At 39.9% G+C, this 144,179-nt stretch overlaps 1 protein-coding gene across 4 annotated transcripts; it reads left to right on the top strand.

Annotated features, from left to right (window-relative positions):
- The first annotated feature begins 28,637 nt into the window (after positions 1 to 28,637).
- Positions 28,638 to 128,746, top strand: LOC124595241 (cryptochrome-1). 4 transcript variants are annotated; one of them, XM_047133903.1, is made up of 11 exons: positions 28,638 to 28,796; positions 29,435 to 29,651; positions 29,770 to 29,913; positions 46,763 to 46,935; positions 77,760 to 77,921; positions 83,286 to 83,390; positions 92,503 to 92,747; positions 108,593 to 108,857; positions 109,647 to 109,894; positions 113,654 to 113,810; positions 124,659 to 128,746. In XM_047133903.1, exons 3-11 carry the CDS (start codon positions 29,772 to 29,774, stop codon positions 124,782 to 124,784), a joined length of 1,623 nt encoding a protein of 540 aa, XP_046989859.1. In that variant the 5' UTR covers positions 28,638 to 28,796; positions 29,435 to 29,651; positions 29,770 to 29,771; the 3' UTR covers positions 124,785 to 128,746. The 4 variants fall into 4 exon arrangements, with proteins under 4 accessions (XP_046989859.1, XP_046989857.1, XP_046989856.1 ...); XM_047133901.1 differs by lacking the exon at positions 28,638 to 28,796 and adding an exon at positions 29,018 to 29,357 and having other exon boundaries at positions 29,508 to 29,651; XM_047133900.1 differs by lacking the exon at positions 28,638 to 28,796 and adding an exon at positions 29,018 to 29,357.
- Positions 128,747 to 144,179: the final 15,433 nt, after the last annotated feature.

The following is a 144,179-nucleotide window of genomic DNA, read 5'->3' as shown; positions in this document are numbered from 1 at the left end:
GGTAGATTAAGTAGTGTGTAAGCTTAGAGACCCATGACCTCTGCTTACCACAAATTTACAATTTTTCCATACGAGCCACAAGGTTGGCAAGAATGTGGTAGGGTGTTCCATTCCTGCACCAGTGCAGTTAACAACTGCTGGTTGGTGCATTTTTTTAGTGATCAGTGTTCTGACTGATTGGATATGGCCTGTCTCGGATTCCTGTCCTGTGCCAGCCTCTTCATCCCAGAGCAGCACTTGCAACTTACATCCTTTATCATTTGCGGAATGTGTTCCAATCCCTGTTTTCCTCTACACTTATCACCATCTACAGCTCCCTCTAGTACCATGGAAGTTATTCTGTGATGTCTTAACAGGTACCCTACCGTCCTCTCCCTTCTGCTTGTCAGTGTTTTCCATATATTCCGTTCCTTGCCGATTCTCCAGAAAATCTCATTCCTTACCCTATAAGTCCTCCGGATTTTCAACGTTCTTCTGTAGCATCACATCGCAAATGCTGCTACTCTCTTTTCTTCCGGTTTTCCCACTGTCCATTTTTCGCTACCATACGATAATGTGCTCCATAATTTTTCAGAAATATCTTCCTCTAATTAAGATCTATGTTTGATACTAGTAGACTTCTCTTGGCCAGGAGTACCCTTTTTGCCAGTGCTAGTCATGCAGTAGTATCCGACCGCGACAGTTGCAGCAACAGGTAATTAAACCGATTTTGTGACATTTGCGAGTTCCTAACCAGGAGCGAATTTTATTATGTTATCTGTGTGCCTTAATAGTTTATTTTCTTGAGTTTCTGCGTGTAAATTTAAAATCTAATAGCCACAGCTCTCGCGTTTTCATTTGCATTAGAAAGTAAACCGATTTTGTGATATATTACAAGTTCCTTATCAGGGGCAAATTATTTAGTTTCACCTGAGTGCTTCGGTAGTTAGGTTCTTGAATATCTGCGTATTACTAGACACAGTTCGTGCGTTTCCGTCAGGGTCTGCTGTAGATTTCCGTAGTGCGATGTAGTAAATTTGGTTTTTTGGTAGGTAGTTTATTTTTTAAAGTTTAGGAGGATAGGAACTCGTGAATGAGACTACTCCTCATTTTCGATTCGAAGTAAAATTGCCAAAAGAAAATTTATTTCTATGTGAACAAATTTCTATTAAAGTTTTCTAAGTCGCCAAAAGAAAGTGTTTTTAATGCAGTATTGAGAATGTAACTTTTCACGACCGTATAGGACAATATGGGTCAATTTACTACAGAAATAACAACCTTGGATAATTTTTGAGATTTAACAGAGTGAATTTGCTTTTAGAATCCCTTTTCACCTAATTTTACAGTAGGCTGTGTAAATCTTCGTTTTCTCTTGATAGCTGCTGGTCAGGCTATTGTCTCCATTGATTTTCTCCCTCCGATTCTTGAAGTAGGTAGGTACGGAAATTATTTTTTTCTAACTATTGTTCTTGCTGTTTTTCATATTAATTTATTGCTTGTACTTATTTACGACCATACGAAATTGAGTTGCAATGAAATCTGACATTATCGAATCTTCAAACTGGTCAATATCATTTACAAGAATACATCAGTCACTTGCACTGTTCCTATAAACTGCTCTACGTGTTATCACAGTAAGAGATCTTAATTGCAACAGCTGCCGCTCTCGACTGGCATATGTCTATCAACGCTACCGCACCTCTTTGGTCAGAGATAGCAATGCCTTGTCTTCGCTGCTTCTGACCAAAGAGCACGTTTAGAAGAAATTTTATTTATTTATTTTAATATTAATTTACAAAAATGATAATTTAAATAGTTAATTGCGTAATTACATTTGAATAAAAAAATAAACATTTTCCTTTTTCGTCATTTGCGTCAGTGGGGAGGGGTCTGTTCCACTACACCGCCCCCTACTGTTCACTGACGCATGAGGTCACTTTCCTTGGTTCATGTGGATAGTGAACAGTACCTTTTACACTGTTACATATATCTATATAGATCTCTAAGAAAAAATTCAGCTCTGCTCTAAATCTAATTGAAGAAGTGCTATACTAGGTGATATTCTTAACTACTACAAAAAAATTTTGTTACATAAATTCATACATATATACACATATATATATTACATAAAAAAAGATTTTTTGGTTTTATAATTGCGTTTTTTCCTCATTTCCTCTCGTTGGCGAATCCTCAGATTCGTCCTGTTGGGATTGGATACCCATTGTTTCCCTTACGGTTGGCGGTCGGCAGACTTTTGTTCCGTGGGACCATTGTTTGGCTCATGTGTCTAAGGTACGCATTGTCTTATCCCACACTGTCGTTCCTGTCCTCGCACATGACCGCGTTGTCCCTTCACATGGAGGCTGCGAAAAAATGCTGGATTCCTGAAGGTAAATGCTACTAGAAGTCACGTTGGTTGAGCCAGTACCCAAATTACCCGCTACGACGGCCCTTGGTGTGCTCCAGGGTCGAAGCGCGAACGTCCAGCCCGCAGTATCACCTCACAGGTACGTAACACAAGCACTAACACTCACACGCCTTTTTCTTCACTTTCCTCCCTTGAGAGGTATGATTTTTCACAATCACTTAAAGACTTTTTCCTTTCACACACGTTTCTTCCATTACTCTTGTCACAAGGCTCACTTTGTCTTCTTCCACGCCAACATTTTTTTAATGACATACATCGTCATGAAAATATGCAAAACAAGAGGACAAATAATTATACTTCTGAAATTCCAGTTCATATATACTTTTGTTTTACATGAAAAATCCTTCATTCTTTTGTCATTATTCTTTTGTGGCATCAGTTATCCTTAATACTAAATACATATATGTTACATAGCTTTGTTTACACATACATTTTTAAACATGAAATTTAAATATCTTATCCTAAAGAGCTGAACTTTTTCAACCTTTGATTTTTCTTTCTTATTTTCTCTCTTTTAGGGTGAACTCCTGTTGTACATAAGTTCCATTCTCAAGGTTCAATTGCTACATAGCTATTCACAAGGATCTTCACCACTTCTTACTGCAAGTCGCGTTATTTTTACACTACAACTAGAAGGTGAAGAAATATGATAAAAACTACCAATCTACAATACCTACATAGAAGAACTTTTAACCATAAATATTTACATTCACTCCACATTTACTCTTTGTTTCTCACTTGTACACCAGTGATTTCTACAAGTTTTGTCAACTTAGTGCAAAATTCGTCTCTCAGCATATCTGAGGTCTGTGTTTTACTTTAAGCATCGTTTGTGTATCAGCATTTTTTCGTGTTACAAGCTTGAAACTTACCTCAATTTTACTCTCCATGCTTCTTCTATTAATGTATTATGTACACTCTTAACAAACAATATTTAAGTAGGTATATTTTCAGAGCTTCATGCTGTGCATGGCTATCCATTGCATGTTTCAAAAATCATGTCATATTCTCTGCTATGGCTATGTACAAGTCCTTCATCTGTGCTTCCCACTATAAAGTGTGTGTGTACATGTATATAGTTTTGGGTGTAAAAGGATTTGTAGCTTAATATTGCTTAAATATTGCTTTCACATATTCTTCCTGTTAAATGCAAATATGTCATACATTCTCTTAGCATTCCTGAGGTATTGTTTGCTTATTAACTTCATAGGTTAGTTACTAGTTTACAGTAAGAGCAATAATCTTATTCAGATATTAGTGGTTCTTTAGGTTTCATGTAGCTTATCTTATGATGTTAGCTAGGCTACAGAATGTTAATTTGTTGTTTTCTCAATTACAGATAACTGTGTGTATACATTTAAGAAATGTTGCAAAAATGCATATTGCTTCTTGTGTTATTTTGTGCCTTGAGGTGGTCCCTACTGAGTTGGCTTCAAATTTGAGCTATTCTCAACATAAGTGTGGTTATTTGCGGTGTATTCTGTGCTTTTCTAATGGAACATTCTTTACACTTGCCATTGCTTATTATCATACCATACATGGTTTCTAGATCATGTCAGAGGTTCACTGTGGCTTCATACTCTCACACATATTCTATTCTCATTACACACTCATTCACCTTAAATCTACAATATTTGTGTGGCCCTCTCATTAGGTACCAACACCTCCATTTCCTCAATACTACCATCATCAATGTGGGCCGGGCTTTATCCCTGGTCCCACTGTAAATTCATCCTTCATCTAATACTTAAAACTAAGTTAAGGCTCCCTGTAGGATTACCTCAGTGTTCACTCACATACAAAATTCTCACAAAAATCCAAGTTATATCCCTCCCTGACAGTTACCATGCGTATGACATAAGTGTTGTCTATAATAGTTCAACAGTTTGCCTTTTCCTTACGACAAAATATTCCTCCTTGTTATTCAGCTTTCAGAATACTACCTTTTGCTCACACTTCCTTATGTTACCTTTTGTGCTTGTCATATGCATTTATCGTGTCTTTATATTGTTCCTTACTTGCTTGGCACTTCCATCTGAAAGAAAAGTAGTGTATAGTATATAGTTTCTGCTTTTTCCTCTCATTTACTGTAATCTGTGCTTAATATTGCTTCAGTTTGCCTAGGCTTTACCTTGCAAGTGTTTGTGTACAATGTTAGCTTGAGATGACATTTGTTTTCAGAGTTAAGTGTTTTCCCTTTTCTTACTGTCTGCCTTTTACACAGAATTAAGGTGGGTTTTGTAAATATTGTACATCATGTTCATAGCTATAGCTTTAGTGTTATGGTGGTGGGTTTTCCTTTCTCTTGTAATTTGTCATCCATCTTTTGTACATAGCTTTCCTTATTCCTATTTTTGGCTGTACATAGTGTGAACTTACTGTCTAACCTTGACTTGTTATGTACATGAAGTGTTTAGAACATGTAGTGTGTGTTTCTAGCACTCCACTATTCCTCGTGTTCTCTACAATACCTTACTTAGTCTACTTTCTAACTTAAATGTAACTTATTGCCTAAAGTAAAGTTTACTATTTACACATGTGTCTTTTCCCTGATATTGTCATAGATTCCAAATCAGATTATTCTTTCTCTCTCATACTAGTTTCTGTATGTCTTAAATACTTCCTTAAATCTTTATGTCGATATAATCCCTCTATTTTCCCAGTTTTTGGGTAGTTTAGCAAGTATGCTCCAGGGTGTGGAATTTTACCAATTTTAAATGGACCAGCATAAAGCATCTGCCAATTTTTGTTCAGTTTCTTAACCTTGGTAGACTTAGGGCGTGTCCTAAGTAGTACCTCCTCTCCTACCTTGTATTCTGTTCTGTTTCTATGTCTTTTGTCAAATGCTCTCTTTCTATTTTGACCCTGTTCTTTTATGTGTACCAGTGCTTCTCTGATCTTTTTCTCCGAAGTGACTTCATGATTGGTTAACTTAGGTAAAGGGTTTATCCATTCATTTCTTTCCTGTTGAGAGGACATTAGTTCAGCTGGTGTATAGCCTGTAGATGTGTGTGGTAGATTGTTAAAAATTTCTTCAAATGGTGTAAGGTATTCTAACCATTTAGTCTGTTTATGTGGGATGTATGTTCTGATGAACCTGTTCCATTCTTTGAATACCCGTCCCACCAGATTTGCTTCTGGGTGAAATCGTGAAATGAGTATGTGTCTTATGTCTTGTTCTGTCATAAAACTCTTCCATTTGTGGCTCGTGAAAGTTGTTGCGTTATCAGTAAGAATTGCCTGTGGTTTGCCCACTCGTGTAATGTAATCTTCTTTGATTCTCTTAATGATGGGTTGTGAGGTAACAGTTTTTGTGGCAAACAATTTCAAATATTTTGTGTATACATCATATAATGCAATCACATATTTAGTTCCTCTTTTTGATGTGGGTAAGGGTGCTGCAGCATCTGAAGCTACTATTGATAAAGGCCTCTCTGGTATTATAGCATGTAAATCTGTTCTTGTGTCCTTGTTGTCGTGTTTTTACCTTTTGACAAATGGTGCAATATCTAAGTACTTGTTGAATGCACCTACGCATGTTTGGAAAGTAGCAATAAGTTGATATCTTACTCATGCATTTGGAAACACCATAGTGCTAGCAAATCCAATGAGTGTATTGTATAAAGCTCTCCACAGAGTCTTCAGGTATGCATACACACCAATGCCTTGAAGTGTATGTACGCCTATAAAACAAAACTCCTTCAGATAAACAGTAGTGTGTAGAGATCTTGTTGTTCTCTCCCTTAATTAGTTGTTCTTTTACTGACTTCCATCGTAGGTCTTTCTCTTGCAGGAATTTCATATTTTTGCGAAGTTTTAGATAATATGGTCAGTAAGTTCCAACATACATTAATAGGATTCTAAAGTCTGTTGTCTGTTCTGTAAGTTCTGTAAATTCTGTTAAATTTTGAGGTAACCTCCACAAAGCATCAGCTATAACGTTTTGCTTTCCATCCATATGGACTTTTTCGAATTAAAATTCTTGCAAGTAAAGACACCAACGAGCTAACCTGGCATGTAATAGTCTGCATGTCAGTAAAAATGATAAAGCTTGGTGGTCACAAAAGACTTAAGTGCGATTACCCCACAGATAGTATCTAAATTTCCTGAATGCCCATACAACAGCTAGTGCTTCTAATTCAGTGACTGAGTATGACCTTTCACATTCAGTTAATATCCTGCTAGCAAAGCTTATAATACATACAGTTGATGTGTTGTCCATTAAACGTATCTGAAACAAGGTAGCACCAAGGCCTTGAAAACTTGCATCAGTGGCTAAACAGAAATCCTGTGTCATATCTGGGTGATGTAATAAGTCTGCATTTACTAAAGCTTGTTTGATAGCATCAAAATCTTTCTGACATTCCTGTGTCCAAATCCATGTGTTGTTTTTTCTCAATAGGTTTAACAGAGCTTCACTATTTAAAATTTGGTGTGGCATAAACTCCCTAAAGAATGATGCCAATCCTAGATATGCCTTAAGCTGTTTCTTTGTTTGAGGAGTAGGACAATTCCTGATTGCATCTATTTTACTTGTGTCTGGTCTTATTCCTTCCTCAGAAATGATGTGGCCCAAAAATTTCACTTCTTGCCTGGAATATTTTGACTTTTTAAGATTTACAGTAACTCCATAGTCTGAAAATTTTGTTAACACTTTGTTTAGTAAATCTAAATGATCTCTCCAAGTGGCTGTAGCAATGAGTAAATCATCTACATATTCTGTTCCACGACTACGTAACTGAGGCCCAAGTACTTGATCCAAGGCTGCTATAAATACTCCTGCACTGACATTCAGGCCAAAAGGTACCACACAAAATTGATAGCTTCTCCCACCATATACAAATGCTGTGTATTTACGGCTATCTACATGCATTACTATTTGCCAGTATGATGCTTTCAGATCGACAGTTGATAGAAATTCTACACCATAAAGCATTAGTAGTTGCTCGTCCAACTTACCTGGTTTTGTTCTTACCGGGATAATAATTTTATTGATGGCTCTAGCATCCAAAACAAGTCTTACTGTATCGTCAGATTTGGTAACTGGCAAGAGGGGACTGCAGTAAGGTGACTGAGATGGCTCTATAATTTTCCATTTCAGCATTCGTTCTATCTCTTTGTTTACTGCCTCCCTCTTGGCCCATGGTATAGCGTAAGAAGAATGGCAAAAGGTTTCATGCGGTTTAACGTCAATTCTGTACACGTAATCCTTCACTACTCCTGGTCTTTTACTAAACACTTGTTTATGTGTACACAGTACATCACAAAGTTCACGTTGTTGCTCAGGTGTTAAGCTGTTGCACTCATGTACCTTCTCTATAATTTCATGTGTGCTCACATGTTCTGTGTCACCTCCAGGATAGTGTTGCTGTTGATTTGTAAATAGAATTTTGGGTAGTGTTAGCTCGAGATTAACCAAATGACAATATCTACTATGCATTGCAGGTGTTCTTATCATGTCCACAGAAAATACTTTTCCCTCAAACTGAAATGTGCATTTACCTATGGCTATGTCCAGTGTAACTTGGTGTTGTCTGAAAAATTCCATTCCTAGGATACAGTTTACTATGAGCTTGTCAACTACTAAAAATGAGCATTTTATTTCTATGTTCGCCAGTATAACAGGTGCTAGTGTCTGTATTTTAACTCCCTTTGACTTATTCCCCATAGCACTTAATATTTTGCAATTCTGCACTGGAAAGGTAGGCAATACTGTTGTCTTGTTAATCTGTTCGAACAAGCTGGTTGACATTACATTCACGGATGCGCCTTTGTCCATAACAATTTTCACAGGTACGCCTTCTAGTGCCCCTTCAACCAACGCTTGTACCTCATATTCTTGTCGATGTGTACAAATTGTTCCGTCAAAACACAAATCTTCCTCCATCTCCGTGTCCATGTCATATCTGATAAGGATTACTGTTTTCGTGTTATTGCCCCCTACTCCACTGTCGACTACTGCTGCGGGGGTGAGCAGTGTCGTGTGCTGTTTTCCGCGGTGTTGGCAACGCTGCCGTTAGCTAGTATGGGTGTACTGGCTGTGTTGTTGTCATTCAATTCAATAATATTTACACTTGGCATTTGCACTTGCCACGCATTGCCAGTTGCTGGATATGTGGCTCGCCTGTTTCTTCCGAAAGTGTTGTTGTTTCTGTTATTGTTCTGTGTGTTATTATTTTGCCAATGTGGATTTGGCTGACATCTGCCCCCGTACCTATTTCTGCCGTTTTGATACCCAGCACTGTATCTGTTTTCCCTGCGGTTCCACGGTTCGTTTCCATATGTTTGACCATTCTGCCCCCGCGGGTAGTTAAGTTGTTGTGTTTGCCCGCCGGGTGTATTATTATTATTGTGATTGTAATTACCGTTTCGGTTATTGCTGTTGCGGTTACTGTTATTGCTGTTGTTGCTGTTCTGCCTTTGACCGTCTTCGTGAATCAGGTACAAGGTGTCCAGTACTGATAGAAAATAGTCAGCATTATCTGCCGGTTCTGTCGCGAGTCTTTCTCTGATCGGAATTGGTAACTTCTCTTTAAGAATTTCCAAAACATCAACATAAGATATGGCTTTATCCCAATATCGAGTTTTATTTAGGTATTTTTCGAAATATTTACGTAATCCTCCACTTTTTGGATTGAATGGTTCAGGGTGGAATACCTCTTTCTGCAATCGTTCTTGAATTCCCTGGGACCAAAATTTGCCTAGGAATGCATTTTCGAAATCTGAATAGGTGTGGCAGTATTCTGCAATTTCATTCGCCCATAGGGCAGCTTCTCCTTGTATGTACCCAATGACATATTGTATTTTCTGCTCCTCACTCCAATATTGTGGCAAAATGTTTTTGAATGATTTGAGGAAGACAACAGGGTGAACTTTTTTATTTTCCGCAGAAAATACGTGGAACTGCCTGTACTTCAGTAAGCATTTGTTTATGAAAGTTGCATGTGGTGTTGATGAATGACTACACGAGCAATGCGGTGTACAATTGCTACTTGACGCCATGTTGTGTAAACAGCTAACAGCTGGTGAAGTTCTATCTTTCGCTTGTGGTGTGTACCGTTGCTGTACCTGATCTTGTACTCGTACAATACTCTTTTCATTACCAAATTCAATTCTTGGTGGTTTGCTTATAGCAGTGTCAGTAGTGACGGTTCTAGGTGTTTCTGTTTGTGTGTTTGTCTCTACAGATGTTTGTTTGGTTTGCTCTAGGGCAGTCTTAACCTGTTTCGTTACTCTGTCAACTATTTCTGTCTCCTTTTCAGCTAGATGTCTTTCGAAACCTGTAAGCCATGTGCCGTATTCATGCACCACCTTTTGTGCCATTGTAGTGTGTTCTAGACTTTTCTTTACTAAGCTTAGATCTTCCTTGATCTGTTTTTGCTCTAATTCTAGTGATGCTATTCGATCTGACAGTTTTGTAACCTCTGTTGGAATGTTTCCGTAATTCTCCTGTATACTGTTTACTTCGGTTTTCATGTTTCCTACGTCAGTAATCAGTTTGTTCTGTGATGAGAGTAATTGTTCTTGTTGTTGATGTAGTGTACCTAATTGGTTCTTAAATTCATTATGCTCCACAGTGAGGTGTTTTAACTGCACTGTGAGGCTCTGTACTTCGCCCTTTACCCCTCTTATCTGCTGCATTATATCCCTCTTTGATTCTTCTCCCTTCTGATTTCACCGTGTTAAGTCCCTATTCGTTTCATCCATTTCCTGTGTTAAGTCATACCTAGTTTTCTCGCTCGATTCGTCTATCTTTTGTGTGATCTGTGCGAGTCTGTCTCCTAGGAAAGTGAGCAAGGCCGCAAACGCTCCATTTCCTGCTACATCGCCTAATTGCTGTGCAGAATGTGTTGTGTCGGGTTGTGAAGTTACAGGTTGTGTGTTCTGCAATTCACATGCACTCGAAATTTGTGTTTGTGTTTGATCTCTGTTCGGTACGTAAGTTATTTTCCTTATTGTGTTGGGACTATCGTAAATTTCTGGACCAAGCTCGTTACGGCTACTACCAGAACTTAACGTGTCCGAAGCTGTGTTAATCGGTTGCGTATCTTTGTCAACACTACACACTTGCATACTTTGTATGTACAAATCAGTAATATTGACTGTCGCGTCTGTCATGTTGTTTACATGAAGATCAGCTGTGTCCATAGCAACACGTTCGTTGACATGGCCTGTGACGTCACCTGTAGTGCGCAACATGGCTTCCGAATCGTCACTCGACAATTGCGACATTATTGATGTTAAGATTTTTTACGAATACACAAATTTTGCACTACAAATGATGTTTTTCTCTTTCAAATTTGTCAAAAATGTGAATGTAGGTGTTACAAAACTTCACTGCACTCGCATATTCCTCCAAGCGTGTTCGAACACTGGGTACGTAAGGTACTTCTTTCACCGTTTTTTCCGTCTCTTTTTTTAAAATATTACCAATTTTCCTTTTATATTATGTGCATTGCTCATCCAGAAATGTTGCACTCAATTTTGAAGTTGTTACATGTAACAGAAATTGACATTATGTTAACAATGACAAAGACAGAATCAATAAATACTTTCTTTAAGTCTAAAATTTTTATAAAATTTTACACATTCTCATATTCGTGTCCTGTCAAAAGGTAGCCAATTCTGTAGTAAATTTGGTTTTTTGGTGGGTAGTTTATTTTTTAAAGTTTAGGGGGATAGGAACTCGTGAATGAGACTACCCCTCATTTTCGATTCGAAGTAAAATTGCCAAAAGAAAATTTATTTCTATGTGAACAAATTTCTATTAAAGTTTTCTAAGTCGCCAAAAGAAAGTGTTTTTAATGCAGTATTGAGAATGTAACTTTTCACGACCGTATAGGACAATATGGGTCAATTTACTACAGAAATAACAACCTTGGATAATTTTTGAGATTTAACAGAGTGAATTTGCTTTTAGAATCCATTTTTACCTAATTTTACAGTAGGCTGTGTAGATCTTCGTTTTCTCTTGATAGCTGCTGGTCAGGCTATTGTCTCCGTTGATTTTCTCCCTCCAATTCTTGAAGTAGGTAGGTACGGAAATTATTTTTTTCTAACTATTGTTCTTGCTGTTTTTCATATTAATTTATTGCTTGTACTTATTTACGACCATACGAAATTGAGTTGCAATGAAATCTGACATTATCGAATCTTCAAACTGGTCAATATCATTTACAAGAATACATCAGTCACTTGCACTGTTCCTATAAACTGCTCTACGTGTTATCACAGTAAGAGATCTTAATTGCAACAGCTGCCGCTCTCGACTGGCATATGTCTATCAACGCTACCGCACCTCTTTGGTCAGAGATAGCAATGCCTTGTCTTCGCTGCTTCCGACCAAAGAGCACGTTTAGAAGAAATTTTATTTATTTATTTTAATATTAATTTACAAAAATGATAATTTAAATAATTAATTGCGTAATTTCATTTGAATAAAAAAAATTAACATTTTCCTTTTTCGTCATTTGCGTCAGTGTGGAGGGGTCTGTTCCACTACAGCGGGTCGACAGTCGTTTGTTCGCTTGTTTTGAAAACTAGTGACCACTTGTTGGCGTTAGTCAGTCAGGCAGTAGTAGCCGACCGCGACAGACACAGCAACAGATAAGTAAACCGCTTTGATGACATTTACGAGTTCCTAACCAGGAGCGAATTTTATTATATCATCCGTGTGCTTTAATATTTTAGTTTCTTGAGTTTCTGCGTGTAAATTTAAAATCTAATAGCCACAGTTCTCGTGTTTTTGTTTGCGTCAGAAAGTAAACCGATTTTGTGATATATTACAAGTTCCTTATCAGGGACAAATTATTTAGTTTCACATGAGTGCTTCGGTAGTTAGGTTCTTAAAAATCTGTGTATTACTAGACACAGTTCGTGCGTTTTATCAGGGTCTACAGTAGAGTTGCGCACCACGTGCCGATAGTCCGTTTATCTGCATAGTTTAGTTTTCCACGGTCTTTGGTATGGACAGGGACTGTGATTGTTTTGTGCAGATGCGAGCCGAGTTGGTGATACGTCGCTCTCAGCTTCAGGTTGTGATGGCTTTGGTTACACAGCTTGAGGCTGCAGTGGATGGGCACTGCTATTGTGGGCCAGCCGTGGCGATCCAACGGACGTCCAGCGCGTCAGAGTCCTCCGATCGGTCCTCACCGATGGCCAACCCAATTACTGTTCGCACTGAGGCTGATTCCTCACCTGTGATCGAGTGGGAGGTCGCACCGGGGCGAAGCAGGCGGCGAAAGACTTCCCAGGCGGCGGCACGTAAGGCCTCCCTCGTTTGTCTGACAAACAGGTTCCAGGTGCTGTCTGTGGCTGACACTGTCGCTGAGCCAGATGCTGTCGCCTGTACTGTTTCAGAGGAAACCACTCAGCCTGTAAGATCCGGGCAATCGCAGAGGGTGGGACTATTCGTAGTTGGGAGCTCCAAAAGGCACATTGTGGGGCCTCTTAGGGACTTGGCTGACAAGGAGGGTAAGAAAACCAATGTGCACTCTGTGTGCATACTGGGTGGAGTCATTCCAGATGTGGAAAGGGTCCTCCCGCATGCCATGAAGAGCACAGGGTGGAACCAACTGCACATGGTTGCTCACGTCGGTAAAAATGATGTGTGTCGCTTTGGATCAGAAGAGATCCTCTCTGGTTTCGAGCAACTAACAGAAGTGGTAAAGGCTGCCAGTCTTGCTTGCAAGATGACAGCAGAGCTGACCATTTGCAGCATAGTCGACAGGACCGATTGCTGACCTCTGGTACAGAGCCGAGTGGAGGGTCAGACGGTTCTGCGACCGTGTAGGCTGCAGATTCCTCGACTTGCGCCAAAGGGTGGTTGGGTTTCGGGTTCTGCTGAATAGGTCAGGTGTCCACTATACGCAAGATGCGGCTACATGGGTAGCAGGGGCTGTTTGGAGTGGACTGGGCGGTTTTTTAGTAGGTTAGAGGGTCTCGGGAAAACACAAGATGGGCTTCAGTCACAAAGGGTACAGGCTGAACACAGGAAGAACATAGATACAGGAACCTTTGGTATAACGGTTGTAAATTGTCGTAGCTGTGTTGGGAAAGTACCAGAGCTCCAAGCACTAACAGAAAGCACTGATGCTCAAATCTTTATAGGCACTGAAAGCTGACTAAACCCGGATTTAGGCTCAGCCGAAATTTTTGCGAAAAACCTAACGGTGTTCCAAAAAGATAGGCTAAACACGGTTGGCGGTGGCGTGTTTGTTGCTGTTAGAAGTAGTTTAACTTGTCGCGAAATTGAAGTAGATACTTCCTGTGAGTTAGTATGGGCAGAGGTCAATATTGGCAACTGGATTAAAATAATAATTGGATCCTTTTACCAACCTCCAAGTTCAGATGATACAGTTGCTGAAAGGTTCAAAGAAAACTTGAGTTTGATTTCAAACACATCCCCAACTCATACGATAACAGTTGGTGGTGACTTTAATTTGCTCTCGATATGTTGGCGAAAATTCATGTTTAATTCCGGAGATACGCATAAAATATCATCCGAAATTGTGCTAAACTCATTCCCTGAAAATTATTTCGAGCAGTTAGTTCATGAGCTCACGCGAACAGTAAACGGTTGTGAAAACACACTTGACCTCTTAGCAACAAAGAATCCTGAGATAATAACCAGCATCAAAACCAATATAGGGATTAGTGAACACAGGGTGGTCATAGCGAGATTGAATATTGTACTCCCCAAATCCTCGAAAAATAAGCGAAAAATATACCTATTCAAAAAAGCAGATAAAAATTCACTTGACGCCTTCCTGAGAGACAATCTCCACTCATTCCAAATTAATAATGTAAGTGTAGACCAGATGTGGCTTAAATTCAAAGAAATAGTATTGGCAGTGTTGTGACTTGGCAAGACAGCCAAGTCACTATGCGAGGATGCCGAAATGCACACGTTTAAGCTCACGCAAACTGGCGTGAGGTCTGGAACAGGACAATGTAATTAATATAGCCAATAGGTACGTTGTTGCTGGAATACTTAACTTTAATCCATAATTGGTGTACATCGCTCTTGATGGTACATTAATAACAATCTCAATATAAACTGGTAATGGCACCTTGCTAGGTCGTAGCAAATGACGTAGCTGAAGGCTATGCTAACTATCGTCTCGGCAAATGAGAGCGTAATTGTCAGTGTAGCATCGCTAGCAAAGTCGGCTGTACAACTGGGGCGAGTGCTAGGACGTCTCTTTAGACCTGCCGTGTGGTGGCGCTTGGTCTGCAATCACTGACAGTGGCGACACGCGGGTCCGACGTATACTAATGGACCGCGGCCGATTTAAAGGCTACCACCTAGCAAGTGTGGTGTCTGGCGGTGACACCACATTCCTCCCCCGCAAATCGGCGTATGGTTGTGTTATAAGGCTTCCGCCCGCCGTGGGGAGGACCCCATGTTGACGTATGCGACGAGGTGGGGAGCCTAACAACAGGCGAGGCTGTGTCACCCGCACCCTGCCATTCGGTCCGAGGGGATCTAGGAAACGCCTGAAAACCTAGTCCAGGGTGCACGCCAACATGTGGTGTATGCGCCCGTAGAGAGACAGGAGGGGCCGAAGGGTCGACCTCCATCGCATCGGTGTACCCGACAGGCGAAGACGCCATCTGGTCCAGAGCGGGCAAGAGTTCCATGGCGGAGGACAGCTGGTCACGGGAAGCGATCGGCGGCGCGTGACCCAGGGAGGCGCCCGGCGGCTGCACCGACGCGTCCACTGCGGGCGGCGTCGGCGGGAGAACAGGCGGCGGCGGCGGAGGCACGTCGCCATGGGGCAAAATGGAAGGCAGCGTCGGTAACACCTGGGGATGAGGCGAGCCAGTAGATGGGTCCCCAGGGCGCTGACCGGACAGCACCGTCGCTGAAAGCAGACGGGGAGCGGCAGAACCCAGGCGACAACAGAGGCGCAGCTGATTCAGATGCCGAAGCACCTCACCAGAGGGCCCCCAAAACCAGATACATAGCGCGGCCGAGGCAGCGAAGAATGCGCCCTGCGAGCCAACGCCGTGAACCTCGATAGTTGCGATAGTATACAACGTCGCCTGGAGCAAAAGCAGGTGGCTGCCGCTGCACAGGAACCTGATGCGGCGGATGCAGCAAAGACATCAAGGTTCGATGAGGACGACCGTGGAGCAACTCAGCCGGCGAGCGACCATCTCGGGGCTGAGAGAGATACGAGGACAAAAAGAGCAATAACGCATCCTCCTGAGAATGCGACTCTTTCAGCTTCAACATCTGTGACTTGAAAGTCCGGACCAATCGTTCAGTGGCACCGTTTGACTGAGGCGAAAACGGCGCGGACGTCAGATGTTGAATACCATTGGCCTTGCAGAATGACTGAAGTTCTGCGGACATGAATTGTGGGCCATTGTCGGAAACAATAGTCTGTGGCAGACCTTCAATACAAAAGATAGCAGATAACACTTGGATGGTGGCAGATGACGTCGTGGAAGGCATCTTGACAACAAAAGGAAAATTACTGAATGAATCGACCAGAACCAACCATCGAGCATTCCAGAATGGACCAGCAAAATCGATGTGTAAGCGTTGCCAAGGGGAAGTGGCTTTTGGCCATGCAAAGAATTTCCGTGGTGGTGCGGATTGTTGTTCGGCACACGCCATGCAAGAAGAGCACATATTCGTAATCGCTGCATCGATTCCGAACCAAGTAAAGTGCTGACAAGCAAGTTGTTTCGTTCTCACTATACCCCAATGTCCTTGGTGGAGAAGCCGTAAGACAGAGGACTGTAATGAACGTGGGACCACGACCCTGGACTGATCATTATCAGAACGCAACAGCAAAACACCACGTCGAACAAAAAGTCTCTCCTTGTGAGCAAAAAATCGGCGAACCAACGGATCCTCGACCCGTGACTTTGACAAGGGCGATTGCGTAGCAACAAAACGGAAAACGGTAGCAAGGCCAGGGTCAGCTGCTGTGGCTGTAGCTACACGACGAAAATCAATCGGAAACGATTCGACCACGTCATCGGTTTCCGAATCAATGAACATGCAAGCAAGTTCGGAAGAATCGAATGCTCTATCCTCAGCAACAGGCAAACGGGACAACGCATCGGCGTTTCCGTGCTTAGCAGTAGACTGATACAAGATATTGTAGCGGTACTGCGAGAGGAAAATTGACCAGCGAATAAATTTCTGCGCTGTACGTAGAGGTACAGGCTTGTTCGGATGAAAAAGCGACGTCATAGGTTTGTGGTCTGCGATGATGGTAAAGTGACGACCATACAAGAAATCATGAAACTGTGTAACACCAAATATGAGAGCCAAAGCTTCTTTCTCGATCTGTAAATAATTTCTTTGCGCAGACGAAAGCAATTTGGACGCAAAGGCAATAGGGCGATCATGCGATCCATCTTTGTGCACAAGCACAGCACCAATCCCGAAATGCGATGCATCTACCATCAACAAAAGGGGTTTCTGGGGATCGAATGGCGTAAGGCAAAATTTTGAAAGCAACGCCGATTCCAACTGGCGAAAGGCGCGTTCGCATTCCGTCGTCCAGACGAACGGAACACCTTTACGGCGTAAGCGATGAAGCGGAGCTGAAATGGAAGAGGCGTGGCGCACATATTTATGGTAGTAATTAATTTTTCCCAGCACACTCTGTAGCTGCTTCAAATTCTGCGGCAAAGGCAAGTCTTGTATGGCACGGAGGTGCTCGGGACTGGGATGTATGCCTTGGGCATTGATTACATGTCCCAGATAGGCTAAGTCACGAGCAAAAAACACATATTTGTCCTTTCGAAAGCGAACCCATTTTGTCGCAAGACCTGAAATAATGTTCTGAGATTGCCTAAATGTTCTTCTTCTGTCTTTCCGGAGACCACAATATCGTCCAGATAGTTTGCTGCAGTAGGGACCGACGCACAAACAGTTTGCAGATATTGCTGAAACAATGCAGGGGCGGATGCACACCCGAATGGCAGTCGTTTGAAGCGATACAAACCAAGATGCGTGTTAACCACCAAGACGCGCTGGGATTCGTCGTTCACTGGTATTTGCAAGGACGCATCTGCTAGGTCCAACTTCGAAAAATATTTACCCGGGCACAGTTTGTCAAAAAGATCTTCTGGGCGGGGTAAAGGAAAAGTTGCAGTCACTAGTTGTGGATTCACTGTAGCCTTGAAGTCCACACAAAGTCTCAATTTTCAGGATGGTTTTGGCAATATTACTAAGGGTGATGCCCAGAGAGAAGCCTGCACACGTTCAATTACACCTTGTGACTCCAAATCGTTTAATGTTCTTGCGACCTCATCACGCAATGCGCGGGGAACATTGCGCGCTCTGAAAAATTTCGGTTGCGCGTTTACTTTCAGTTCCAAATGTGCTTCATAGTTCTTAGCGGAACCAAGGCCCGGTGCAAAAATGTCTGCAAATTCTTCACATAGACGAGAAACACTGGCTGAAGGCACAGTCTGGTTCACTGATAGGACCTGATTGACTATAGACAAGTTAAACAACTGAAATAAATCTAAACCAAACAAGTTCACTGCAGAAGAAGAACGAAGTACGTAAAATGACACAAGTTTTGTTTGTCCCTTGTATGTTGCAAGAAGGCTGCACTGTCCTAACACAGGGATAGCTTGTCCGGAATAACTATTTAACTTGGCATTTGCGGCACGCAACGGAGGTGTGCCCAGTTGTTTGTACGTGTCTTTATTGATCAATGAAACTGCAGCTCCGGTATAGAGCTGGAATGGTATCACGGTGCCATGAATGTCCAAATCTACAAAACGTTTACTGTCCTGCTGACGACAAGAGCGACTGTCTCGTGCAATGTGAACAGACACTGGTACAGAAGCACTTGCGACTTGACGCGATTTCCGGCGATGTCGACGCACACTATTTGTGGGACGAACACAGTCACTGTTAGAAAGAGCGGCACTGGGCGGAGTGGAATGAACTACATGAATGTCCATGGGCGAAGGTTCACGAGCCTGAGTAATCTTGGTTCGATTCTGGCGCGAAGCAAAGGGCCTGGAATGGTTGTGAGTGTCCGTTCTGAGCTTTTTCTGGCAAACACTCTGAACATGTCCTTTTTTATTACAGAAAAAGCAAATAGCTTGGCGTGACGGGCAATTCTCACGCGAATGTCTAGTTGCACACCGTGGACATGATTTTAGCATTGCATTTGCTTGCTTGGGCGGCACACGTAGCGGAGAGCTTGGCGGCAGCTGTGCGGACAGGCGCGAGGGCTGTTTACTGTTCCATGCAGCTCGCCCGGCGGGCCGGTTAACATGACACACGGCTAGCGAAGTTTCAAATGATTCCTGAGCAAAGTCAAGTGTGTCTTGCCGATCCAATATGTCTATCACTTGTTGAAGGGAGGGATTGACTAGTTTCAAAATCTGTTCCCTTATATGAACATCAGAAACGTTCTGTGCAATAGCATCACGTACCATAGTATCTGAATAAGGGACTCCACATTCACACTCAAAAGCACAATCCCTAGTAAGGCCTTGCAAGGTTGCAACCCACTCCCAATTAGTTTGACCGGCCTTACGTTTTGTACGAAAGAAGGTATACCTTTTTGCAACTACATTGACTAATTCTTTGAAATATGCATCTAATGCAGACAAAATTTCGTCGTAGGACAGAGTTGCTACGTCGCGTCGGGGAAACAATTTGACTATCACACGGTAGGTGGACACTCCTACACAAGAAAGCAAAAAAGGCTGCCGCTCAATACCGTGAATTCTGTAGGCGGCGAGATGGAATCCAAATTGGCGTGACCACTCCGTCCAGCTTTCCAGTGCCGCATCAAAAGGACGAAAAGGTGGTGCAACAGCATGTTGTGGCTGCGGTAGCGGTGGAGCGGCGGCGGCTGCATCGTTTTGCATTGCACGTTGACCCTGGACGAGCTGTCCAAGGGCGTCCAATAAGGCCTGCGTCTGCTAATTCTGCAAGCGATAAAATTCGGACAGTACATCTGGAGATTGTGGCGAAGCCATGACACAAGTAATTTAAGCAAGTATAAAGAAGAAGACCGTTTTTACACACGTCGCCAAACTTGTTGTGACTTGGCAAGACAGCCAAGTCACTATGCGAGGATGCCGAAATGCACGCGTTTAAGCTCACGCAAACTGGCGTGAGGTCTGGAACAGGACACTGTAATTAATATAGCCAATAAGGTACGTTGTTGCTGGAATACTTAACTTTAATCCATAATTGGTGTACATCGCTCTTGACGGTATATTAATAACAATCTCAATATAAACTGGTAATGGCACCTTGCTAGGTCGTAGCAAATGAAGTAGCTGAAGGCTATGCTAACTATCGTCTCGGCAAATGAGAGCGTAATTGTCAGTGTAGCATCGCTAGCAAAGTCGGCTGTACAACTGGGGCGAGTGCTAGGACGTCTCTTTAGACCTGCCGTGTGATGGTGCTCGGTCTGCAATCACTGACAGTGGCGACACGCGGGTCCGACGTATACTAATGGACCGCGGCCGATTTAAAGGCTACCACCTAGCAAGTGTGGTGTCTGGCGGTGACACCACAGGCAGCAATTGAGAGGTTTATACCAAATAAACTAACAAACGACAGAGCTGATCCTCCTTGGTACACAAAACGGATTAGAAAACTGTTGCAGAAACAACGAAACAAAAATGGCAAATTTAAACAGACGCAAAATCCCCAAGCTTGGTGATCCTTTACAGAAGCTCGAAACTTCACACGGAGTTCAATGCGAGATGCCTATAACAATTTCCACAACGATACTTTGTCTCGAAACCTGGCAGAAATTCCAAAGAGATTCTGGTCGTATGTGAAGTATGTTAGCGGCAAGAAACAATCAATGCCTTCTCTGCGCGATAACAATGGAGATACTATCGCAGACAGTGGTGCCAAAGCAGATTTACTAAACACAGCCTTCCGAAATGCCTTCACAAAAGAAGACGAAGTAAATATTCCAGAATTTGAATCGAGAACAGTTTCCAACATGAGTAACGTAGAAGTAAATGTCCTCGAAGTAGTGAAGCAACTCAAATCACTTAATAAATGCAAGTCTTCTGGTCCAGACTGTATACCAATTAGGTTCCTTTCGGAGTATGCTGATGCATTAGCTCCATACTTTACAATCATATACAACCGTTCGCTCGACGAAAGATCAGTACCCAAAGACCGAAAGTTGCACAGTTCACATCAATATTAAAGAAAGGTAGTAGGAGTAATCCACTAAATTGCAGGCCCATTTCGATAACGTCGATATACAGCAGGATTTTAGAACATATATTGTGTTTGAACATTATGGATTACCTCGAAGGAAACGGTCTATTGACACACAGTCAACATGGGTTTAGAAAACATCGTTCCTGTGAAACCCAACTAGCTCTTTATTCACATGAAGTGCTGAGTGCTGTTGACAAGGGATTTCAGATCGGTTCCGTATTCCTGGATTTCTGGAAGGCTTTTGAAACTGTACCACACAAGCGGCTCATTGTAAAATTGCGTGGTTATGGAATATCGTCTCAGTTATGTGACTGGATTTGAGATTTCCTGTCAGAGAGGTCACAGTTCGTAGCAATTGACAGAAGTGATTTCTGGCGTTCCCCAAGGTAGTGTTATAGGCCCTTTGCTGTTCTTTATCAATATAAACGATTTGGGAGACAATCTGAGCAGCTGTCTTCGATTGTCTGCAGATGATGCTGTCGTTTATCGACTAATAAAGTCATCAGAAGGTCAAAACAAACTAAAAAACGATTTAGAAAAAATATCTGAATGGTGCGAAAAGTGGCAGGTGACACTAAATAACGAAAAGTGCGAGGTTATCCACATGAGTGCAAAAAGGAACTCGTTAACTTCGGTTACACGATAAATCAGTCTAATCTAAAAGCCGTAAATTCAACTAAATACCTAGGTATTACAATTACGAACAACTTAAATTGGAAAGAACACATAGAAAATGTTGTGGGGAAGGCTTACCAAAGGCTGGCAGGTCACTTAGAAAATGGATCAGACCTACTAAGGAGACTGTGTACACTATGCTTGTCCATTCTCTTTAAGAATACTGCTGTGCGGTGTGGGATCCTTACCAAATAGGACTGCCGGAGTACATCGAAAAAGTTCAAATAAGGGCAGCACGTTTTGTATTATCACGAAATATGGCAGAGGGAGTCACAGAAATGATACAGGATTTGGGCTGGAAATCATTAAAAGAAAGGCGTTTTTCGTTGCGACGGAATCTTCTCACGAAATTCCAATCACCAACTTTCTCCTCCAAATGCGAAAATATTTTGTTGACACCGACCTATCTTGTACGGAAAGATATAGGTGTTCATTCTTTCCATGCACTATAGGAGATTGGAATAATAGAGAATTGTGGAGGTGATTCGATGAACCCTCTGCCAGGCACTTAAATGTGATTTGCAGAGTATCCATGTAGATATAGATGTAGATGTAGTCTGCTTTTTATGTCAACCTTGCTTCATCTGTCATGGATTATTTTACTGCCTAGGTAGCAGTTTACCTTAACTTCATCTACTTTGTGATCACCAGTCCTGATGTTCAGTTTCTCACTGTTCTCATTTCTGCTGATTCTCGTTTCTTTTGTCTTTCTTCAATTTACTTTCAATCTGTAGTCTGTACTCATTAGACTGTTCATTCCATTCAGCAGATTCTGTAAGTCTGGTTTACTTTCACTGAGAATAGCAATTCATCATCGAATCTTATCATTGACACCCCTTAAACTTGGTAAATGTGGATGTGCTGTAATATGTCTCCCCAAAGCATCACATATATGCTCAATTGAATTCAAGTCAGGGTAAAAAGTAGATCACTTCAGTCGCTGAACATCCTCTTGTTCCAAGTGCTTCTCCACATATGCTATTTGATGTAGTTGTGTGTCATCCATTAAAGTGAAGTCAGGGCCGAATGCTACTCTGTGAAGGCACATATGGGGAATTAGTAAATTTTCACAATTACGTTGACCAGTGAGTGTATTGTGTTCAAAGACTTTAAGGTCAGTATTCCCCTTGCAGTATTTGTCTCTCCACACTGTAACACCTGGACCATCAAAACTGTTATGTTCTGCAGTGTTAGACTTGCTCTCATATGATAAGAGACGGGAAAGCCTAATGCACCCAGAAACAGTGTCGAACATGATAGTTTTATTTGAAGAATTAACGTCCTTTGACTGTATATTAATGTACTTTTCTTCTGTACTATGTAGATTTCGGGTTTTACACCATTATTGGCTACAATTCAGAATGTTCTTGGACGATTAACACATCATATCTGGTATAGTCAGCACAAAGGAGCTCTCGTTTATCTACGATGGGCTGACTTTACATGATACAATGATTTAATGGCCTAAGAAATTTTATAATTGTACTCGACAATGCGTAGCAGCTGAAATATAGATACTACACAAGATAAACAGAATAATACAGAATCAAATGCCGGTTTATTCTAAAAAAAAAAAAAAAAAAACTACATGACTTGCTCAGCACCAACAAAAATTTTTAATTATTGTTCTGGTTGGCCAAGTCAAGTGTTATGGTGTGAGGAGTCAATGTTATATGGGCATACTGACCATCATGTGCGTCTTTTCAGGAGTGCATTCAGCACTGATTTTATTTTTATAGATGACAATGGGCGACCACGTCCAACTACACAGGCGGAGGAGCTCTTGGAACGATAGGATATTTGGCAAAAGAACTGCACTGCCCATTCCCTGACTTAAAACCCCTCGAAAATGCATTAGGAAGAGCTATTGCAGCATATCCACATGCACCAAAGACCTTCCAGCAGTCGTCAACCATGCTGGTGCCGGTATGTTCTGTAGTTCATACATTCCTCGATCCTACTGTAATCATCAGTGGAGACTTTAATCAATTAACAATTAATTGAGAAAATTACAGTTTCGTTATTAGTGGGTGCGAAAAGAGATCCTCCGAAACTTTACTGAATGCTATCTCTGAAAACCACCTGGATCAGATATGTAACCAGTAGAACAGTTCATAATGGGAGGGAACGTCCATGGTACACAGTCAGTGTAAAGAAACTTCTAAAGAAATAGAAATTATTGCATAATAAGTGTAGAACAAAGCGCAGGGCTATAGATAGAGAGATGCTGAATGAAACGCAATTGGCAATCAAGGGGACAATGCATGGTGCCTTCAATGACTACGTTAGCAGAATACTCTCAAATGACATTTCACAAAATCCAAAGAAATTCTGGTTGTATTTAAAGGCTGTTAGTGGCATCAAAGTTCGTGTCCAGTCCATAGCTAATGACACAGGAAAATTGAGGGCAGCAAAGCAAAAGCTGAAAGCTTAACTCCATTTTAAAATGTTCCTTTACAAAGGAAAACGCACGAGAATCGCCCCAATTTAATCCTCATACCACTGAAAAGATGAATGAAATAAGTATTTGTGTGAGTGGTGTTGACTAACAGCTGAAATCGTTAAAATTGAACAAACCTCCGGGGCCCGATGAAATCCCTGTCAGACTCTATGCTGAATTTTACAGCTGAGTTAGCCCCTCTTCGAACTATAATCTGTCGCTGATCTCTCGAACAAGAAACTGTGGACAGTTCTTTGAAAAAGGCGCAGGCCACATCCATCTACAGGAAGGGTAATGGAAGTGACCCACAAAATTACTGTCCAGTATCCTCGACATCAAATTTTTGTAGAATCTTAGAACACATTCTGAGCTCAAATGTAATGAGGTATCTTGAACAGAGTGACACATGCCAACCATCATGGTTTTCAAAACCATCGACCATGTGAAACCCAAGTCACACTCTTCTTACATTACATACTGAAAGCTTTTGATCAAGACAACCAGGTAGATGCAGTGTTTCTTGATTTCCAAAAAGCATTTACCTCAGTACCACATCTTCGCTTATTATCAAAAGTAGAATCATATGGGGTATCAAGTGAAATTTGTGACTGGATTGAGGACTTTTTGTCAGGGAGGACACAGTATGTTATCTTGGATGGAGGGTCATCGTCAGATGTAGAAGTATCTGTGTGCCACAGGGAATTGTGTTTGGACCCTTGCTGTTCATGTTGTAGATTAATGAAATTGCAGACAACATTAATGGTGAAATCAGACGTTTTGCAGGTAATGTGTTTATCAACAATGAAGTACTATTTGAAAGAAACTGCATAAACATTCAGTCTGATCTTGATAAGAATTCGAAGTGATACAGAGTTGACAACTTGCTCTTAATGTTCAATAGTGTAAAACTGTGAATTTCACAAAACAAGAAGGTAGTATCCTAAACAATAATATCAATGAGTTCACTGTTGGAATCGGCCAACTCATAGAAATATCTGGTTGTAACCCTTTGTAGCGATATGAAATGGAGTGGTCACGTAGGTTCAGTCATGTGTAAAGAATATGGTAGTCTTCAGTTTGTTGTTAGAATACTGGGGAAGTGTAATCAGTCTACAAAGAGGTTGCTTACAAATCACTTGTGCAACCCATCCTAGAATATTGTTCAAGTGTGTGGGACATACAACAGATATGACTGGTAGGGTATATTGAAAGTATACAGAGAAGGGCAGCACAAATGGTCACATATTTGTTTAATCAATGGGAGAGTGTTACAGAGATACTGAAGAAAGTGAATTGGCAGGCTTTTAAAGATAGACATAAAGTACCTTGAGAAAGTATATTAACAAAGCTTCAAGAACTGGCATTAAATAGGAATACACTACAACTCCCTATGTATCGCTCACATAGTGGTCATGAGGATGGGATTAGAATAATTACTGCATCCACAGAGGCACGCAAACAATTATTCTTCCCCCGTTCCATAAGTGAATGGAACAGAAGAAACAGTAATAACTGATACAATGGGACATACCCTCTGCAGTGCACCTCACAGTGGTTTGCAGAGTGTAGAACTAGATGTAGATGGCACTTCATACCGCAAGAACTTCTATCAGTCTTGTGGCCAGCATGGAAACACATTGCAGACCTTACGCTGCCGTCCGTGCTCACAACACGCCATGTTAAGAACCGTACCACATCTTTTACCACGTCCAGAGGACCATCATAAATCGCAATAATTTAAGTGTAGTTATTGTTTTTGAAGAAAAGCGTCATTTCTGTTCGTCTCATGCCTATTTCTCTCAGTTACCTTCCGTACTATGCTTTAGCAATTATTTCTATGTATGGGCCAAGTTTCATTGAGCTATGCTACTTGACAGTGGCACATCAAGCTAAAGTTACTTTCGTCCTGAAGTTTAACACAACAGTGTAGATGCACTAAGTAATCAAATCTGACACAAACCCCTCTTGGCTTAATGCAAGCATTCAAAGAATGCTCCGAAAATAGAGAATACTACAGTCTTGCTATACAAAAGATTGCAGAAAAATTGGTGGATAAAACTTAATGCTAACTTGTGTTTTCGTAAGAATTACTATATATTTAGCAAAGGATAATTTCCATAGTCATATTCTGGCAAAAGATCTATGAGAATTCCAAGGAAGTTCTGGTCATAAGCAAGATAATGGACAGATCCAAACCATCGATTCAGGATCTTGTGGATTAGCATGGTTTTGAAACTCAAAGCAGCTGATGTAAAAGCAAAATTTGAAGTTTCACAATTGAATAAGGATACTACTTGTACCTACCAACATTTGGCGGGCCCACACAGTCACAAATTATATATATTCGAATAACACCCACAGTTATGTATATCTAAAGCCAAAATTGCACCAGGCAGTAACCAAATTCCAATTAGATTCTACACTGAATAAGCTGCGAAATTAGCTTTTTTTCCTAGTTCATATTTATTGAGAATTTCTTGTACTGTGAACAGGTGCACTTAGATGACAAAATACTGCGTCACTCATGTAAACGTACATATTAATAGAATTACAGACCAATATCCTCAAAGTCCATTTGTTGCAGGATGCTAGAGCGAATTATAAATTTTAAAATTACAAATTTGTTGAGCGGTAAGTAATTTTTCCCAGACAGCATTATTTGGGAATAAACCACTCGCTTCAAATGCAGCTTGCAAATGATAGATGCTGCTAAGTACAAATATTCCACTATCTAACAATTACCAATTGTATTGGACAATACGATCTTATAGAATATATGCAACTGTTTCGGTAAATATTTGACTAATATAACCCAGTACGTTATCCTGCACAGCGAAAGTTTAGTAGAAAAAGGACACTACATCGTGTGCCCAAGACCGTTAACGTTCCAAATATAAATTGTTCATACAGGGTCAGCAACACTGTAAAATTGTTTTGTGACAATGTCCACGAGAAAGTGCAGAGGTATTTGGAAAAAAAAGCTCTATGACAGCTCTCTTTACATGCCGATAAATGCAAGATAATAACCATAATAAAGAGAAAGAACCTGATACTATACGAATGAAAAATAAATGGTGATCATCTAATGGCCACAACAAAGACTCCGACATCAAACGAATAAAGAATAGACGGTGATCATCTTAAAACACGTCACACCATATAAATATTTAAGGGTTTGTACTAAAAGCTGCTGTGATACATAATAATTGAGTAAATTCTGTACTATGTAGGGAAGACGAATGGGGTTTGTTGCACAGTTCCTGTCAGGCATCTGTAAGGGAAATTGTTTATAAAGCGTGTAGATAGTAGACTTGGCCACTGTTTCTATGTTTCGATACAGTGTATCGATACGTGGAACTGTTTCAGTGTTTCGGAACGGCTGTGGTTCACTGTTTCGAAACAGTGGTGTTTCATTCCGCCCCTGTCTCGGATAACCGCACCAGATTCGATTTCGAGCCAGACACAGAAACTGTATCGTTGTTTCAAAATAAGGCTGTTTCAGTCCGCCTGCGCTTGGAACGGACTAATTGGATCGAAACAGTGATGTTTCATTCCGCTCTGTGTCGTACGAGATTCGGCCTCGGCACAGATACTGAAACACAACATAACACTTAATGAAACCCTTTCAAGAGTGGCGAAATATTTTTGACTAGCAATAGAATGAAGCTTAGAATATCCGAAAATAAAGCTTCGTTTCTAGCCGACTGTCCTATTACGAAATGGCGAAACATCTGCTTTATAAACACTAACCAAACAATAAAACAACGCATACTATTCACATTCAAAATAATAAATATGTGAAAATCATTCGATTAAATTACACTTTTTTTTAATAGCATACATTTCTCTTTTCATGTACAGTAATCGTATTAAGAAACGCAAGTAAGCCTACAACATTTTGAATAAAAAAAGGCGTAGAGTGACAGTTATTAGACATATACATAAATTTGATGTAGGTATAATTGCAAACACTCTGTCTGACATATCACTGATAGTGTAGTGGTGAACGGGAAGGGCTGGGAAACATGGTGACTTTTTAGTAACAGTTCGAAACACCATGAAAGACAAAAATTTTTTCTGTTATATTTTGTTATTTATTCGAATTATTTGGCGTTTTGTGAGTCTATAGTCACTGTGCCTATTATCCACAATGATTCCCTTTGTGTGCATAGAAATTAGCAGGATGGGTATATTACCCATACTAACCGGGAATGTGGGAATCCCAGTAGCATATCCGTTGTTTCTGCAGTTTGCTCCCACCTCCAGTTCCGTTCGTGGTGATTCTTCTGTCTTCAGCTATGGCTGTCCTCAGCCAATTGAAAAGTATGAAGTCACACGACACGAAAGCAGCGCATTTGCTGCAGAAAATACTAAACTGCCAGGACGCCCAAGTGATAGATTCATACTTTCTGCGAAATGATTAGCGCTCTCGCACCTCATATGTGTTTATATGGACATACTTATACAGTAGACATTCAAGATGATAAAATGTGTAGGTTTATTAGATTACAAAACACAAACTGTTTCACTGTTTCGAAACAGCGTATCGAAACATTACATTGTACTGTTTCATTTGTTTCGAAACAGTTAAGTGTTTCAGTTTGCCCATCTCTAGTAGAAGTCATCTTTCACTCATAACACAAAAGAAATAGTGTAGAGCTACCGTACAATGCATCTTCAGCCATGCACTATGCAATGGTTTGTGAGATACGGAGGTATACGTAAAAGAGAATATTTGCGTTTTACTGCCTCATTCAGACGCTCAATACATACAGGACTTGGTTTGAACATGCTGAAGCCAGAAGCTCTAACTTGGAGCTGTCGAGTATTTTGTAAGACTTACTGACCATAAAAGCCTCTTACAAAAATAGATTATCTTCAAGAAATAATCATATGCTAAGAGCAGGCGGAAGGTTGTAACCATTGCCGAAATTTTTCATTGGTATTAATCACGCGTATCAAGTGGAGAGAACATCAAATATGGCAGAGGCATTGGGGCTGCAGCGCCATTATCTGCTCGACTACAAGAGAATAGAGGAAACTAACAATGTACCTGATTTTTCACAAACTCTGAGGATCAGGTAAGAGTATTATAAGAAATGTCGAGGCTCTGCAGATTTTAGCTTCATACTTTTATTCGGTACGTCGATACAGAAACTTCTAGTAAAAATCGAAACAGTAAACATAGTAATCCTATTCACTCTACAACGCATACAGCAAATGGAAACACTATATAACATGGAGCACACTCCTAGAGAAGGCATAAGATTAGTGCTACGGAGCGTAGATCCACCCCGCATTGTTGCGAATGAGCCGATTGTACTTCTGTTGAAGCTTAGATGTCGTCGACTGTAAGCTTGATTCCGTTCTATTAGATTTCTACTCATGAGTTCACCTGACGAGGTAAGAGCAGAATGTTGCTACTCACGCGGATTCAGAATCGTAGAACAAGCGAATTTATGCCACGAACGGAACGTCTGTTGTGCACAGTCGCAATTTTTTTACGCCTTCCAAAGATTTTCTTCCTGTGTAGCAGCCGATCCAACAATTTATAGTTACACTACAGCATGATAAACAAGTACGTCTTCTAAACACGAAAACGAATTAGACACTGTGTGACGCCAACTGCAGTTTTGACAAAAGTAAATGTTTTTATGTAGTGTGTTGTGTAACAAACATCTCTTAAGCTTCATACAAAAACATTTGGTGTTCATTTCAGTCAGCTGTTTAACACTTACGCTGCAAGTACAGCTGTTGGAATATTAAACGGAATTATAATTCCATGATTACAGTGTTGCCAGTGATTGAACTCAAAATAAAAACGAAGCATCCAGTTTATTGATCACCAGCTGCATACTTATATAACTGTTAAAGACGACACAGGGTATAGTGCCTTGTGAGTCCTGCATACGCCAGCAGTCCATACATTGTCGTAGGTAATGTCAACATGCTGTATTTGACTATAAAATAAGGTATTTCTCGGACAGACACTTAGCTGTAATTCGCCCCTTTTTACTTTGTAGCTGATTATTCATTTTGCTATTGTTTCAACAGCTATGGCAGGAGGAGTGAAACGGAATGTTACAGTTCATTGGTTTCGGTATGGCTTGCGCTTACATGACAACCCAGCTTTGCACGAAGCATTGAAAGAAAGTGAAGAATTTTATGCAGTATTCATCTTCGATGGAGAAAGCGCAGGTAATCATAGATTTTCATAAACAACTAAGTTGGACCAATGTCATGCTGTGTGACTAAATGAACTCAGAATTATGTTTGCACTGTCAATGCGATAGTATCCCACCTTTTCCATCCACAGATTGAAAATGGGATTTAGAATTAGCTGATGTGAAAGTGACTTTATAACTAATGTTGTCTTGGTGTTTAGTTTAATTATTATTTGAAAGAAGCTGCATAAACATTCAGTCTAATCTTGATAAGATTTCGAAGTGTTACAGAGTTGACAACTTGCTCTTAATGTTCAGTAATGTAAAACTGTGAATTTCACAAAACAAGAAGGTAGTATCCTAAACAATAATATCAATGAGTTCACTGTTGGAATCGGCCATCTCATAGAAATATTTGGTTGTAACACTTTGTAGCGATATGAAATGGAGTGGTCACGTAGGTTCAGTCGTGTGTAAAGCAGATGGTAGACTTCAGTTTATTGGTAGAATACTGGGGAAGTGGAATCAGTCTACAAAAGAGATCCTAGAATATTGTTCAAGTGTGTGGGACATACAACAGACGTGACTAATAGGGGATATTGAACGTATACAGAGAAAGGCAGCACAAATCGTCACATGTTTATTTAATCAATGGGAGAGTGTCACAGAGATACTGAAGGAACTGAAATGGCAGACTCTCGAAGACCAGTGTAAACTGTCCTGAGAAAGTCTATTTGCAAAGTTTCAAGAACCAGCTTTTAATGATTACTCTAGGGATATATTACAACCCCGTACGTATCGCTCACACAGGGATCATGAAGATAAGATTAGAATAATTACTGCATGCACGTAGGCATTCAAACAATCATTCTTCCCACCCCCCATAGGTGAATGGAACAGGGTGAAACCCTAATTACTGGTACAATGGGAGGAACCGTCTGCCATGCATCTCACCGTGGTTTGCACAGTATGGATGTAGATGTCAGCTATGGCTCGTGGTGCACCACACCCACTTTTGTGCCGGTTTTGGATAATGCTATTTTGTGATGCATGGTGTTCTTTAATCATGGCAGCATGCAAACCCATAGAAAGTTAGCCATTTTGGCAGTGTTTCCACCCTTGGCCGGAAAGCCAACAATCATGCCCTTTAGGATGTCAGATAGATCGGCCCATTTCCGCAGTATGACAACGACTGCATTGTTTTTCATTTCTTGCATCTTTTTTTTATATCTTAGAAGGACCACAGGGCTTTACGTGTCTGACTTCTAGCATGGATTTGATGATGTTTGGAATGGCAGATTGTATGATTTGAGAGTTTGTCCTCTAGTTATCTGGCATTGTTTGGGTGGCTAACAGCTCGGTTTGAATGGCTGCCCCCATAGTCTCCTGCATCACTGCAGGGGCCACAACAGTGGCAGGCTGTTCAGTTTGTGTGGCTGTCTCAACATGTGTTGGTGTGGTTGCGGCCTTCTCGTGATTGGTTGCAGTGTGTTCTGCAACTGTGAACATCTTGACGGGGTTTGCACTAGCTGCAGCAGCTTCCTAATTGGTGGTGCTCAGTGTGGTGCCTATTTCTTCACTGGTGAAATGGCAGCCAACACAACTTCTGCCAACAGTGGGTTGGCTAGCCACACAGACGTCTGGGTGATTGGCACTGCAGCACACAGTGTTAGGTCCCCAACTCCCACTCTCAGTGGGTGTTGGGTGCCTCCTCTCCAGCACCACATTGGTGTCCCCGTCTGACGGTCACTTGCCGCAGCTGTGTCTTTGATGTAGTTTCTTCTCAGGGGTACCTTGGTGCTTGCTGCAGCTGCACCAGCTTGCCACAAGGAGGCCATTGCAATTGGCACATGTGGGGCAGTGTCAGGATGCCTTGGGCAATGTCTGCTATTGTGTTCACTTGTGCTCAGCAGTAGCATTGCAGTTATTTGTCGAAGTCCTTGATCAGTATCTAGGCCCAGGTGGGCCTCTTTGTCAGCTGTACCCCACCAGAAGCCCAGCTCATCAAAGAGGTTGACTGCCTCTCATCACTCAATCTGCGAAGGTAGACCTCAGATGAGCACCTTCAGGTTGCATCAACAGTTGTTTCTGCTCTTATTGGTAGTTGGCTTCTTGACTGCATGCTCTCTGAAGCTCCTGGCCATATGCTGTCACTCCTTGCTGTTTCTGATGCAGACTTTGGGAACTTGGTTTTGGCTGACTACTCTGGTGCTGTTTCCTGCCTTGGCTAACTGCGTCACATTGGTGCGCATTTCCTTCCGTGGAATGTTGCCAATGTAATGGGTGAACACCTGCGGCAGGCCTTCTTCTACCGGTGTGGGTGGGGGGGAGGGGGGCGACAGCTGGTCGCCCCTCAACTCTGTTTTGGTGCTTTCTTCATCTTTGACTGGTGAGAGCGGCCAATCTGTGGTGATAGACGATTGTGCTGCTGTTTCCAGCTTGCCTGTCTTGGTGTCTTCTTCAGTGGTTTCCTCCACATGAGAAGGCGAGGCTACACCTGTCTCCTCTGATGCCTGAGGCTACCAACGCACGTTTTGCCATTGGTGCCTTCTTCTCGTGTCACCAAACATTGATACTCGACAAGAGTCGTAGTGTGCTGTGCAGTAGCAGTGATGTGCACACTTTGATTGCTTGAGCCAGCCTCTGTTTCTGCATTATGACAATGCGTTTTCCGTGCCCCCCAACATGCATTATATACTCTCCACTGCTAGTGCTGCCACCTGCGCTCTTTGAGTGATTACTGCAGGTTGACATTAAAAATAGATGGTAATTATATTAATGTGACTGGACGTGTATGTTAGATTTCAACAAATTCTTCTCTCTACTTTGGCCATCATCAGTTAATTTACTTCCAAAATATCAAAACTAAGCTAATAATGCTTGTAATTTCTCATATCGTAATCTAGCTCCCCCAGTATCACCTAACTCAATTTTAATTAGCCTTGTTTTACTTTTGTTGAGGTTGATCCGATGATCTCTTTTCAAGATGCTATCCTTTCCGTTTAACTGTTTTTCCAAATTCTTTGCCCACTTTAAGAAAATTACAGTGTTGCTGGCAAATCTTAAAGTTTGTACTTCTTCTCCATGATCTTTAATTCCCTTTCCAAATTTCTTCTTGGTTTCCTTTAAGGCTTCCTCAATGTGCAGATCAAATAACGTCAAGGGTAAGCTGCAACCGTGTCTCATTCCCTTCTCAATTATGACTTCCCTTCCATGGCATTTGACACTGATGATACCAATCTGGTTTCTGTAAAAGCTGTAAATAATCCTTCAGTTCCTGTATTTTATCCTCACTGCCTTCAGAATTTCTTAGAGTGTAGTCCAGTCAACATTGTCAAGAGTATTCTTTAAGTCTCAATAGCTATAAACATAGGTTTGTCTTTCTTCACACTGCCTTCTAAAATATGTCACTTGGTCAGTATTGCCGCGCATGCTTCTACATTTCTCCTGAAGCTGGAATCCACCAGCTTTTCCATTCTTCTGTGAATAAATAGAGTCAGTATTTTGCAACCACTACATTAAACTGATGGTTTGGTAGCATTCACACCTGTCAGCTCCTGGCTTCTTTGGAACTGGAGTTATTGCACTATTCTTGAAAACTAAGGGTATTTAGCCCATCTCATATATTTTGCACGCCAGGTGAAATAATTTTATCATGACTGGCTATCCCAAAGGTGTCAGTAATTGTGAGGGAACATTCCAGGGGCCTTGTTTCCACATGTCTTTCAGTGCTCTTGTCAGCTTCTTCTCACAGTATCAAGTCTCCCATCTTATCTTCACCTACTTTTTCTTCCCTTTTATGTTGTCCTCAATTTTTTCCCCATATATATAGCCCTCTATATGCCTTCCACCTTTCAGCTTTTCCTTCTTCACGCAGTACTGGCTTGCTGTCTGAACTCTTGATATTCATCCAGCTGCTTCTCCTTTCTCCAGAGGTCTCTTTAATTTTGCTGTAGGTGACATTTATCTTTCCCCTGGTTATGCAGGCCTCTACAGCCTTTCATTTGTCCTCTAGCCATTCCTGCTTAGCAACATTGCAGCTCCTTTCATCAGTTAAATTGAATACTTCCTGTATTATCCAGGGATTTCTAATAGGCCTTGCCTTTTTATGTGTGTTGTTCATTGTTGCCTTCCAAATTTCATCTCTCAAAGCCACTCATTTGCCTTTTATTGTATTTCTTTCACCCATTTCAGTCCAGCGTTGCCTGATGCTCCCTCTGAAACTCTCAACAACCTCTGTTTCCTTCAATTCATCCAGATCCCATCTCCTTAATTGCCTACATTTTTACAATTTCTTCAGTTTCAGTCTGCTGTCTGTAAACAGTAGCGTGTGTCAAATATGGCGCTGAAATATCTAGTTTACCATTATTAAATCAATGTGAAACCTTGCAATCTCCCCAGGTCTCTTCCAGTTTACAGTCTTCTTTCGTGATTATGGATCCAAGTGGTAGCGATAATAAAAATTATATTCTGTGCAACATTTTACCAGTTTGCTTCCTCTGTAATTCATTTCCCCCAGTTCATGTTCTATTATTTTTCTTTCTCTTCCTTTTCCTATGACTAATTTTCAGTCAACCATCATAATTAAATTTTCATCTCTCCAACTATCTGAACAATTTCCTTTATCTCGGCAGACATTCTTCCAGTTTCTTTGTCATTTGCAGAGCTAGTTGGTGTATCAACTTGCACTACTGTGGTGGGTATGGGCTTCGGGACTGTCTTGGCTATGACAATGTGCTCACTATGTTTTCATACTAGCCCACCTGCATTTGTATTTTCTTGTTCAAGATCAGTTGTTCTCCTGCTTTACTGCTATAGTTGAAGTCCTGAACGATGGCGGTTGAGTTTAGGCTTGCTTTGTGCACCTGCATCACGCATACTCTGACAGCCAATGAGCGTTCAATAGTGTTCTGAGCGCTCTGCTGTGAATTCTGTAGCTAATGCGAGCATTAAATGTGATCTTAGTGAGTTGTTTAGTGAATTTCTGTTTCATTTGTTGCGAGTTGTCATTGCTGATGGTAGTGGTAAGTGATAAAATTCTGCATAACCTAGCAATTTGCAGGATATAAGCTTCCTTCAAGTGGAAAGCATGCACACGTGTGTACTGCAACTGTCATTTGGAATCGTCAACAGCGCCGTTCCCGTCCATGCCTTGACATGGGTGAACTGCCATCGTTCGTGGATCGGACTGTAGTTGATTTTGTGGTGATAACCCTTCACTAATGAGACTTGAAGTCCTGTCCTTCCTGGCATATATTTCTCTGATTCCTACTACATCTAATTTCAACCTTTCCTTTTCCCTTTTTAAATTTTCTGATCTACCTGCCCAATTAAGAGATCTAACATTCTTCATGAGGAAAAGGTGAAGAACATGCAAATCAATTGCAATAGTAAAAAGTTTTATTAAAATCCCTTGACCTAGTCTTTGACATCCTTAAACCATCATCATTAGAATGATCAGTGATTGACACTGGTTACATAATGTTGGAGGGTGTACGATAAACAACATTATGTGACAACATTATATATCCAGTGTTAGTCATTGATCCTTCTGAAGAAGACATTTTTAAAGACTTCAAAAGCTAGGTAAGGGTATTTTAATAAACTTTTTTACTATTGCAACTGATTTGGCTGTTTTTCACCTTTTTGCATTCTGCAGTAGCCTCCAGCCATGTTCAAGATTTTGAATGATAAAAGATTCCACATGACATCACGCATACTCTGACAGCCAGTGAGCGTTCAGTAGTGTTCTGAGCGCTCTGCTGTGGATTCCGTAGCTAATGTGAGCATTAAATGTTATTGTAACAAGTTGTTTAGTGAATTTCTATTTCATTTGTTGAGAGTTGTCATCGCTGATGGTAGTGGTAAGTGATAAAATTCTGCATAAGCAAGCGAGAGACGTAAATTGCAGGATATAAGCATCCTTCAAGTGGAAACTATGACTTCCCTTTCATGGCATTTGACACTTATAATCTCAGTTTTGTTTTTCCTGGGGACGTATGATGCTCTCTTGAGTAATCCCTAGCAGGAGGTCCGAAAGAGGAACTCTTTTTACCTCTGGAATATTTTACCCAAGACGATGCCATCTTCGTTAAGGCATGCAGCATAGGAGCACAGGAGGGGTGAGGGGGGGGGGGGATAACAGCTGTACTTTCCCCTTGCTTTGAGCTATTTGCAATATTAGCATAGCAGTGCCATGTTATCTGATATTACAAGGCCAGATCAGGCAATCATCCAAACTGCGATGCTACATCTGCTTAAAAGGCTACTGCCCCTCTTTGGGAACCACAGGTTAGTCTGGTGTCTCCACAGGTATCCCTCCATTGTCATTGTTCTTTGGTGTGTCATATGTATTGTTGAGGCACCCAAGCATCTCAACAAGGTCCATGGTTCATGGGGGGTTTGATAACTTAGATTTGAATATTCATTGGCCTTACCCTATCTAATCTGGGAACATGCCCCAAGTACTCGACTTTTGGCTTGAGGATGGCACATCATAGATTGCAAAGCAAACGTATGTGTTGCAAAAGGAAGAAAACCTGGGTAGATGGGCAATTTGATTGGTTCCAGTTAATGAGGTAATTCTTGAAATGTGAAATCTCACATAGAAACTATTATATAAAACTGCAGAAAAATGTTTCATGTGCTGATAGTGCCGAAAGAGAGTTTATGACATTGATCAAGCTTGAACTAATGTTATTCATTGTCAAGACTTAGCTGAAAATATGCTACCAATTGGTTAGTGTTTTTAGGTAGTGACTGCCTGCCCAACAGGACAACTACTTTTCTGAATGTTACATGATCTATTGAGGATAGATTGACAATTTTCGTGATGGTATCACCACAGATTCACATGTACCCTTTTGTAGGTGTTCAGTATTGAGCATGCTCCATGAAAAATAGTGCCCATCAGTGGCAGCAGAAAAGGGGGTTCTTGCTCAAATAAGAGGGAGAATTCCTTGCGTAGACCACTGAGTCTATTATAGTGTATGATCTCAGATATGACCCACACTAAATTGACTTTTGAAAACCTAAAGGTAATGTGATGACAACAGTGGTCACAGTAACTTTCAAAACTTTCAGGATTTAATTTGATTTGACATATCGTAAAAATTGAGAGAATTTTATTCAGAAAAAGCTACTGTAAAGAATCAGAGGACAGATAACTAGAAGGAGCTTGCTCAAACTGTAATCATGGGTTGGAGCTGTGTCGCCAATTTGTATTGTATACGTTAGATTGTAACTGGTGACTGCTTGTGTGATCAGTACAGTGGTGCTATTCAGGAATAAAATGGATCTCTACTGTCTGGTAGGTTGCTGGTGAACTCAGCGTTTTTGTTGCTGTGGTATCCAATTGAGAAGGGATCTTTTGATGCACTGTGGTAGTATCCATACACAACTGCCTATCTCTGGGTACCCCACTGGGTGCTTTGTACGTATTGCATGCATCTACATCTATAACACAGGCTTTGTTGCCTTCCTGCTGCTGCTATGATGCTAACACAGTCACAGTCAGTACTAGAGGCATTACAGTATGGGCATGCTGTTCTTTTGTGTTGCCAGATGCTGTCATAGATTGAATGCAAATCACTGCATTGCTTTGGGTGTGAATTAGGATACTGTGTGCTGTTGGTTTGGATGATGTTGATTCAGTGGTAGCAAATAGAAAACTTGTTATTGGTTGACACAAACAAAGTGATTCAGGAGGAATGTCATATAATTTGTGAGGTGATTCTACATGTGAAAATAAACCAAAAATGTCATATGAACATGTGTCGGGCTTTTGATCATTGTGGAACTGGAGCGAGTTGAAGACTACACACATCAGTGAAAGAATAGGAAGACAAATGTGAAAATTACTTACTGAAATGCTGTGTAGGTGCTGAGGTGGACAGAATAATGGTGGAACAGATGACTGATCCAGCCCACAGGAGGTGTGGGGGTTCTCCAGCAGATGGCAGCACTGTATCGTTGCACCAAGGCAACAGCTGGAAGCGTATCCAGTGTACAATCTTAAATTGGATCAGTGAGCAGTCGTGAGGCCATGTGTGTGTTGTGCTTGAGTGTTATTTAATTGAGCAAGTCCATTGTGTTCATGGTTCATGCAGAATATGCAGACATGTCGTTTGTGTACAGGTATTGTAATTGTAGTGGCTGTGCAGCTGTGACTGATTGCCAGAGACATTTCCCTGGTCAAAGAACCCCTGTGCCAGGGTATTTCCCAGGGTTTTTCGAACATTGCATGAATCTGGTACACTACCCAATGGACACATAACATCAGAATGTGAGGTCGTCCACTCAGTTGAAAAAAGGGAAGACATTATTGCAATGGTACAACAGTGTCTCACTACCAGTACACTCAGCTCTATATTCCACAAATGCAAGTGTGGCATGTATGACGTTCTGAGGGCTTGTACCCATTCCATATGCAGCCCGTGCAATATCTGCGTCTAGGTGACTCAATAAGCAGAGAACAATTTTGTAAATGGTTGGCTGTACACAGAGACATCTTGCAATATGCTTTATTTACAGATAAAGATACATTTACACTGAGTGGTATTATGAACATCTGCAGTTCTCATACATGGGTGATGCAAAATCTACGTGACACTAGGGAAACAGGATTCCAAGTTAGGTTCTCAGTGAATGTCTGGTGTAGTATGATTGACGATCTGGTGATAGGTTATGTGTTCCTGCCAAATCGCATGACAGCCGCAGCGTACACACATTTCCTGATAGAAGACCTCCCAGCACTTTTAGAAGACATGACATTTGAGTGACAATGGCAAATGTACCTGCAACATGATGGATCACCGATTCACTGTATCAGACAAGTATCCCAGTATTAGGGTAACACATTTTCTCAATGATGGATTGGCCATGGCGGACTCATTAACTGGCCTGCCAGATCACCTGACCTAACCCCATTAGATTTCTGTTTGTGAGGCTGGTTAAAGGTGGATGTGTACACTACAAAGTGGATACACATGAAGAATGTATCGCTTGCATCACTGACACTGTTGTGTGTATTAAAGCCCGCTGAGATGATGCTCAGTGCGCAACACAACACTCCCTCCAGCGTGTTGACAAGTGCACTGAGATGGGTGGAGGGCTTCTTGAACACATCTTGTAGGATGGATCAGTCATCTGTCTCACCATTAATTTGCCCACCACAGCGCCTACCCAGCATTTCTGTAAGTAAAAGTCACAGTTGTCGTCATAATCATTCATGGATGGCTGTAGTCTTCATCCTCCTCTAGTTCTGTAATGATATAAACTGGACACATATTCATAGGACTTTTTCAGTTTATTTTTGCATGGAGAATCACCTCACAAATTATGTGACATTCCTCTTGAATCACCCAGTATGAGAAACTGATACTTTAGGTGTCATGCTTGAATTTTTTTTTATTTCAGGTTTGTTTACAAATAAAAGCAATGTTAGTATACTTGCTGAAATGTGTACTTCTGTAAAGAATGTATTTATTTTTTCAGGTGCTTTCATCATTGCATAATTAGTTTGTGAGTCTGTATAAAGAAAGGTATCCCCGGCTGAAGCACACACTGTATTTTATGGCTCCTGCATTGCAAGCCAATGTTGGCAATTTGTAGCTAATCGTATGGTAGCCAATGAGAATTGCTAAATCTAATTATTTCCTTTGGCAGAAGATACAAATTGACTACATTTGTTTTTGATATGGAGAGCGGAAAGGAAACAAGATATGCTGAAAAACTGATCTGTAGCATAGTCCTAGGGCTAGGTTTGGTTGAAATGTGACAGTTTGATTTAGGGTTGATAAGGCCAATGAATATGGAGGGGGGGGGGGGGGGTGTATTGACATTTTAACCTGTAGAGAAGTGTAAGATCTAGATTATGATAGAATGTGACAATTTGCTTGTGAATGGAAGACTGGCCTGTAGCATAGCTCAACACCAAGGTTAGGTTGCAATTCGGCAGTGTGGTTGTGCGTTTGTGATGTCAACTGATGTTAATGGGGGAAGGGGACTAGATGTGCTCACAGACTCACCTGTAGCCCAAGACCTAAGTTAGCCTGGTATGTGACAGTTTGCTTGTGAGTTGGCAGAGTCAGTGAATCTCAACACAAAAATAGGATTGCTGTAATAGGTAGAAATGTAGTGTAGCCTGGGATATACGTTAGTTATTACAATAACATAATTGTATGTCTTATATTTTGATGAAAATTATGACAGTGTGGTTAAATTCTTTAACCTGATAGAAAAAAAAAATCCCAGGTAGCTTTATTTATAAACCACAGGAAATTAAAAACACGCATTGGGATGGCAACTGACAACCAATTCACATTTTGTTTTGCTCAGTCCCATTTATAAAAAAAAAATAGTCATCAGAATGAAACTACAATTAAATAGATAGAAAAATACCTGCTGACTAAACAACAGCAGTGACGTGTGGTGTAGCTACCTGTTCTACAGGCACCCCTATTGACATATTGAGTGGCACAATCCATAAAAATGTGTTAACAAAAAAATGAGTGTTATTATTCAGGATGTAGTGAGCGAATGATGAGAATTATTGAGTTATTTGTTTCCCGTGAAGGCAAGAACAGCCCAAGTTTTCACTAACTTTAAGAAGTATTAAAATTTTCTGTATGTCCAAAGAAAGGGAGCTTTTTTTTGTGTTTTGTGCATGCGAGTAGGCAGAGTCTTTGGAAAAGAGAACTTGCACTGTCCATACGGGCAGGTCATTTCTTACCTAAGACATGACATACTCACTGGCGAGGAACCACACTTGCTTTAATGACATAGTAAATTAAATCAGCTAATATGATTCTTGTAACATTTTTCAGTCACAATATCAGAAGTGACATCAACCAAGTTCTTAATTTGCTTCCACGTGAAGAGATTCACAATAACACTGAATGCAGAATAAAATGGTAGGAAGTGTCATAACTACAGAATACATCAATGTACAGTCTTGTAAGTGAGCATACAATAAGTAAGTAAAAATAGTGAGGCCGAGGGCAGGCACACCAGGCTTATATTGGGTATTTGTGCATGCGGCACAGTAGTTGCCTTGCTGTATGTACAGGTTGCGAGGCAACCTCTCTGTGCTGGTCATGGAGGCACTTGTAATGCTTGTTGTTTTATTGTGCACACTCACACTGTAGGGTTAAGACAATCCTTCGCCCTTGGGGAAAAGTGTTTGTTGTGGAGATGTCCATATCTTCATCAATAGGTGATGACTGCTGGAGCAGTCAATAGGTAATGACTGCTGGAGCAGGAGTTGTGCTGGCACAGGAGAATATGGTCTGAAATGGTGTGGATGTGGGCAGGTGTGGCACCCACTCCCCTGACAGAGGCCATAAGGGAGCACTTGTGATGCTAGTGCTGTATCCATGTCCACACACAGGAAGCACTTGGTGATAGAAGCAGCAGAGAAAACAGGAGCCAGAGGAGGTGTGGACTGCACCGCAGGAGCTGGAGGAGGCATGGACCGCACCGCAGGAGCCGGAGGAGATGTGGACCGCACCGCAGGAGCTGGAGGAGGCGTGGACCACACAGCAGGAACCAGAGGAGGCATGACCCACACCGCAGGAACCCAGAGGAGGTGTGGACCGCACCGCAGGAGCCCGGAGGTGGTGTGGACCGCACTGCAGGAGCCTGGAGGAGTTGTGGACCGCACCACAGGAGCCTGGAGGAGGTGTGGACCACACTGCGAGGGCCAGTGCAGATTGTGGAGGTGGCTGCGGGTCGAAGAGCTCTCTGCTGCATTGTCAGTCACACGTGGACAGAGCTGGTCAAGGTGTTGTGACACCAAGCCCAGTGGTGGACGACTGCTGGTATCCCCTTAGGGCCCTTCGCAAATCCACGGGCCCAGACGGCAGAGCACAGATGGAATCTCTGAGAGGCAGGTACTGGTGGGTGGCCAGGCATCAGCGAAACCAAACGAAGCAGTGTACAGAGCTGGCGGCTGTGAAATAGCTCCACAGTGCTACGGTGACCGACTAGAGTCCACCTATATGAACTTAAGAAAATATTGAGGGCTTCGTTGGTAGAAGGTAAAGTAATATATTTTTGCATGTGGGTTTAGAATGTACGGACCCGTCACTCTGCCTCTCCATTGGACTGGGTCTGAAAGGGAGGAGTCGTAACATGTCAGATGCAACCATTTATACAAAAATTTTGAAAATCTTGTGACATAAACTGTGAGCCGAAGTCCGTCGCAAGCGTATTCGGCTATCCTTCTAAGGAAAAAAATTTTTGAGGGGGGGGGCTGTGACTGTAGCTGCCATGGATGTTGACAGGCAGCGAACCACATATGGAAATTTTGAGAAAATGTCAACTACTACAAGAGATTGGAATTAAGGAACACACCTACAAAATCAGCACGAATACACTCCCAGGGGCAGTGGGAGGCAGGCCAGTGCACTGTGGGCAGGCTTTCACAATGTGCATGTTCTCATTGTCAATACCTGGCCAAAACACGTGGTGGCAGGCCAGCAATTTTGTACGAGAGATGCCCCAATGGTCCAGATGGAGGAGGTGCATGACATCCCACTGCAACGTGGACAGGATCACAACCCTGGACACCAACTCTTCCGTAACCAACAGTAACACATCATCAGAACGTGAGAGGCAGTGGCGGAGAGCATAATAATCCAATACTCAGCTCGGTGGTTTATCTGGCCGTACATGAACAAATTGAACAACCTGATGCAAGACAGGCTTGGCCGTGACAGTTGCAAAAATCCAAGAAATGGTAGTGGGAAAACCAGACACAATTGTTTTTGGCTTTGATGTCTAAATGCAGACACCACTGTTCATCCTGATTAAATGCTGGATTGGGGCCAGTCTGCAATCGAGAATGAGCATCTGCATTAGAGTGTTGTGCTGTGGGTCAGAAATGAATCGTGTAGTTATAGGATGACAAAAAAAAAGAGCCTAGTATTGCAGGCGATGGGCCGCTTTGCCTGATAAAGATAATGAGGGACTGAAAAGAGAAACCAGAGGTTTATGACCAGTAATCAAATGAAACTTAGAACCATAAAGGAAAACATGAAATTTTTTGAGCATTTATACAACAGCGAAGGCTTGTTTTTTTACCTGTGAGCAACACTGTTGTGCCTGATTCAGAGTCTTGGAAGCATATGAAATAGGACGATCGAAACTGTCCATATATTTGTGCATGAAAACAGCCACAAGGCCATACTGGGAAGTGTTCATGGCCAAAACAAGATGTTGGACTGGTTGGAAGATAACCAAGCAAGGTGTCAAATGTAATTTTGACCTTAATAGGTTAAAAGCACACTCACAGGTGGGCAGCCAGTGAAAAGGAACACCATTATGAAAGAGAACATGAAATGAGTGGGCCAGTGTGTATGCATCAGGAAGAAATTCATTGTAGTTCAGTATGATTCCAAGAAATGCTTACAACCCTTTACGTTGATAGGACGCAACAAAGCTGTAATGGCACCGACGTGCTGGTGTAAAGGCTTGATGCCAGCATACGAGATTTCAAAACCAAGATAGATGATAGACAGCTGAAGAAATTGTGATTTGTCCAAATTACATTTCTAACCGTTGGCTTGTAGTACCGTGAATAAGGCGCAAAGGTTCCACAAATGTTAATCTGTTGAGGAACCTGAGACCACAGTATCATCCAGGTAGTTAATGCACTCCAGCACCAAGGCAGTAAGTTGCTCCAAAAATCATTGGAAAAGGGCGAGGTGCTAGCCACACCGAATGGCAGGTGGTGGTATTGATATAACCTGAAGGGTTTGATTTTGAATCATCATCCAGAGGCAGTTGTAAGTATGGTTCTGATGGGTCTATTTTGGGAAAATGTTGGTCCCTGGAAAGTTGTGCTAAGGTTACATTCTGATGTGGTAAGGGACAAGTATCAATAGTTGACTGTGAATTTACAGGCACTTTAAAATTAGCACAGAGCTGATGGCTGCAATTAGTTTTGTGACAACTACGAAAGGTGTAGACCATTCACTAGAGGAGACGGGTGTGACAACACCCAAAGACGTGAGTCGATGTGGTACCAATTTGTCTTGCTCCTGTAAAGCTAATGGGACTGGATAGTATGAAAAAAAAATGGGGTCGTGCCATTGGTTTTATTGTAATGTGAGCTTTGAAGTCAGTAGCACACCCTAAATCTTCCAAAAACATGAAGGAATATTCCAAGCAGTGTGTGTCCAGTTGTTGGTATGGAACCTGCCTGATACCACGTACACTTCATTGGAAATAGAGAGCCCAAAAATTTTGAAGGTGTCTAATTAAATAATTTTTCAGTATTGGCATCACCCAGCACTTGAAAAATCAAAGGGTAAACAACTGTTTTGTACACTACATAAGTAGAAAATTGCCCCAATGTGGGTATTTGTCATCAACTGGCAAGATAGAGTGGACAACACCATTAATCCAAGATCGACACAGGTTTGAGAATTTAACAAAGTGAATGCTGGACCTACGTCCACTTGCAGTTCTAACATCTTGTCCATCACATGTACTTCAATGTAGAATTTGTTTGGTGCTACTGTCACTTCAGAAACACTGTTCACATTCATGTTCATGTCTGGTGAAGGACGTTAAGAGTTGCACATAGATGCAATATGTGTGTTTTTTTTTTTAATACAATGGTTCACATTGCCCAATGCTTTGGGCACATAGCCCACTCATGTTGATCAAATCAAAAAGGGCTCAACAGAAGAGGAGCGTGCGACCGCTGTTGAGATGCTAACTGCCACTGCTGCTTATCACGACACTGCCCTGTGTGGCATGAAGGCTGTTGCATGGCTGCAACATCGTAATCTGCCTGTGAGCTAACCAATGGCAGTTAAGGAGGAGAGGAAGCACAAATGGCTACTCAGCCTGAGCAGCTGTAACATGAGTACATTTGCAATGATAATTAAAGAGCAACTGACACAGTCTGTCAAAAGAGAGACAGGCAGGCTCCTGAAGAGGAGCTAGCGGGGACACAAGGTGATAAACATGAGGAGAAATTCATGGCAAAAATAAAGCCTTGCACAAATTTGGGTCAGTGACTCCAAAAGTTTGAAAATTTTGCTGATGGTGTTTTTCATGTGTGTCCCCATCTTCTGTAGAATCATCATACAGAGGGAAGGACTGTGGAACCTGGAATGTCAGTGAAGCTGCCAAATTGTTAGTGCCACGTAGAGAGCCTTGTCAGTTAGAGCTCACTTTATTCAACAAGAGTTTAAGAATTTGTTCCACTGATATGTTGGTTGTATCTCGAACCAAGAAATGAAACATATGGAGTAGAATACTGCACTCGACGCCAAGTTGTTTTAACGTTGTATAGACACATTATAAATAACACCAACCAAGTTTTATTCTGCTTCCACATGAAGAGGTTCACAAAACACTTAATTAAGTATAGAACAGTGCAAAGTCTCATAACTATAGAAGACATCAACGTACAGTCTCATTATTGAACATACAGTAAGTAAGTAAACAGGACCGAGGCTGAGGGCTCGCACGATCGGCTTACATTGGCCTGTTGTGCACACGACACAGTGCTTGCTGCACCACCTTTCCAGATGTGAGGCGACCTCCCACAGTCGGCAGTGGAGGCACTCGTATTTGCAAGGGGTTTGAGCGTGTGCTTACATTAAAGGGTTACAACAGTGATAAACATAACTTAATGTTATTGTTTTAAGTACTTGAAAAATGTAGTAAACTAGATAAATTACAGGCAGTCTGGCAGTGGCAGTTGATGTCAGCGGGTTCTTGAACTGGAGCTTGCGCTGGCTGATCAGTTATTTTTAGTTTGGGAAGAACATAGATATTCACAAGTACAGTACTGGGAGGAGAAATGATTGACATTACCCTTCAAATGAATCTAGCTTTGGCACAGGAAGTTGTGAAATATGCAATTAAAACTACGAGTAGTTGACAATCTACGAATGGAAATAAAATGTCCGATCTGTGATAGAAGTGTTTTCAAATGTGCACTGAAGACATTTCTCCTTAACAACTTCTGCTCCACAGAAGTATACTTAAGTAGCAATAATTAATCATTTACATAGATGATAACTTGTAAATGGCCAATGTGCAGACACACAATTTTTTATTTATTTAAAGTGTGTCGTGTGTTTATTCAATTGACATGTTACATATCGTAACATTTGTCATGACTATGATCTGTTTAACACATAACTAACTAAATGACTAATTAAGTAACTAATGTCTCATTGGTAACTGCATTTGCAAAGTTTATTTATGATATGTGACAAAGAATGAGATCGAGTTAATAAACTTTTTTTTTTGTGGCCGTAGTATTGACTGATCTTGTGTTCATGATAATGTGTATAGTGCTAGTGATGGTACACTAAAAGTTTATTCAGCATTTCATTATGCAAAAAGTAAACTCTATCTGTAGTTGAACATCCAACTGCTATGTTAAGGTGCGTGCAGATACTCTCAGTATCAATAAAGAGTAAAGGTCTGAAAGAATTGTAATTAATTAGGAATTCATTAGGGAAACTATTTAGGTCAAGGGAACAAATTTTCTTTCCTTTTAGTATTGCTTCACATTTGTTTTACACTGATGTTGCTAATCAATTCCTGTTAAATCTCACTTTCTCCAAGTCTCATCTTTTTTCAGACGAAGAAACCTATTATTGTGAAGGACAATAATTTACTAAACAATAGTCTGTGCTTGTTGTCCAGATCCTGTTTGATAAGTAGATATTTTTTTCTCTTTTGCAGTTGGATTGTTCATTTTTCTAAAGTAATAGAATCCTAAAAAAAAAAAAAAAAAGAATTGTGTAGTACCACATGCTAACCATGGTGGCACTCATAGGATAAAGACTGCTATACTTTGTGTGAACATTGAATTATTTTTGTGTGATAGTAATGTAAAAAGTATTTTCCAGGCACAAAAAATGTAGGTTTCAACAGAATGAGGTTTCTGATCGAATCCCTCAAAGATATTGACAGGCAGCTTAGAGCTGTTGGTGGACGATTGTATGTCTTTCACAACAACCCAGTCTCTGTGTTTAAAGGCTTGCATGAAGAGCTAGGTCTTTATAAACTTTGTTTTGAACAGGTATGTATGGCTCAGCAGCTTGATAACCTTTTCTTTTCCTTGCAGTTCTTCTGTTGTATAGCCTTTCATTCACTTTAGGCTGTAGTAATGGTAGCATTGCTTAGGACTAGATATATTACTTCCTCTTGTGTGTTTTATTCTTCAAATTTTTACTGTCATGCATTAGATTCTGATATGGTTTTCGGGAATAATATTTGTCATTTTGGGCAGTTGATTCCTGTGTTTCTTGTGGGTAGTCAGTTATTATTCGATAATGCCTTTAAATGTTGAAAATGGATCTGAGGAACAAGTGAAGTACCTCGTCCAAAACAGCGTGTTTCTCTAAAAACATTTTTGTTAACATGTAAAATTGACTGCAACCAACACACTGTTAGTGATAAGAATTGGTGTGCTCCCGTCAAAAGCTACTGGATAAAAAGTAAGTACAAACCACTCACAGATTAGGCCTTAGGCCCGTTCTGACTGGTCGACTCCTACCTACAAGGCAGTGCAGGGAATGATCTATGGTTGCGGAAGATGTCACCAATCTCTCCAGCATTATTGCCAGCAGATGAATCCTAATGATGCTGCTGCTTCCTTATTCAAGCAGATCCTCATTCACAAGGACTGAGTGGACCCCAACTGGTGCTTCCTTCTGCCAGGAATCAAAGCCGAGTTCTTCCACACTGAAGGCAGTGACGTTAACCATTCAGATATGGAGCATTTCGTTACTGGGTAAACACTGTTATAAGAAACAAAATGATCGTTGTAGATTTGCTTGTTCGATTTAATAAAAATCCAAAATGCAAGTTTATATGGGTCAAATTACGTGCTAAAAAGTCTGCATCCTCTTTGCTTAATAGTCTGTGAAACTCCTCTCCTGTGTGTCTTTGAATAAAGTAGTATTTATTTATTTACTCAGTTGTGTACCCATCCCCTCTGCAGAAGACACCACCTTCAAGTAGCATTGTCCATCTGGACAGGACAGAGAGGTTTGTGTGTTCATATGACAGTAAGAGCTATGCTGGTGGTAGCGTAACCTGCTGGGGAGATCTCCCAAGCCAGACAAGTCTTAGTTATGAACCAGATGAAGTAGGTCTCACAGCACCGTATCTTCCCATTCCCTAGCCTTAATCATTTCACATTTTTAAGGAAAGAGGAGATAACCCTCAACAGCTATAGAGAAAATTATTTGTCTAGAGAAAAGTTACCCCTAAATCAGAAACCCCTCAACAGCTGTAGAGAAAATAATTTGTCTAGAGAAAAGTTACCCCTAAATCAGAAACCCTAGTCCTCCATGTTGGGGTTGGCGATGGATTACCACACCATCATGAAAAACTTGGTAACAGACTACAAGAAAGCCTTGGAATTTCATAGTAAAAAAATATATGAAAAGGGCGAGAACAAGGAATATAATTTTGAATGTGAACTATTTATAGTTTATAAAAACAGGTGTTTCAATCAGTCTAGTCAAGGAGATTGAAACATATAGGAAGGATTTAGTTGCTTTACAGGAAGTTCACTGGGAGGATACTGATACCCTTGATGTTGAAAAGTATGCAGTCTTTTGTGGGAGCTGTGAGGCAGGACACAAACTGGGTATGGGATTTTGTGTGAGTGAGGCTTGTAGAGTTACTGAGTTATTAGGGTTTTTGTCAGTGACCCCTAAAGAGCGTTATTAACAATACGCTTGAAGATATGTAAAATGTCATTTGTGAACTGCCAAGCCCCACAGAAGGAAGCACCTCCCAAGTGAAGGATGAATTCTGACCAGAGTTGGAGGTAGTCATGGATGCCATCCCCAGTAGCAACTGTAAGGTCTTATTGGGCAATATGAATATGAAGTGGGAAGAGAAGACATATTCCATTCAACTACTGGAAGACACAGATTACATGAGCTCAACAACAACAATGGCATCATGTCCATAAGGTTTGCAACTTCAAAAGCGATGTTCATCAGCAGCACAAAGTTCCATTGGAAGGATATCCATAAAGGAACTTGGGTTTTGCCAGATGGTAAAACAGTTAATCAGATAGATCACATAGGAATTGACACGAAAGCAAAGATGTAGGTGATGGATGTAAAGACAGCAAGGGCTACAGTCCTAGCAAAATGCTGGCTACAAGTACAACCCACAGCCAGAGTTAGAAACAATCCTAAGAAAGTTGTACATGACTATGTGGATGTACTTGAAGATACTGCAAAGAAAGATGAATTTCAGCTCTGACCCAGCAACAGTCTTGAAATTCTTCAGGAAAAGGATTCAAAAAAGAACCCAGAAGAAGTGTAGGAAGAAGTCTAGGATGCAGTAAATGAGGTGGCAAACACAGTCATTCTTAAAGAGGCCAGTGATTTTGTTGGGGGACAAGTGCATTAAGACTTTAGCAAAGAGAAAAGAAGACGAGATGAGCTGGCTGTGAGACACAAATTTTGCATGAGGCAAAGTACAGTTTGAAGAAGTATGGAGAACAACCAAACACTGATGAGAGCAAAGTAATGTACAGCAAAGGAATGATGGATGAGGTTCAAATGATATCTTGGCAAAAGTGGATCAAAAGATGTACCGGAAAGTTCACTTATTCGGGAAGGGATATCGGAGCCATCAAAAGTTTGTCTAAGACAACATGCTCACCAGTGATTTCAGCATTGCTGAGAGATAGAAACAGTACTTCAGGAAGCACCTCAACTATGATGAATCTGAAGATCTGTTAGAGTTCCAAGCCCATGGCGTGGTAGATTGAGGCGTTCATCCTGAGGCCTGCAGGCTGCATGTGGCTGAAAACAAGTAGCAGTGTGACCTAAGAAGTAAGTGTCTATCAAATGATCAGGAAAAAAATCCATAAGATTCTGTTTAGTTATGGTAAATTCAATATTTTTAATTTGAAACCCCCACCACATGATGAAATGTTTTAACTGTATATACCTCCAGCTATTCTACCACCCCCCACCCCACCCCCAACCTCACCCCCAGCAGTTAGTGTTAAGTACATCAGGTAAGATAAAAGTTTGAACACCCCCCCCCCCCCCCCACCCACCCACCGATTTAGATTATCCTCTGCATGCTCTGGATAAAATAAAGAATCATGTAATGAAGCTGGAAAACAACAAAAGTCCAGGAGAAGATGGAATCCTGTCAGATGTCATTCAAGTTGGAGAGGAGAGACTGCACAAGAAAATTTAACAACTAATCAAGAGGATCTGGATTGTGGAGAAGGTCCCATAAGATTGGGAGACAGTGGTCATGTGCCCTATGCTTACACTAGAAAGGTAGAGGATACGCTCTTCTGAACATCTGCTATATCTTGTCCAACTGTATACTGGATAGAATGCAACTGTTTGCAGAAAAAATATTTGATTAATATTACGGTGGTTACAGAAATGACCATTTGCTTGTGGACAACATCTGTGTACTGCGACAGCTCACCGAAAAGATATGGGAATGTGGCAAACATTTCATGTATTTTTCATAGATTTTAGGAAGGTATATGACTGCGTTCATCGGGAGAGCCTCATGAACTACCTATGTAAGTTGAAATAACCAAGAAACTTGTCACCCTAGTTTGAGTTTGTCTGAGTGATTCAAAAGGCAAAGTGAAGCTTGTGAGCTAACATTCCATAGATGTTCGAGCTCACATGCGATTCCTCTTTGTCAAAATGTCTTGGCTCAAACTCATCTAGGGGTTGAACCACACGTGTCGCCTTACACGCCCTGAATTAGACACTTGTGACCCTTTGGTTAAATTGTCTGGCTGATGGCAAGTTTGCAAAATACAAAGTTAACATAACATTTAATAACAGTAGTGATAATATCGGGAACTAAATTAATGACCCATAAATGATGTAGGCCTCACAGTTCACATTTAGTTAGAGTAATGTTTATTCAGGAAGAAAACTAATAGTGAAAGTGGCTGTATTTAGAATTACTATTACACTTGAGCACATATCCATTTGACACAGTTCAATCATTCACAATCTCATCATGAAACAAGTCCAATACTCCACCTTGATATTTACACGAAAAGTTAAGAGTTCACACCAGGTGCGCGGCTACTCACTGCTCAGAGAAGCCCTGCGATACCACACAAAGTGAAATTTTCTAAGTCGTTTTGCTTCCTAGCTGTCTAAAGACTGATTGTCGGCTTTCGCGTCTCAATCCGAACCATGACCTTTGGTGTCTCGGCCAGCACCGCTATCTGCCCGTTTCCAACAGTGTTTCCCGTGTGTCGAACATCTTCGCTCAACTGACTAGAGCAGTTCCCTTTCCTGAAGCTGTCCATATGATTGGCTGCAGCTTATTCTACATTACTTTACATTTTAACATATTTAAATAATCAAAGCTTGACCACTTCCATGTTCTAAATAAAGTAACAATAATATCCATTACATAATAAACGTTAATTTCTTTTACATAAAACCAATACAATTTCTTAACTTTGAATGTCACTGCCAGTAGCCTTGCACCAATGTGCTTTCTGATAAATCAATAAAGAGCAAAAGTAACTATTATGCACTAAACTTTACAACAAATATTCTATTACCTAATGATTCAATAAGGTGTCATGCTGTCATCGTTCAATGTGTTTTGTGTGGAGGAAATGATGATCTGATGTTTAACTGAAAATACTGATAATTTAAATTTACTGTATATCTTAAACAAATGAAGTTACAGAGTTGATATTTACGACGCTTGTAATTTTAATGATGTGCTTCTGTATGAAATGCGGATCATTAAGATCGACCAAAGTGTTCATATTTTAGCATTCAGGTCTTTGTTACAAAACTTGTTAATTTCACTATAACAGTAAATGTTAAACTATTATAGAAATGACCAGTATTCAAGTTTTATTGGGTTCACCATGAAATTTTATGGAGGATGGCAGATTAAATTTACTGTGACTTAATTCCCTGTATTACTACAGAATTAAATAGTTTTCATAAACGTTTTCCTTTATGGCCGATCTTCAGTCCGGCATATTTAACACTGCTACGTCTCCTTGGCCACAAAAGCCTTCTACTGGGTTTTCCTATGACGTAGGTTGTCGTCTGTCTCACTCGCACACTGCAGTGCTTAGGCCTCAATTGACAATAGACGCCTGTGAGTTTCCCCATCTCGTGGTGAATCTGTGCTCTTTGTGGCATCCGGTCCTGGACGATAGGGTTCGTTTCACAATTCCTGAAGGCTGACTCTTTCGACCATATACTTAAATGAGAGCAAAATGCTCGTTAGCTCACAAGCTTTGGATCAAAGACATGGAGAGCTTTAACTTCAACACATGGTTGAGACAAGGACATGACGTGTCACTGATATTGTTCAACATGGTGCTCAAAAGATAATGAGAGGGTAGCTAGCTCTCTATAAGAATTTCAATGGGATTGAGGTAGAGAGTCAGAAAATCACAGATCTCACATTTGACGATGATGTGGCCCTATTGTTCAGATCTAAGGAAAAATTGATGCAAATGAGTGACAGCATGGAGGCGTCATTGAGCAGGATTGGTGTCCTTGTGAATGCATCAAATACTGAATATTTGATGATAGGCCCCACGCTCATTCAAGAAACTGCTCCAGCCATTGGGTCATAATCAGATGCTTCGAAAGTGTTCATAATTTTAAATATTAGAAGGTAATCTTTACAAAGAATGCTTCACATGAGGCAGAAACCAAAGCAAGGTTCCAAGCTGCTAACTAGTCATACTTCAGTCTGAGTCAGTTTTTGAAAACTTACAGTCAGTCGAGGAATTTCAAACTCCAGCTGTACAGAACACTGTTCCTACCTGTAGGGCTATATAGTTGTGAAACTTGGAGTGCCCGTAAAAAAGACTTAAATCATATTCTCATTTTCGAATGGAATTTCTTAAGGATGATCTGTAGTCCAGCAAAAGGCGAGATCACTGAGGAATTGAGGATTTCTCATAATTGTGAGCTGGATGAGATCTACAACATACCAAATATTGTAGGCCTGATGAGAACCAATTGACTTACAATAGCAGGGCATGTTGCTCAGATGGTTAAACGTGGATGTTCTTTGAAATCAATCGACGTGACTTTCTGAGGAAGAAGACCAGTAGGCAAACCAATGAAAAGTTGGAGACATGGAATCCATGAGGACTTGCTGCAGATAGGCATAGAGGGTGATTGACAGCAGAATGTAGGAAATAGAATTCAGTGGAAGAGAAGCTTGTCCTCTGGGCCGATTGTGTAAAAGTAAAATGCAAAAGCATACTCCACCATCTTTGTTACAAATTTCATACAAAAGTGTCATTCGTCCTTATTATAGAGTTGTGTAGTTTTTGCTAAGCAAATAACTTGAGAGTGCAATATATGTTAGCTTGTCACTGCAATTGTGGTTGTGACAACAAGCAGATGGTGTTTGTGCAACATTGTTTTGCACTAAAAATTAGTGATGCATGTATGCTGTGTTTGCCATCCTTAGTGACCAGACAATATTATCACAGAGCTTCTCCTTAGGTAGTATGAATCACAAGACACAGCTCATTTATATCTTGCTATATATCATTATTGGAGAAGTATTAGAAAAACCATTCTTTATCAGCCATCATCTCATTTACCATTGATTGGCAATTAGTTAATAGTTTCTATGATTCATGGACTATGTTGACAGTATTTTGAGTGATAGTTTATTGTGACTTATTTAGTATCCCCGCCAGCAGATGCCCCGATGGAGGTAAATGAGCTGGCATAGATAGAACAGCAGAGTACTTCAGAAGTCTTCCAGGCACATATTGTGTCATATGGGCAGACCCACTGATGAAAGTGTTTATTTGTGAGCAGCAGTAAACTGAGTAGGCCAGTGCTCCTGCAGAGTTAGTTGGCCATGGACCTAGCCCAGCGCTCGTGCTGAGTTGTCATGTGCTAAATTGTTAGCTGTCAATGTCAGATGCATGCTGAGTTGTCGTACGCTTACCTAAGCAGTTATGGGCTCTCTGCTTCCCATGGTTTAGTTCACCTGACGAGTTCGGTATATTCACGAGGTTCTCTTGCTCGGTTTTTACCAGGTGACGGTCAGCCTTTGCATCACCATACTGATTGTATCGAGTAGCAGCATTGCCAGACCTTGTGCAGGTACTAAAGTGGTATGAGGCACATTGTTACGCGCGTAATGTCCCTGTGTTTTCCTTTTTGTTTTCCTGTTTTCATAGTGTTCACTTTTGCTAACCACGGGTCCACTTTTTCTGCAGTGGTGGCAGGAACAATTGTGCCTGTGGAAGGAGCAACAGCAGCTGGAGCAGCGGCAGCAACGGAAGCACATGCAGAATGCGGACTTGCTTTGCACCCTTACCTCGCCGGTGGGAGGCCACCTGCCTGCGGGGCAATTTCCTTCTCTGCCCTTACGACCCTTGACACCATTTGCTGGTTTCGATGAGTCTGTGAAAGCTTGGAGGATTACCTGTGCTGATTCTTCTGTCACTGTCAGATAAGGCATATTGTCAATCCATTTGATAGGGCCACTTTGTTGTTGTCCAGCAGCGTGGGTTTGTATGAAGCTGTCCAAAATTTGAAGCCCTCCACTGAGCCTGAGAAGCATTCCTTTGATGAGCTTTGTCAGTTGCTTACCCAATATTTTGGCCATCAGACACATGTGATAGTGGTACGGTTGCAGTTTAACCAGCACCAAACACGCCCTGGACAGCCATATGTGGCTTGGATCGCAGATTCACAAGGCCTATCACACAAGAATGATTTTAAGTGTCCCAAAAATGCAGACGTGCTGATAAGGGATGTGATTGTCAGGTTAGCTCCTGAGGTGCAAACTAGGACATTGATCTTGTCCAACCTGTCTTTGGCCTATGTTGCCCAAATCGGGGAATTGCATGAGCTTATGGTGGTGGCAAGGGATGTCCCTCCTGATAACTGGCAGGTGACTTAATCGGGTGTGCATGTTCAATGCAACTGCCCACATGTGGACGCCATGTGTGGGGGGTATGCTGGCAGGTAGGCCATTTGGCAACTGTCTGTGACAGTCGACGGGCCCTATAAATTAGTCATCAGGGTTCCCTGATGTTTTCACTAGACTCTGGGGCTGCCTCTGATGCCTTGCACCTGTTGCCTCAGCATATTTCACTGATTTTGATTCTGGATGGGCAGCCGGTTCGTCAGTCAGCCTTACTTATTTGGATGCATACAAGATCTTGGGGTGCCCAGAGCTACAATGGTCACTCCATCAACAGTGCTCTCTGTTGTAGGGCAATTCTCCATCTCTGTGCATTACAAGAATGTGGAATGGCCACTTACATCGTTAGTGATCAGTTCACTGTTAGCGCAAAATGTCTTTGGGCCCAATGCCTTTTCTGTTTTCAGCTTTCAGATCATGGTCGAAGTGCATTTAGTGTCTCAGTCCATTCCTTTTCACAATTTTGACTCCTTACAGCCATCCTGTAGCCCTCTGTTTGAGAATACCATGGGCCAGGCAGAAAATTTCAAGGGACATGTTTCTTTTAAGCTGTTACGGGTTCCAAAAAATTTTGTTGCCCACACCCCGTTCCCTTACCCTTGCGCAACAAGGTCAAGGGTTGGGTTGGGTTGTTTGGGGAGGGAGACCAGACAGCGAGGTCATTGGTCTCATCGGATTAGGGAAGGACGGGGAAGGAAATCGGCCGTGCCCTTTGAAAGGAACCATCCCGGCATTTGCCTGGAGAGATTTAGGGAAATCACGGAAAACCTAAATCAGGATGGCCGGACGCGGGATTGAACCGTCGTCCTCCCGAATGCAAGTCGAGTGTCTAACCACTACGCCACCTCGCTCGGTGTCAAGGCTGAGTTGCAGCGTTGGCTTGATCATTGTGCCATTTCTCATGTTTCCTTGAGTCAGTGGGCCACTCCTTTGGTGGTAATTCAGAAGCCCAGCAGCAGCTTGCTACTTTTTGGTACCTTTAAACAGATGGTCAATGCGCAATGTGTCGTGGATTTGTACCTCATTCCACAGCAACAGGAGTTTTTCGCAAAGTTGTCAGGGGGGCTGTTTTTTTTCCCAAATTGACTTGCATGATGCTTATCTACTGTTGCCAATGGACACAGTTTCTCAGACTTTCTTGGTCCTCAAGACCCATTTTGGCCTCTACTAGTTTAATCGCTTACAATGTAGAATCTCGTCTCCACCATGAATTTACCAATGATATTTGGAGCAGTTGGTTCAGAACATTCCCTACTGGATCAGGTATCTTGTGACATCTATGTCACAGGCCCTAGCCAGGAGAAGCATTTAAGGAACCTTCAGTCAGTTTTCCGATGCCTCCTGGAGAGTGGCCTCTGTTTCAAGCAGGAAAAGTGGAGTTTTTTTTCTTTTCAAGGTGCAGTCATGTGCTTAGTCATAGGTGGTCTCATCCCCATGGATGACTGCATCAAGGCTTTCATCAATCTATCAGCTCCCAAGAACCTAAAGGAATTCCAGTCTTTTTTGGGTAATATTTCATAATTCTGCTCAGTTCATCCCCCAGGCTGTGCACCTCTGCAGTCTCTCAACCATCTTTGCCTGGAGGGTGTTAAGTTTGTCTGTTCTGCGGACTGCCATCAGGCTTTTCAATCTCAGAAACAGTGTTTATGCCTTGTTCCCTGCCTGGCTTCCTGTACACCAGGTAAGATTTTGACCTTGGCCTGTAACACGCCCCAGTCCATCCTGTCCATCGAACCCAGATGGTACCAAACAGCCCATCACTTACACTTCGAAGATGCTTTCTGCTGTCCATTGGAACTACTGATTAGTGTTACAAACCAACAAAACTATTATTAGAAGAGGACAGAAAAGTACGCTATTGAGAATGGTGGGCACTTTCAGCACAACACATGTGGAAGCTCAGGGCTGCCTCCTACTGGCTTCAAAAAGGAAGAGGAGATAAGGTGCGGGAGATTACTGGGGAAGAGATTATGGACAGACTGGGACTTAAAAAATGGCGTAATGAATGTGGCAAAGGGAATGGGCATCCTCTGACAAGGGTCGTCGCATCTACTTCTTCTTTCCGGATAGTGAGGAAAGGCTGAGATTGACACATGTAGATCCAAGCCGTGGGATGGTCCACTTTTTAATGGGCCATGGGCCATACCCAGTACATCTAACATGTGTTGGATTAGTTGGATTAGTGTCTGTGGTGATTTGGGGACCCCCGAACATGTTACACATAAGTGTAATACCCTTACGCACATAAGGCAAGTACTAGATGATACAGATATAAAACAAAAAATACGTAACCAAAAAACTTGGAATATACTCAATGACACAACAGATAAGGTCTCTACAGAAATGTATGATCTTTTTAGAAGACAGAATCCTAATGGTAGGAGGCAGGAGCATCAAGCAACACTAGGCGAAAATTACACTAAAGATACAAGTACTGACACTAACGCTGGAAGTGACACACAAAGTTAAATGGATCAAGAATGAGATTTAGTGTCAATATGGAGAACATACCTGAATTGAACTATCCAGCCTGGAAGTAATTATGAAGTCTTTTCGGTTATATGAAAATTCCGCACTAGCAACAACTGGAATTATACATATAAACAGAGGTCTGGAAATGTCAGTAGTCATCAGTACCTTTTACACCCTTTGCAGTTATACTACACTAGTAGCTGATGGCTGACGCCCCAAAAAGGAAGGGAGTGCACATACTTCAGCTAATGTGTGTAATAATTACAATTCAAAAGTAGCTCCATTAAAAGGGCTTGTGCCCGCTGTTACAGGTGGTATATATAAATGTGCCACTCAGAGCCTTTAATGTTTTATATCTCCTTAATGTAGTTTTAACTAGATGGGGTTAGGACCCTATAGAAGACTAATTGTATAACTTTCAGTAAATCTGTGTAACTATTAGTAATTACTTGTAACTATTTGCAGTAACCAATTTCAAAACTCATAAATTTCATGTTCACATGCTTTAGTTTATCAATCATAAGTGAGTGTGACATGCAGTGGCTAATACCAGTATGAAGTAAATTATTAAAATCTTATTTTAAATGTTAAAACAATATTATATAAGACAAGGGTGTATGTAGACCAATCATAATACTGTAGTGCTTGTGCTGTGCTTAGCCTCCTTTTTGAAGCAGATGAAGTTGTCTGTTTGTGTTAGTAATTGTCTGTTTGTACTTAATTCAGCTTTTAAGCAACAAGGGCAAGCAACTGTAAGAAAACCAGAAGTTCATTGAACAATTAGTATGTTTGAAGCTTCTATAACAAGTAATAATAAGAGTATTCTGAAACGATTGTTAGCACACTTTTGAATCAGTTCTATTCGAATGAACATATCCGAGATCAGATTAATGTAAAGGTCCATAAAATATATGTAACTGTATATTGGTAATGTTGTAGTTTGCCTTTTTTACAATATAAAATTCAGAGTAGTTCTCTCGCATGTAATTCTGTTGTAATTTCAAATCATTATGTAAAATTGTACTGCACACCTGTAGGATCACACCTATGTGGCATGTGTTGCTTTGTTTAAAACCTTAATCCCATTATTTGGGCTCACAATTTCACAAAAGATATGCATCAAATAGGACAATATGTGTATAAATCCATGATAGTGCGTGCAAATATGGAAGTACCATCTCTTAAAACTCACAAAAGGCACAGATGTTGCCTGTTCTTACATCCTTTCTGGGTATTTTATGATTTCTTGTGTATTGTGTTGTGTACTGAGATAAGTATTTTTTTGTAATATGTAATTAATATGTGTTCTGTATCCTTGATAGTAACATAAAATTAATATGTCAGCATTGTTTTTAGGAGGTATACAATGTATACAAGTATAATACTTCAGATACACAAAATCAGTCTAAGGAGTAGGACATGTGATAAATTATCTTGAAATAGAAAGTAGAACTTTGCTGTGGTATTCAACACAGAGCCTAGTAGTAAGAACAGATGTAATTATTGGAAAAGTGTAGTATATGTGTCCATCAGCAGATATCACCAATGTAAATCCTTTAGTAAATTTGTATGTCAGTAATATGCTAAAAGCATCATATAAAATACAGCACAGCACATTTTCAGGGCACACACGTAGTACTATGTAAACTTTTCTGCACATCACATGAACACGAGTACGATACGCTCACACCTTTCGAGCTATCACACCATTTTTGGGGAAAGGGAACCTGTTACTTTCTATACTCCTCTACGTAACTCTAGATCTCCAACTATCTCTTTTCCATAACCACTAAAAATAGATTTTTACCTCGTTATTTCAATCCTTACTTTATATCTTAATTAATTTTGTCTTCCCTCTTCTCTGCAGAGCTCCTATCCATCTGTCGTTATATATCTTCCTTCTCCTCCAGAATTTTTATATTTTATTTTTGTAAAATGATGTTGATTTTAATTTACTATGTTCTTATTTTTTTCTTGTTTTTATACATTTGCTAAAAGTTTATTAACATTGTAATACTTTTGTAATGTAACACTAAACCATGTATGCAGCGTGTGATAGCGAAGATCTGATCTACCTCCTTGTGGCTAGGTATGGAAACTGTGCAGTCACTCTCAAACAAAACATTTTGAGTGGCTGCAAAGGTGGAAAAAGAGCCTCTAGCTATTATTTATGGGGTTAAAAAGTTTCTCCTTTTCATGTTTGGGGTGAGGTTCCTCCTCATCTCTGACCACAAGCTATCAGTTTCCTTATTTGACCCTTATTCCGAGCTGCTGGATAGCTGCACACTGGTTGGAGCAGTGGGCCCTCTTTCTCAGTAACTGTTCTTATGACATTTGTTACCGCTCCACCACCAGCATGCCAATGCTGATGCACTTTGGTGGCTACCGGGAGGGGGAGGGGGGCATCGGATGACACCCTGTAGGCCACATTTACTATTTTTTTCTATTGACTGTATGAAAGATCACGACCACCACAGCTGTTGACCCATTTTTCCAGAAAATGATTTTAGCAGTCCAGATGGGTTGGCCACAGCATGTTTCTTCAGTTGTGGATCCAGCGTGTCTTCTTCATGCTCAACTCAGTGTTGACCAGGGGGTCTTTGTGGTTGCCACAGAGGAGCAATGCTGTTGAGTGGTTGTGTGGTTGTTCCCTGGCACTGTGTCCTCGCATACTCGAGTTGCTGTATGTGTCACAACGGGGTATGGCTCAGACGAGGCATTGGTGTGACATCTTATTTACTGACCAGTGATTGATCTTGACGTTCAGCACCTGGTTTGTGCTTGTGGGGATTGTGCTCAGAACCAGGCCGCTCCATTGTGCCAGTTCTCTCCTTGGCTGGTCCCAGAGCGGCCTTGGGACAGTGTGCATGTCGATTTCACAGATTCAGTTTTGGGGTGCATATGTTTGTTGGTAGTTGATACATTGTTGAATTTCCCATATGCAGCCAAACTGTCTTCCTCGTAATGCCTACCCTTTTTTATTTGCTATTGAGTGATCCCATAGGACCCTTGTGTCCAGTAATGGTAGGCAGTTTGTGTCACGGGAGTTTGAAGACTTTTGTATTTGTGATGGTATTCACTCAGTTTCTAACTCAGAGGTGGAGCGCTTTGTGCATACATTTGAGACCGAGAGGCAGAAGTGTGTGTCTGCCTCATCCCATGATGATACATAGTCAAGTTTCTTGCTGTGTACTGGGTGACAGTGGTCAATGAGGGCATTTAGTTGGAATGTTTACATGGGTACCATCTGCAGGGTCTCTTGAATTGGCAGACCACCATGGCCTGCCATGTTTTTCTCCTTGGGCTGCCAATTGGGCCTATTCCTTCAGCTGGTTGGTTGGGTGGTTGCCTGGTGTCATGGTAGGCCACAAAGATCGGCTGTTGTTTGTAGTGGATATCAGTGGGGAGCAGCTGACTCATCATGCCAATCAGTTGCACTTACTCCCTGTTGGAACGTCACCACTACAGCATTCTAGTTGCCTGAGTGGCAGGATTGATTGCTACGTAGTTTCTGGAGTCGCTTGCAGCATTGTGCCTCATCATTGCCATCCCCTTCGTAACCTCTACCTTCTACCGGTTGCCTGCATCCTCAGGTCCTAGTGCAGCTCATGTATCCATGTGCCATAGTGGAGCCTATGCTTTTCGACTCACCCCTCTCCTGCTGTGCCTCCTCTCCGCCACTGCCACTGGTGGACACTTTGTTGCTGCAACTCCGTGTCCTTCCAGCCTTCTGGCGGAGCTAGTAGATACAGTTTACCTCCTTTGGTGGTCAGTCCATTGCCAGGTTCTCCCGTGCTCTTTCTGGTTCTGTGCTGGAGGTCGCGATCCGAGCCTGGTCTTTTTTGGCCCTATGTGGCCTTTTCGGGGGTGGGGGGATTTAGTATCCCTGCCAGTGGATGTCCTGATGGAGGCAGATGTGCTGGCATGGGTAAAACAGCAGAGTAGTGCAGAACCTTGCCAGGGAAGGTGCAATCTTTGCACTGTATGGGCAGACCTGCTTGTGGAAGTGTTTACTTGTGAGTGGCAGTAAGCATAGCAGGCCAGTGCTTCTGAGGAATTAGACTGCTACAGACCTAGCCTAGGAGTTGTTCTCAGTCATTAGCCACCATTGCCAGCCATGTGCTGTGTTATTGTTGTGCACGTATCTGCATAGTTCAATTCGTAAGTGAGTTTGTTGTATTCACGAGGTTCTGTTCTCCGGTTGTTACCGAGTCACTGTCGACCCGTGAAGTAACAGTCCAAGTGTGTCATCTAGTGGTGTTTTTATGCCTTCTGAAATACTAGAGCGTACGACATAAAACATTCTATCAGCGAAGAACACCACCATCAGGGTCATTATGGATACAAGAATGAGTCAGATGTTGTGGAAAACCATAAAACCCTTTGCTCAGATTTGTACATATTTCTTCTGGGTAAAATGCATCAGATGTTCACAGCACTACAATTTACCATCATCATTAAAAGGATTCCTAAAATTGTTGTTAAAAGTAGGCTATGCTTTATGGTGTTATACAGCATTGTATCAAGGATGAAACATAAACTGGCGTAATCTGAAAAAGGCAAGGCTCTCTCATTGCTTTGTTGCTTCAGAAGTGGAGCTGACCCTCTTGCTTTTTCCAACAAACTGGTTTGCTCTCTTGTGAATTTATTTTTGTTCCCTTTGAGCAGTAAATGTTGACAATTCAGTGCCCACCAAGTGGCAAATCATGTGACTCCCAACTCTAAAGATTTCTCTGCCTGTCACTTTTGAGACTGTCACTATATCTGCTCCACTGACTTTTACCTTACCCATCTTGTATTAGACTTTGTGACGTTTGCCTGCTTTATTTCCTCATTGATGGTCCTCGGTGTCGATGTACTGCGTTACTATATGGGCTGAAAAATGGGGGATGGAAGTCAAACATTGACTACTTTAAATGATGTACCCGATAGGTGTACATTTGCATTTCACAGTTCTTTACTTTCACTTTTCACAACTCCCCCAATAATACGCAGTTATGTGCCCAGTGCATTGTTGTTTAACTTTCGATAAGCCTCATTAATAGTTTGCAGGCAAACATCCACATACTGCTAGAATAGTTTACTGTTGAACATCTACGAGCAATAAAATCCTAACAACACATTTCACAGTTCTTGAAGAATAAAAAGGTATGTATGGAACAGACACTGTCATTGTTTTAACACACAGCCTAATTGTGTTACACTTATTTCACAGTTAAGTTGATGCATTGTTGTTGACCTAACCATTACAGGTTTCTCGTCTGAAATTTCGCCATGGACTGTCTTGGTACCAAACTTTGGGCCCATATATATCCTCACAATAATAGGCACTGAAACTATACATTGCTCGACGTTTAATTTACACAAATTACAATTGAAACTTAAATCATTCGATTAACTGAAAACATTGAAAAATTAGTTCTTTTTAACAGTTTCTTCTACTATGGAGAGTTAGGCCAAATTATTTGTTTAAATTATGAAATTAACAGATATCATTATGCAAACAATACTTTTGACAAAACTGTTAGTTACTTTGAAATTAATTAAGCACAAAATTAGATCTGATGTTATATTCTTTAAAACTGAGGGCCAACCTTTCTCTTAAAATGAAAATGCAGATTACACTCATGTATGTTAATAGTAATTAGTCAAAGATGAAAAGAATGGATTTTTAAGGGGGCAGATAACAAAACAAGAGGGGAAGTAAAAATATCCCAGCTTGCTTCGTCACATCATCCCCTCATTAGATTGACCAGATAGATATTGCAAATAACTAACTGGGCAATTCAGCGACTACAAGTGACCCCAGACATTGGGTTTTACCATCTACCCACAAATTTATACTTATATGAACTGGCCATATGAAAATCCTTATACAAAATATTTACATACAGTGTATTGTAAAATTGCACAAAATATCCACAAGTTTTACTTTTTTTAAAAAAAAGTCAGGCATCTTCGTCATAAGTGATGTCCTTTTTGGGTACGCAAAGATTACATTTTAAGATACATTTCCCTTTATACAAGTCCTGTCTTGCTTAACAAAATAAATCCTCATGGGTTGCAAAAAGTTAAATTACACTGCATATTGCAGTTCACTTTTTTTAGACAGAAAATTTCATGTGCTCCATGTTCAGTATTTTTCACAAGCACTTTCAGACTTTTAATGACCTTTTACACATGTTCTCACCAAGTTGTCCATGCCTTCAACAGGTCCAAGTGGCAGGTAGGAAGGAAATGCACTGCCATCGGTTCCCTTGGAGGTGGCTCTCCTCTGCCACAGCACAGGAAAAAAATTAGACAAAATACCCTACTTCAGTACACTCACTTTTACTTTTAAATGTAAGGAAAAACACTAATGGCAGATAATGGTAATTACTTCATAAGTAGATACATTACCAAGTTCTCATAATCTCACAATAATTAGCACTGAAATTGACTGTAGTATGAAAGGTGTCAAGTAGAAAGAAAATTAAAATCAAATGCACATTACACTGCAAAACATTACTCTAAGTAATAACTGTCTGAAACTGGTTAGACTTGAAAGATTTGGGTGTCTTTCCCATTTGCAAAATAGCAAAAACTCAAGATGTGCAGTAGCATAGATATACTAATCACTATGTTATGAAAAAAGAATAGCATCACCATCATATAACTTAATTACTACTCAGATCAAAATTAAGGGAATGGAAGTTGTACCAAATCATTATCCCACTTCTCAAATCAACTCTGAACACTACTCTCATTCAACCAGAAAATAAAGTCATCACAAAATCACAAAATGTTACCGAATATTCACATCAATCTAGCAACACAGTTATCAGTTAATCAGCAGACTTACTGTTCTTCATTTCAGTATTACCTTTTTAAGCTCATAATTCCTCAGAACACAAACAGAAGTTTTCAGATTACCTATAGATCTGATAATGCAACATTGAATGACTTGTACCTCACTAAAATATTGTTCTTTCTGTTAGGCTCTCATTCCCAGCTGCAGTGTCATGAATTGCACAATATGCACAGTACCCAATGTTGCCTAGTTCAAAATTTGATCACCCAATACAGTTACACCACATTTATTTGTACACGGTTATCTTTTTCATTATTCCTGTCTGTCAGCTCCATTATTTTACTTATCTTTCTTACCTTACTAGCTAGTGGAGTGGATGCATTCTCAAAAACTATCTCTGCTGCAGAGACAGGCTCCCTAACCATTAAGATCCTAACATCATTCATTATTTTATTATTTCATTATTGTTTCATTATCTAATAAATAAACACCTTCTCTGCTTATCCAATTGAAAATTGATTCTACTGCAGAAACATTCCACAGTAACAGATCCTTATGCTAAGGCAAACTTAACTCTCATTACTGATCAGACAAAATTATCACTTAGAAAAACTGTTATCTCACTGTGTTCAATCAAACTGCTTAAGCCTGAAGGATGATAACACATACCAAACTTGCTTGTTCTTTCCACGCATATTACTCCAGGCAGCTATGTTTACAGTTGTAATTCCTTAATTTTAGAAAAGGCTGTACCATGACACACTTCTATAGGTAGACAGTTATCTCTATACAACGAATGCATTGAATACAAACACTCCTATTATACCACAATTAATATTAATAACTTAGTATTCAAGATGGTTTTTACTGCATATTGCCTCTGCTGCTGCACCAATGAGCTGGTTACTTCAGATACTAATTATCCTCCACATATGCTGACACCTTCCATTTTCAATTTACCTTACCTCTTTGTTAGACAGAAATTCTTTAACCATGGTACCAATTTACTTTCTTCCATCCTCTTATGATTCCATTACTTATAACTAACACAATATAATATACATATACACACAGATAACACTAGAGAAACCTTTTGCATATTATTTCAATACTAAAGTATCCTGCTGCACAAAATCACATGAAAGTAGGAGACAGAATAATTCTGATTCACTTATAAACTACAGCTAGGATAGGAGAAGAGTTTGACTACCTCAGGAAACATGAAAAATGAGACAGACAGTTGGGGTAAAGCATTAAGCCACATAGTGAATTCAACACAGAATGTTGAACCCCATACTTGCTCATTGCACAAGGAATTAGTCCCACATATTGCATCTATGTTGAGATTTTGGATCACCAACAAATTGCACTCCAACAGCCACCCTGGCAATTCCACAGTTAATAGTAGCTCTTGTTTCACACTCTTTGATAGCTTACCAGTAGCACCAATAATTTTTATTCCAGAAACATGCATCACTACTATACCCTCAGTGTTCTTAATAGATTCAAAAAATGCCTGTGAAATACCATTCCAATCACTACCACTGTTCAGTAAACACTTAACATGAATACCTTGTACACTTGCTGTTATTACAGGGTGTCACACTTCCTTTTTACTGACCATGTGATCTTCTTCATACAACAAATCCTCTTTAATCTTTTCCCTAGAAAAACTGTCATCGTGCTTACCAAAATAATTATTAGACACAGTCAAATGACATATAGCATGGTTATCTTCCTCATTACCACTTTCAAACTCTAACTCTTCATTAGACATAATATTATCCTCCTTTATTCTTTCTTTACTTAACACATTGCCATCATTATTGATTATCCCTATCACTACTGGATTCATCATAGCTATCATCATTACAACTGCTGTCAGAATCAGACCCACTTTCACTTTCTCTATGCTTTAGATTTTGTACCTCTTCCATCGTTTTCTCCATTTTACTCAGTTTTGAATCTAAATTTTCATTTACTTTTACTGGTTTTTCGTCTACCACTACTGCACACTTAGTTTCTACCTCCGTTTCAAGATCATTTTTAATCTGATCTATTTGGTGCTCAAGTTTCACCCTATTTTCAGCACAGAATTTCCTGGCTGATTTGACTACATCTTTACACTGTTTTTCGGAAGCTTCCAACATCCTACCTTAGTCATCACAAAGCTTCTTTCTCTCTTCTACACATTTACTACTCATCAATGTTAATTTCTCATTAGTGTTATGTGCTACTGTCTTTATCTTTTCATCACAATCTTTAGCTACCGTCTCAACCAAGTTATTTAGCTCTGAAAGATTAGAGCTGACTGCCTGAATCTCCTTTTTAATTTCTTTCTTCAGTTTGTCCTTTAAGCTAACCATGTCAGTTCTGATGCTATAGTTTTCTTTTCCACTCTATTAATATCTTCTTTCATACTATTTTCCACCCTATTAATGTCTTCTTTCATACTACTTTCCACCCTATAATGTCTTGTTTCATACAGATACTACTCAGACTACTCATAATTTGCCTTAACATTGTTTTGAAATTTCCATCTGCCGCAAACTTTTGCTCTTGCTGACTTTCGCTACTAGGTTCCTCCTTCTTAACCGTAACGATCTCACCCACTTCGGTACTGTTTTCGTCCATATCGCTCACATCACCAAACAACGTATATGACACTTTTTTCATTTCATCTACAATAGGACTTTTGTCCCCATCGTTCAAAGTTACATTCATATCTGATTTATGACCACCATGGTCTACAGACCAGTCTCCTGTTGTTCCATGTCTCCCATCACACTGTCTTGTTCATTAAGGCCAATCATTATGTATCACTTAATGTGAAACGGCTTTTGCTATGAATTACCTTGTTTTTAATCACTCGTCTGCTGCTGCTGCACTGGTCATCTCGATTTATCTTCTGCACGGCCGCTGCAAGTTGTAATTCTCTTGGTGAGGCGTCTTGTTTATCCCGGTCAGCTGTGTCCATCTGTGTGCTGATTGGCTGCTCCTGTACTCAATGGTTGCTTCCATAGAACCTGCTCTCTGATTGGCTGCTGTCATACTGCGGCCATGAAACCCAAGCGCTGATTGGCTGTTGCACCTCCTCCATTTAAATCACTGTCACTCGCACGAGTTCACTGTCAAAGTTTGTGAGTCCCAATTTATTGTGCCCACATAAAGTAGTCCTCACCTGGGACACCACATGTGATGTTCGCCTACTTTATTTCCTCGTTGATGGTCCTCGGTGTCGATGTACTGTGTTGCTATACGGGCTGGAAAATGGAGGGTGGAAGTCAAACACTGACTAAATGATGTAGCCGACAGGTGCACATTTGCGTTTCACTGTTCTTTACTTTCACTGTTCACAACTCCCCCAATAATACACAGTTACGTGCCCAGTGCACTATTGTTTAACTTTCGATAAGCCTCATTAATAGTTTGCAGGCAAACATCCACATACTGCTAGAATAGTTTACTGTTGAACATCAATGAGCAATAAAAGCCTAACTACACATTTCACAGTTCTGGAAGAATAAAAAGGTACGTATGGAACAGACACTGTCATTGTTTTAACACACAGCCTAATGGTGTTACACTTATTTCACAGTTAAGTTGATGCATTGTTGTTGATCTAACCATTATGGGTTTCTCGTCTGAAATTCGGCCACGGACTGACTGTCTCGGGACCAAAACTTGGGCCCATATATATCATCACAATAATAGGCACTGAAGCTATACATTGTTCTATGTTTAATTTACAAAAATTACAAATGAAACTTAACTCGTTTTATTAACTGAATACATCAAAAAATTGGTTCTTTTTAACAGTTTCTTCTACTATGGAGAGTTAGGCCAAATTATTTGTTTAAATGATGAAATTAACAGATATCTTTATGCAAACAATACCTTTGACAAAACTGTTAATTACTTTGGAATTAATTAAGGACTGGCTTAACCAACATGTTTTCGAATAGATCCAAATAGATCCTTTGAGAATACTACTAGCTTTTCCTCCAAATGTTTACAATTATTACAGAATTTATGTTTGTTTATACGTCAACAATAGAATTTAAGTTACAAAACAATCACTGATTTCACCCTATAGTGAAAGTATTAACTAGGAATAATAAAAATAAATTAGAAAATCAATTACATACATAAAACTAAGCACAAAATTAGATCTGGTGTTATATTCTTTAAAACTGAGGGCCAACCTTTCTCTTATATGAACATGCAGTTTATACTTACATATGTTAAGTATGATGTCCTCCTCGCCGTGTCCGGTGACAGTGACTCCGTCAGTCGTTTAGTCCGTATTGTGGTGGGCTCGGATGTGTATTGCAAAACCGAGCTTTGCTTTGAAGATCCGGTCGCACGAAACTCAATACAGTTGCCCAGTGGAGTTATACATATAGATGTAATTAGGCTTGGGCTTAGATTTGCGGAGCTTTCATTTATCCTCCAGGTTCGTGTGTTAGTAGTAATTAGTCAGAGATGAAAAAAATGAATTTTTAAGGAGGCAGATGGCAAAACAAGAGGGGAAGTAAAACTATCCCAGCTTGCTTCGTCACAACTTCATTACTGTCTCATGTAACTATTCTTCCCTTCATTCTCTTAAATAATGCCTCTCACTCCATTAATGTTATGAGTGGAGAAATGAGTCTTCATTTACTATGTGAGGTCAGTAGGCATCAGATATAATAGCCACCAAGTTTCTCATATAGTCTTCCGCTATAATAATAATAATAATAGAAAATAGAGGGAAACAAAACCAAACATTCAACACAAACCAAAAGAGATTTTACCAGACAATACATAACACACACATTAAAATAGACAACCCACCAAACATAACAGACATGGAACACTTCTGGAGCAACATATGGTCAAACCCGGTAAAACATAACAGACCTGCACGGTGGATACAAGCAGAAACAGACACATATAAGATGATACCACAAATGCCTGAAGTGATAATTTTGCAACATGAAGTCACCCGAGCAATTAATTCTACGCACAATTGGAAAGCCCCTGGAAAAGATAAAATAGCAAATTTCTGGCTAAAGAAGTTCACCTCAGTGCATTCACATCTAACTAAATTTTTTAATATATGTAAGAACAAAGATGAGGTGACTTACCGAACGAAAGCGCTGGCAGGTCGATAGACACACAAACAAACACAAACATACACACAAAATTCAAGCTTTCGCAACAAACTGTTGCCTCATCAGGAAAGAGGGAAGGAGAGGGAAAGACGAAAGGAAGTGGGTTTTAAGGGAGAGGGTAAGGAGTCATTCCAATCCCGGGAGCGGAAAGACTTACCTTAGGGGGAAAAAAGGACAGGTATACACTCGCACACACGCACATATCCATCCGCACATACAGACACAAGCAGACATATTTGGTCTTTAAATATGTCTGCTTGTGTCTGTATGTGTGGATGGATATGTGCGTGTGTGCGAGTGTATACCTGTCCTTTTTTCCCCCTAAGGTAAGTCTTTCCGCTCCCGGGATTGGAATGACTCCTTACCCTCTCCCTTAAAACCCACTTCCTTTCGTCTTTCCCTCTTTCCTGATGAGGCAACAGTTTGTTGCGAAAGCTTGAATTTTGTGTGTATGTTTGTGTTTGTTTGTGTGTCTATCGACCTGCCAGCGCTTTCGTTCGGTAAGTCACCTCATCTTTGTTTTTATATATAATTTTTCCCACGTGGAATGTTTCCTTCTATTATATTAAATTTTTTAACAGTTACATTGCAGACCCATACACATTCCCTGATACACTTACACATGGAATAACTTATCTGAAACCTAAAGACCAAGCAGACACAGCAAACCCAGCAAAATATAGCCCCATAACATGCCTACCAACAATATACAAAATATTAACTTCAGTCATTACACAGAAATTAATGACACATACAACAAAGAACAAAATTATAAATGAAGAACAAAACGGCTGTTGCAAAGGAGCACGAGGATGTAAAGAGCAACTGATAATAGATGCAGAGGTGACATACCAAGCTAAAACTAAACAAAGGTTGCTACACTATGCATACATTGATTACCAAGAAGCTTCTGATAGTGTACCCCACTCATGGTTACTACAAATATTGGAAATATACAAAGTAGATCCTAAATTGATACAGTTACTAAACATAGTAATGAAAAATTGGAAAACCACACTTAATATCCAAACAAATTCAAATAATATCACATCACAGCCAATACAGATTAAGCGTGGAATATGCCAAGGAGACTCATTAAGTCCTTTCTGGTTCTGCCTTGCTCTGAACCTGCTATCCAACATGCTAAAAAATACAAATTATGGATACAATATTACTGGAACATACCAACACAAAATCACACATTTGCTATACATGGATGATCTAAAACTACTGGCAGCAACAAATCAACAACTCAACCAATTACTAAAGATAACAAAAGTATTCAGCAATGATATAAATATGGCTTTTGGAACAGACAAATGTAAGAAAAATAGCATAGTCAAGGGAAAACACACTAAACAAGAAGATTACATATTGGATAACCACAGCGACTGCATAGAAGTGATGGAAAAAACAGATGCTTATAAATATCTAGGATACAGACAAAAAATAGGAATAGCTAATACAAATATTAAAGAAGAACTAAAAGAAAAATATAGACAAAGACTAACAAAAATACTGAAAACAGAATTGACAGCAAGAAACAAGACAAAAAGCTATAAATGCTTATGCTATACCAATATTGACCTACTCATTTGGAGTAGTGAAATGGAGAAACACAGACCTAGAAGCACTCAATACACTTACACGATCACAATGCCACAAATATAGAATACATCACATACATTCAGCAACAGAAAGATTCACATTAAGCAGAAAGGAAGGAGGAAGGGGATTTATTGACATAAAAAACCTGCATTATGGACAGGTAGACAATTTAAGAAAATTCTTTCTAGAACGAGCAGAAACTAGCAAAATACACAAAGCAATCACTCATATAAATACATCGGCTACACCATTGCAATTTCATAACCACTTCTACAACCCTTTAGATCACATAACATCAACAGATACGAAGAAAGTAAATTGGAAAAAGAAAACACTACATGGCAAGCACCCGTATCATCTAACACAGCCACACATCGATCAAGACGCACCCAACACATGGCTAAGAAAAGGCAATATATACAGTGAGACGGAAGGATTCATGATTGCAATACAGGATCAAACAATAAACACCAGATATTACACCAAGCATATTATTAAAGATCCCAATACCACAACAGATAAATGCAGACTTTGCAAACAACAAATAGAAACAATAGATCACATCACAAGTGGATGTACAATACTAGCAAATACAGAATACACCAGAAGACATGACAATGTAGGAAAAATAATACATCAACAACTTGCCATACAACGTAAACTAATAAAACAGCACGTTCCCACATACAAGTATGCACCACAAAATGTACTGGAAATTGATGAATACAAATTATACTGGAACAGAACCATTATAACAGATTAAACACCACCACATAACAAACCTGACATCATACTCACCAATAAAAAGAAGAAATTAACACAACTAATGGAAATATCCATACCCAATACAACAAATATACAGAAGAAAACAGGAGAAAAAATTGAAAAATACGTCCAACTGGCTGAGGAAGTCAAGGACATGTGGCATCAGGATAAAGTTGACATTATACCAATTATACTATCAACTACAGAAGTCATACCACACAATATCCATCAGTACATCAACGCAATACAGCTGCATCCAAACGTATATATACAACTACAGAAATTTGTAATTATTGATACATGTTCAATTACCCGAAAGTTCCTAAATGCAATGTAATATATACCGTACAGTTAAAAGGAAGTCACGCTTGATCAATGTCTGCGTCACTTTCCATTTTTAATCAGACATAACGTCTGAGAAAGGAGAGAAATAATAATAATAATAATAATTATTATTATTATTATTATTATTATTATTGTTGTTGTTATTGTTATTGTTATTGATGGCACTTTGCTACTTTCCTTATTAAGTGCCATTGAAGTTGGAAATTCAGTGTAACCAGAGTTTCCCATTAGCACTGACACTATTCAAAATTTGTGTGGAGGAAGCACTTAAAGACTTGAAGAGCAAATTTGGAGACATGGGAATCCCTGTGGGGGATGCAATCTGGTACACACCTCGCTTCACTGATGACCAGGTCATTGTAGCAGAAGACCAGGATGATTCTGAGTACATGCTTCGGAAGTTAAAAAATGAGTGTGAGAGATGGGGCCTCACAATTAGTGTGGAAAAACCGATTATCTGAAGGTTGGCGACAATACCATAGAGGACCTGTAGGTTGGAGCCAGTCAGATAAGGGGATAGACACTGAGGTTCTGAGCCATATTTTACAGTGACCTGACAAAAGCCATGGGATACCTCCTAATATTATGTCGGACCTTCTTTTGCCCGGTGTAGTACATCAGTTCGACATAGCATGAACTCAGCAAACTGTTGGAAGTCCCATGCAAAAATATTGATCCATGCTACCTCTATAACCATCCATAATTGTGAAAGTGTTGCCAGTGCATGGATTTGTGCACATACTGACTTCTCGATTATGTCCCATAAATGTTTGATGGGATTCATGTTGGGCAGTTGGGGTGACCAAATAATTTGCTTGAACTGCACAGAATGTTTCTCAAACCAATCACAACAGTTTTTGTGCTAGTGACATGACAGATTCCCATCCACAGAAATCCATTGTTGTTTGGGAACATGAAGTCCATAAATGGATTCAAATGACCTCCAAGTAGCTGAACATAAGTTCCCATCTCCGCAGTTCCGAGGGACTTGTGTTGAGTGGGAGAAGCCAAATGGCACATAACGGTGTAGCAGGTTCCTAGGTCCCTAGAATTATGCTGGAGGGCATGCTCTGCTACTGGGTATTGGACATCTCCTAGGCGGACAGTTCGTCTGTGCCCGCATGAATGGGAAACTTGCACTCCAACACATCCTTTCATCGCGCCATCCCCCTGGACTGAACCTACGTTAACCAACCTCACTCCCATTTACTCTTCAGTCTTCTCCTCTTTCCCTTTCCTCTTTTGCCATTCACGCATCTTTTCATCCTACATAGTTGCGTTTATCTTTATACTATATACCTCTTTACTTTGTAAGCATCCTCTTTGGTTTGAAGCTGGCACAGTACTTACAGTAGAATATCTTTGGCCTCCCTCTGACACCCATTCCTCCATCTTTGCTACCCTCCCTGTTTACCTTTCCCCTGTTGCTTTATAACATGGGTTGTGAGCAACTGAATCCACTTTCCTTTCTTCCCCTTTTTCCCCCTCTCTCCTCCCTGACAAAGGAACAAAGTTCTGAAAGCTATGATACGTAAATTTTCTGTTCTGTTTTGTGTATCTATTGGCTGTACTGAGTTGAGGTAAGTACTTGCCAGCCCCTCTATCACTTTGTTAGTTTTTGTATAGTTTAATGAACATATATGTCTTTCTGCTTGTTTTAGTTTTACTTTGTACTTTGTTAACCATTGTTGCCACAACTGCGTCATGGTCACTGACACCAGTTTCGATATGGACATCCTCAAAGAGGTCAGGTCTATTTGTTGCCATTAGATCCAATATATTTCAATCATGAGTGGGATTCCTAACTATTCGTTCTAGGTAGTTTTCAGAAAAGGCATGTAGTAAAGTTTCACAGGATGTCTTTATCATGCCTACCACTGAGAAAATTGTAATTTTCCCAATTAATTGTTGGATGATTAAAGACTCCACTGATGATTACAGTATGATTGGGGAACGTATGTACAAGTGACCTGTTTTCTCTGAAATTTTTGGTTGCATCAGGAGATGAGCCTGGTGGGTGATAGAAGGATCCAGTTAAAACTTTATGCCCACCCCTGATACTGAGTCTTGCTCAAACAGTCTCTATTGCAGCTTCAATTTATATCTCTGTGGATTTGAGTTTTTTGTCTACTGCGATAAATACACTCCTCCATTTCCCATTTTCCTATCCTTTCGATATACACTTAAACTTTCCCCAAAAATGTCACTGCTAATAATTACAAGTTTCAACCAGCTCTCTGAGCTTCACTGCTTTTCATTAATGCTACAAAATCTGGCACTTTGTTGTGAATGCTTCGGCTGTTTACTATAAGGATTTTAGCACACTCACCTGTGGGAGGCATTTCTTTCAATCTTACACTGATACTTCTGAGTTTCCTACAGCTATTGTTATCTGGATTGGATGGAGAGTCACCTAATGTAATGGATAAGTTCATCATATGTTCCACATTGATTTCTATAGTTACTTCTCATAGTGTTGCATGTCAGTTAGCACTGACAACTCTACCCAAAAGCCGCTGCCCTCAGTCGTTAAGTGAAGGCCATCGGCCACTGCATTGCCTGCGGTGAGAGATAATACCTGAAATCTGGTATTCTCATCACACCCTTGACGCTGTGTCTATGAATATTGGATTTCCTAACAATTTCTGAAACTGAATGTCCCATGCATCTAACTCCAACTATCATTCCTCTTTCAGAGTGTGTTAATTCCCATCATGTGGCCATAATCACATTGGAAACCTTTCACAAGAACCACTTGAGTATAAATAACTGCTCTACCAATGCATTGCACTTTTATGCTTTGTGTATGCGATATTATTGCCATCTATATATGAGGTCTGTTCAGAAAATTCTAGAACTTTATCCACAAAATATTTCTGTGCTCGTCTTTCACTTATGGTTTCCTTCAAAGTACTCTTTTCCACAATTGATACGCTGCTCCCAACGCCATTTCCAGTTCTGGAAGCAGTTTTGGTATGCCCCTTGTCGGCTCGCATGAAGCGCTGTCTGCAAATTTTCTTTTATCTCATTTGTTGTTGCAAATCTTTATCCTTTCAGTGGGATTTTCAACTTTGAAATAAAAAGATCTGCAGGAGCCAGGTCTGGAGAGTACAGAGGATGAGGTAGCAAAGTGATTTCATTTTTTGTGCAATAGTCGTGCACCAACAGATATGAATGTGCGAGTACATTATCGTGATGCAAGAGCCATGAATTGTCCGCTACATTTTAAACTGTTTCCTTCTCACATTTTCTCGCAGGTATTGCAACATGTTCTGATTGACAGTTGGTCACTGTGGCACGAATTTTGTTGACTCCTGACACTGAATGTCATCAGTAGATGTCGAAGGCCGTCCTTAATGAGGGTCAGCTTTAACTTCCATCTGGCCATTTTTAAACCATGTGAACCATTCGTAACACAAAGTATGGCTTAACCACCCATCACCGTAGGCTTCGTGCATCATTTGGTGTGTCTCTGTAGAGTTTTGTTGAGTTTCATGCAAAATTTAATGCGACATCGTTCCTCTAACTCTGCCATTTCGAAATTTGCAAACTGCACGACACAACATTCTACTCAATGCAACACTGAACAATAACTAACAGACATACAACAGTGAAACTTCGGGCAGTTACACATTAAATACAGGTGTGTGCAGAGATGCCAACTGCATTTGCACCAACACACCATTGTCACAAAATTACGAATGTTCCAGAATTTTTTGAACAGACCTCGTATGTACATCTTGCTGTTCCACGTCTTTTGTCAACTCAGTGTAAGTCTTTTAAACCTCGAGTGGGCGCACTGATTTTGATTACAGGAGTGGGTGTACTGCATATTTTATACACATGTAAAGCATTGCTGTCTCTTTATGTCACCAAGGTAAACATTTATGGGCAGAATCACAGTGTAATTTTAGTTTAATTAAACAATGATAAAAATGTACAGTGTACGAGTTAAGTCATTCTTTAATTAAACAATAATAAAATAAACTTTCATTGTACCACTGTGTTGCTGCATACAAGTGTTACTGTGCATTAATGATCCCCTCGGAATACTAAAGAGAGCAGTTGCATCAGATCAGCGCCAAACACTTATTTGGTTACTAATTATCTCGTAAGCAACTGCCTCATTAAGGGGTTGTGCTGCTTGCTTGGAATCTGGGTCGTTTTCATGCATGGATTGTACATTTTTTCTCACCTGACTCACTGTTTGTTTTTATTGATGCCGCTTTCTTGGATGTATAATAAAACGGCTTATCTCTATGTTAGTAGAGGTGGGATCGCAACTGTAAAACAACAGTGGAATTGTGCAAAACAGTATTATTTGTTGTTGGCCCAATTCATACATAGGCGCACCAGCTCAAGGGTTAAATATCTGGGAGGGGGAAGGGATTATGATATCGTGACATGGAAAAAGTGAAGATGACATAAATAATGAAATACGGCAGGGCAGGATGGCTGTATGACAACTGAACTTTTTCCTATGGCATAACAAAATTTAAAAAAGTACCAAACGGTGGTATAATGCTCAGTTTTTGAAAACATTGCTGTGTACAGAGCAGAAATGTGGAAACAAGTTGCTTGCACTAGAGATGGACTTGTGGAGACAAAGCTGTGGCATCTCCCAGCTGTACCATGTTTCAAATACCAACATAGGAGAGGCTATGGATGTTGATAAATCAGTAATAGAGACCGTAGAGATGAAAATCTGAAATTACATGGATATCTAAAAGGATGGAAAGAAGAAAATGTGAACAGTTTGTGAGGGGCCGCAGTTGAGAGGTCTGGGATGTGATGGATGCCAGAGGACTGCAAGAAGGAAACTGGCATGATCAGAGGAAGTGAGGGGCAGTGCTGGCCTTAAAATACTTGCAAGAGGATTATTATTATTATTAACTGCCTTTCTTCTCACTCCATATTTTCATACTGTCTTTTCCTTTATCCTCTTTTTGGTTCATTGTCAATTTTTTTCTCATTTTTGCCTTGTTATCAGACAATTCTACCATCCCCATCCTTTGTTTTCCACTGTTATTTATCACATGTCCTGCTTTATATTGTATTTATTGGCTCTCTTTTCCTCATGCCGATTTTGACTCATTTCATGCATCGACAACATGTTTTCTTTTGATACACCCATCTTTAGTGACCTTTTTGTCCATTAGACATTACACTTTAATCTTCCTTACTTCTTCTATACACATCTGGCTGTGATGATTCAGTCCTTGTAATACTGTCATTTTATTATGCTTTGCAAATAAGCTGCTTGAGATTCATATATTCCATCATTTTACCCGAACTTTTTCCACTTCTTCATCCCTAATTTGCATCTTTTGACCTAAAGTTACGAACAGTGTATTACTGACTCTTGTTTGTATCTCTCTTACCCACAGATCTCTTTTTTTTTTTCACACTTTTTGACAAGTTTCACTGGAAGACAATTCATATCTGTAATGTTAGACTATACCTTAATACTCCTGTTACTTTGTTGAATATATTTAGAAATTACTGAAGGGGAATATTGATGGGAAAGTGAAGTGTAGGATCGTGTGGTACTCTGATATTTAAGATACTTTACTGAAATGGTTTGTAGCTTTTGTCCTTTAACTCGAGATATTCGTGGGTAATTTTTCATCAGCCCAATAGCAGTTTCCTGTTCCAAATTTTTGTTTTCTTTAGTTCATTTAACAAGGGCATCACATACATATTGCGCACAAACCATTTTAAATAGCTAACACAATATCTTAAGTATTATATGTAATTCATTGTAAATAATGCTGACAGAAGTGTCATCTTTTGTAGGACTGTGAACCAATTTGGCATCCCCGAGATAACGCTGTTAAAAAGTTTTGTGAAGAGCATGGAATAATTTGTGTTGAAAAAGTCTCTCACACACTTTGGGATCCTAATGTTGTTATTAAAACAAATGGAGGTACGCCCCCATTAACATACCAGATGTTCTTGGTAAGTATAAGATATAATGCATTTTAAATTATATGAATATAAGGAAATAATTTTTTCAGTGGCACTGTAAATATTGATCATTATTTAATTTACACTCTTGGATTACCCCAAGACCTCTTCATGCAACATGAATTTGAAATGTTGTTTCCACCAGGGAAAAGTTCAGATGTTCAAATGAGTTTGTATTCTGTCCATCTCTACTAAATGTTGTATAGAAATTCTATAATAGCCTTTAGCACAGTTGTTTTGCAGTGCAACTGAGCATAACATTGAGACAGTTGAGATGGTTCAGTGGTTAGAGCATTGTACTCTAACATTGGAGGAGCGGGCTTCATCTGCCTCTCCTGCTGTCTAAAATTATGCAGTTTCCCAAAACCACCAAAGTTAAATGCCATGATGGTTGCTTTGAAAAGAGCACAACTGATTTACTCCCACATTCTTGTTTGATCCCAGCTTCTATTCTGTGTCTAATGGCATAGTTGTTAGAGAGATATTGAACCATAATCGTAATTCCTAACAACAATTGTGTTCCATTTGTTTCTGCTAATGAGCTGAAGGCAGCAATTACAATTTCACATGTAGTCTCTTCTGTCACTCTCAGAGTTATATTAAGTAATGCTTCATAACTTACGAGCAGAGAAAATGGACATCATTCCATTAGAACTACTGATAGCCGTGGGAGAGCCAGCCCTAACAAAACTCTTCCCATCTGGTGAGCAAGATGCATCAGACAGGCAAAATATCCTCAGACTACAAGAAGAATATAATAATTCCAATCCTAAAGAAAGCAAGTGTTGACACATGTTAAAATTACTGAGCTATCAGTTTAATAAGTCACGGCTGCAAAATACTAACACAAATTTTTTACAGATGAATGGAAAAACCGTTAGAAACCGACCGCGGGGAAGATCAGTTTGGATTCCGTAGAAATGTTGGAACACGTGAGGCAATACTGACCATGTGACTTGTCTTAGACGATAGGTTAAGGAAAGGCAAACCTACGTTTCTAGCATTTGTAGGCTTAGAGAAAGCTTTTGACAATGTTGACTGTAACACTCTCATTCAAATTCTGAAGGTGGCAGGGGTAAAAAAACAGGGAGCGACAGGTTATTTACAATTTGTGCAGAAACTAGACGGCAGTTATAAGAGTCGAGGGGCACGAAAGAGAAGGAGAGGTTGAGAAGGGAGTGAGACAGGGTTATAGTCTATCCCTGATGTTATTCAATCTGTGTATTGATCAAGCAGTAAAGGAAACAAAAGAAAAATTCGGAGTAGGAATTAAAATCCATGGAGAAGAAATAAAAACTTTGAGGTTTGCTGACGACATTGTAATTCTGTCAGAGACAGCAAAGGACATGGAAGAGCAGATGAACAGAATGGATAGTGTCTTGAAAGAAGGATATAAGGTGACCATCAACAAAAGCAAAACATGGGCAATGGAATGTAGTCGAATTAAATCAGGTGATGCTGAGGGAATTAGATTAGGAAATGACCACTTAAAGTAGTAGATGAGTTTTGCTATTTGGGGAGAAAAATAACTGATGGTGGTTGAAGTAGAGAGGGTATAAAATGTAGACTGGCAATGGCAAAGAAAGTGTTTCTGAAGAAGGGAAATTTGTTAACTTCAATTATAGATTTAAGTGTCAGGAAGTCTGTTCTGAAAGTATTTGTATGGAGTGTAGCCATGTATGGAAGTGAAACATGGACGTTAATAGATTAGACAAGAAGAGAATAGAAGCTTCTGAAATGTGGTGCTAAAGAAAAATGCTGGAGATTATATGAATAGATTATGTAACTAATGAGGAGGTACTGAATAGAATTGGAGAGAAGAGGAATTTGTGGCACAACTTGACTAGAAGAAGGAACCAGTTGGTAGGACATGTTCTGAGGCATCAAGGGATCATCAATTTAGTATTGGAGGGTAAAAATCATAGAGGGAGACCAAACCATGAATACACTAAAACAGATTCAGAAGGATGTAGGTTGCAGTATATACTCAGAGATGAAGACGCTTGCACAGAATAGAGTAGCATGGATAGCTGCATCAAACTAGTCTCTGGACTGAAGACCACAACAACAACATGTATTTCTCCACTGGGCACTACATTTTTTCAGAATTCTGTTGACTGTTTTTTAGCGTACTAATACATAGAAAGTATCACATTAAAAGTCATTCAAAGTGCCAAAGAGCTTGGAATTATGCTGGCTAAGTTATTTTATGAAAATTTGGTATTAGAAAAGATGTTTTGAGACACAGAAGAACCATTGAGCAGCTGATAAGTACAAAAGTAAACAAGAACCAATGACAGACACCCCACTCATCAGCAGATGAATTATGGGTGGCACATGGAAAATCATACTATCTTGTCCTTTTTCGTTCGTCATCTTAGTATTAGCACCTGCAGAGGAAGAGATAGAAGAACATTTACAGTTTTTTCTTTGTTTTTAAATATGCAAGTATCCCACAAAGCAACTCTTGGAAAAATCATTAATAACTATGTGTACCTATCAATAAAAGTGAAGTGACTGAGCTTTGTTTTCTGCAGAGGATATTTGATTACTGTGTGAATTGGACCAATCATGTAGTAATTGGCCAACAGCTGTTTATTCCTTAGATTGTACCACATTAGCTGAACAAACTGTAACCTAAAACTCATTTAATACTTTGTGATAAGGCAGTCATAATTTGTGAGTTTATTTGAAATACTTAGTTATGAGGCTTTTGTGACCAAAAAATACAGCTACATCTAGTTGCTTTATCACCATCAAGTAATTATGTTGAATTAATTTTTTAGTCTAATTGTCTTGACCATTGTGTGGCCCAGAAAACAAAAACAAATAGTTGTATAATAAATTGAGTTAAGATTATTCTGCAAATGAAATAACATCTTGTAGATCATCAACTTTTGATATTTTGTCTCATCAGTAATTGTAGGTTCAATAGGGTTGTTAGTTGGTTATTGATTAGATAATTTATGATCAGATTCCCGATATGATGCAGTTCTCTTGTACACTGTAATGTTGTTGTTGTTGGTATGGTCTTCAATCAAAAGACTGGTTTGACACAGCTCTCTATGCTGCTCTATCCTATGTGAGCCTCTTCATCTCCTAGTAACTACTACAACCTACATCCCTCTGAATCTGCTTAATGTATTCATCTCTTGGTCTCCCTCTATGATTTTTACCCCTCATGCTTCCTTCCAGCCCTCCAGTACTAAATTAGTGATCCCTTGAGTGCCTCAGAATGTGTCCTACCAACCAATCCCTTTTTTTTTAGTCAAGTTGTACTATAATTTTCTCTTCTGCCCAATTCTATTCAGTATATCCTGATTAGTTACATGATATACCCATCTAATTGTCAGCATTCATCTGTAGCACCACTTTTCAAAAGCTTCTATTCTCTTCTTGTCTAAACTGTTTATTGTCCATTTTTCAGTTCCATCTTCCATACAAGGCTGCACTCCTTACAAATACTTTCAGAAAGGACTTCCTGATACGTAAAGCTGTACTTGATGTTAACAAATTTCTCTTCTTCAGGAACACTTTCCTTGCCATTGCCAGTCTACATTTTACATCCTCCCTACTTCGACCATCATCAGTTATTTGTAATGTAACAGACAAATATTCGTCAAATGAACAATATGATACATGTTTTATACACATCATAATAGACTTGTATATTTCATTTTTTGTAACTAATATTTCAATTTGTATGTTGCTTAAACTGAATTACAATAGTGCTATGCAGTTATACTCATGTTTCTATCTTTTTCCTTTATTTACATTCATTATTCTATAGTTGAAATAACTGACGAGGTGAATCAATAATAGGGAGATGTAAGACATTGAGTGAATTTTATCCATAAAGGATGCAGCTAATCTCTGACTGTTGCTTTATAGGGTGAAGAATAATAACCACTACCAGTCACAATAGAAGGTGATTTTATTTAACAGAACCCAGTTTCGCATTTGTGCCCATCTTCAGGTGGTGTACATTCATGTCCATGTTTCCACACTCAGTGTTGGAGTTCACTGTTTATAGCCATCATCACATTATTTGCTTTTTATTCAAACAGTGAATTCCATCATTGAGTGTGGAACCAGGCAAATGACTGTAAACCACCTGAAGGTGAGCGCGAGCCTGAAACTGGTCATGTTAAATAAAATCACCTTCTGTTGTGACTGGTAACGATTATTATTGTACAACCTGTAAGACATGGATCTGTTAACATTACATAATTCATGGGATTGTAATAAAAAGACGGTGATTCTGAAAAATGTTAAGATTGCTGGAAGAATGTTACTATTAATTGTTATTCTATCTCTTGTGGGCAAGTGTTAAAACCTAAAGTGAACAGGAAAAAATATTGAAATATGTTGTATGTGAGAACTTAAATTATTTCAACAAAATTGGATGAAAAAACTTATCACTTTAATCATATTTTTAAAATATTAAGAAAATTTTAATGTGCATCTTGAAGAAAAATAATTTGAATTATAAAATTGTAATTATATCTTAAGTCATAGCAAAGAAGTGAACAATTTGTGTATCCTTAAAAGGCTATAAAGACAATCACAGCTGCGACTGCGATAAGGCATTGAGTCATTCAGTATGAGTGCTGTTGAGTTCAGTTTGGTTTGTGTGAATAAATGAAGGTCTCTAAAAACGAAAATGAGTTGTTTGTTAAGCAAAATCCTCACAGCCAGATAAGGCTATCAAAAATCCAATGAATCAGCTCATAATAATTTAATTGGATAGATAAAAAAAATCTACTCATCAAGCGGTGACAAAACACACACATAAAATCACCTCAGGACCTCTGCGGTGAACATAAGTAACATATAAAAATGACCAACAATCTTTGACATCTCTGATTCCACCAGATAAGTAACGAAGTATTCATGTAACATTTACCTGCTCTAAACACAATATATCATTGTGGAAGTAGCATGATATTATGATGTAGATAATGCAAATAATTAATATTTTTAGACTGAAAATTTGGTGCTTAAATTCTCATCTATATTGTGAGTAGTAGCATTACAACATACTGTTTGGTATAAATAACAAGGAATCGGTCTTCCACAGAATAAATGTAACTGATAATAAATTTCACTGATATTTTTGAAATTTACTGCTTTATGCAAGGAGGCAATTATGTACAAGAGGTAGAAAAACCATTTTCCTCATGTATCACCATAAAGGTATTAGATAATGAGCAATAGCATTTTTTGCAAGCGTTTCACTGTACTCTAAGCTTCAGCTTGCCACTACAGACCTTTGTTAAACTGAATCTGGTTTCATTGAATCAAACTGTAATATGTCTAAGCCGATAATTAAGTGTTTTGATTTCATGTTTACAGCATACAGTTAGTGTTATTGGCCCACCTCCACGACCCGTGGACGATATAGACTGGACAGGTGTTACATTTGGAAAGCTCTCTGATTACCTTTCTACAGAATTGAAGGTATGTTTCATTTACTATGCCCTGAAACATGTATTAAGAAATGACATACTAATACTTGTAGTTAGCATAAATATTCAGCTATTTTCCTTTGGTTGTTTGATGCCTTTTGCATCTATAAGTGAATGCTTTACAAATATACACTTAGTTTGTTTGAGATGCACTACTGTTTTGCAGTATTAGGTTGTGCAGCATATTCAGAATTATCAGTTAATTATCCAGGCTTTTTCTGTTTAATGGGTAACATGCTGTTTGATGAGAGGTTTTAAATGTGTGTCCCAGTTGGTGCCAATAGAGACTGTCAAAGCAGGTGTACTGCTAACAGCTGATGAGCACAGTCTCCATTGTTGTCACTACAGATGAGAAACTACATATTTCTTTTGCAAGATATTTCCCTGTTGTCGAGATTCATTTTTAGACTGCAGGGGAGTGTAAACCATGTTTTGGTAGTGATGATGGTGTCTTTGCTGTAATCTTTCCTTTCTCAAGATCCTCAGCAACATTATTTTAATGAGAAAGTTGTAAACTAAACACCATTATTGTTACTACACTGTTGCATTCATTTTAAATGAGTACCGAATTCCACATGTGCCCTGCTAATAGTTCTTGCTATGATTGGCTCAAATCCTATGTCATTCAGTTTCTTAACTATTTACTTATCTATTGTGTGTCTTTCAGATTCACTGTGGCATTTTTCGGCTATAGGGATGACAGAAATGGGGGAAAGAAATACAGTAGAAGAAAAATGGGTAGCTCTGAGGGATGAAGTAGTGAAGGCAGAAGAGGATAAAGTAGGTAAAAAGACGAGGGCCACTAGAAATCCTTGGGTAACAGAAGAAATATTGAATTTAATTGATGAAAGGAGAAAATATAAAAATGCAGTAAATGAAGCAGGCAAAAAGGAATACATACGTCTCAAAAATGAGATCGACAGGAAGTGCAAAATGGCTAAGCAGGGATGGCTAGAGGACAAATGTAAGGATGTAGAGGCATATCTGACTAGGGGTAAGAAAGATACTGTTTACAGGAAAATTAGAGATCTTTGGAGAAAAGAGAACCACTTGTATGAATATCAAGAGCTCATATGGAAACCCAGTTCTAAGCAAAGAAGGGAAAGCAGAAAGGTGGAAGGAGTATATAGAGGGTCTATACAAGGGCGATGTACTTGAGGACAATATTATGGAAACAGGAGAGGATGTAGATGAAGATGAAATGGGAGATACAATACTGTGTGAAGAGTTTGACAGAGCACTGAAAGACCTGAGTCGAAACATTCCATTAGAACTACTGACAGCCTTGGGAGAGCCAGTCCTGACAAAACTCTACCATCTAGTGAGCAGGATGTGTAAGACAGATGAAATACCCTCAGACTTCAAGAAGAATATAATAATTACAATTCCAAAGAAAGCAGGTGTTGACAGATGTGGAAATTACCGAACTATCAGTTTAATAAGTCACAGCTGCAAAATACTAATGCGAATTATTTACAGACGAATGGAAAAACTGGTAGAAGCCGACCTCGGAGAAGATCAGTTTGGATTCTGTAGAAATATTGGAACACGTGAGGCAATACTGACCTTACGACTTATCTTAGAAGAAAGATTAAGGAAAGGCAAACCTACGTTTCTAGCATTTGTAGACTTGGAGAAAGCTTTTGACAATGTTGACTGGAATACTCTCTTTCAAATTCTGAAGGTGGCAGAGGTAAAATACAGGGAGCGAAAGGCTATTTACAATTTGTACAGAAACCAGATGGCAGTTATAAGAGTTGAGGGGCATGAAAGGGAAGCAGTGGTTGGGAAGGGTGTGAGACAGGGTTGTAGCTTCTCCCCGATGTTATTGAATCTGTATATTGAGCAAGCAGTAAAGGAAACAAAAGAAAAATTCGGAGTAGGTATTAAAATCCATGGAGAAGAAATAAAAACTTTGAGGTTTGCCTATGACATTGTGATTCTGTCAGAGACGGCAAAGGACTTGGAAGAGCAGTTGAACGGAATGGACAGTGTCTTCAAAGGAGGGTATAAGATGAACATCAACAAAAGCAAAACGAGGATAATGGAATGTAGTCGAATTAAGTTGGGTGATGCTGAGGAAATTAGATTAGGAAATGAGACACTTAAAGGAGTAAAGTAGTTTTGCTATTTGGGGAGCAAAATAACTGATGATGGTCGAAGTAGAGAGGATATAAAATGTAGACTGGCAATGGCAAGGAAAGCGTTTCTGAAGAAGAGAAATTTGTTAACATCGAGTATAGATTTAAGTGTCAGGAAGTCGTTTCTGAAAGTGTTTTTATGGAGTGTAGCCATGGATGGAAGTGAAACATGGAAAATAAGTAGCTTGGACAAGAAGAGAATAGAACCTTTTGAAATGTGGTGTTACAGAAGAATGCTGAAGATTAGATAGATCACATAACTGATGAGGAGGTATTGAATAGAATTAGGGAGAAGAGGAGTTTGTGGCACAACTTGACAAGAAGAAGGAACCAGTTGGTCGGACATGTTCTGAGGCATCAAGGGATCACAAATTTAGCATTGGAGGGCAGCGTGGAGGGTAAAAATCGTAGAGGGAGACCAAGAGAAGAATACACTAAGCAGATTCAGAAGGATGTAGGTTGAAGTAAGTACTGGGAGATGAAAAAGCTTGCACAGGATAGAGTAGCATGGAGAGCTACATCAAACCAGTCTCAGGACTGAGGACCACAACAACAACAACAGGGATGACACAGTAATGCATTTCCACATGTGGAAAAATTGTTCAGTACCATTTATTATTTATTTATTTGTCTGTAGACCATTTAGTACAATAGCACATCGGGCATGTCAGCAACATTACAGAAGTAATATATGTGTTAAAACATTAATGCAAAATAGGATATGATAAGGTGAGGACAGGGCAGGAAATTGACCAAGGGCTAATCAAAGGACCCATCCCAGCATTCACCTTAGTGAGAAGGGGAAAACCATGCTCCTCCCTAATGTGAGTCTAGTACTTTTAGACTGGAGCAGCCACGAGGACTCGGTGCATGATTGAAAGGGAAATCACAAAATACATTGTCTATGTTGTGAGTACAACATGCACAATAAGTAAATAACTGAAAAAGAAATTTTGAAAATAAAATCACTACTGAAAAAGTGAAAGCACATGAACAAGTTACATAACTGTAGAAAAGTACAAACACACAATAAGTCAATCAATGAAGTAGGTAAACCATGAAACTTTGATTTAAAAAATCCCTCAAAAAATAAAATACAAGAGCACATTATATAGCACTGCTAAAAGTGTGTAAAGCATGAGCACATGAAAACCTGCAAGCACTGTAACAATCACAATTAAGCTAGCTAGCACCAAATCCTTTCTTAGCAGAGATGTATCATGCTGTGTCTGAAACGGAGGAAACAGAAAACCAACAGCAGACATATTCTTTGCAAATACAAGCACAGCACCGATGGTACATCAGTTAACAGAATCAAAAGAACCCAAAAACGAATGAGGGCCTAACATATTCATTGACATTGTAGAAACACTTCTTAACAAGAAATGATTTTAACTCCTATCCAAAAGCAATTATCTTCTCCAACCTCTTTATGTATGTTAGCAGCACATTATAAAGAATGGCACCAAAGTGGCTCATGTGTCTTTAAGTGTAGGTTGTTCTAACTTGTTGTATATGGAGAGACCCACATGTGCGAGTATTGTGATTGCGGTAACCAGAGTCGGTTAGCAGGTCACCAAGTCTACCCCTTGTTATCAACATAAATTTCTATAAGTAAAATGAGGGTGCAGTAAGCAAACAATTTTTTTTAAATAGGGGCTTGCAGTGCGCTCTTGCCCAGCTATGTGACAACATTAGGATACCTCTTTTCTGTAATGTATAAATTTATTTTAGTGGACTATTAATTTTACCTCAGAAAACTATTCCATAATCTACAAGGGACTGGAAGTAACCAAAATATGTCATTCTAGCACCATCTGAGGAGCAAACATTAGAAATAATTCTCAGAGCAAAACGTGCGGAACTGAGTTTCTGGGAGAGGTTAGTTACATAGTCTTTCCAGTTTAAGTCTTCGACGAGATTCATTCCTAACAGTTCTGCACATCATACCGTTTCTAACTCATTTCTACCCAGTACCAGATGGAGATATTGGTTTTGACCCATATTCCTGAATTGCATATAGTTTGTTTTCTTCACATTTAGTTAGTTTCAGTTAAAGCAAAATGTATTTAAAATGCTGGTAATTGCAGTATGTTCAAGCAAGGTGGTATAATGATGAGACATAGGACTCACATTTGGGAGTACGGTGCTTAAAATTGCTGTCCAGCCATCCAGATTTTGGCTTTCCACAGTTTTCCTAAATCACTTGATGCAAATGCTAGCAGAGTTCCTTTGAAAATGACAGTCACTTTCATCCCTCATCCTTCACAGATCGGAACCTGTACTCTGACTCCAACAATAAAATCTGTACAATATTATGAAAAGGATAGTTGCTACTCACCATATAGTGGAGATGCTGAGTTTCAGGTAGGCACAACAAAAAAACTGTCAATCAGGCACACACACTCGTGCAAATGCAACTCATGTACACATGAACACTTGTACTGTTTATATCTTTAATAGTGATATAAGTGTCTTTTAACTGTACCTATCTGCAACTTATGTGTCTTCTTAACAGTAAGTAGAAAACTGTCTTTTCCTACAGTGTTGATATTCCTACCGGGGTTTCCATCATTTGATTTTCCCGAACGACTTTCTTCCATCCTACAACCCTGTGATGTTTTCGTTTATTACCCTTCTCTGTAGCATTACACTTCTCAGTGTTTGTTCTTTCCCTTCTTTTTGTGTTTATTCACCACCTACCAAACCACATCTACTTCCGAGCCACACTGCATCAATGATCATCCGCGCACAACATAGACTTCGTGTCCACGCAGATTGTTGATGCAGCAACTGATGCCCCAGATTGTTCCCTCCAATAGTTACATTTATTACTTTTGATCCCATATATTTATTCCTATTGATTTCATCCTGACATACTGTAGTGTTTTGTTGTCCACACATTCTCATGCCACATGAACTTTTGGTCCATGACCTAAACCATCCTACCTCCCTCTCTCTTCACTTATCTCCAGACATGCACACTCCCATGCCTTATCATTCCTCTACTCCCACATTTCTGTACATTTTTAATGTTTTGTGCATAATTTCATGTGGCTTCACATATTTTTGCGTATTTTCAAATATTTGTGCATTTTTTTTGCATACCTGTATGTATTTAGCATATCTCTGCATGTTTCTGCGTATCTCTATGTATTTTTTCTGCATTTTTTTTTTTTTTTTTTTTTTTTTTTTTTTTTTTTTTTGCTCCTCTTAGAAATGTCAACACCTATTTTTCACATTTCTGCATCATTGCCATTTCCTTTACACCATTCCTCCCACTGTGGACCTTTGCTCTAACTTTCTGCACCTTTTCAGAAAAATATCCCTTTCTGGGGCTAAAACGCAATCCCACATACTGTTTCTTAAATGCTCCCTAAACCATGGAATTCCCCCAAATGACCTCCCCATAAAGATTCCTTTCTCTGGATCCCACCCCTCCTTTCACAATGACCCACACCTTTTCAGATTCAACCAATCCATGGCCCTCACAAACCTGGTACTGCAAAAACACATCTCCATGGCACAGGTATCCCAAAACCACCTGTGCACCCTCTGCAAGATACTAATACTCTGCAATCCCTACTTTATATATACCTCAGGGCACCACTATCCAATTTCTATCATACTCACAGAGTTCCTCCTCGTCCACCCATCATAGCAGCTAAACCCTGCTCAACTGACCTTTTCAACTTGCCACATCTCCCAAAACTCCTTACCAGCTCTCCACCAAATCCGGCACCAAAACATTCCTTGTAATGCTTTGATAACCTTTTCACCAAAACTCTCAATGCCACAGAAGTTTCAGTCCTATCCAAAGGCCTACCTTGACCCCTACACCCAACTTTAACCATGCTGGACTTGTCAAAGACCTACTCTCCTTCTACCAATGCATGCAACAGAAGCACTTCTTTGCGGCCAATCCTCCAACCAAAACCACCCTAATTCCAACAGTGAACCTTGCCTCTTCCAGTTCATACTACCATCCAACTATGAACCTCCTACTTAACCACCTTCCAGGAATTACTTATCTCCAACTTAGCCTCACCATCCTTCCCCAGGTCCCTTCCTCAGAACACCAACATTTCAGTAGAAGAAAGAACAGCCATACACAGCCACAAAACAAATCCTGACCTAATCATCATACCTGCAGACAAAGATTTCACCACTCTTGTTAGGAATTGTAGGAATTGCAGTGATTACCTGGAAGAAGGCATCTGCCAATTATCTGACACCTCCGCCTGTAGGTATTGCCAGAGTGATCCCATCCTAGAAGTTCAATACAACCTGCAATCCCTGCTTAAAGCTTTAGGCCCTCCCACAAAATCCCCCAAGAATCCATTTCCCTCCTCACCCCTATGACAGCCTGCACACCCACCTTCTACATGCTTCCCAAAATCCAACAATCCTGGACTCCCATTGTGGCTGGTTATTGTGCCCCCACTGAAAGAATTACCCGTACTCTAGCCTCCCACGTCAAAGACACCAACCCCTTCCTTCACCAACTCTCCACCATCCCCACCCTTTTACCTCCTGGATCCCTACTCGTCACTGTTGGCACCACCTCCCTATACACCAACATCCCCTATTGAACACTACCTTCCCCAATGTCCTTCAGACTCTAAACCCACTACCTCATTCCTCAGACACCTTACTGACTTGATTCTAACCCACAACTACTTCTCCTTTCAAAGGGAAGATATATAAACAAATCTGTGGCTCAACCATGTGCACACACAGGACTCCCTCCTAGGCCAACCTTTTTATGGGCCATCTAGAGGGGCCCTCCATAGCCTCCCAAAATATCAAACTCCTAGTCTTTTTTCAGGTTCATTGATGATATCTTCATGATCTGGAATCAAGGCAAAGACACCCTACCTTTGTTCCTCCACAACCTCAACACCTTCTCTCCCATCTGCTTCACGTGGTCCTCTTCAACCCAGCTTGCCACCTTCCTAGATGTTGACCTCCTCCTCTCTGATGGGTCCATCCATGTCTCTGTCCACATTAAACCCACCAACCACCAACAGTACCCACATTTTGACAGCTGCCATCCCTTTCACACCAAAAAATCCCTCCCATACAGCCTGCCCATCTGGGGACGGTGTATCCACAGTGACAAAAACTCCCTTCCTCAGTATGCTGAGGGTCTTACCAAGCCCTTCACAGACAGGCACTATCCCCCGGACTTAGTCCACAAACAGATCTCCCACGCCATTTCCCCTCACACCTCGAATCCTCCCACCACCCCCAAGAACCAGCCACAAAGGAGTGTCCCCTTCGTCACCCAGTACCATCCTGGACTGGAACAACTGAATCTCATCCTTCCCCAGGGCTTTTATTACCTATCATCACGCCCTGAAATGAGGGACATTGTACCTGAGATACTTTGCACCCCTCCTAAGTTTCATTGCCCACCCGACCTCCACAACATCCAATCCATCCCTATGCCACTCCCAGTCCCAACCCACAAGGATCATATCCCTGCAGAAAACCCAGGTGCAAATCCTGCCCAATCCACCACCCAATACTTTCCATCCAACCCTGTCACACGTTTATCCTACCCCATTAGGGATGCCTGCAAAAGAAACCATGCCATATACCAGCACTGCTGCAATAATTGCACAGCTTTTTACATTGGTATGACTACCAACCAGCTGCCCACCAGGATGACGGCCTCCGCCAAACTGTTGCCAAGAGTAAAGTAGACCACCGTTTGGCACAGCCTGACGCTGAAGAAAACACACTTGATTTTAGTGGCTCCTTCACTACCTGAGCCATCTAGATGCTTCCCTCCACCATCAGCTTTCCTGAACTGCACAGATGAGAGGTATCCGTATCATACATTCTCTGCTCCCATAATTATTCCGGCCTCAACCTATGGTAACATTCTGTCCCCACACCCTCCACCCAACAGTTTCCACCTCCTCTGTCCTATCATCTCCTCCCCATTCTCATCTCTCACCCCATTTATTTGCTGCCCTCTGCCAACACATCTGCTCGTCTTTCCCTTCTCCTCTCCTTCTTTGCTTCTTTTTTCCGCACCTTCCTGCCCCACAATCTTCTGGTGCTGCACCTGTTGGCATTCTAGTCCCTGCACACTCCACCCGATACTGATCCTCTCTCTCACCACCCGTACACTGCTATCCCTTCCCCTTCCCCGCCTCACCTGGATTGCTGGTTGCATCCCAAGTGATAATTGCATTCCAGTCTGAGATGCGGGAGTTGGCAGCCATGTTTGCTTGAGGTGTGCTTCTGTGTGTGTGAGTGGTGTGTTTGTCTCTTTTACTGATGAAGACTCGACCGAAAACTTTAAGTTAAGTGTCTTTTAATTGCGCCTGTCTGCAACTTGATGTGTCTTCATTATGGTAAGTAGCAATCTGGCTTTTCCTACATTGGTAACAGTGGTATTGTTATTTATTAGTGTGTGTGTTATACATTTCGTGCTATCTAATTGAGAGCATAATATGCATAGTTTTTGATTTCTTTTTAAAAAGGTTGTTATGGATGAAAGACTGGCCAGTACTGATCTTCAGGAGGTGCAAACAGAAAAATCTAATACAGAAAACTTGACTCTTGTCTTTTAGAATGCATTCTTCTTCAAGATGGAAAGTGTTATTGAATGGGGAAGGTTGGAAGGAGGAGGGAGGGGGGGGGGGGGGGGTGCAGGACGCTCAGCCTGTAGGTTGAAAATGAACAATTTATTATAAGGAGTAAGGGACTCTAACTTCTGCCTTTTCACTCTCTCTCTCTCTCTCAGTTGAATCAAGATTCCAGGCTTCTCTTTTGAATATGATGTGTAGGTGTCCTCATTACCATTATGAACATACTGAACAAAAGAGAAAACAAGAAAATGGAAGTGAGTAGCACGAATTTATTGAAAAGTGTGCTGGGGTGCAGTGTTTTTGGTGGCCTTGATGGTGTTTCTGAAGCAAATCTGAATGAAAGAAATGTTGATTGCAGGTTGTCGACAGTGTTCTAACACCTGAGAAATTTGGTGTGTTTCCTGAAATGGGCAGTGGGGAACAAATGATCCGTTGGATTGGTGGAGAGACACGAGCTCTGGAACACTTGAAAGAACGCCTGTATGTAGAGGAGGCAGCATTCCGAGATGGTTACTATCTTCCGAATCAGTCAAAACCTGACCTCCTGGGGCCACCAACCAGTCAAAGTGCAGCACTTAGCTTTGGATGCCTCTCTGTTCGCAAGTAAGTGCATGATTTTAAGTATTGCGGGATTCAAAAAGAAAGAACAGATTTCAACTGTTTATTACAGACAAACTGAGAAAGATAGAAACACATTGCTCATGTCAGTGGATAAGAAAGGTTCAAAGTTTTATATTCACACAGACACTGGAGCATGTACTCAACATAAAGACCAAGCATTGCTCAAGAAACATCAAAACAGTAGTCCATTTCATTCCACACACTAATCAACAGGTCCCTTTTTATGGAAGCAACAGTTCAGTTTCTTAGAACTTGAAGAGTAGCTGTCATAGATGGGCCAGAGACTGTCTTTTTATGAACCCTCGCAGGAAAAAAGTGCAAGGTGTGAAGTCTAGTGACCTTGAAGGCCAAAACCAATAAACAAGATCATGACTTCATGCAAGTACCAATGCACAAAGTGTAGTACTTCATGCAAATTCCAGTGCACAAAGTGTAGTCACCGTGTATCGTCAGACAAACAACAGTGCAGCTGTGTCAAAGCTTTGAACCTTCCTCTATCCAGTGCCATGCACAACATGTTTCTATCATTTATAGTTTGTCTGTAATAAACTATTGAAATCTGTTCGCCTTGTATGTTGAGGCTCACTGAATTTTTCATTTTCTGTCTGTAAATAACTGTGATGGGAGAATCATGACCTCTGCTCTCAAGGTTTTAATTTGTTTAATTTCTTTCCTCTTTGATTGGCAGACCTATAAACAAGATAAGAATCAGTGTGTAGGAACTAGCACTGTCAACAACTAGTCTGGTTCACACTTAATTGAAGTTTCCCACAGCAACATCCTCTTATAAAACATTCTTCGTCTACTCGCGGCATCAAATCTGGGTAACATCTCGAGCAGTTTGACAATTATGATGTTCACCGACCAATCTCAAACTGTCTGTAGGCTATAAATTGTCACCAGAACAACACCCATAGCTGTCTCTTGTCTCTGACAAGGACAATCAAGGATTTCATCAAAAGCTCGAGATTTTATGCAGATTGGAAATGGCAAGTAAATTGAGTGTTTCGTACAAATATAGTTCTTGCTCATTTATCAAAGTCTGCTTTCAGCTAACTGACACCTTGCCCTTCTCTCTGTGGCAATCAACAGTAATAAAAGTAAAATTTACTTGCTACATTTTCTCCTAGTTTATAGTTATGTGTGCATGTGACAGAGAGCTCCATTGTAATCCTGCACCCATTCCACAAGAGCACCACTGGACGTGTCCTACATTCACATTGTAAGACCACCCATAAACTGATATATTTTGCCATCAAAATCATACCTACATTTTGTGAATGTTGCTACAGATGCCAGGCAACCACTCGTCTTATATGATGTAGTAGTATTCGTATTAGAGCTCCTTAAAACATGCACTAAAATTAGGCCAATACTGCATACAGTTATATTGCCTGTCTGTAGTGTATTTTTTCACTGTACTCATCAAACTGGTGTTCTAAATGCTACAAATTAGTTGTTGTGCAACACAGAGAAACTGACTGTTGGAATTCTGGGAGTGTACATTCAGGGAAGAAATGGGTAACATATTATTTCCTCCAATGTACATCCCACAAAATGACCAAAATAGGAAAAATCAAATAAACTATAACTCACAGGTCATACAGAACTTACTTAGAGTTGCCCTTTCCATACACTCTACTCCAATGAAACAGAAAAATGATAATGACACCAAAAAACACCCTCCACCTTTACATAGTATATATGTAGATGTTTTGTTAAATAGATGGTTCTTTCTAACCCTATGTAACTGGAGCAACTTAAGTTACTAATTTCAATTCTGGACTGAGAAAAGACAAACTTCCAACATATAAAGGAAGAAGGGAAGCTTTGAGTATTGTTTGGGTTCATAGATAAGCTTCGGGCACTGCAGCTCGGGTTTTGAACTTCAGCGAAAAGCACAAGCATTGAGTTGTCAATAAGAACACACAAAAGAAAGAAAACTTTCTAGCTTTCAGAGCTGTCCTTTGTGGAACTAGAGTAAAACACACACACACACACACACACACACACACACACACACACCTGCATGTGACTAACAGTGCTAATGCTGCAATGCTGTTTTTCAGCAGGTGAAATTGTTGTGGTGGGTGTAGTGTCTGTTGGGATGGATAGAGGGAGACGGAGGTGGAATTCATGGATAGAGACTGGAGGTGGTTGGCAAGCGGCTCAGAGGAAGGCTGTCAGTTTGCCAACTAGGGATGCAGGAAGGAGGGGAGGCAGGTATATGGCTGGCACAATTGTAGCAGCCGGTCAAAAGCGTCATGAGGGGTTGACAGGCTGGAGGAAGGAGAAACTGGTGGGTGGAGGTGGCAGGGACATCGGTTACCTGAGACTAGGACGATTACAGGAACAGAGTATGTGTTATGAGGATAATTCCTATCTGCATAGTTCAGAGAAGCTGGTGGTGGAGGAAAGGATCCAGATGGGTCAGACTGCAAAGGAGCAATTGAAATTGAGCCTGCTGTGCTCAGCTGCATGTTGTGTCACCAGGTGGTTAACTTTGCTCTTGACCACAGTTTGGTGGTGACCATTCATCCTGGGATATGGCTGGTTGGGAGTCATACCAACATAAAAGGCTGTGCAGTATGTGCAGCAGATTTGGCTTGCGACATTAATGCTTTCACAGGTGCCCAGAATCTAATGAGGTAGGATAAGTCTGTGGGGAGTGTGGTTAAGTGGGGGGGGGGGGGGCAAGGTTCACAGATGGATAGTGATATGAACTGGGAGGTTCATTGTTGGGATTAGGTTGGCTTTGGTTTGAGGGACTGTTGGCAAAGAAGTGTTTCCACTGTAGGGATTAGGGATCAGGAAAAGAAGAGTAGGTCTTTGACAACTCCAACATGGTTAAATTTGGGGGGGGGGGGGGGGGGCTGAAGGTTCAGCTTCTGGATAGGACTGTAACTTGTATGGGGTGGAAGTTTTTGGTGGAGAGGTTGACAACAGTGTTTTGGGTCTGCTTGGGTTCTTGGTTTTGTGAGGTGTTGTGAGGGAGTTTTGGAGAGTGTGGTAAACTGAAGAGTTCTATTAGGCAGTGTCCGGGTGTTGTGAGGGGTTGACGAAGGGGTTCAATTTGAGTGGGATTAGTGATGATGGTTAACATCTTACTCCAACCTTGGGGCCAAGGTTGGAGTAAGATTTTAACCATCACTACCCCTTTACCCCTTGGACCCCCACACATCACTGTTGGTGCCAACCCCTATATCACAACATCCTTCATGTCCATGGCCTTGCCATTATCGAAAACTGCCTCCCCAACTTACTTCAGAGTCCAGATCCACCATTTCATTGCTTGTACACCATACCAACCATATCCTGTCCCACAACTGTTTTTCCTTTGCAGGCAAGGTTTACAAAAACCTTAACAGACAGGTAATACCCCCCACCCCCACCCCAAACCTAGTCCACAGACAGATTTCCTGTGCCATATCCTCGCATACCCCCAATCCTCCCACCAACCCCGAGAATCAACTACAAAGGCGCACCCCTAGACTGGAACAATTGAAACATATCCTTTGCCATGGCTTTGATTTCTCTCATTCTGCCCAGAAATGAGAGACACCCAACCAAGATCCTTCCCGTTCCTTCTAAAGTGATGTTCCATCAACCACCCATCCTACAAAACATCTTAGATCATATCACTGTGGCAGACCAAGGTGCAAGACCCACCCAATCCACCCATCCAGCACCTCCTACTCCAGTCCTGTCATAGGTTTATTCTGTCCCATCAGAGGCTGGGCCACCTTTGAAAGCAGCTATGTCATATACAAATTCTGCTGCAAACACTGCACAGACTTTTATGTCAGTGTGACTACCAACCAGCTGTCGACCAGGACTACCAACAAGCTGTCAATTAGGATGAATGGCCACTGCCAAACTGTTGCCAAGAATGAAGTGGACCACCTCGTGGCAATGGTTGCTTCACAGCCTGATCCATCTGGACCTTATCATGCACCGCGAACTTCTCGGAACTCCACAGGTGGAAGTTATTCTCTGTTCCTGTAGCCATCCTGACCTCAAACTCAGGTAACCCACTATCCCCCCACCCTCCACCCAACAGTTTCCACTTCCTCTGTCCTGTCAACCTCGCACAATTCATAGCTACACATCATATTCAGCATGTGTCACTGCTACAGTCATGCCGGCCCACATATCTGCCAACCCTCCCTCTTTGCGTTCCTAGCCAGCAATCTGTCTCCATTTGAGCTACAGCCACCCACCCCCAGTCCCTCTCCCTGCCTCCCCACCTCCCTCCTCTTTTACCCACCCCACCTGACAGAATCCCTACAACAAGAAGTCCACCTGCCTAAAAATTACATTGGCACTGTTAATTTAGCCAACACTATGTAGGGGGGTGTGTGTGTGTGTGTGTGTGTGTGTGTGTGTGTGTGTGTTTACTCTAGCTCATCAAAGGATAACTCCGAAAGATACGAAGTTTTCCTCCTTTTATGTATACCTATTGATAACTAAGTGCTTCTGCTTTTTTGTGAGTAGTGTCTTTTTGTATTAATGACAGTTTGAAATGATGGATGAAATGCTGCATCAGTTAACTCGACACTTTTCAACATTTATTGACTTGTGTATCATTACAGTGTTCAGTTTCTATACAGTAATTTGTACAGTATGTTTGTGACAGATTAGCATGTATATTCCATTATGAAATATTTGACAGTGGCAATATATTGTCACGTAGAAGAACGTGTAATTAGATGAATGACGAACACTAACGTCACTTAGCAAAGGTTTATTCAGCACTTGCACATACAAGAGTGTGAAGGGAACTGCTTCCGGCTAGAACACATACAGTATATATACAGTTACAGAACATTCCAGTACAATGATTCTTGACATTTGTGGATACTTTTAGAATGTACTCGAACCGAATATAGAGAGTAAAATTTTACAGTCCAGGTGGGTTTAGAACGCACAACCCTCCATGCAACAGTCTAGTATCATAACCACTACACCACAGTGACTTTGCTACTGAGCTTCTTCTGCGACATTGCTCCCTCCTTAAGAGAACAGCATCCTGGTGGTATGTCCTCCTAGTCTGGGAACGAGTTATTGGTCCTGCATATTCCGACTCTCAATGACTGATGCTTGCACTGGTGGTGATCTACTTAGAACTTCCTTTGCCACTACACTCTTCGTCACCTTTCTGCTTGTTGCCTGACATTGGAGCTTCGAATTTACCCTGGGTTGCAGGATCCTTATAGGGCTTCATTCGAAGGACGTGGACTGTATATCTGATCTTTCGTCGTCTTGTGTTGGGGTCAAAATCTTCAACTGTATAAGTACCATCAGACAACTGTCTTACAACCTTATAAGGTCCAAAGTAGCGCCTGAGGAGCTTCTCAGAGAGACCAACCTTCTGAACAGGAGTGAAGACCCACACGAGGTCACCAGGCTGGTGGACAACAGGGCAGTGGCTCACGTCATACCTTTGGCGATAGTTTTCTTGAGCCTGCAGCGTGTGGAGTCGAGCTAACTGCCGAGCTTCCTCAGGTAAATCCTGTGGTGTCTTGTTTGGTGGTGTTGTAGGCCAACGTCACGAAAGGTAGCACCTCATCCCAGTTGCTCTGCTCAACATTGACGAGCATTGATAGCATGTCAGCCGAGGTCTTATTAAGGCATTCAGTAAGCCCGTTAGTTTGCGGATGGTAGGCTGTCGTCATGTGATGACTAATGTTGCACCGATGGTTTATCTCTGTCACAAGATTCGATTGAAAAACTTTCCCTCAATCTGTAATTAATGACCTTGGGGCACCATGTTTTCATACAATGTCTTCCACGATGAATTTGTCTACCTCGGATGCTTCGGCTGTTTTTAAGGCTTTTGTAATGGCTTAGTGTGTCAGATAATCAGTGCAAACAGTAATCCATCTATTGCCACTAGCAGATGTTGGAAATCGTATGAGGAGGTCAATCCTAACACGCTGGAAAGGCGTTTTGGCTGGTGGAATTGGTGTGAGTCGGCCAGGTGGTTTCTGAGGGACTGCCTTTCTCCTCTGGTACCCTCGACAGTGCGACACATAATGACGAACACTCCTAAATAGACCTGGCCAGAAAAATCTCTTGTGGATCCTATCATATGTCTTAATAAATCCTAAATGTAGAACATCTAAGCGTATGTGTTTAGGAATCACTAGTAGCCACCTCTTTCCAAACGGATAAAAGTTTTTCTTGCAAAGTAATCCATTAACTACCTTAAATTGTCCTTTCACATCCTCTGACCGATTTAAGGCAAACATAATTTGAGAATGGTAATAATCCGAGGAAGCTTCTCACATCTATAATACTTTAAGGAATAGGAAATTCCGTTATAGATCTCACCTTTTCTGGGTCTGAGCGCACACGTTCATTTCACTCAAGGTGACCAAGTATTTTGATTTCTTTTGCTCCGAAGAGGCACTTCCTTGGATTAAGTTTCAGTCTGTCTTGTTGGGGACACTTAAGAACAGCCCTCAGTCTTTTTACGTGTTCATCAAATGTCTCTGAGAACAATATAATGTAATCTAAATAACAAAGACACATCGTCCACTTCAGGTGACTTAGAAGATTATCCATAATCCAGTCAAAAGTTGCTGGTGCCTTACACAAACAACATGGCATTACCTTAAACTCATACAGGCCCTCAGGGGTGATGAATGCAGTTTTCTCACGATCAGCCTCATCTACTTCGATTTGCCAGTATCCCGAGTACGTGTCAGTGGTTGAGAAAAACTTAGCCACCTTCAGATCATATAGTGTATTGTCAGTTCGTGGAAGAGGGTAAACGTCCTTTTTAGTTATCTTATTAAGCTTCCTATAATCAACACAAAAGCACTAACTGCCATCCTTCTTCCTTACGAGAACCACTGGTGATTACCATGGGCTCTGCAAAGGCTGAATGATATCATGCTTCATCATTTTCTCTACCTCGTTGCGAATTATTTGATGTTCATTGCTGACACACAGTATGCTCTCTGGCTTATTGGTTGATGGTCTCCAGTGCCAATCCGGTGCTTCATCGTCGATTTGTCTAATTTGCTCTTCACCTGTGGATTGAAGCATTCAGAGAACGCTTGAAGAATGACAAGTAGCTTCTTATGTTGTTCCTTGGTGAGATCTGGTGATAGTCGACCTAGAAGATCTTGTCTCGTAGTGGTAGTGCTAATTTCGCCCACAGACTCGGCATGGGAGGTTTCTAGGACGGTCAGCTATTCTGCAATTAACAGCTCAACGTTTGCTACGCACATGCATCTTGGAAGGATCTGCGGTTCTCGGCGACAGTTAACTATTCATGATTCACTGAATCTGTTCTTAAACGAGACGACAGTGGCTGGAATGACCAAATTATTCTTCAGTGGTGTGCTTCTCTTAAATTCCACTACAAGATCCATGGGTTGATGCATGGCATGACACAACAGTTACCTTTCTAGTGCTGACTGCAGGAATGATCACTTCATTCAGCACACATCGTCTCCACACACTTGGATGCTCATCTTCCTGTCCACAGTATCTCATCTCGTATAGCATAATCTTGGAGTGACCACAATCTATAATTGCCTGAGAAGCTTTCAAAAAGTCCAACCTGAGAATGACATCATGACAACAGTCTTGTAAGACAAGGAATTCTAAGGGCTGTGCATGGCCACTTATACCCACACGAGTGATACATCTTCCTGTAGGTCTTACAATTTTTGTAGTGATCTATGGGGAGGATTTTTCTATTCGGCGGCCTCACTTCCAAGGAAGGTCGCACCCTTTAGTTTTCCAGATTGCGGCGGCTAGGTGATCAGCTGGAGCTTCTAAAAAGGCGATGGAGGCCTTGATTGGTGTGTTTGGGAGCGTCCTCTCCATCGGCTAGCTTGCGGCGATGGTGACCTACGTTGTCCTGCACCCACATCTTCTTGTTCATCTTCGTCGTTCCGGAGTTGGCGTCGTTCTAAGATTAATCTGCAGTCTTCTGGCGCAGTTGTCCCAAACAGGTTCCTCATGCAGCATTGTAGAAATGTAAATCCATCTGGGTCTCGACTTTTTCACCATTTTAAAGGGAAATGAAGGACAAGAGATTGGCTTCAATGTCTGTTCCACTTCCTCCCTCATGACCTCTTGAAGCATCTCAGTTTTTTTTTTTTTTTTTTTTTTTTTTTTTTTTTTGTCGTGCAATGCAAGTGCCTTCGGAGCTTCCTCTCTCACTATCTGATGAAGAACACTTGTGAAATCAGTTTCTTCCTCCATCACAGACATTGATACAACGTTTGGAAGCCGTTCAAACTTTTTGTGTGTAATTATTTTTTGATGCATTGTCTCAATATACTGGCACCATTTTATGAAGTCGTCTGCTGTCGAAACCTCCTTCAGGAGTAGGGCTTGCACTTCTGTCATCGTGTGTCGCCGAAATACTTGCGCAGTTCTGCCTGGAATACTTCCCAGCTTGTGAACTTCTCCTCGTTGTTCTCAGAACATTGCTTGGCATTGCCCTCCAAGTAGAAAAATACGTTAGCCACACACACAGTGTCATCCAATTTGTTAAATTTGGATATACGCTCATATACCTTCATCACCAGAGAACCCGGAAGGATGTCTCATGTGGTGGCATACAGTTGCTGCCATTGTAAAGTCCTCATCTTCTTCTGTCTCCGATAGATTGCGATCTATTGAATATATCTCGAACCCTGGGTTCTCGCCACGTAAACGTCGGCTCTGTTGCAGCCCGATGGGAGCCACTGTGTCGTCGATAATGTGTGCTATCACAAATTCCATACCCAGCGTCTCCACCAGAATAATGTCACGTAGAAGAAGGTGTAATTAGATGAATGGTGAACACTAACGTCACTTAACGAAGATTTATTCAGCACTTGCACATACAAGAGTGCGGAGCGAACTGTCTGCGGCAGACCATTCCAATACAATGATTCTTGACATTTGTGGATGCTTCTAGAATGTACTCGAACCGATTATAGAAAATAAAATTTTACAATCCAGTTGGGTTTAGAACTCACAACCATCCATGCAACAGTCTAGTATCATAACCACTACACCACGGTGACTGTGCTACTGAACTGCCTCTGTGACAATATGCCGTACACTTGCTCTACGTATTTGGTGTAAAAACAGCATGAAGTTAGTTTTGTTTACATATACACTACACATAAAAGTTGTTCAAAGAGATGTTGATGAAATGAATGCGAAAGGGGGACTGACTTTCTTGATGTCCACAAAAATAATTAGACATGGATATTTGCCTGCTGATGAGTAAGAGAGGATTAGCTGAAGCATAATTCATTATGCACATTTATAGACATGCATATGAATATTAATTCAAATTTGTTATTACAATTTCATTTACTTTAGGAAAGCTTGCAAAACTAAATGACATGGAATTTACAGAATTAAATGGACTATTTTGTGAATATGGTGTGTACTCATGTGGGGATTCATGGTTCCTGTAAAGAATGGCTAAAATATGGAGTTTTCTAGATCAGATAATTAGCAAATTAACATGTATTCCTAATGTTAATGAGAATTTTTGCAGTCAGAATAATTAGGGCTACATAACAAGATACCTGAATTTTGGAAATAATTACCATTTAAAAATGGAACATTCTTAAAGATGCAAACTTTCTTTGAAAAACTTTTAAAATATAATAAATTGTAGGTTATCTGTGGGTGAATTGTCTGCCTTGTGAATTATCCATAGTCTATTTCTTCCACCCCCCCCCCCCCCCTGCTCGAACACTGCAAGCAGTGGATTGTAATTGTTGAGGAAGATGGAAGATAGTCATTAGTTTCTGTTAGTGCTGGAAATGTGTTGTGTTAATGATTGGAAATCGTATACAAACTTGAAGAAGCCAGTATTGTTAGATGAAAACTCACATTGATTTACAGTATGGTGAAACAATGATCCATGATTTTCGAAAAACCAAAGATAAAATAATCCAATTTGCTAGCAGTTCTAACTCATTTGTTGGAGTGGAAGGCTATGGAAATGTCTACATATGCAGAACTGGATAAAGCCATATTGGAATGGTTTCAACAGAAAAGGCAGAGGGCATCTGACCCCATATGTACCACATAAGCTCAGTTTTTCCTCAAAACCTTGGGGATGGAAGGATAATTTAATGCATCCTTGTGGCTAGTTAACAAAGTCTAAAATATTGCTGTCCAAAAAGAAAAATTAAGTGGGCATAATAAGGCTGCTTCTGAATTTTGTAATGATTCCCAGGAGTTTTTGCATGAGAAAATTTAGAACTGGAGTAAATATACAATGCAGACAAGACCGAGTTCTTTTGAAACTGTCTACCAACAAAGACTTAAGCTTTTGAGATGGAGCATAGTGTCTCTGGTTATTAATCGAGCCAGGAATGGATAACTGTATTGTGTCGTGATAATGGTATGGAATCATTTGAAGTTAAACTTGGTATAATAGGCAATACTAAAAAATCGTGCTTTTTCAAAAGAAAATAAATGCACAGTTTACCTGTCCATATCTTCACCAGAAAGGGGCCTGGGTGGACCACACAATATTTCAAATGTGGTTCTATAATTGCTTTGTGCAACAGTTGTGAGAACATTTATTGTTGAAGGGTCCATCTGCAAGGCTGTATTGCTACTGGACAATGCACCATTGCATCCAAATGAAAATGTTCTGAAATTGGCTGATGGGATGATATTTTTAAAATATTTACCCCAAATGTGACAGCCTTAATCCAAACAGTGAATCACAGTCATTGCTGCCATGAAGAAAAATTATGGAGGAAGTCTACTACAAAAAGTTATTGATGAGGGCAGCAATCTTTAAACATTTTGGAAACAATTAACTGTGATAGACACAATGTAGAAGTGTTGAAAGTGAAACAATCATTTATAGCCATGTCATGGGAAAACATTAACCCTAAAATTGATGTCATCAGTAACTCTTATTACGAAGAAGACTGTTCATTAGCAACATTAGCAGCTGTTTTGAAGAGTACTTCAGGGTGCGAAACTGTTGACAGAGAAAATATTTCGTATTGGTTTGACTTTGACCACACACAGCTAGGTCATTAGATGTTGAGTGACACTTCTGTCATTTAGCGAATACGAGGGGAATCCAAGGAGGCAAATGACAGTGACAAAGATGAAAACATTCCTCTAATTTCAGAAACGGTAATCAGTCGTGCATCATCACTTCAGTGGACCAGAGGATTACTAGACTAAAAGAAAAGCTACCTCACCGAGGCAAAAATCAGTTCGAGATTATTTGTTTTAAGAGTAGTGTTATGTTATGTGAAATTAAATTGTTCTGTATGGCTTGTAAGTTCCGTATTTTCACACGTACTATGATGATTAAAGTAGAATTTATCATAAACATTAGTTAGACATTGTAATTAATTTTTGTTTTTGAACTATCCTAATACATTACTGTGTATTTAAATTGTGGATTACCCTCAGTTTTCCAGTCCCCAATTACTGAAGATAATCAAGAGTTTACTACATGATGTTTTTGGAAAAAGTAAGATGTTTGTGAAGTAGAGGGGGTGAGGTCTTTTAATCAGAAGTATAAGACTTAAGTCAGAACAGTTTATTAGCTCACTTTAAATTCTACATACAGGTGTTTTTACCAATCCTCAAATTACAGATATTTACCCACAAAAATTATTTCTGTGTAAACCAAATAGGCTATAAGCATCAAGAATTGTGGAATTACCTTATGAACAATAAGACTTTAAGATTCCCATGTTAAGCAAGAAAATGGATAATTAATTTGTAAAAGTTGTACATGGGTTATTCCCACAACTATGTCAAATAAATAAAAGAAAAATAATGATAATATTTTACTGTCTGGAATTTTATAAGAACGAGTGGATGATTCCAGTTTGCTCTGTTACAAGAAAACACTACTACTACATTTTCAGCATTGCAGTCATAGTTGTGATCACATACCATTGGTTGTAATCCACCTGTGGCTTTCTGTTGTTGCCTTAATTTTAATTGTCTGGTTGTGCCTAAGGTGAGCTGAGTACTTTATTTTTCATTTTTATTTTACTGGAACTTGTATAATAAATTTGCAAATAAATATATATAGTAAATGTCTGACAGGTTAAAACTGTGTGCCCGACCAAGACTGTTTATCGGAACTTCGAGTTTGACGAGCAATGCTCTTAGTGATTGAGTTATGCAGGCAAGGCTCATGACTCACCCTCATAACTTCATTTCTGTCACTATATTTCACAGAAGCTCTCCTGCATATTTTGCTGGACTAGCACTCTTGAAAGAAAGGGTATAGCTTACTGTGGAGAAATGCATTGACTGATGATAGTAGCTATGCCAATTCTCTGCCATGTCCTTCCTTTCAGGAGTGCTAGTCCGGAAGATATGCAAGGGGTCCTCTGTGTAATTTGGAAAGTAAGAGAGAAGTACTGGCAGAAGTGAACCTATGAGGGCAGTGTGTAAATTATGCCCGGGAAGTTGAGCTGGTAATAGGTAAAATAAGGGAAAGGCAACCACTTACTTACAGATGCAGAAGTTTGATGATAACTGGATCCTCAGCATTTGTCAAATTTTTGAATGAAATCGTTCCACTTTTGGTTTTTATTTATTGAAATTGCTTTTAATAGCCAAAAGCAGAATGATTTCATTTAAAAATACGTATAGATGATTGGTGCATGGCACACAGATACACATAATAGAACCAATTAACGTTATCTTTCAAGCTCTTGCTCTTTTTCTAATAAGAGTACACAGTTACACCCAACGACACAGATGCCGAAGTGTACACACTCGTAGTAGCAGTGACACCAGTCACTTAATATTAGTTATTGAAAGTAGTTGCCTGGGAGTGTTAGGGAAGGATGCATGAAGCAAGGAGAGGGTAGCTGGGTAGTGTGAGGCAGGTCTTTTGCAAGATGACTCAGCAGCTGCATAGTAAGATGAAAAGAGTTCTGAGGGTAGCATATATGAGGGTTAGACAGGAGATGAGGGTGGAAGGGAGAAAAGGAGAGAAAGATGACAGTGAAGAGGGAAACAGGGAGGAGAGAAAGTAAGGGAGAGAGGAGGGAAAAAATACGGGGGAGGGTTGGGAAAAACTGGGAGAGAGAGAGAGCGCATGCAGAAAGGGGGGGGGGGGGGGGAGAAGGAAGAGTGTTGGGAGAAAGTAGTACACGATCTTGAAGGGGAAGGAGTGGTGTGGACAGAGAAGGGAAAAGGAAAGGTGGTTGGAAAACAAGTTGGTGGAGATTTAGGCCAGGGGGATTGCAGCAGTGCAGGGTACGCTGGAGAGATAATTTCCCATCTGTGTAGTTCAGAGAAACTTGTGCTGTTCAGTGAAGTAGCTGTTGAAGTCATTAATGTTGTGGAGTGCAGCATGTTCAGCAACTGAATGGTCAACTTTGTGGTTTGCCACAGGTTATCAGTGGCCATTCATGTGAGTGGCCACTTGGTTTCTTGTCATGCCCCCATAGAATACTGTACAGTAATTGCAGTGTAGCTGATATATAACATGGCTGTTTTCACATGTGGCCCTATCTTTTATTGCATAGGAGATGTCTATGACTGGACTGCGGTAGGAGGTTGTGGGTGGATGTATGGAATAGGTCTTGCACGTGAGTCGACCACAAGGGAAATGACTCATGAGGTGCAGGATTAACAGCAAGAGTGTAGCAGGGATTAACAAGGATATTCTGTGGGATGGGTGGGAGTGGAACATTACTTTGGGTGATGTGTGTAGGATATTGGGTGGGACTCCCTCATCTCATCTCAGGGCACAACGAGAGATAGTCAGAGCCTTGATGAAGGTTGTCATTAAGCTTTTCAAGATCAGGGTGACACTGAGTGATTAGACGAGTGATGGTCATTGGGTGGGTGGTTAACAGGATTATTGGTGTCAGAGGAGTAGATGGCATTGGATGTCTGTTTACTGATGAGCTGGATAGGATATTGTGTGTCAGTAAAGGCTCTGGTAAGGTTATTGGTATATTTCTGTGACTCCTGCTTTCCGTTCCAGATGTGGTGTCCATGGGTAGTGAGACTGTATGGAAGAGACACTGACGTAGAACAGGCGACAGCTCTCTAAGTTGTGGTATAGTTGGTGGCTGGTGTGCTTGATATGAGTGGATATATTTATGGAGACATCTGAGAAGAGAACATCAACATCTAGGTAGATGATGTGTGGAGTTGAGGAGGGCCAGGTGAAATGAGTTTGGGAACAGGCATTAAGGTTACAGGGGAAGGAGCAAAGGTGCCTGCCCATGAGTCCAGATCATGAAAATGTTATCAGTGAATCTGAACCAGACAAAGGGCTCTAAGTGTTGAATAGAAAGGAAAGATTCCTCCAGATGGCCCATAAACAAGCTGACATAAGAATGTGTCATGTGATTATCCATGGCAGTGCTCTGGATTTTTTTTATATTTATTTGGCCTTCAAAAGTGAAAGAATTGTGGGTCAGTAAGTGGTTGGCCAGAAGGATTAGGAAGAGGTGGTCAGTTTGTTATTAGGAAGACATTGGGAAAGGCGGTGTTCCATGACTGCATGGTCATGAGCACAGGGGATGTTTTTCTGTATAAGGCCTTTGCACCCACAGTGACCAACCAGGAGTCTGGCGGTAATGAGACAGGAACTGTGGAAAGGTGGTGAAGGAAGTGAGCAGTGTCTTGAATGTAGGATGGGAGGTTACGGATAATGGTTGGGAGGTGTCAGCTAACAAATGCAGAAGTTTGTTGAGTGGCAGCATTATACCCAGCCACAATAGGACGACCAGTGGGGACACCTGTGGGGTTGGGTTTGTGGAGTTTGGGGAGTATGTAAAAGGTAGGAGTGCAGGATGTTGCTGCTGTGAGAAGGGAGATGCTGTCAGGTTTTGAGATGGATCTAAGGCCTTCAGTAACTACTGAAGGTCTTGTTGGACTTCTGGGATGGGATCATGGTCGTAACGATTGTTTGCAGAGCTGTCAGAAAGTTGGCAAAGATCCTCAATCACATAGTCATTACAATTCAGGATCTTTGTTTGTGGGAAGGATAATAAGGTCTAGATTGATTTTCAAATCAGGAATATTGGCTGGAAAGGAAGGATTTCTCCAGACAGCCCATAAATGCATTGCCATTGGAAGGTGTCATATGAGTATCCATGTTAGTACAACAAATTTGTTTATATACCTTATTATCCTTCCTGCAGACAAAGACACCACCACAGTGGTCTCCCCCCTTTTTACCTCCCATCTCCCATACTCTACCCTCCCTCTCCACCACCACCTTCCCCCCCCCCCCCCCCCAAAAAAAAAAATCCCTTATACACTCTGCCCTCTGACCACCTTTTGTCTTGCTGTGCGGCTGCTGAGTTATCTGGCAAAAGACCTACCTCACGCTACTCAGCTTCCCCCTCCTTGCCTTGTGCATCCTTCTCTATCCCCTCCCCACCTCCATCTACTCAGCAACTAGTTCTAATAATTGATATTCAGTAACCAGTCTCACTGCTACTGTGAGTGTGTATGTTTGAGTGTCTGTTTAGTTGTGTGTGTGTGTGTGTGTGTGTGTGTGTGTGTGTTCGTGTTCGTGTACTTCTCGTACTCTTCGAAAAATAGCAGGAGCTTGAATCTGGTGTTCACTGTTACTGTTATACGTTTCTGTGTGCCACACACCAATCATCTATAGGTAAGTGGTTGTTTTTCTCCTATTTTACATATTTTTGCATCCACAAATTTCCATTATTGTTATGAGTTGGTGGTAGTATTGCCCATGAAAGTCAAGGTTCCGAGATAGAGTCCCAACCTAGGACACAGTTTTAATCTGTCAGGAAGTTTCAAAACAGTGCTCACACTATTTTAGAGTTAAAAATTCATTCTGGTCTCATATATTGTTTTCCCAGGTTTTATTGGAGCATTCATGACTTGTTCCACTCTGTTTACAATGGCAATCTTCCTTTGAACCAAAAGATCACTGGCCAGTTAATATGGAGAGAGTATTTTTACACAATGTCAGTCAATAATGAGTTTTATGGTGAAATGGCAAACAATCCAATATGCCTGAACATTCCATGGAAAGATGGATCTGAGAAGGGACATCTAGAGAGATGGCAAGAAGGGAAAACTGGATATCCTTTCATTGATGCTGCTATGCGACAGCTAAAGCTGGTAATATCTTCTACATATCTTACAACTTTTTTATCAGTTTGATGAATCTGAAAGGGATCTTACCCATTTTTAAAATCTAAACTGCTTTTAAGCTGACCTCATCATGTCTGCTTGTGTCACAGCAGCATATAAAGTCAGACAAAGAGCTACTTTCCGAATGAAACACCAGATGTATTTTATATATCTATCTTTTTCTTTTTTTATATTATCTCCTTCTACCCTGTGATGAAACAACAAGAAAAGTAATATGAAGTGTGATTAGATTGCTAGTGAGTCTCATTATGAATGCTATGTTGGCACGATTAGTTTAGTGAATACTGTTGTGCTTAGCACATAACTGATTCATGTAACTTGCAGCTTAAAAATATATTTTGTTGCATTAAAACTAAATATATTTTGATTGCATATTACCTATTGAAATAATTGAATAATAAAAATTTAGGAGGTACTTGGGTCATGTCCATAGTGTATATAAAGTGTTCTTAATTCAGCTGTTTGATGATGTAACTGTTATTTTTGTGGTTTCAAATTTTGATGCCTCTTATTCATTTAAAACCTGACAATTAGAGCTAAGTTGTTAATGAAAAATAAATCTATGCAAATTTACTAACAACCATCAGAGAATATCTCAGTGATGTCTATCACGATATCGCAGCATGGGGAAGATCAAATGTGTGTGTGTGCGTGTGTGTGTGTGTGTGTGTGTGTGAGAGAGAGAGAGAGAGAGAGAGAGAGAGAGAGAGAGAGAAAGGAAATTAGTAGCTAAAATATGTCCCTCTGTTCTCACAGGAAGGTTGGATTCACCATGTGGCTCGTAATGCTGTGGCCTGTTTTCTTACACGTGGAGATCTGTGGATCAGTTGGGAGGCAGGCTTGCAACACTTTTTGAAGTACTTGTTGGATGCTGACTGGTCAGTGTGTGCAGGCAACTGGATGTGGGTGTCCAGTTCTGCTTTTGAACAACTTCTTGATTGTTCACATTGTGTTTGCCCAGTTAACTATGGCAGGCGGCTCGATCCTTGGGGGGAGTATATAAAGTGAGTTAACATAATGTCTCATATTTTACTGTTTCGTTTGTTTTCATACTGATGTCACTGCTAAAGCTGTTGTACTTACAGCCAAAAATTGAAATAACCTTCACAGAGTCAGTGTGGAATGTGATGCAGTGACAATTCTACCTTTAAGTACTGCAAGGAAAAGGTGACTCTTTTGCTCCTAATAACACTTAATCTGCAGTCCTCTACTATCTGAGTTCATGTTGATATTTTTATGGTTCTGTACCTCAGTTGGTGTAATCGAACCCTTATAGGATCATTCTGTTGCCTGCCTGTGTCTGTCTGTCTGCCTGACCGACTCCTTTTTCTCAGGAAAGGGTAGAGGTATCACCTTGACATTTATGTCACATAGTACTGTCTACAGTCCCTTGATGGTGTGAAAAATGTAAGCTTCTAAGTTAATGAAATCAAAAGATACGGCCACATATGTCACATATTTTGATACAAACTCAATAAAATCTATACATGAACTAGCTATATGTTAGCTTGGTAGTCTAGTACTAAAGACATGCATGCAACTTGAGAAGTTGTGGGATTGAATCTCTGACCTTCACACCTCAACGATGGAGGAGTCACACGAAACATGTGATTTGGATTACATGTTAAACTTTGGGTGCTTTTTTCCTGGATGGGTAATTGGGCTAGTCATCGAAATGATGACCAAAAGAAAGGCTTGTACCAGGCAACTGAGCCACACAAAATTATTTTATCTATACACGTAATTAAGTTTGTATGGAAGCCTCAGAACATGAGTGCAACTTTTTTGTTGTGGTGATCTTTGATGTCATTCAGTGTACTGGACATTTGTATGGGTTCATGTGCCCATACTGATATATTGTCCATGGTGCACGTAATCATCCCTTTATTACAAACTTTTTATTGCATATTTGTGTAACTGTAGCACTTAACAGATCTGACGTATCATAGTTTTCCTGGACCTTTCTAGTTCTATGTGTGTGAAGCTATTAAGTGAAATCTGCTATGCAGTTTTTCACTAAATTATAGAACTCCATTAAACTTGCTGTTAAATACAAATTATAAAACATATAAAAACTTAATTATTATGTATTTTTTAATTTTAAGTGAATAACTCCCTCTGCAGTGGTAAGTGAAGTACAAAAAAAAGCACATGCTGTCAGACACCTAAAAATGAGATTAACAGAAAGTGCAAAGCTGAAATGGCTAGTGGAAAAATACAAAGCTATAGAAGCATGCATGACTGTGGGAAAGATAGGTGACATGCACAGACAAATTAAAGAAACCGTTGGAGAAAAAGAGAGGTAGACGAGATGAGTGATAATGCAACAAGATTTTGACAGAGGACTGAAGGACCATAATTCAAAACAGGGCACCTTTAGTAGACATCAGCCCTATGGAATTGGAAGAACCAGCCATTATACGATAAAACTCTTACACCTGGTATGCAAGATGTATGAGACAGGCAAAATACCTTCATATAATAATAAAAAAGTTTTAATCCCGATTCTAAAGAAGGCAAGGGCTGACTGGTGTGAATATTACCAAACATCAGTTTGATAAGTCATAGAAGCAAAGTATTGACACAAATTATTTGCGGGATAATGAAAAAACTGATAGAAGCTGACTTCAGGAATTCTCAGTTGGGCTTCCAGAGAAATTTAGGAACACATGTGGCAATACCATTCTTCCATTATAATACAGTTCTGTTTTATCCATGGCTTCTTTTGTTTTACCTGTATCTCCTTTTGTTACCTTCCTTCCAGACAGTCTGGGTTTCACACTGAATGACTTGAAGAATATTTTGAAGTGTGTTTTACTTGCCACAGCAATTTGTTTAATGTCTATACTGTTTACAATGCAACAGTTTGTACATTGTTGTGGAAGGGCTATGGCAAAATGGAATGTAGTCCACTGGGATATATGTAAGTAAATGCAACTATTTCACCTTAAATCTAAATAAATGCAGCCATATTATCACGTTTTTGCCATTGACACTACTTAAGTCACAGTAAATATTCAAATATTCTTGTGCAGTTCTGGAGCTGATGTCATGCTGCTGTTGAAAGCATTTATGTAACTGGAAACGTTACCCGTCTGAAGATGGGTATGAATACCAAAAACCGCTTACGGTTCTAAAATAAAAGCATTTTAAAAGGTTTGTAGCTGATAGCATTATTCACCAACAGCCATTAACAGGCATGGAGTTCACAGGATCCATTATGGATAAAATATCATTGATCATTAAGGTGTTTTAAAGCAGTAGCATCCTGAGCAGTAGCAATTCTCCGGATAAAATGAGTGCCAGTTTCATCGTTCAGCTGTTTTATAGTGCTTACAATTTCATCACTGATGCTGGTGATCTCTTTTTTATTGTTTATTGGGAGTACATCTGCATTTGATATAGTGATACTGCAGGTATCACACTTCCAATCCACAATAAAATTATATGTACATCACTGTGGTTAGCAGGAGTATAGATGTAGATATAGATCTACGTGCACTCATAGAAAGTCAAATTTTGTTTAACCAATTGAAACTCCAGGTAGGAATATCAACAATGTAGGGAAAGATAGGTTGATATTTACCCTAAAGATAACATACTAAGTTCCAGAGAGGTACAATTAAAAGGCACTTACACATCAGCTTTCAGCCATAGCCTTCATCAGACAAATAGAAACACACTCCATTCGTATAATGAAACCCACCATTCATTCAGTGAGACCCATTATTTCAGTGAACTGTGTGTGTTTCTCTTTTCCGACGCAGGCTGTGGTTGAAAGCTTAAGTGCGTCATTTAATTTTGCTTATCTGCAACTTAACATTTTATCTTTATGCTAAGTAGTAATCTATCTTTTCCTACATTGTTGTAAATTTTGTTTTATATTCTAAGCACATATCTCCACTGCTCACTGTTTTCACACATTTTCCACATAAGTTTCCATTGTAAATTACAATATTTCTAACCCAAGTATTTGGCGACAGCGCACTGTAAGGCTTGTCTCCATCTTCTCTGTTTCACAGTTTTGATTTACGTAGATCTTGGGATGTGTATCTCATGCTAAATCAAGCCAGTAATGTTATCTTTATTGTCTTTGTGTTGAGTAAAAGTGCTAAATCATCTTTGATACCTTCATCATGTGCAAAACCATGTTTTTTATTTTGAACTCATATTAACAGATATCTGCAGTTAACTTACATAATGCCTTTAATAGCATGCTTCTTGCAATGCCACAAATCTGAGGGTGATGTTTGTGGTAGATTGTCGTAATATGATGAACTCTCTGCACACGTAATGTCTTTGTCACAGTTTTTAGTTACCACTGTTTCTTTCAGTTATTTTTAATGTAACACGCTAAACATAATGGTTTCATTATGAGCGGAAAGTGTTACATGTTGAGCAGTTTTCTTAAGTCTTCTTGTATTTTAACACACTTGCAAACTACTTGTGGTGCCATTAAGATAATTGCTATATGCTATATAGTCACTAGGCAACTATGATCGTAACTACCAGTTAGTAAATACTCCTGGAACACATTCAGTATGTCTTAATTTGATGTTGTAGTACATAGAATCTCATGCTGATTTTGTGATTTATAATTTATTTTTATTGTTGTTAATTGTATGTAGCACAAACATAATTTTTCTCCAATGAATTATATAAAATGGTGCACATTTTCTACTTCATCGCTGCTAGCTACTTTGTATTAATATATTCTGTTAGTAAGCATTGATACTTTAGAACATTTATATTTTTCCTGATAGGCGTTACGTACCTGAACTACAAAACTATCCGGTAGAATATTTATATGAGCCGTGGAAAGCACCACTTGAGGTGCAAGAACGAGCTGGCTGTGTTATTGGAAAGGACTACCCAGAGAGGATTGTGGATCATCAAGATGTTTCCAGAAGGAATAAACAAGTTAGTACCATGCATGATTGTTGCTATATCCCACAATTTCTTGCTTTTGAGGTACTGAATGTGTAGTACTGTTATGATTTCAAATTGTAAGTTATCTGCAAGAAAGTAATTTTTTCCCGTGTGTGACAGTCTAGGTGAATGCATTGGTCCTCTTCTGAACAAAATGTACAAACACTTTCCCATTCCCATTACAGTGGTACTGAGTCTGTAGACTTATCTCCTGTATTCTTTTAGTTTCAGGCAGATACTAATTCTCTGCTTGGTTAATAATATAACCAAGTTATATCCACTGTTTAGCATTCATTTCTTTTTTGTGTCATGTATGGAGTACGTCCATGCTGCAGAAGTTTCTTTCTATCATCACTTGAAGGAATACAGCAGCCAGCCACTTTTTGTGCAGCTTTATTTTTGCCAATACATGTTTCAAACAGAAATAAAGCTATGCAAAATGTCTCTTGTTGTTGTATTTCTACAAGTAATTCAATCCACAGCCACAGATCTCACTCACTGTTAACGTGGATAAATTATTCTTTCTCTCTTTTGCTTATTTTCCCATGCAGTCATTGAAAAGTGAAAACAATTGGCTTCTGGTCATTTTTGGTATCAACAGGATAAAACTTCAGACATTGATAACATATCACTGTATTAATATGCAAACATATTAAAACAAAGAATATTTTCTTGGATTTGGCTTGAAGAAACTATTATGTCACTGCCTTTCTTTTCATTTCTCCTTTTTTAGGAATGAAAGGCGTGAAAAGGCAAAGATTCATCCACATTATCTAAGTTTTGTCTGTCACTGTCCAGCATCATCAGTGACCCACATTTAGGTGTGTTGTAAATAAAAAGTACTTCTTGCTTGAGTAGTGTTACTGGCATATGTACTTCTATTAGAGTGTAATGCAGTAGTTATGTTGCACTAAACTGTGTCAGTCCTGTCATCTTGTAGAATCGGGTGTACTCCTGGTGTTCCGTATCTTCTCAACACTATATTTTGATGTCGCCTATCATCATCCTCATAAGGTGTTTCCTGAGACTGGTTAATAAGCTGACCGGGTCCCATGTTTATGCCTGGACAGTGTCAGGGGTTCACTGTACCCTTCCGCTCACACACTATGGCCGTTTCTGGTGGTGGTATCCATCCCAAGTTTCCTTCTTACTTTCGGGTCCATTGCAGCTGTTTGTCTTAGTGGCGGCTGTCCCAAGGCATTCGACATTAGGTCCACACCTGCCACACTCGCTCCTATCGCTATTGTAATGCTGTAGAGGTTTCTCATGCTGTTCACGACTGCTGCGGCTATCTCTCATGGTTGAGTCATTCTCCTGCACTACTGAGTTCGATGGGCGCCTGCAAGGTGCACTTGAGCTGCTGTACGAGCTGCATGTTATGTCTGTGCATGATGCAGCAATCTCTCATGGCGATGGTGATTCTCTGGAGTTGTGTCCTGTGTCTGCTCACAGTTTGTGTGGTGCCTGTGGTTTCAGGGGGTTGATGTTGTTTCCTGTCTTGTCTGTGACAGCTGTGGCTGTCTCTTGAGGAGGTTGTTGCTGCCTACAAGTGAAGGGAACTTTCCTTCATTGTTTCTGTAGTAGTTCAAAAGCCGGATTCCACAACATACTGAGCTGGTATCTTGCTTTCCTGTTGATCAGGTTCTCTGCTATCTTGATTTCAATAGATTCATAAATGACACTATCAGGTCATTCCATGTCAGTTCAACCAGGGGCTCCAGCTCATAGTCTCAGATTTGACTGAAATTCAGTACACTAATTCTACCATGTGTGGAACACTCGTGTACCAAGTATTAGTTTCCCCTGCCAATTAGTTCCAGAATTATGACTTGTGAAAGAAGGCAGCGTGACCCAGAAATTGCAACCCGCATCTGGCAATCTATCTTCAGACCCAACTTCAGGTCTTAATAACTTTGGAACTATTCCACACAATCCAGCGAAATTTTTACAACCCATTAACATTCATTTAGAGAACACACTCCATGAATCAAAACACCAACAACATATTTCTGAGGGAAAATAAAAAATTCCAAAATGTGATTTAAAAAATGTAATACATTAAAAGGTACATATTGTAGGTACCCTCTATGCCAAATATAATTCACTTAGAAAGGGTATAATTTTTTTGTGGTAAGCTTAATGTGGCCTAAACACACACAGAACTCAGTTACATGCACATGAAAATACAAAAATTTGAAAAATTACCTGAAAAACATGGATTTTCGAAGTGTGGTAGCACAAAAGGGACAAGTGATATCCAAGCCAAATTTCACACACTGCATAAGTAGACCTTAATGATAATATCTCAAAATTTCAGCATGTTATTGCAGGACATTTGTGTGCAACGGAAGTTGACAGATGTATTTGGTGATGTGGCCATTGTTTCACAACACAATTTTGCAAAAACATATCATAAACTGTTCTGCCTCTTCTTATCCTCTCCCACAACTGTTTGATTACTAAGCAACAACATATAGACAGATTAGCAGAGCCTATCATTAATGTTTACTGCACCTTAATTGCTAAAAACCAATCGATTGTGCTTCAAACAGAAGTTCTCCCGCACTTTAGCTGCCGTACTCTGTACATTGAGTGGCAAATTGTACTGTCTTCCTGACACTGTGGTAGGAGCTGGAACTGTCATAAGAATATGTTCAAAAGGAATCCAACACCTGTCTGCCAAACGTGGCCAATGAAATGATCTTGCTGGTCCTGCTGGTGCCATGAAGTTCACAAATACATCACCTTCTGCTTCACAGCACTCTGCAACACATCCTAAGTACCATTTGTCATCATAAACAGCAGTAATATATTAACCTGGTTGTATGTTGCTGCTTTTGCTTCTGAATCCTGAGTCTGACACACTGTGAAGACATATGTTGGGCATGAACCTATAGTTATAACCGGACAGTCTGCTCATCTGCACATTGTCAAGAGTCCGTTGGAGAGAAGTGATGGTGGCTCCTTGTGCCTGCAGCAGTTTTAACATGTTCTAGTCTGCTTTTTAGCAACTCTTCGAGTGATTTCATCTCATCTTTCAAACATAGAATGATTGTATGCCAGAGATATTTTTCTGTACCCAGGTAAATAATTGAAGAGGTGTTAGAATGTGACCTTCTGTAGGGTGCTGCAGATTAGCTCATGATGACATGTGCTTAATGGTAGCACCATGACTTGTGAAAAAAATTCATTCTGTGTGAATCTGAAAATCATGGTAATGCATGCATAAATTTTTACAGTTTTTGTACTGACTAGCTGCCCCATCACTGAAGTATTTTGCAAACTGTATGTGAGGCAGCTTGTTTTTCACATATGCCATGACAGTGCGAATGTGGACATGAACTGCAATGGCATCGTGAATTAAACAGTCACTAAAAATGCACAGGTTCATGACAGACACATCACCTGATTCACCTCTATAGTAAATCGCAAATGGCTGGAGAGTTGCTTGACTGTTGCCCCAATGATATCTTTGGATGGCATCTTGAACTATAAATGCATAATTTTCAGAAAAGTCTAGTATTACTATAATTTCATCTTGTTTCAAATTTTCCTTACAATACTGGAGATAAGCCGATTGTGCTGTTGCTGTGAAGCTGTGTGTCGTCAGTTTGTCATTTCAACAAAATCTTCCACTTTACTTTGCTTTGTTTCAAGACTTGTGCGATCCAGGTGTGTTTATTGTTTATTAGAAACAAGTTCATCATCATCCATAATGAGTTCACCATACAGTTTTTTATTCATGTGTTCTGCAAGATTTGCCTTACCAGGACACTTTTCACACCTGTGTATCATGCACTGGTAGGAACTTATGTCACACACTAGCAACTTCATTGCACCTTTGTAATCCAGTTCAGAATCCTTTATAGCAACAAACATCAGCTTAGCATTTTGATGGGTCTCACATACACAAACATTGTGTGTGCCCCTTGCACTTACAGGCACAACCCATTTTGGCCGAAGACTGAAAAAAGATCAGAAACCTACTTTGGTATTGGGATACTTTTCCTTGAATTCTACATATAGTTCTGATATGTTGCATAGCAAGAGTCTTTTTTGCATCTGGACACATACATTTCCCATTTTCACCATTAGTCTTTTTTCCAGGCATTATTTGGCTGTAGTCATTATTTTCATAAATCTCCAACACTAGCACCTTTATTTCTGAACTCAATTGCTTACCCTAGCCTGGTGAAGTTGTGGAAGCACTCTTTGGGTTGCTTTTATTTTCCTAGCTTGCTTTACCATATATGTAGAAACATTGAATTCCTTTGCAGTGTAGTCAATAGAACAGCTGGAAGGTGCAAGGAAAGAATAGCTACTTTTTTCTGGCGTGTGGATATGGCACATTTTTCTCTCAAATCATGCACAATTTTGTCCAAATCAGAGCATTTCTGGCATAATTTCTGTTCCTTTGGGGCAGATAGTTCTTCCTCTTCCACCATTAGTTTGTCAGCAATTTTGTGTTTTAATTCCATTTGAGCTCCTTGTAGTTTTCTTCTACCATGGCTGGGCCTGTCTCTTTTCCCAACTTTGTGTGTCTTCATGGGAGACAAACCAAGAGCAGTCACTGAAGTATTTAATTGCTCATCAACTGTGGTTGTAGGTGGCTGACACTCTTCGTCACTGTCATGTAAATTATCAGAATATTCTTCATTTTTTAGCAGTGTAACACACCTGGAACATAACTTTTGTCCTGGTTTCATGTTAAGTCCCATGCACTGATTCACTTTCAGTACTGTTTTTATATCAAATTCTCTGAAGCTACACTTCACTGTCTTCTTATGAATCCGAAACGGATCAAAACAACTTCTTTGTAGGAAAGAATACTTATCCAGAAACACTTTCGTATGATAATAACAAACACTAAAGTTTCCTGCAACTGTACTTCTTGTGCCCACAGGGTGTATCCCAGATCTCCATAGCCACAAATCTTGGTCCGATTCATCCAGATCATACAGTGCAAAGGGAATGCCACATTTTGTTCCATATGTCGTTTTATGACATTCAGATGCTTGTGCTCTACCAATACTGCAACTTGTTTGAACAAAAGCACCACTAGTACACTCTTCTGCCTCCATACTGACTTTCCACAACAGTACTGACCAGTCTGAACCAGAACCTTAAAAACATGAGTAACCTGTAATTGTTGCTTGTTTCCTTTGTTGTTCCTGCCTAACAATGATTCATTCTGTACCTGAAAACTATCATTGTTTAACTTTCTGTTGCCTGATGGTTTCCAACAATTGCTGCAGCTTTATCTGAAATAAGCTGTCTGCATCATCACTATTACTTACTAAATCGTGTTAAAAGAAACATAACCAAATACATCTCTGTCAACTTTTATTGTACACAAATGCCTTGCAATAACAAATTGAAATTTTGCCACATATTATATTATGGTCTACTTGTGCAGTATTTTAAATTTGGCTTGGATATCACTTGTCCATTTTGTGCTACCACACTTCGAAAATCCATGTTTTTCAGGCAATTTTTCAAATTTTTGTATTTTCGTGTGCATGTAACTCAGTTTGTGTGACTGATATGGCAAGATGAGTTCTGTGTATGTTTAGGCCACATTAAGCTTACCACAAAAAAAATAATACCCTTTTTGAGTGAATTATATTTCGCATAGAGGGCACCTACAATATGTACCTTTTAACATATTACATTTTTTAAATCACATTTTGGAATTTTTTATTTTCCCTCAGAAATATGTTGTTGGTGTTTTGATTCATGGAGTGTGTTCTCTAAATGGATGTTACTGGGTTGTAAGAATTTCACTGGATTGTGTGGAATAGTTCCAAAGTTATTAAGACCTGAAGTTGGGTCTGAAGATAGATTGCCAGATGCGGGTTGCAATTTCCGGGTCACTCCACCTTCTTTTACAAGCCATAATGCTGGAACTAATTGGCAGGGGAACTTAAAATTTTGTACATGAGTGTTCCACACTTGGTAGCATTGGTGTGCTAAATTTCAGCCAAATCTGAGACTATCAGCTGGAACATTTTCTCAAATTGGTTGAATTGACATGGAATGATCCTATCCCAAAATCTGAGAGTTGGAGCCAGGATCGTGGTTTTCTCATAATTCATGGTGGATTCAAATTTCAGGCAATGTTCTTCTATTGCTGATTTAGTGGCCTATCATAGCCTGGTATGTCTTTCATGTTTCTTAGATCTTATGTCAACTGTTCTTGTGGTTTGACCGATGAAAGACATACCCCATTCAGATGGTATATGATAGATACAAGTTTTCTAAGTTTTCTAATCCCACATCACTCTTGACCAATCAGAGGATCACCCTGATCTTGTTTGGCAGACAGAACACACTTTTATGTAATGTTTCTTCAGGATTTTGCTGATCTTAGCAGATATAGGCCCTGCTTACAGCAAAAAAGCTACCTTCCTAGTCCCTTCGTCTTATTCCTTTCCAGTTGTATCAGGTCATCTGATGAGATACAGCACTTGTTGGACCTCCCTGATTAATCATTGTCTGTGAACTCTGCTGTGATGTTCTAACTCTGCTGTCAAGCTGTCTAGGTTGGACAGTGTTTTGGCTTGGTGTACAAATGTTTCAGCTCTCTATTTTTCTGTGCTGGTAATGACAGCTGTTGGCCTCTAGATATAAGTCAGTATGTGTCGGTTTCCTATACATACTGTAGCCTAACGTGCTGTCTGCCTACCACTTCACCGGACGTCCAGGAGCAGGAGTTGACCATCATTTGCTAGTACCATGGTGAACTTACCAAAGTTGGGATGTCTTGAGTTCATATGGTCCAGGAACTTGTCCATACTTTTCCAGCCATGTGGCCAGATGATGAACGTATGATCAACGTATCTGAAGAAACACATCAGCTAGTAGGGAGGAGTAGTAAGTGCCTCAAAGGGGCTATCCATTGATACTCCTCCAGTTTGCTCAAGAATTGGCCTCCACATTGGAAGTAGTTGATGTTGAAATATGCTTGAAAAGATCTAGCAGATCTCCGTCAAACCTCTCACTGATTAAATCGAGTGTGTCCTGAACTGATACCCTGGTGGAAAGAGACACAGCATCATAGCTGACTATGATGTCTGTGTTCGAGATGTGTATATTTTTGAGATGTTCCACAAAGTCCAAGGAGTTGCGGGTGTAATGGATGCACTTTCACTCATATAGTGCTAACATCATCTGAAGATGGGTGGCTGTAGGGTATGTGGCTGCATTGATATTGCTTATAATCAGACAAAGCCATAAACCATCTTTGTGGACCTTGGGTAATCCATATAGTGTGGGTGCCATATAGTCTGGGTGTTACTGGTGTCTTAGCTTTCAGGTGCTTGACGACTTTCTCAGACAGTCTTGTTTCTTTAAGCAGAGCCTGGGTTTTCCTGTTCATTCTGTTCATGGGGTCATTTTCTAATGGACTGTATGCAGGTCCCTGCAAAAGTTGACACATCTAGTCAAGATCTGTCTTCAGCAGTATGACAGAGTTCCCCTTGTCCACTGAGCTTTCATCTTCTTGCAACTCTTGAGGACCATACTCTCACCTCTAGAGATGTTCGTTTTGGGCATCCTGTCTCTGGTTAGTGCCCTGCATGTCTCTGTCCGAATATATTTTGTAACAATTAATGTTAGTGTGCTAAACACTTGATCCACAGAGCTGTTGTAGCTGGAAACTGATAGGTCTCTAGGAGTGTCTGCAAAGTTGAGACTCTTTCCAAGTACTTTCAAGGTGACATTTTGTAATATGCGACCACTTAGATTTGCCACCTTGCAGGTATTGTATTTGTTACACTTATTTATGCATTCAAATTTCGCCAATTGTCAATCTGTAGTGTTGTATTTGATGCATGCTGCCAGTGACTGTGACATACAGTCCATCCTGCCCGAGTGGTAAGTTGTTTTCCAAGTCCAGATGTAGATGTAGTAGCTCCCTGGAGGTGACATAGACTCTATGCCGCATATCATGGATCCATTCCCTTGCCAGAACCATACTGGCACAATGCTTAATCCTATTAGCCACCTTAGATGTGATATGATGTTTAATTTTGGCAATAAGAGCCTGATGTCTCTTTCTCTGCATCTGAATAGAAAGTGGAGTGAGCTCATCATCCTCTTTGCACTGTTGTAGCGTGCCCTGTAGCTTCATCTTCATGCACATTTCCTCCCCATAGTGTCTTGAGTTATATTTTCCTAGACTTTCCTGGCAATTCATTGTCATCTTGTAGAATCAGGTGTACTGCCAGTGCTCAGAGTCATTCCAACATGATAGTTAGACGTTATAACTCAGTGCATTCATCAGGTGTCCTGAGACTAGTTCACACACTGACCGGGTCCTATATCTGGACTGTGTCTGGTGCTCACTGTGCCTTCTGTGCCCGCTGTGGCCATTTGTGGCAGTGATATCAATTTCAAGGCATTCTGTCTTATGTCCATGCCTGTTGTGGCTGTTTTCCCCTGTGGCAGCCATCCAGTTGTGTTCCATATTAGGTCCACGCTCACCAGGCACATTCCTAGCACGATCATAATGCAGTAGACATTTATTATGCTGTTTGTGACCATTGCGGCTTTCTCGCTTGACTGCGTCATTCTCCTGCCCTGTGCCTGCGAGGTGCATTTTCTGCAGCATTGGGCTGCTGTAGGAGCTGCATATTATGTTCATGCGTGCTGCGGCAACTTCTCAAGGTGGTGGCAACTGTGTCGATTTATCCTATGTCTGCTCGCAGGTTGTGTGGTGCCTGAGGTGTCAGGTGGTTGATGTTGTTCCCAAACTTGTCTGTGATTTCTGTGGCTGTCTCCTGATGAGTTAGTCACTGCCAGGTGGTTCCTAAGAGGTTTGATCTCATTAATTATGCCCCTGGTCATCTGAGGTCCATTACCGGTGAAGGGAACTTTCTTCCGTTGTTTTTATAGTAGTACCAAAGCTGGATTCCACACTGTACTGAGATGGTATGCTTCCCAGTTGTTCAGGTTCTCTGCCATCTTGATTTAAATAGATTTATCAATCTGGGGGTTTGAGCCAGGATCCTGATTTTTTTTCATAATTCATGGTGTGTTCAAGTTCCAGACAATGTTTTGCTATTGCTGATTTAGTGGCCTATCGTAGCTTGGTATGGCTTTGGTGCTCCTTAGATCTTCTGTCAACTGTTCTTATGGAACCTAGTCACCTTGCCAACCAGTCTCATGAAACGCGTGGTGAAGACACTGAGCTACGACATCGAAATATTTTGAAAATATATGGAACGCTGGTGGATAACAGTGAATCACTTGGAAGGTCTAAGAAATTATGTGTCTCAATCACACTTCCTTTTTGAGAAAATTACTGATGGCTCTTCACTTGTGCATATTCTTGATGCAGGTAGTAGTTTTGCGCATCTTAAACTCAGCTGTAGCTAACATGGCATCATGTTTTTATTGTTTTTATTCTCAGGCACTGAACGGCTGTGAAACAGCACTTTCTTTTAATTGTTACAAGTTGTCTGAAAGTGGTATTTCCATTATACACATTGATTCTGATATATGCATTTTCCTATCATCGCATATACTATATATTTTTGTTTGTTTTGTGGATACATATAACTATGATGTCATAAAATAAGCTGCTTTTGGATAGTAGCATTTTTATCAGTCTTTCTCTCTGAAATACAGTGGACAGTTAACTCATGTGCAGTGTTTCATCTATTATTCTGCCAGTGTGAAGTTGGATCCCTAGTAGACTTAGGTTTTCCATTTTTTCTGTGTTGTTCCGGGAACAGACTACAAGTTCCTTGTGCAGAGCTGTAAATGATTCCCAATCATTTCATAAGTATGCACTATGCAAGTGATCCATTTTGCAGTTTTAATTTCAGTGTGAGATTAGGTTTGGCCCAGACAACAGCAGGAGAGCACAACAGCCCACATCCCACTAACAATTCTTGAAAAATGTCAAAAAAAACAGTTATATCTAAATTCACTCTTCATTCAGAATTGTTTATGGAGCTCTGTTTAGTGGGTAAAAATATCTAGGTCCTTCAGTAAGCTTAAGGCACATACTCTGGGGATCCGTGCAACACTTCCATGCTTTCAACTACGAGACCTAACTTAATTGAAAGCATGGGAATGTTGCACGGAGCCCTAAAGGGACATGCCTAGAATGTACTGGAGAACCTAGAAATTTTTACCCACAGAAACAGAGCTCTGCAAACAGTTTTGAACAGAGAGTTAATTTAGCCATAACAGGTTTTTTGATATTTTTTGAGGATTGCTAGTGTGACATGTGCAGACCTCCTGATGCCTGCATGCCAAGTTATCTACCTCGGGGAGCAGGCTACTGGTTCTTCTGCAAGATGGAGCTGCTATAAGCATCAAGGTGGAAAAATAAAGAAAAGAAAGTAAAATTTGAAGACAACATCCAACACACTGGGTTCACCTGCTGGGTGTAACTTACATCTATGTGTAATTTTTTGACCCAGTTTGTTAGTTGACACTCAGATTATGCGTGGGTTTTTAATACTGAAACTGAAGGCTGTTTTGCAAGTTCTACTCCTTTCGATGAATGAGCTTTAGTAGCTGGATTATAAAAAATACCTATTGCTCTTTTTGTTCGTTTAATATTGACTGCAGATATCTGTGATGGCAGTAACTGAAATGGCACAGTAAATAAAGAAATTTATTAAGTGACATAGATGGTTTTATTCATAAAAAGTGTCCTGTAGTACACAAAAATTTAATGTACACAATGTAATCGTACAGGATCAATACACAATGTAATCATACAGAATCAAATAAAATTCAGTTCAGTTTTGACAGTCTTTATTATTGTGTTTTTGCAGAGACTTCATGTCCATTAATATTTACTGTTCTCTCTTTAAATTTTAGTACATGCAGCAAGTTCGAGACATGCTGATGAAAGCTCCTCCACATTGTCGCCCATCTAATGAGGAGGAGACCAGGCAGTTCATGTGGTTGCCAGAAAGCTGCATGGAACATGTACTGCATGCTTAGTAAACTTTTACTGTAAGGAAAAGTTAATTAAAAATCTCCTTAGCATCTTAAAGTACCATTGTTCCTCGACAGAATTTCCTTTGTATGTGTATGTAGAAATAGCTTTAGAACCAAGTGGTCATTGCTGTAAGTTAAATTAAGTAAAGATGCACATTGTCTGTTCTGTCCAGTATGAACACATCCTTTTGTCATTGACAGTTGAATGCAGAGTTGTTACTGTTTATTCAAAGTTTTTTTGTAATGATTCCACAGTTTTGTCAATATATAATCAGTGGTATTAAATAATTTATAAGATTCGCTAACACAAGAAGGCGTAAAAAAGTAGAAATACTGGTCAGTGAGAGATAACTGGGCTGAATCATACTGTGTACTTATTTTCTTGTTTTGAGTTGAACTGTTACACCAAAGTTGCTTGAAAGCTATGATCTAGGGGATGTCCTTGGAAAGTAGCTTTTTGTCTGGAGGAGGATTTAATATATTATTACTAAATGATGTTTTTGGTCTGTAAGCCAGCTTCACATTTAGTGGACAGCTTTATATATCTTCATTATTAACTAACACTAAGGGTCATTTAATAATTGAAGAATATTTCATCATATAAATGTATTAACACTGCAAAAACAGGCTAAGCACAACTTTATGTACTTTTATGTGCCACTCCATATAAACACCCTGAACATTCACACTTTTGCCAACACCATCTAAGCAATACCTTCAGGTAATACGCACTTGCTTGGTCATTCAAAGTACAAACATTGGTAGACATGGATCTGTTCTTAGAAATTCACACACAAATCTGTACGTGCTGAACAATGATTATGTGCATTATTCATGAAGTCATTTATTCTTTTACTGCTGCAGTTCACCTTTTCCTTGTCAGTTCAAAATGACAGTTGATAATACCATTTCTGCTTATCGTTGACATGTGTTCACCCATTTTTAATCATCAAGCACTAATTTCTGACGTAAAACACTTTTGTAACACCGTCACCATAGACAGTAACAAGTCTGCAGTATTGTTAAATACAATATCAAGTCTGCTATACATGCTAGTGCATCTATCATTTTCCAGCTGCATAAAAGGCAATCACAAGTAACATTTCACAGTGGATGGCGCACTTAGCTTTACTGAGATTTTTGCCAAGCTTGTCCCATTTACTATAGGAACAGACCCATTGAATGAATAGCACTACACATGGTTCTACACTTAACTTAGCATGAAAAACAAAGGAATGGTAAAAACTTAACTGGAGCTCAAGGTCTGTGATGAAATACTCCTTACTTTTTGTATTACTTTCATATACTTACAAGAAATACAAACAATATCTCTTGTTTCTCCTCATACAGGATTTTGTGTGTCTTACTGTTTCCTCTCTTACTTGTATCATTCTTGCACATATTTCTCTCTCAGTTGCCTTTTTTTGTAGTTCCTTTAAAAGAAAATCAGAGCTAAAAACTCAAAATTTGATATTTACCGCAGGATTCATGTAATCTCTCATGGTTTTTCCCTTGTGGATGACATTTGTTAAATATTATCCCATATATATATGTAAGGCAAGGTCGGACAGAATGTAAATAATTTAGGAGTGAAGGTGACTAGTCTTGGGTTAGCTGAAGTATATTGAGTCATTGATGAAGAAGCGGAAAAGAGAACAAAAACTTTGCCAGTTATTGGAGGAAACCCTTTGACGAGTTGGAGTTCATGCACACACGTTAATCCAAACACCCCCCCCCCCCCCCACACACACACCTGTAGGCATGTGTGTGTGTGATTTTGCACTCGAGCTCATACTCCTAAATTATTTACATTGTTATCCCATTTATGTAAACAATAATGGGTCATAAAGTAGTGCAGTACGTCAAAGCCTATAAATATGTATACTGATATTAATCATCATGACATTTAGAATATCAGTTCATAAAAAAGGTAGAAGTCATAAATGCTAAATAGTAAATGTTACATACATAGTTACATGGATTTGTAGAAAAATGTTTCAATTACTAATGTAGTACATTATTGGATACCATCTATTAGATAGGGGTAAAAACTCAAATACTCTACATGTCTATCAGGTGTTTTTCCATGTATTTTGTTAATAATAGAATCACTGCTCCTTGTATGCTTAGATATCATTATGTTCTTAGTTGATGTGCTGAACTTAGTCACAATGAAAGTAGTAGTTATAAAAATGTCTAAGAAAGAGACATAGAGCAATTAAAACTAGAAACCAAATAGTTCACTGGATTTCCATGGAGTACTGTCAATTAAAATAAACTGTTTTCATGATGTTATGCTGCTTAATTATATGGAAATTGTTGGTAACAAAGATTGAGTGTGTTATGTGGTGGTTAATATGCTGCATACACATCACTGTTGTTAAAAGCTAAAGAAACAACTTAATGCAGTTCTCCATATCTTCACATAATGTTCACATGAGCTGATGGTATAAGTAGTCTTCATGCATATAGCAAAGACTAAAAATATTTAACAGATGAAAAAGAAGAGTGTTTGAATTGAGATTATGTAAACACCAAAATATATTGTAGGATTCTCTACAGTTAGTTTGTCTTTTTCTGTGTAGATTGTGAGGCAGAGATCTCTTGAGGTCTTCTTTCACAGAAAAACACAGTATGCTGTTTTTGTTAGTTCATTTCAAGACAAATTGCAAAATCAGTGTTTGATTTTTAATTGCTGTAGAACAGTAGGTCAACATCCAGTTTAAAAATGAACTGTGAATAATGTGAATGAAGCTGAAGTGCTCTGTTACAGACGAGAAGGGAAAAAATGATGAATTTGCAAAATAGAAAAATGTGTAAAGTGTTCTTACTGTGCCATTACCTCTTGTTCTGTTAAGAGTCCCTCTTTACTGGTCACAACTTCAGCTCCTTACTGACTAGTGACCTGTCTTTTTTTGTGCATAATTTCACAGTCTAAAGAAACACTCTTGGTATATCCTAAAAAAAGCCATAACATGAGACCAAATCACTTCTGTATGAATAAAAAATGTATCTGAGAATTTTTAGTGAAATTACATTGTTCATTTTACAACTATCTGTTAAAGGCTCTTGGCATTTCCAGTGATCTCAAATGACAGAGAAGCAGACTGGACTGACAATGCAACCACTAAGTTGTCCTTGAAAATGAGGATTTAGAGGGCACATGTGAAAATTGTGATTGGAAACAATGATAACTTTTTTAAAAGTTAGAAAGGAGCTGTAACAAACAAAAATTTGCAAAAAATATCACATAAATGAATACAGTTTTCTGTTTGGTACTTTATGACACATTATTATTTGTATCTTCCCTGTTCCCACATATACTTCCAGAGAAGTGGCTTAAAATGCTGAGATTAATCAAGCACTTTCTGTTGTTGCTGTCAGCTGTGTTACATTTGATTACTTGTTAATTTTGGCTGTTTTATCTTTGTTTAGTGTGGGTCACATTTTATTTTATTTATGTGTAACTATCATAAAGTATTAATAATATCTCCCAACCAGTACTCTTTTTCTCCACAGTAATGGCAGTTGAGTACTCCACCATCAATAAAATAATTCAGAAATACAGCAGTGAATTGTTTTTGTTCTGTTGACTCTTGCATTGATGATGAAGTCATTTTGCTTCTTTTCTTTCCAAATGGTATTGGAACGTCCTGGGCAGAATACAAATTATGGAAGGAGTAAAGGCAACTATTCACCATATAGCTGAGATATTCAGCAGTCTTCAGGCACAGTAATGAAAACATTACTGAGTTTTTGAGTAGTGTTCATATTCAGAGCTAACTTATATAAACATGCACATGCATGGCTACATTGTCCTGACAATTGGATATCTGTTTAATAGTATTTAATCATCAAATAATTGTGTGTCATCCCCTGATCTATCCACCTTTCTCCTGCTCATTATTTCCCTCATCTTTCCATGCACGACAGTCCTAAATTGTACATGAAATATTCTCATTCTACTGAACTATCCTACAGCCCACTGTATATTTTCTGTTTATGTTGCCATTGCTCACCCCTTCAAACCTTTTACAGCCTTTTCATGTATTTATTTTTCTATTCCCCATGTTTATTTCATTGCTTTTCCTTTTAGCATGTTCTTTCCAGTTTAATCTGGAGTGTTCCTCTATTGTGTTCACACCCATATCATTTCTTTTCTTCTCTCCTTTTAGATACATTCCAGTTTTAATGAATTTCTACTCCATCTGTCAGTGTGAACTCAGAAAAGCATCCCTATCCCTAATCAAGTCCTAACCCCACAGCCTGTTCCTGATATGCTGTCAAATTCCTCCACAAGATACTCTTGCTGTGCAATCCCAGTTACTTAACTTAAGTGCTCTCTCTCTCTCTCTCTCTGTGTGTGTGTGTGTGTATGTGTGTGTGTGTGTGTGTGAGAGAGAGAGAGAGAGAGAGAGAGGGTGCACGTGCATGACCGACAAAATGAGGGGGTGCAGTGGTTAGCACAATGGAGTCACATTCAGGAAGATGATAGTTCAAATCTGCATCTGAACACCCTAATTTAGGTTTTCCAAGATTTCCTCAAGTTATTCCAGGCAAATGCTGGGATGATTCCTTTGAAAGGGCACAGCCACTTTACTTCCCCTTCTTTGAAACAATCCCAGGTTGTGCTCCTCCCTAATGACCTTGATGTCGACAGGATGTGAAACCCTAATCTTCCTTTTGTGTATGTGTGTGTGTGTGTGTGTGTGTGTGTGTGTGTGTGTGTGTGTGTGTGTACGGGGGAGGGGGGGGGGCAATTTAGTCAAGTCTGAAAAAGGATATTATTTGAATGCTCAACAATGTTTTCAACCTGTTTATGTATTTTTTAACGGCTCAACACCTCAGCTGTATACTTTGTAATCGTGCTGAATCTTTTTCTTCACTAAGTTATGTATTTCTTAGGAGGAATCTTGTAAAATGAACACCAAGCCAAGATACTTTAGGCCAGGATACAATTGGTATTAAAAATAAGCTTTTCATCCATTTTCAAGCAACTATATCATCATGAGCAACAGAAGTGTTAGTTTTGACCTCTTGAAAAATTATAGCTTTTGTAATTACCAATCCTTTCATTTAAACTGCTTACTTGTATGAGAGCTCCCTCCTAACTGCTCCTAGGTGTTTGTTCCCTCGTGCAAAAGTCTGACAATAACTTAACAATATTCTCTGTGTGTAAGAAAAAGCAGAAATTAACACTTAAATTATTATTATTGAAATTATTGTGGCTATCGTGGTCTAACAGGTAGAGTACTAGACTCTGGCCCTGAAGATCCTCAGTTCAGTCCTGGATAAGGGCGTGGATTTTTCCTCATTCCTGACCCTCTGGATGGTCCCAAGTCCACTCAGTTACTATCAAATGAGTGCCAGGGATCCTTCTCAGTGGTAAAATGCTCCAATGATGCTGCATTTGTCACCTGACCCCTCTTAGTGCCGCAGCAAATAAAGGCTATACTGTACCTGCAGTCTGTCCAGTAGCACAGTTCTGGGCTTGCGCCACAGACTTTACCTTTATTATTGTTATTAGACCCTATCAGATCATGCATAGCTGTAGGATTCAATTGTCTGAGTTTCCTGTCTGCTCCTTTCTTTCTTTCTTTCTTTCTTTTCTTCTTTCTTTCTTTCTTCCCTCACCCCCCCACCCCACCCCCCACCACCCACCCCCCATGCATTCTCTTTTTTTTTTTTTCAGTCCATTTTATTACGACATTCTTTGCAGCTTTGTTTTCCAAATGCACTTCCCAAATGCCACTTTTTTATGTATAAGAATTTCTACTTAAAATCTTGAGGAATTTATCTGTGCTCTTTCTACATCTTTTCTGATTTGACTCCAGGATGGAGTTTTCAGTCATCCCTTGTTTGTTCTGGTTTTGGGGACAATATAAGGAAAAGTTAGCTTGCTACTTACTGTAAATATGACATGTTAAGTTTCTGACAATAACAACAAAAAGACACTTACACTTTAGCTTTTGGCCAAGATTTCCTCAGAAAAGGAAACAAACACATTCATTCACGCAAGCAGGCACACTTCATGCACATGTGACTGCCAGACCACAGTGCCATTGTTCCTGTTTGCAACTTAACGTGTTGTCTTTATGACAAATAGCAATCTATCTTTATCTTGTACTGTTGACATTCCAAACTGGACTTTCTATTGTTTGATTATGATTTTGTGGGTAAGTCTTGTTACTAGGCGTCTGTAAACGTATACATAAAATTTTAATCTTCCTTTTCGAATGTCTGCCACAAGGCTGGACAAATTTTTTGTTTTGTGGGATTTTACCTGTAGCCGTCTTCCATTAAGTGGGGGCCAAGAATATTTTTCATGATTTTGCAGTGTTATTATTATTTTCAAAGATTTCATCTATGACAGTGGCCATCCCACAGTAAAGAGGACCTGTTTTGTACAGATTACCTGTACTATATACGAAAGAAATGTTCCTCAAGAAAGCGAAGGAAACAGATTTATTTTTTTAAATTTGACAAATCAAAAAGAAATAAAAAGACACAACAGTGCATCTTTATTTTTGATCAAGCATTTGAGTATGAAAAATAAGCTGTATTTTTAATATAATTCTCATGTTACATTTGACTAAAACAGTAGACTGAAAATGCATTTAATTTTGTAGCAGACTTCAGGGTGATAAATTTGTTTATATGTGAGGACCAACAGTTGGAGGTCCAACATTTTGTCAGGATGGTAAAGATTTATTTTTGTATGTACTGTTAATTAATTATCACCATTACAGAATGGCTTACATCGGGCTTGGCTACAAAGTGAGTAGCAGTATGAACTAATTCTTCAGTTGAAATTGTGAAGATAAATATAACATATTGTACAATGTTGCATACTTAATTGTTAAAGCTGTAAGAGTAAGTATTTTTCAAAGCATTCAGCAAGTATTTTTACTAGCTCAGTGGGCAACAACTCTGCTGATGTGCTTTCTTTTAATCGTTGTTTGAAGTCATTTCAGTTTGTATAATTCCTATAGTGTGGAAATATTTTATGCATTAAAATTACCATTAATAAATGTAACTTAATATTATTTGATCTGTGTATGAACACATAGATGATCAAAATGTGCTGCGGCCAAAAATTGGGATAAATGGGACATGTTTAATAGGAACAAAAGAGGCTACTGATTCTGAACCTTCTGTACTTGCTTGATTTGTGCTCTTTAACTGTGGGCTTTCTTGCTCTAGGGTTCTGTACCACCTTCTATGCCTTTGGAATGTTTCATATTTTCATGTTTTTCGTGTCCTCTGTCACATCCAGTAAATGGTCTAGATGTTGCTTTAGATGGTCTAGATGTTGCTTGACACTTATTGAGGAGGTATGGTTAGCTAGCTGCAAAGCGGTGCTAGATAATTGGATTTTTTTTAATCTAATAAACTCCCGAGGAAAGTACAAACAACAATAAATGTCACCTGAACTGCTTTAACGTTTGTCTGGTTGAAGACTATGAAGCTACAGGATCTAATTGCAGATCAGAGACAAAATCTGTTCTGAGGAGGTAGGGATAGCGAAATATTGAGTAGCACAGCAAGAGCAGGATTCAAGTCCAGGGTTGAGGCTTGATCAACACTGAGTCCCTCTAAACCGACTCTTTCGCACGCAGGTACTACTCTGCAAATGATGAATACCTACCTTCTATATGTGGTCACAATGTCATCTGCCACACATGGTGTCGAAATTCAAGGTGCTGCCCAGTAACGGTGACCCTTTCTTATCCACATTCCATAGAAAACAGTGACTCATTTTGTCAAGAAGCCTCCTGGCAGTATGAAATTGGTCTATGCTGAGAGGAACTATTGGCTGTCTTGCTTTTCCATGTTGTTGAATATTGGGCACATCATCTGTGGAGTGCTTTGCTGTGATGTATGAAGGTAATTTTATTATTAATTTTCCTCTTAACTGCATTTGCTGTACTTGATTTGCAGTAGATTTCAAAACCTACTATTGCTTCATATTAAGGCATTTAATGCTGTGGTACAGCAACAGGATATACTTCCAGGTGTATACCATTTTGATAACTGCATCAAAATGCCTGGAGATGAAGCAGGAAAAAGCTTCAAAATTGACTGCAAATAAAGTATACAACAAACACAGTCAAGTGGAAAATTAATATGATATAATCATTGAGCACTCTGTTACGCCGAGATGTAGAGGGCAAACAGTCCTGATATGTGCCTGCTGCATTAAAAATTTATTATTTGTATGTCACCTGAAGGCTTCCAGATACACTGTGTGTGGTCTCCTCACCACACACTGCTGTGCTTCTATGACTTTCTCTCAGCTCTTCAGCCCCATAAATTACAGTGTCGGGCTAATAGCATTCTCATGTGCAGTTCTTGCATATGAGGCATCCCCTTTTTCCTGACAAAGAAACTGTTCATTCCAAAAACTCAAGCTTTAATATTTGTAACTCTTTGTATGCCTTATCAGTCATGCCCATTTTGTCCCAGTTTCAGCAGATGTTAGACAGATCGTTTTCTTTTTCTGCATTAATGATTTCTATTCAAATTAATCACAGATAAAATATATATTATATCAGATTTAATTAAATGATAATGATTGAGTTACAGGCTGTGATAATATTTCTTGTTTGATGCCATCAGATGGGCTGTGTATAGGGTATCAAATGTAGTATTAGTGTTAATTGTTTGTTAGAGGATTTTTAACAAATTTAATGATGTTCCTGTGACACACATAGAAACATATTTGTTGTGTAAAACATGCTTGACAACAGTTTGTGTGACTTGAGTTTATTCATGTATCTCATTAGAGAAGACAATGTGACTGGCAGTTCTGTGCTCTAAGGAAAGTACAAGTCTTTAATTTTTTAATAAAGTAAAAAAATTGTGCTGATCAATGTTTTTAGTATTACCTGTTTTTATGACTTTATTATTTGTAGATTTAAAATTGTTCTATTTTTAACATGTAGAAAAATGACACAAAAAATGTTTACACATCATGTAGTGTTGCAGTGGTCATTAGAAAATGACCCATGGGTGCTCGTACAATATAATTTTGATTCTCTTGTGTGATTTTGTTGCATTCCAGTCCCTTTTTTCATCTTTATTGTAATAATTTCTATAATTTTGCTTAAACTCAGAGCAGAAAAGTGTCATTTATATTTTAGCACTGCAAAGCTTTAATTGAGACTGAAAATACATAGTTTAGAGTTTCATCATGTAACTCCAATATGTTAAGTATTATCATGACTTTGTGATTGTAATGAGTATATCGCATGAGAATTGTATGAAATGTAACATTCAAGTTGTATTTGCCTCATCTTCTTAGTAAAAGTGTAATATTTTTTTGGAGAAACAATTTAGTTAGTGAATGTAAATAAATGTGAAAGGCTTAGCTCACCAACCAAATAAATTTACTATTAGTGTCAACACATGCAATATAACTCCCAACCCACTGAGAAATATTATGACCACAGCATGTAACAATATCAGAGTTTAAAGAAATCTCAATTCCCACACTCCATGTTAAGACATGCCATTAGGTCAACATAACAAACAGAGTGCCCTTCAGAAAACTTTTCAGACTGTATTTATACAAGATTGATGTATTGATGTGTAGGCACTGATATATTTTCCCTAACTCGCTTTAATTCATATCAGTTTGTCGGCCATAACAAATAGAAATGATCAGAGCTTTCTTGCAAAAATTCTTGTGACCCTTAGTTACAGTGCATATGTTTTCTTTGATGTTATTCATGCCATTTTGGCTATAATTCTTCTATTACTTGTCTGATTATGGATGAGATGTTTGAATCCAAATTAATTTTCAGCCATATGATACAAAAGCTTTTCCTTATGAGAAGTTCATGTGATGTCACATAACTGCTTCGTGGCAGTATTCCTCCCAATGCAGTCCACTTGTGTGTTAATTGGTTTCACCATCACCATAATTAGTTTGGTTACCACGGGAAAACTTCTTTTCCAACTTCAGACATGATGCAGAGCTCTACTCTGCAATCAGCTTGTTGACCTTTATATTTTCATCCTTTTCAGACTTATTTTGAAGACAAATAAAACATTTATATTTCATTGTCTGCCCAGTCAACTGTTTAATTTCTGAGAGAGAACTAGACAGCAGCAATAGTTTGTCTTCAGGCTTTATCAAAAGTCAGTAGCACTTTACAGTAAGGTTACACCCATAATGAACTCCTTGTACAGGCCTTGAAGGCCCAAGACAGGTCAACAGGCTACACCCACATAGAGAAGAAAGTGTGGAATGTGCAGACACTTTCAAACTTTTGGGTAATTGCATTGCCTCAGTCTTTAGGGCAAACTTTTTATTCCCAACATTTGGCCTCATTGCTGAGACTACTTCTTGGAGCAGTGTTTGCTGTGAAGCTCTCCAAGAATCTCATCCTGAAACTGATGTGGTGCAGTTTACCAGAATCTCATTGTACATATGATTATATGTAAGTGCATGAAAACTGTGATTGAAAAAGTATAAAATGCATTACATATTTTTACGTAATGTTGTGTGTTTGGCCACAATTTTCACATATTTTCATGTATGGTGAGCATAGCCATAATTTATTATTGCAATATCTATTTTCTGATAAATGTGTTGTTACTGTGACTAATAATATTAGAAATATTAGGTGTTGATATTTTTGTGAAGTTTTGGTTTTGCAGTTTATGGACTAAGAACAGTGATGAAAATTGTTTGACATCATGCAAACTGTAAGTCTGCTAAACTATTTTAAATAGGAAACATTTTCCAAATGTTCTGTAAAATATTGTTTATTTGATCACCTGATGAAATTCCAGAACATCAGGAATGTGTTTCCTATGTAATTTTTTTGTCATGTTCCGACAGAAAATTCATTTAACATTGTAATGCCGAGTGTCACGATTTCATATCATACCAGTGCTGTGCTAATAACTGGGAAGTTAACTGTTTTTGAATGCCAATGCCAGTAGATGCTGATTCTTCATGAAGCTATCAATGCTTCTGACAAGTGCTGCAGTCTCCTGAGTGTTTCTGGTACCTCTAAAGCACCACAATGTTTGATTTTTATTTTTCATCTAGAAAGTTATTCAGGCATTAAAAGGTTAATGTGAAGAATATTTTCTGATTGTCTTCAGAAACCACATATATTTGAAAAATTCTGTTCTAAGTGTAACATTGTTACTTGATCTGATCTATAACAAGAATTTCAAAATAAAATTCCATTTACTGTTTAATAAATGTAAGCACTTAAACATTTTCTTATCACCAGTGTTGTTCCCTTTGCGTTTACCTTTTCATAAGAGAGTCAGTTTTCGTAAGTCATACCTGATACTTCAATTAAAGATTTCATTTTAACCATGTTGCGTTAAATACAGATGGAATATCAAATTTCAAAGTATTTATGATTCACATTGTCTCTCAGAAAGACAACAGCAAGCACTATTTTAGTTGCCAAATTAATGTAAATCAAAACAAAGGTGTTGTGACTTCATTTAATGCGGTAACTTAACTGCACCTTTGATCTTAACCTTATAACACCCATGGTATTACTTTTGTGTATTGGTTTTGAAGTACAGTATAGAAGCTGCAAGAGGATAACTTCCCAGCTAAATCAAATAAATTAATTGACCATGAAATGGCCTTGAGGCCTTCCACAACTCCTCTAAATATCTAATTTTTAATGTCATTATAACACAAGGTAATGGTTAGTTGTATGTTGTTGTTGTTGAGAAATGTAATGACTGGGGGAAAAAAGTTATCACTGTAGTATGATTGAAGCAAATCTTTGCAAATTGTAACTGTAAAACCAAGGCAATAATATGTTTTTATTAACAACTTTCAAAGTGTAGCCACTTCTCAAGGGAAAAATGCTAACATCACAAAAAAAGAATGTTACGCTTTTGCACAGTAAAAGTTTCTTGCTAAAAGGTATGTTGCCTCAAAATAAAACCTTTGTAAGACAGTGCTGGATGAATTTATTAAATCTGTGATTTATTTTTCTTAGGAATGTCAAATAACATGTGGTGCGAAAGTAGATACATTTCAAAGCAATTTCAGAACAGGTGACCGTTCACTGCATAAACTTTGGGTTTAGCAGTAGGTATACACACAAACAACTTATATGTAGTAATGAAGTCACATTGTGTGAGCTGCAATAGCAACATTAAACCTGAGTTTAGTTAACTGGACAAAAATTTAAATCCCGAATTTCAGTTCTTTGATTTTCAGTCAGCATTTAGAAATTGCAGTATCCATCACACTGGAAGTTTCATCATTCACAGCTGTTAATAAAAGATGGAATTTAATGAGCGCTTGTTATGTATTGGAAATGTTTGTGGAACTGGGCTTCAAGCCATATATCCACAGTATTCAAAGCAATAGCTGCTCCATGTACATTCTTAGTATGCCCTGTGAACTCACTCATACTTTCAATTGGCTTGAGGTCCATCCATTGGAGGCAAATGCCTGGATTTGAGTGCCAGTTCAGAGTAGAATCATAATCATTTGGGAATTGTTATATCAGCATGTGTTCCAAGAAGAGTGAATTTTCAATTCTAGAACATTAACTCATAGGCCATCCACACACGGAAGTATACAGAAGGAACAGAACTGGCAGGATGATGAAAATTGCTGACTGGTTACTGACGTATTAGCAACACAGTACCACACGCAGCATTGCTCTGAAGGGATGAGAACTGCAGCTGATCCTTGTGAGCTTGAAGGATATGCAGTATTGATTGTTATTATGTTCAAGCATCTTTTCATTACACACAGTGTATTGAGCACTGATTCGAGTTCAGAGGAAGATGTGGTGCTGTATCGTTATTAGAAATCTGGACAATGTGAAAAGAAATGTTAATACAGGTAGAGCATAGAAAGAATCGTATGCCATTGTTCCTGCAATATAGTGACAAGTGCAGGTGATAATGGTGAAGGTGGATAGTGATCGTGCACCCTTCTCTCCAAAGTGAACTACAAAGGCTTAATAATATTGAGATCTGGTGACTGTAGTGATCAGGGGACAATTCATTATCATGCACACAAAAACCAGTCCTGGATTATGGGTGCTGCGTGAACTAGGGCTCTGTTGTCTTGCAACACAGCATCACATTTGGAGAACAAACATTTTACCAAGGGATAGATCTCATCATCCAAAATGATAACATAATTCTTGGCAGTTATGTGACCTTGATGAGTAACCAAGAGGCCAATGGAATACCATGAAAGGCTGCTCAAACCATTCCCAAACTGCCACTATGTTTATTCATGGGATGTAAATTCAGGTAGAATGTGGAAACAGTATGAAACAAGACTCCAATCTACAAATGATTTTCTTCCATTGCTCTGTGTTCCAGGTTCTAGGGCTTTGGCACCTCGTTTTCCTACTATGGGCATTTGCATCTCTCATGAGTGGTTTTGGAATTCCAGCTTGCCCTGCAGTTCCCAGCTCATGGAGCTCCCTTCGTGCTGCTTTGGTGCTGACAGGGTTCACAAGTGTGAGATTCAGTTCCACAGTGACTTCTGCAGCTGCTGTCCTCTTATTTTTCATCAGAATCCTCTTCAATGACCATCTATCGTGATTGCTCAACACAGTGGAAAATCCAGGATGGAATGTAACAATATTATGGAAAAGAAAGCTGCTACTCACCATATAGCAGAGATGCTGAGTCACAGGTAGGCATAACAAAAAGACTGTCAAAAATAAGCTTTTGGCCAATGAGGCCTTTGTTGAAAATAGACAACACGAAAGTGCGCACACGCACGCACACACACACACACACACACACACACACACACACAGTCTGCAGTCTCTGGTAGCAGAAGCTAGCTGGGTGTGGCGTCAGCTGCCAGAGACTGCAGTCGTATGTGTGAGGTGTGTGTGTGTGTGTGTGTGTGTGTGTGTGTGTGTGTCTGTGTAGGTGTAGGTGTCGTCTATTTTCGACAAAGGCCTCATTGGCAAAAAGCTTATTTGTGACAGTCTTTTTATTATGCCTATCTGCGACTTAGCATCTCCACTATGTGTTGTTTAGCAACTTTCTGTTTTATAATATTGGATCACTCAACACACATTTTCATCTGCATTATGACTTACTGGACAATGTTTTACCTCTTCCTTGTGCATGGTATAAATCTTTGATACGGTGTCTCTTGAAACACCAAAAATGTTTGGCTCACTTGGTTACGGAAGCACCCACCATGCTAACACCAACAATTTGCCCAGATTTGAAATCACTTAACTCCAACATAATGCACTCACATTACACAGAACACTGTTTCGAGCATTACTGATACCTGCAATGCATTTAGGACATTACACAGTTGCCATTTGTGCTCAGAATACAACAGTGTAGCCTGCAGTCTTGAATAGCATCTGCATATATGTTCAAGCCTGCATTTCTTATGGTGTTTCCACAGTTTTATTCACTCTGTGTGTAGAATGGTTGTAGAATTGTTGTTGCTGAGTCTTCCTATAATATTGGTTCTTGAAATTTATCCAACAGATGGAGACATTATTTTCTTGTAGTGTGGGCCGACGTCTTCTATAAATTTTTCAAAGGATTCTGTCTTGCTTTCAGGCATTGAATTTTATTTTGAGATTGCAATTTTTGCATTAAGTCATTTTGAAACACAAGATTTTGACATGTAGGCAGAGGGAATATTTTACATTATTTCTCTGCCTATATGTCAAAATCTTGTGCTTGAAAATGGCTTAATGCCAAAATTGCAATCGCAAAATAAATTGTAACAGCTGAACGAGAGATGAAATCCTGTTTTTGAAAAAAGAGACTCTGAGTGAAGGGATATCTCTTGGGTTGGGAGGAATGAGCTTGCCCATGCCTCTGAAATGGAGCAGATACAAAACAGTGTATCAGTAGTTGCACTGTTTGGAATGGTTGATTGGATGAGAGTAAGTGTTAGTACCAGTCTGAACTAAAAAGGGTATTTTGATTACATTAGCTATTAAAATTGTTATATCTATTAGCAGAGGCGAGGAAGAATTTACTTACAGGGTAACTATTCATAATTTTGCAGAGATAGTGACAAGGGCTGATTGAGAGGAGATCATATCCTTGTTGGCACTAGAATCTCAGTGGCGCAGTAAGCTGAGTTAATAGTTTAAGTAATGTTGCAAAGCGAAATATGTGATTCACGTAGGAAGTGACTTCTTAGTGGTGAACAAATATCTGATTTTTATGGTGACAATACTTCTAGACTTACGTTTGATAAGACAATGATGAGAAAATTTATGCCACACCACTACAATATTGTTCATTAGTGTGATGCTGTACACTCTGTTGAATGGTACCAAGCTGTGTAAACTAGATAAAAAATCATTAGTGTCATATTTCAGTGAGGAACTTGAAACTTTCAGCACAGAGCAGGAGCATGTAAAGGAACTATGGCTCAAGTTTAAAAGAACAGTTGACCATACACTGGACAGATATGTAACCAGTAGAACAATTCATAATGAGAGGGAACCTCCATAGTATGCAGTCACTGTAAAGAAACAGATCACTGCATCATAAGTGTAAAACAAAGTGTAGGGCTATAGATAGAGAGATGCTGAATGGAAATGCGTTTTGCCATCAAGAGAACAATGCGTGATGCCTTCAATGACTGCTGCAGCAGAATACTGTCATGTGATCTTTTTCAAAGAAATTCTGGTTGTATGTAAAGGCTGTTAGTGGAGATAGTGTCCAGTCCCTAGCGAATGGGACAGGAACTGAAACTGAGGGTTGCAAAGCAAAGGCTTTAATCCTCACACCACTGAGAAGATGAATGAAATAAATTAGTGTCGGTGGTGCTAAGAAACAGCTGAAATTGTTAAAACTGAACAAAGCTCCAGGGCTCGATGGAATCAGTGTCAGATTCTATACTGAATTTGCAGCTGAGTTAGCCCCTCTTTAAACTACATTGAAGAGTCAAAGAAACTGGTACACCGTAATATCGTGTAGGGCCCCCACAAGCATGCAGAAGTGCCGCAACACAACACGGCATGGACTCGACTAATGACTGAAGTAGTGCTGGAGAGAACTGACACCACGAATCCAGCAGGGCTGTCCGTAAACCCATAAGAATATGAGGGGGTGGAGATCTCTTCTGAACAGCACATTGCAAGGCACCCCAGATATGCTAATAATGTTCATGTCTGGGGAGTCTGGTGGGCAGCGAGTCTTCCTGGAGCCACTCTGTGGCAATTCTGGATGTGTGGGGTGTCCCGTTGTCCTGTTGGAATTGCCCAAGTCGTCGGAATGCACAATGGACATAAATGGATGCAGGTGATCAGACAGGATGCTTACATACGTGTCACCTGTCAAGAGTTGTATCTAGACTTATCAGGGGTTCCATATCACTCACAACTGCACACGCCCCACACCATAACAGAGCCTCAAACATCTTGAACAGTCCCCTGCTGCCATCCAGGGTCCATGGATTCATGAGGTTTTTTCCATCCGATCAATACAATTTGAAACGAGACTTGTCTGACCAGGCAACATGTTTCCAGTCATCAACAGTTCAGTGTCGGTGTTGGCAGGTCGAGGCGAGGTGTAAAGCTTTGTGTCATGCAGTCACTAAGGGTACATGAGTAGGCTTTCAGCTCTGAAAGTCCATATAGATGATGCGTTGTTGAATGGTTCACATGCTGATACTTGTTGATGGCCCAGCATTGAAGTCTGCAGCAGTTTGCAGAAGGTTTGCATTCCTGTCAAGTTGAATGATTCTCTTCAGTCGTCATTGATTCCATTCTTGCAGTATCTTCTTCTGACTGCAGCGATGTCGGAGATTTGATGTTATACTGGATTTCTGATATTCACGGTACGCTTGTGAAATGGTTGTACAGAAATCCCCACATAATCGCTCCCTCGGAAATGCTGTGTTCCATCGCTTGTGCGCCTACTATAACACCACGTTCAAACTCAATTAAATCTTGATAAGCTGCCATTGTAGCAACAGTAACCGACTGAAGAACTGTGCCAGACACTTGTTGTCTTATATAGGCGGTGCTGACCGCAGCGCGGTCTTCTGCCTGTTTACATATCTCTGTATTTGAATACACATGCCTATACCAGTTTCTTTGGCACTTCAGTGTAACTTGGTACACAACATACCAGTGGCAGGCGTTTTACAATTCTCTGTGACAGGTAGACGGCCACGAGATTGCAATTAGCGTTATTCGTGCTTAGTGTTACCAGGCATGGTAGGGTGTGTAACTGGTGTGAACAGGGTCAGGTGTTGAATTATCACTGTGAAGAACACATAGAAGCTGTGAACTCATGTGAGACAGCATTTTCAGCTATTGACAGAGGTTGAAAGGGGCCTCATCAAGGGTCTCCATTTGGACGGCTGGTCGAATCATGTAATATCCAGATTTGTGGGGAATTGTGGATGTGGCAGCGCCCCAGTGTTGGACTGTAGGGGAACGTGAGAGCAAGCACACTCATCGACAACGTTCCAGTTGACGACATCTGATCACCAGAAAGGAAGATCACTGTGGTAGCCCCTTCACATCTGCATCTGCCCTCCAGGAACAAGTAATGACCTTGCTGCTGACAGTGCGTTAAACCCTAATCTTCCTTCCCTGTTTCCTTCATTTACTGGTACTAGAAATAGTAACAACCATTAAAAGCCTTGGCTGTGTTTCCAGAGCAAACCATAATGTGATATAAAGTGACGCAAAAAAGTGAACCACCCAGAAGGGGAGGAGGAAAGAGAATGAAACTTCATGGATTGAGAGATTCAAGTGCTTTCTCCTCGAAGTCCTCCGTAAAAAGGTTGGCCACCACACAGGGCAAAGGCTCCCCATGGCGACGACGTCTGTTTGTTCAAAGAGTCCATTGTTAAATAAGAAGTAGGATGAGCAGAGAGCACGTTAAGACAAGGCTGTGAGGTCAGCACTAAATAAGTTACCAATATGATGTAACGAATCCATTAAAGGCAATTGAATCTGTGGTTTTGAAGCCCACAGTTTTCTGGCGTTTTGTAGATACTTTCCTTGTATGGCCTCACGGCTGACAAGATCTGGAGAAATTCCTTTGTCAAGTAAACTCATTACATGAGAACATCAAGTTTACAGTGGTGATGGGGAAAATTGGACTTTATCCTTTCTAGACGTGCTAGTACACCGTAAGAATGATGTATCATTGTGACATTCTGTGTACAGAAAACCCACACACATAGATCTGTCTCTTCAAGTGTCTAGCTGCCATCACCCTGCACAGACCTTCTGTGTTCTTAGTACCCTAACACATCTGGCGCACGTAATATCGGTCGGTAAGAAGCTCCATGCTGAATTATAACACTTTGAGAAGACTTTTGAAGAGAATGGCTACATTTCATGGCAAATAAGGAAGGCCATGAACAGCTGTAATAACTAGATGCAAAGTACCGAGAGTAGTAGACCAAAGAGAGAGCTGGCCCATTTTGTTAGTGTGGGTTGCCTACATCAGCGGCAGGTATGCACTCAGGGGCAAACCTATTGTTCTTCTTTGATTGACAGTACTTAAGCTATTGTTCTCCTTTGATTGACAGGTATTTAACCTATTCTTCTGCTGAAAGGATCCTTTCGTTTGTTTGACAGGTACTTAATCTATTGTTCAGCTAAAAGGATTCTTCCTTTTGATTGACTGGTACTTAATCTATTGTTCTGCTAAAAGGATCCTTCCTATTGATTGAGAGGCACTTAATCTGTTGTTCCCCCCCCCCCCCCTCCCCATCCCCCCCACCCCACACCCTCACTCCTTAGGAAGCCTCCACACTTACTGCTACAGGCACACTTTCAGGTCTGAGTTACTGGAATAGCCTCTCTCACTCTTATCAGTTTGATTGACTACTTCATTAAATCAATTAATAAATTAACCTCTCCCCCACTGGTAAATCCCCTTCCCTCCCATCCTCCCTCCCAGAAACTGGAAAGAAAAAGACTCGGTTGATGGGTCATTTGGAGGGAATTCAGTTCCAGTCAATGTATAGAATATTATTTAATTATTTATGGCAGTGTATGGAATATAGCTTATTTATTTAGTTAAAGAATTTGTCCAGAAATCAATTGCTGTGTGTGGAATATTGTTTAAACAGTTTAGACAATCTGTGGAATATTGTATATTTAAAAAATTTAGGATTTTCAAGGCAGTGTATGGAATATATGGAATTTTGGTGGCTCTTTAGTGGAGAGGAAGGATCTCATATTCAAGGGTATATTGTTTATTTATAAAAAATTCAGTTTGTGAGGGTTGGATTTCTCTTGCTCATCATTCTCTGCTGTTTGGAAACATATAGGTCTTGTAAGAAGTATTTGCTTGGGGAAACATGTTGCATAAGCTAATGTTCGACACTGTGCTCTGGGTGTCTTAACCTAATGTTGGCACTTAACCTATTGTTCTGTTAAGTGGTTTTCCATGTCACCCCCATTTCTT

The sequence above is a fragment of the Schistocerca americana genome, chromosome 2, assembly GCF_021461395.2.
Source record: "Schistocerca americana isolate TAMUIC-IGC-003095 chromosome 2, iqSchAmer2.1, whole genome shotgun sequence".
Taxonomy (NCBI): Eukaryota; Metazoa; Arthropoda; class Insecta; order Orthoptera; family Acrididae; genus Schistocerca; species Schistocerca americana.
The sequence above is the reverse complement of the archived record's forward strand: the minus strand, read 5'-3'. Positions and strand labels throughout refer to the sequence as shown.

Coding starts and splice junctions, on each gene's coding strand:
- LOC124595241 (XM_047133903.1), top strand. CDS start 29,772: ATGGCAGGAGGAGTGAAACGGAATGTTACAGTTCATTGGTTTCGGTAT. Junction 77,922..83,285: donor TAACATACCAGATGTTCTTG/GTAAGTATAAGA, acceptor TCATGTTTACAG/CATACAGTTAGTGTTATTGG. Junction 109,895..113,653: donor CCTTGGGGGGAGTATATAAA/GTGAGTTAACAT, acceptor TTTTCCTGATAG/GCGTTACGTACCTGAACTAC.